General features: G+C 40.6%; 6 protein-coding genes and 1 pseudogene across 7 annotated transcripts; 5 read left to right on the top strand and 2 right to left on the bottom strand.

Moving 5' to 3' along the window:
- Positions 1-2,429: 2,429 nt before the first annotated feature.
- LOC131225519 (3'-5' exonuclease-like) lies at positions 2,430-3,746 on the bottom strand. The gene has a single exon (XM_058221053.1). The coding sequence runs from the start codon at positions 3,389-3,391 to the stop codon at positions 2,759-2,761; it is 633 nt and encodes a 210-aa protein (XP_058077036.1). The 5' UTR covers positions 3,392-3,746; the 3' UTR covers positions 2,430-2,758.
- A 19,886-nt stretch (positions 3,747-23,632) lies between these two features.
- Positions 23,633-29,101, bottom strand: LOC131225996 (3'-5' exonuclease-like). Its single transcript, XM_058221627.1, has 2 exons — positions 28,955-29,101; positions 23,633-24,310 (listed from the first exon to the last, which is right to left on the bottom strand). Exons 1-2 carry the CDS (start codon positions 29,099-29,101, stop codon positions 23,633-23,635), a joined length of 825 nt encoding a protein of 274 aa, XP_058077610.1.
- A 6,976-nt stretch (positions 29,102-36,077) lies between these two features.
- On the top strand, positions 36,078-49,533 carry LOC131225361 (uncharacterized). Its single transcript, XM_058220885.1, has 3 exons — positions 36,078-36,244; positions 36,426-36,563; positions 49,305-49,533. The coding sequence occupies exons 1-3, from the start codon at positions 36,154-36,156 to the stop codon at positions 49,316-49,318; spliced, it is 243 nt and encodes an 80-aa protein (XP_058076868.1). The 5' UTR covers positions 36,078-36,153; the 3' UTR covers positions 49,319-49,533.
- Positions 49,534-53,185: 3,652 nt separating this feature from the next.
- Positions 53,186-63,485, top strand: LOC131226206 (uncharacterized). 2 transcript variants are annotated; one of them, XM_058221973.1, is made up of 6 exons: positions 53,186-53,391; positions 58,682-59,033; positions 59,669-60,128; positions 60,551-60,849; positions 62,648-63,021; positions 63,328-63,485. In XM_058221973.1, exons 2-5 carry the CDS (start codon positions 58,707-58,709, stop codon positions 62,993-62,995), a joined length of 1,434 nt encoding a protein of 477 aa, XP_058077956.1. In that variant the 5' UTR covers positions 53,186-53,391; positions 58,682-58,706; the 3' UTR covers positions 62,996-63,021; positions 63,328-63,485. The 2 variants fall into 2 exon arrangements, with proteins under 2 accessions (XP_058077956.1, XP_058077955.1); XM_058221972.1 differs by having other exon boundaries at positions 53,188-53,391; positions 58,673-59,033.
- Positions 63,486-67,057: 3,572 nt separating this feature from the next.
- On the top strand, positions 67,058-67,543 carry LOC131225994 (3'-5' exonuclease-like). The gene has a single exon (XM_058221626.1). It carries the CDS (start codon positions 67,058-67,060, stop codon positions 67,541-67,543), a length of 486 nt encoding a protein of 161 aa, XP_058077609.1.
- A 23,984-nt stretch (positions 67,544-91,527) lies between these two features.
- On the top strand, positions 91,528-92,048 carry LOC131225131 (large ribosomal subunit protein eL30-like; annotated as a pseudogene).
- A 13,629-nt stretch (positions 92,049-105,677) lies between these two features.
- On the top strand, positions 105,678-110,926 carry LOC131225101 (uncharacterized). Its single transcript, XM_058220527.1, has 4 exons — positions 105,678-105,928; positions 106,644-107,264; positions 109,616-109,760; positions 110,600-110,926. Exons 2-4 carry the CDS (start codon positions 106,715-106,717, stop codon positions 110,658-110,660), a joined length of 756 nt encoding a protein of 251 aa, XP_058076510.1. The 5' UTR covers positions 105,678-105,928; positions 106,644-106,714; the 3' UTR covers positions 110,661-110,926.
- The last annotated feature ends 3,407 nt before the right edge of the window (positions 110,927-114,333 follow it).

The raw sequence follows: 114,333 nt of genomic DNA, 5'->3' as shown, positions 1-114,333 counted from the left end.
ATCGCAGCCATGGGTGACTCAGGTCAAGCTTAAAAACCTTTCAACGCTCTGGAGATAAAAATCAATAGCATATTTTTGAAAGAAAGGAATGCTCGTTTTTTGTGGCAGATTAGAAAAAATGATGTGCCAAAAAGATTCACTCAAAACTACCTGCTTCATTAAATTCTAAACTCTGATTGACGGACGGATCAGTCCCCTCAAAACAAGGACACTTTTGCTATCAACACTACAATGGGTAACTATTTACTATCCTTTGTTAATTCAGAAGCCATGCATAGTTTGATAAATTTGGCTTCCGGCCTTGTACATGTGGAGCCCATGGTGGTCCGTGTTTTAGTAGTCCAAACCATCAGAGTATGGTTTCTGCAGATCTACAAAAAATTTCCCAGATGGAAGAAATACAAAACCCTTCAATAGGTGGCCAATGAATGGATGATTTAGGGAAAAAAAACATATTAACAGTTCACATTCAAACTTAATCAATGGCTAAGACCCCTTCCAATCCAGGGATTATAGTTACAGCTGGGCACGGGACAACTAAACTAGGCAGACTCGTTCAGACCCAACTCGACCTGAACCGAGTGGATGAGTTGATCTGAACCGAGTAGACCCAATCCGAACTCCTAGTCGAGTTTGGGTCACCCAGTAACTCGACTCGTTCCGAAACCCAACTCGTACATATAATAATAATAAATAATAAATAAAAACTAAATCTAATGGTTGGGGTAATACAGGTCTTAAAATAAAAATAAAAATAAAAATTTAAAAAAAAACTGGATTATGATGACCATGGGTCCTATCCAGACATGTTATTAATGTGTGGGTATATCTTAAATCATATATGTACATGGGTTAAGAGAGTGAGAGAGAGAGATTTTTTTTCTTATTTTATTTTTTTGGTGGGGGGGGGGGAGAGAGAGATCACTTCTCTCCTCTCCCCCTCCCCACATCCACACATGTGGCACCCACTGTGGGGACAGCTTTCAATGCATTGCCTAGCCTTGCTCTATAGTTAGCGTGTTGGCTCATCTCCTCTTCTTATCTAGAATAGACCTAGGAGAGAACCTTTTCAGTTGAAGGTACAGCGTCAAAAACTACGGGGCTTTGAGTGGCAGCAATTTATAGGGGTAACTTCGAACTCTGAATCTTTGATTTTGGTTTTGTAGGAACTTAATTATATCTAAATGTAGATCCTTACGGCTAAAACATTAAATCTGGACTTGTGAAAATTTTTAATTTTCAGCTGTGTTTCAAAAACTCTAACACAATGTGCTATATTGTTGTTTCTTTTGCATACTTTCTACAATTTAATTCATCACCATCATCTAAACCTTATCCCAATTGATTGGGGTTGGCTACATGAATTTTGTACTGCCATTCCACTCTATCAAAGGCCAGCCTTCAGTTAGACCATAGGCCATCAAGTTTTTTCTTACTACCTCCATCCACGCCCTTTTAGACCTTGCCATTGCCCTTTTAGAGCCTTCGATTTGTACAAACTCACTCCTAACCACAGTCCTTGCTCTCCGTTGCACATGACGAGCCTTCAATTTGTACCAACTCACTCCTAACCACAGTTCTTGCTCTCCGTTGCACATGACCAAATAATCTAACTCGACTTTACCTCATCTTATTACATTTTGGAACTACTCCTAAGTTCCCCCAATCTGTTCATTTAATAATTCCATCCTTCTTCATCTTGCCACTCATCCATCTCAACATCCTCATTTCAGCTATGAAACCTATGAACATTTTCTATAATTTAATTATTTTGATAACATTGCTATGAATATAAACTTTTAGATTAATTCTTAACTGTCGAGTAGAGTCAAGTAAAGACCCAGTTGAGCCTTTGAGTTGACCCGATCAGACTATACATCAAGTCCAATCCAGTCCTCTGGATTCTGAACTATGGTCGATGACCCTTCAATGGAGAATTTGTGATCCATGGTTCTCAGTCCTTGCAAGGCCGGGAGAGATTAAAGATTCTTCCATGAATGGTCAAATTGCAAAGACAGCATTCCCCTTTATCCTTGAACATGAAAATATTCTCATAGATCCCAAGAAAGCATAGTATTAATCAAACAAGAAGGGCAACATAAAAATTTTAAAAAAAAATGGATGAGAAAGTAACATCTGATATAACTCCTTAGCAATCAAACAGATGCAATTCAAAAATCAACCATATAGCATGTCACACAGCCATCACAATCTCAACATAAAAGAAGTAACACGTATTAAGTGAAAACTGTACATTGATGTCCAGCATTTCATTAACAGATCTGTAGAAGCTTCTTAAAGCATCATCACCCAAAAAAGATGATGAAATGGTAACAAATATACGTGGAATATGTGCGAAATCCCTCCATTGATGACCAGCATTTCATTAACAGATCTGTAGAACCTTCCTAAAGCATCATCGCCAAACAAGAGATGAAATGGTAACTCATATACGTGAAATCTGTGCGAAATATATACATTGATGTCCAACATTTCATTAACAGACATCGTCACCAAAGAAGAGATGAAATGCTACTTCCAATTGAAACCAGACATCGTCACGAAACAAGTGATCAATCCCACTTTCCCAAAAACTAACAAAACCCACGATCCAAAATTCATCAAACAGCTTATTCTAAAACTACCCAAGTGATCCAACATCATTTTCAAGATTTCAAAAAACCCACCCAAATCTAAAACTTACCAAACACAGACATGAAAAACTAACAAATAAAACTCCCCATTTTCAGAAAACCTGCTAATTCATGAGAATTAGATACTTCCCAATCTCAAACGAAAGGTGTGCATCGACGCAAGCGTATTGTACCTGTTCAAAGCTAAGCCACGAGGAGTCCCACCTGCTCATAGTAACCCGCTTCGGCTTCACCACCTCAAGGCCCAAAGTGGCACTTGCAAGATTCTTCAGCCCAGCCCTTCTCAGCTCAATGGCATCTAATTTCTCGGCAGCCATCAATCGCAGGTCCACCGGATTTGCCACGCTCAATTCATAGTCCTCCAGGAGCTTCTCCACATCCTCTTCAATCCCAACACCAACGAACCTGAAATTCTGGTCAAGGAGGAAGTTTCGGAGAGATTGGGGAATACAGTCTGCGTAGATGAGCTGGAAGATGAGGCAGCGACGGCCCACGCAGAGCTGGAGGAGGGCAACGCGGCTAGTGGCGTTGCGCTGGAAGATCGGGCGCCACTCGATGTCGAGGCCTACGATGAGATGGGCGAGGCGACGACTGTGGATGCGGTAGATGTCGGATAGCCACGATTCAACGACAGACCCGACATTGGTGACGGTGGTGATGATGGGGCAATTGAAGAAATTGACGGTGTAGATGGAGTGGGTATCAGTTGTGTCGTTTTGTTGGATGGTAATTGTCATGTTGTGGGTTTTTTTGGGGTGTTGGGTTTTTGGGAAGAGGAAGAGCTGATTGGGAGAAAGGAAGGTAAGATGGGAAGAAGAGATGCAGAGATGTGTGTGGAGGAGGGGCAAGATGGGAAGAAAATGTGAAAAGATGGGTGTTGAGGAAGAGGGGTGGAATGGGAAGAATGGGGTAAGATGGGAAGAGGAAAGGCTGAGTGGGAAAGATGGGAACGAGAGATGAAGAGATGGGTGTGAAGGAGGAGGGGCAAGATGGGAAGAAGAGGTGAAGAGATGAGTCTGAAGGAGGAGGGGTAATATGGGAAGAAGAAAATACGGACCGGGAGCGTAGAAAGGGTGTGGAAAAAGAATAGGCAGGAGCAGACCCGGAACGGAAGAAAAGAGCGAAGGGAAACGCTTGCGTACCTCGCGTTGGTAACTCTCGAGGTCAATCACACTAACGTGGGGAATGACTAAGCATGAATGAAATCCATCCCGTCCATTAGTTTTATCAACCTTTTTTTAGCCTGAAACCCAAGAACCAGGGTAATTCAACATTCAGGTGGGCCACTTCATAAAATCATATAAAAACTTTTAAATTCACATGGTATGGACCGTCTAGATTTAGAATACTGTGATTTTTTGGTAACTCTTTTATCCTGATGGGGCACATCAGACCAATATATTAGATGGTATATAAACACCAAAGTGGGCCCTACAAATAGCTAATGGTGGGTCTCAACTTTTTCTTCGGGCGTTGCTACATGAGTTCTGAATTATCAGGATTTTTGGTTTAACGGTAGAGTTGAGTCATAAAATCTGATGGACCGGTTGGATCTCGTGAAAGTTACATCCGCGTAGTGTGAGCAAGTGCTGGCGAAGGTAAGCTAGCGCAGCACAGGAGAGAAAGCTGCCGGGTTATTAATTAAAACAGCCCTTAATTGTAAATGTGATAAAGGAGATGAACTTAACATAGCTTTTAAATTCATTATTATTTTAGACTTTTTAATATTATTTAGGTTTTTTTCATGACAAAAATGTTAATATTTTGTCCATCTCTTCGTGCCGCGGTAGCTTTTTGTGATTTTTTTTAAAATATGGTATATGCCTCACTAAATCAATGATTAGGGTCACTCATTGATCAATCTTATTTATTGATTGTCATCGAACGGCTAAGAACTCGCGATAAAGTCATTAGAAAAATAGGGTTATATGTGGCTTACAATTGCATTAACTTTGTATATTAATTTCAAACTTTTTATTTAGTATAATACATCTATGACGAGTTTTTCCCTCAAAATTTAGTAGAGGATACGAAATTAAAACACGTTTCATTTGGATGGCTTGAATGTGCTTCAAGATGATTCAATAAGATTATGATGCATTCAATAGGTAGGTCCCTTGTACGTGAAAGGCCATTTAACATTTTTCCTTATTTAATTTTTTTCATTTTTTTCACAGGATGGGATCATTTGTCCGACAGGACCGTTGCCACCTTCATGGGACCCACTCTAGCGATCTTTCGGCATCATTCCTTCTATTCCAACAAGCTTATTAGCGTTTTTAAAAGAGTTTTTACTACACTCTTTGACATATAAGGTATGACGACCAAAAATAGATTTAGGTTAGGATGATGGTGGCTTTTGTGTGTTGTTTTTATTTTTTAAGTATCTATGGTAAGAGTTTGTGAAATGAAGAAAGGTGTGGTAGTTCCTTTTATAATTGTTTTTTATTAATATAAATGGTAAAAGTTTGTAAAAATGATTAATTTTATAATTGAATAATATTGTAATAGAAGAATATTGTAAAAGATGAATTTTGAAATGAAAAAATATTGCGGTGGATGAATGTGATGAATGTTATAATTGATGAATGTCATAATGGAAGAATGTTAAAATAAATGAATGGTCATAATTGTCATAACTCCATATGGGTCATGGATCCCACAAAAGTAGTCACAACTCCTTCATTATATGTCTAATTTCAATGATCTTATAGTTGTTGGAAAGGTTATTTGATGAAAATTTAAATGACTTTGGAATTACCTTATTTGGACATCATTTGGTTGCTTAAAAATGAGCCTAAAATTTATTATGGCATTTATCGCTAAATAAAATATCTAAATAGATGAACTTTAGACCAACTTTTGGGCAATCAAATGGTGTTCAAATGAAGTGATTTCAAAGTTGTTTGAAATTTTATCGAATTATATTTCCAACAAGTACAAAATCATCCAAATAAAACATGTAACGAGGGAGTTATGACCATTTTCGTAGAACTGGTTATCCATAGTAAGTTTCGACGAACCACAATAACTTTGGGCTAACTTTTAAGCAATCAAATTGTGTCAAATTTCATTTAAAATTTCATGAAATTACGTTTTCAACGAATATAAAATTGTTTAAATTAGACATATAATCAGAGAGTTATGACCGTTTTTGTCGGATTGACGATCCCTAGTGCGTACCGACAATCCATAGTCCTTAATAAACTTTAGGCCCACTTTCAGATAATCAAATAATGTCTAAATAAGTTTATTCTAAATTTATTTAAACTTTCATCAAATTATCTTTTCAATAAGTATAAGATTGTTTAAATCAAACTATCTTTTCAATAAGTATAAGATCGCTCAAATCGAACGTGCAACAGGGGAGTTGTGTCTATTCTTGTCGGATCGACGATCCATAATGCATATCGACAATCCATGGTGAGGATCATCGATATTAACTGTGGATCACTGATATTTAATGAGGATTGTCGATATTAACTTTGGTTTGTTGATATTCATTGTGGATCACTGATACTCACAGTGGATCACCAATAGTCACTATGGATTATCAATACACATTGAGGATTGTCGATACAAATTGTGGATCACCGATCTGATGAAAACGATTAAAACTCCCTCATTACATGTTAAATTTAATCAATCTTATACTCATTTAAAAGTAATTTGATAAACTTTCAAATGACTTTACAATTACCTCGCTTGGACATCATTTGATTGCCGTAAAGTAGGCTCAAAGTTATTGTGGGTCGCTGATACTCACTTAGATTGCCAGTCCCACAAAAATAGTCATAACTCTCTCATTATATGTCTAATTTGGATGATCCTATACTTGTTGAAAATCTAGTTTGATAAACTTTCAAATGACTTTGGAATCTGCCTATTTTAATACCATTTTTTATTCCAATATTTATCATATTCATCTATCATAACATTCATTCATTACAACATTCTTCAATTGTAAGAATTCATCAATTACAACATTCTTCCATACCCTCATCCCTTTCATAAGCTCTCACCATTTATGTCCAACACAAAAAAACAATTGCGAAAGAAACTACCACATCTCCTCAATTTTACAAACCACCACCATTAATACCCACCAATATAAATAACCACAACACACAAAAGAACTCACATTTGGCTACCATAGTTTTTCTGTTAAAGATTGTGGTCGAAGAACTTAAAAAACTCTTTTTATTATGCTCAAACCTTTGCCAAAGTTTCACAAAATGTTGGCAAGAGGTTTTCGTCGTCGCGAGGGAGTGTAGTGTTTGTCCGTACAATTATTAACCATCAAAGAGTCTTCGACTCTTTGTGTGGTCCCCTCCTGTTAATGAAAACGAATAAGAAATAAGAATAGCTAAAAGATTTAGGCCTCACCTTTTGAACCCCACATGAGACCCTATATGGCCCCCATTGGACTGCCATAAAGCAAATCCAACCCGTTTATATAAAAGAGGTTTTAATTTCATGTCGTGTGTCAAAGTTTGAGGAAAAAACTCATCATGGACAGACCACGTTGGATGAACATAATTTCAAATTAACGCATAACATTAATGCAATTGTGGGCCACGGATAGCTTCAATTTTTACTTTTATTTTGAAATAACCTTACGGTGAATTTACGCCTGCCAGATAAAAATGAACAGATAAGATCAGATGAAAGGTGTCTTCAATTGTTGATTTAGTAGGCAATGCCCTCCTTTCTCAAAAGAACTTCTCGACTTCCATGAAAAACTACCACCATATTAGAAGATGATGGGTAGAAGGATATTTTTGTATTGGAAAAAGTTAAATAGTGCCCAAAAAGATAAAATAATTATAACTTTATATGCAGAGGTTATTAGCTTTATGTCATCCTAATTAAGGGTTATTTTTATTAATAACCCAAAGCGTCCGGGTCCATTGCATAGCTATGTATGATAAACTTAATCTATAAAGCTATGCGTGGGCCCGAACATAATGTGTGCATAAAATCTGATCCGTTAATCCCGTAAGCCACCTTATTTGGTCCTGGTACCCAAAAGATAAGACCTATCTAAAACTTAGTCGAGGAAAATCAAAGGGAAAAGTTGGGGTGTGGATGCCACCGTTAAAAAGAATCCTGATTGTTCGCAAGGCCCATTGTGTTTTTATATGCCATAAAAATATATTTAGAAACTGTTCCACTACCAACGTGAATGGAAAAAAGAAAGTACTAATGAAATTAAAAGGTTGAAGTGGGCCACACATCGTGGTTTTATAAGTTTTTAGGTATGATTTTAAATGGGGTGGCCGAAGTTAGTCTTAGATAGTCTGATTTTTGGTTAACATGAACTTAATCACATGATAGACGGATTGGTTGTTAGGAAAAAACATCACACTGAGCCCTATAAATCGAACTGCGCGACACTCTTACCTACCAGCTTTCTAGTAAATCAGGGTCAGAGAGAAAATGAAATTCTGAGAGAGTCTCACGGTAGGATGTTTCCGGGATTCAGACTAGACAGTGACAGTCGAAATTTCGTTCTGATCAGTGATGAAAGTGTCTTGCAAGCCCACCGTGATGTATGATCATACATCATGTATGTGTTTTATCATGCCCTTAAATATTTTTCGAGATCATCTCTTGGCATGAGCCCAAAATATGAGAGATTCAAATTTCATATGGACTGCGAAGGAAAAATATGAGCTTAAAAAATGAGGCAGATTTAAGATTCACATGGACTACACCAAGGGAAAATGGGAGCCCAAAAATAAGACAGATCCCATTTTCAAGTGGAGTACATCAGGGCATGTTTGGTCAAGTGGAATTGAATGGTATTAAATTATATTAGATGGGATTAACATCATTATTTCATAATAATTACATGTGGGGAAATACCATGGTATTGTACCAATCTAATCCCATGTTTGCGATAAAATTTTACTAATGAAAAACACTGGATTAAACAAAATCATGTTTGGTGGACAATAAAATTGTAATTAACCGATCAAATTCATAACAAAAACCGTTCACTTGTACACTTTTATAATCAGCATGTCAGGTGTAAACAGTGCATATAGATGGATGGCATGAATAAACTCATGCATCAATGTAGGGCTGACGCAGGGGAGGACGTGAGGTCGAGCACCGTCTTCCTCGAGAGGATAACTATTCTGAATCCACGGAACTTCTCTGGACTCCTCACAGAGACTTCTCGAATCCACGAGGAAAGAAAGCAGAAAATAGAAATAAATTCTAATAAATTCGAAATTGATTGATGAATGATTAAAATCGAGTTCACAACCCTTTAAATAAGGGTATCAAGCAATGGGAAAGAAATCATAATCAAACTACAACTCAAACTCCTAGAATCCGCGACTTACTATAAATAGTAAACTTACTATTTATAGACGGTCGTGATGTCTACTAGTGCGCAAGGTTTTCGGCCAAAAATAGTAAGTGTCCTATTTGGCTTCACCAAACCGTTCCCCTAATTATTCTAAGCTCTTTTCACGTTGGGCGCAACTCCTAAAGCCCAACGGATGAAGAGTTATAATCAAACTAAAACTTACTATTTATAGTAAAAACGAAATTAAAACCGGGAAACGACCGTCATTCCAGAGGTATTTTGCAAATCCGGCTTGCGCAACCAGCGTAGCTGGGCTAAAGTAGCTAGTTCTACCCCAAAATCATATATTTTACGTCAGCTAACTCATTCCGGATTGCGAGATACGCCCGATCTAAGGTCCGATGGTCCGGATCACTTCTGTCGTCGACCGGGCCTTTTCTGATCCATCTTGGCCATGAAACTGTCCGCGACCTGCTCTACATCAGTCCCCTCCACTTCAAAAGAACTCGTCCTCGAGTTCTCATCCTGCGCTGGTTCATGATACTCGAACAAGTCCGCGACGTTGAAAGTCTGTGAGATCGCCATGTCATCTGGAAGATCAACAACATAAGCGTTGTCATTGATCTTTCGGATGATTGGTACCGGTCCAATCTTTTTATTCTTCAACTTGTTGTACGTTCCGGTCGGAAATCGTTCTTTACGCAGATAGACCATTACTTGGTCACCCACCTCAAACACCTTTTGTCGCCGATGCTTGTCGACTTGCTCCTTGTATTTTTCGTTCGAGGCATGTAGCTTGGTTTGTACCTCCGCATGAATGCCCATGATCTTGTCAGCCATATGGTCCGCTGCAATCCTCATGCCTGGGAGCTTGGGCAGAGGGACCAAGTCTAGTATGTGGTGAGGTACTCTTCCATAGATAACCTGGAACGGGGATTTTTTTGTCGAGCGGTTCACCATGTTGTTGAATGCAAACTCCGCTTGAGACAAAGCCAAATCCCACTGCTTCGGTTTTTCTCCTGAAATACATCGAAGGAGGTTTCCCAACGTGCGATTCACAACCTCAGTTTGACCGTCAGTCTGTGGGTGGTAGGCGCTGCTGAACTGAAGTCGTGTATCGAATCGAGTCCACAAAGTCCGCCAAAAGTGGCTTATGAACTTCGTGTCACGGTCAGAAGTAATAGTCTTAGGAACCCCATGTAGCCGCACAATTTCTCTGAAGAATAGATTCGCCACGTGTGTTGCATCGAGAGTCTTCTTGCATGGAATAAAGTGCGCCATCTTGGAGAAACGATCTACTACCACGAACACCGAATCCATGTCGCGTTGTGTTCGTGGGAGACCAAGCACGAAGTCCATAGATAAATCCTCCCAAGGGCCGTCAGGCACGGGTAACGGAGTGTAAAGGCCTGTATTATGAGATTGCCCCTTAGAGGTCTGACAAATATAACAACGTTGGACTGCCTTTCCCACATCACGTACCAATTGCGGCCAGTAATACCGTTCTTCCACAAGAGCTCGCGTCTTGTCTCGCCCAAGGTGTCCACTAAGGCCACCTCCATGTAGCTCTTGGATTATCTGTTCCCTTAGCGAACTGTTTGGGATGCACAATCGATTTCCCTTGAAAAGGAACCCGTCTTGCATATGTAAGTCACCGGGGTGACCTTCTTGGCATCTAACCCATGCATCCTTGAAGTCATCGTCATCGGCATATATGTCTTTGAGGCGCTCGAACCCGACAACCTCATTGCTTATGGTGATTAACAAAGTTGCGCGGCGACTCAGTGCATCAGCTACCTTGTTCTGTTGCCCTGACTTATGTTTTAGTACGAACGTGAATTCCTGCAAAAACGAGATCCACCTAGCATACACACGGTTAATGTTAGCTTGACTATTAATGAATTTGAGAGCTTGATGGTCCGTGTAAAGTATGAATTCCCTTTGAATCAAATAATGTCGCCAGTGCCGCAGTGCCTGGACCACCACGTATAACTCGATCTTATATGTAGACCACTTCTTACGTGCATCGCTAAGTTTCTCGCTGTAGAAGGTTACCGGCCTACCTTCTTGAGACAAAACTCCCCAAATTCCGACATATGAGGCATCACATTCGACTTCAAACAGTTTGTCGAAGTTGGGAAGTACAAGAACTGGGGTCGTGGATAGTCTGCACTTGATTTCGGCAAAGCTCCTGTCGGCTTTGTCAGTCCACTGAAACTGCCCTTTCTTCATGCAATCTGTGATTGGTGACACAATGGTACTGAAATTTTTCACGAACCGACGATAGAATGTCGCCAGTCCATGAAAACTTCGCACTTCGTGAATATTTGTAGGAACCGGTCATTCTCTTATTGCCTTCACCTTTTCCTCATCCACCCGAATGCCAGTGGATGTGACGACAAAATCCAGAAACAATAGGCTATCAGTCATGAAGCTGCACTTTTTTAAATTGAGATACAGTTTATTTTTAGTGAGCACTTGAAGGACCTTCTTGAGGTGTTCCATATGGGTGGTTTCGTCTTGACTGTATATCAAAATATCATCAAAGTAAACCACAACGAACCGCCCAATGAAAGGTTTCAGAACTTGGTTCATCAATCTCATAAATGTGCTAGGCGCATTCGAAAGCCCAAAGGGCATGACCATCCATTCGTATAATCCTTCCTTGGTTTTAAAGGCTGTTTTCCACTCATCACCCGACCGTATTCGAATCTGATGGTAGCCGCTCCTTAGGTCCAATTTAGAGAATATTTTTACACCCTCTAGCATGTCCAGCATATCGTCCAACCGTGGTATAGGAAACCTGTATTTTATGGTGATTTTGTTGATGGCTCGGCTGTCAACACACATGCACCAACTCCCATCTTTCTTTGGAGTTAATAGAGCTGGTACAGCACATGGACTCATGCTCTTCCTAATAAGACCCTTACGGATCAACTCCTCTACATGTTCCTGCAGAATCTCGCACTCATTCGGACTCATTCGATAATGGGGACGATTCGGTAAACTGGACCCAGGGACAAAGTCGATATGATGTTGGATATCCCGCATGGGGGGTAACCCATCGGGAAGGTCATCGGGCCAAATTTCTTTGAATTCATGTTGCAGGGGCCTTAGTATTTCAGGGATGTTGGTAGGCTCGAGTTCTTCCCCTTTTATAATTAATGCATAAGTCTGTCCTGTTTCCTTTGATTCTTCCACGAAGTCCCGTATGGTTAAGAGAAAACGGCCCTCCACTTTAGAAGTTTCAGGTGGTCCCTCTAGATCCATAGGGGCCAATATGGTCTTTCGGTCGTCCTTGACGAAGATATATATATTATCTCGCCCTTTATGAGTGGCATCACGGTTAGATTGCCAGGGCCGACCGAGTAGTATGTGACATGCTTCCATGTCGACCACATCGCATACTACTTCATCCTTATAATGTTTGCCAATTGAAAAGGATATGGTGCACCGTTCAGTTACTTTTGTTTCGCTGACCTTCTTGATCCAACCGATTATATATGGAGAGGGATGACGCTCCGTTTTCAATTACAATTTTTTCACCATGACCTTGGAGACGATGTTCTCGCTACTCCCACTATCAATGATCACGTCGCAAACCTTTCGATTCACCGTACACCTAGTGCGGAAGATGTTATGCCGCTGTGGATGCACTTCTTTTCTTGGCGCATATAATAGTCGCCTCACGACAAGCGACTCGCCGTGATCTTGCTGAATCCAACCTGAATCATCTGCCTCGTCCTCGGTGGTATGCTCCTGTTCTTCAATATCTGGATCTTCATAAGCGTTATCAGCACTACCATCATTGATGGAGAGGTTTGCCACTTTTCGCTGGGGACAAGTATTTGATAGGTGGCCCGGTTGGCCACAACGATAGCAGTTATCGGGCCTTGGCCGAGCATAGGGGTTCGGGATTCTACTTGGACCAGCAGCAGTCGATACGCCCCTTTGGGGTCTAGCTTGCCCACTACCCTGATCTCGGTTCTCAAACGTAGGAGGTTGAGTGCGTGCTCCTACGGGCTCCTTCCCCTTAGGTTGTGCAGTTCCCTGGGGCAGACCTGCCACAGGAATTCTTGCAGTAGGATAGGTCCGTGTGTTAGGACGTTCAAGTTGCACTTCTGCACGAGTAGCCAACTTGATCGCATCATTCATCGTCCAGACGGACTGCATCTGGACCCGATCCTGGATAGCCATACGCAATCCACCGTTGAATCGGGCGACTTGCTGCGATTCAGTCTCGACCAAATCGTTACGTGCCGCCAGGCGGTAAAATTCTTCTGCGTATTCCTCATTGATCGGCTACCCTTGCGACAATTTTGGTATTGTTGGAATAATACCGATCGTAATCGTTAGGGAGGAATCGGCACGTAGTAGCTACTTATCCGTTGCCAGTGCGGATTGGTGCTTTAATGCTGCGGTTCGCGCGAGTTGCAGTTGTTCCCACCAAGCTGAAGCTCCTCCTTTCAACTTGTAGGCCACAAGCTTGACCTTCTTTACTTCAGGGATGTCCATATAGTCAAAAAATCGCTCAACTTCAGAAAGCCAATTGAAGAAATCCTCAATGTGTAATTGGCCATTGAAGCTAGGAATATCAACCCTCATCTTGAATTCTCGATCCGTTCGATCTACTCGATCGCCGCCATGTCTGGGGTGTTGGAAGAGTATGTCGTCGATTTCCTCCTCACTGGAGCCCCCTTCCTCAGGAATGACCCTTGGATGCACTGTCGGTACTATCCTACGATCAAGACGATTAATTGGAGGTGGAAGATTGACACCAGGAACACGGAGTTGCCTTAGGTTTTCCGCCAAGAAATCCACTATGCGGTCGATGGAAGTCTGCAGCCCTTGCATGGCTTGCTGATTCTCTCGTTGCGCTACTTCGAAAGCTGCCGCCGTTAAAGGTAAATTTCCTGGAGCACCGCCCATAGGATTATTGCCCGACCCGTCGTTAGAAGCCATCAATCCGAAGAGAAACCTCGCTTTGATACCAAACTGACGCAGGGGAGGACGTGAGGTCAAGCACCGTCTTCCTCAAGAGGATAACTATTCCGAATCCACGGAACTTCTCTGGACTCCTCACAGAGACTTCTCGAATCCACGAGGAAAGAAAGCAGAAAATAGAAATAAATTCTAATAAATTCGAAATTGATTGATGAATGATTAAAATCGAGTTCACAACCCTTTAAATAAGGGTATCAAGCAATGGGAAAGAAATCATAATCAAACTACAACTCAAACTCCTAGAATCCGCGACTTACTATAAATAGTAAACTTACTATTTATAGACGGTCGTGATGTCGAATCGGGCGACTTGCTATAAATAGTAAACTTACTATTTATAGACGGTCGTGATGTCTACTAGTGCGCAAGGTTTTCGGCCAAAAATAGTAAGTGTCCTATTTGGCTTCACCAAACCGTTCCCCTAATTATTCTAAGCTCTTTTCACGTTGGGCGCAACTCCTAAAGCCCAACGGATGAAGAGTTATAATCAAACTAAAACTTACTATTTATAGTAAAAACGAAATTAAAATAGGGAAACGACCGTCAATCAAGGGGTTTTTCGCAATTCCGGGTGGCGCAACCCGGCGTAGCAGGGTTGGTTGGCTAAAGTAGCTCGTTCTACCCCAAAATCATATATTTTACGTCAGCTAACTCATTCCGGATTGCGAGATACGCCCGATCTAAGGTCCGATGGTCCGGATAACTTCTGTCGTCGACCGGGCCTTTTCTGATCCATCTTGGCCATGAAACTGTCCGCGACCTGCTCTACATCAAGGGCCCACATGTATAGTAAATTTCAAAATCCACATAAATCCCATGTGGTACCAAATGCAATTCCATTTCCACTTAGGGCCTTTTTGGCGGGCGGATTGGAAGGGATTGAAATTTAAATCCCATGGATCTTAAGACAATCCACTGACAAGACCGTCATTACCTTTAAATCCCATCCAATCCACCCTAATCCGTTCAAATTTGCCCGGAACATGTTTGGCTCGAGGGATTGTAAGGGATGAGAAGGTTTAATGCCAGGATTGGCCGGGCCTGCGAAACAGACTCGATATATCAACCTAGGGATATAGCAATCGCATGGATCTTAAGACAATCCACCGACAACACCACCATTACCTTGAAATCCATGCCATTCACCCTAATACCATTTAATCCCTTCCAATCCACCCGGCCAAACATGCCCTTAATCCCAACCTTTTCCATCCTCGCCAAATGAAGGATCGAATTGCACCGGATCCCACCTAATCCCATCTAATACTCTGCGCCAAACGCCTCGTAAACAACTTCCAAGTAAAGCCACCGGCATCCGGTTACTACTGTTTACCTGGGCGTGGTTAACCTGCAAAATGAATGGAGACCAGTACCGATGGGGTACAGGCCCTGTCACTATCGAATCCAATCCTACTTGATTCCCAACGTGTGTGAATGGAAATGTCAGAATCGCTTGTTCGTAGGTCATTTTCAGCGATGATCGAAGCCGGTAATCCGAACAGATACACGTCCTTTATTGTGGCTTCCTCGATAATCCAAAGATATACACGTCCTTTCTTGTGGCTTCCTCGAACATTTTGGAACCTGTGAACCCGAGCAAGGAGATATTCCTGTGCCATGTCTGTGTGGGGCCCACTGAGATGTCCGTGACAAATTCTGTCCGTCCATCTGTTTTGCAAGACCACGGTAGGACAGGATTCTAAAAATTGGGTAAATACTCATGTGGGCCATACCACACGAAACAGTGGGATTGAACGCATGGGGTGACAGAAGTTTTGTATCACAGTTTATCAACGGTTTCGATGTCACGGTAAGTTTTAAGAAGTTTTCAATGGTGTACGTTTCCGTTCTCACTGTTTCGTTGGTGTGGTCCACCTGAATTTTTCATCTGGCTTATTTTTAACTTCCAGTCCTATTATGGTCTTACAAAACAGATGGACGGAGTGGATTTATTCCGTACATTTCTGTGGACCCAACACAGCCCCGGCACAGGTATATATGTGCCCTGGGAAATCCGCTCCGGAAATTTTTTTAAGACAGGCTGATTACATACAGCCAACGTACCATAACTGTGCTGCCGTACATCCTTTCCATCCGCTCTTGTGCAGAACATCAGTGCCATGAAAACGGTAGGCCCCACGAAAAAGAGCACGCTTCCCAAAAATCAAGTTGACCTGATTAATAAGTGGGCCTTGCACGTGTGTTGAATCAGACCGTGGGTTGTCCATTGATTCTAAATGGCCCACCTGATAAGCAGATCGGCTCATTTTATTTCCCGGTTATTTTCTAGATGGGGCCTACCGTTTTAATGGTACTGATCTCCTACAAAAGTGGCACGCCATGGGTAAGGATGATACGGTACTACAAGTTGTGGTACTTGGCTGTGCGATTTTTGAAGCCAGCCAGATGCCAAGGAAATGAATTACATGATAAAAGGGTTCAAATATTCACCATAGGAGTTTTTATTTTCTGGTTATTGCGATCCAATGGGAGGCCCATCATATAAACGGATAGGATCATTAATAAATGATCAGAGACCGAATGGCTATAGTCCGCATGTATGAGTAATAATAATACATCCGCACCTATCGTAACAGCCTATTCCTTGCGTTACAAGGTTTCTTTATTCTTTCTCCTCGTCGCGACTCTTACTTTAATGACTGTCTGTCGCCGCTAGGGACCCACTTAAAGAGAGCCGCCGATGATCAGGATGGTCTATGTTTTGGGAAATATTTTTTTATATCGTATATATATCTATAAATGAGATTGAATAAAGATGGTTTATATTGATTTCTGGAGACTAGTTTGCACCGTTGAATTTAAGATTTTACATTGAAATCACAAATTAAAGACTCTATTTTCTGAAGAATTACATAATTTTGCTCATATGTAGTGTTTAAAATATGATGGACGGTTACTCTTATCATGATAGATCCAAAAGTGGGCCAGTCCCACGACGGGTGCTTAGTGCGATGGATTCGCCAGTTATGCAAAAAGACCTATTTATGGGAATGCAAGGCTATTTTCGTCCGCAAAAAGTGTGTCCGTACAGAATGCCTTCCTTTGGGAAAGTAAAGTTTTGGGAGCGTTTTAAAAGGACGCTGGGTAAAAGGTGGCATTTACAATGGTCAATTTCTCATTGAGATTCGGGCGCGAATGAGGTGTTTACCCGGGTACAGCTTAGTGTGTGTTACCCTACCGTAGGGCCCACCTTGATGATGTGTTGTATATCAACGCCGTCTATACTTTTTTTTCCTTCCCATTTTAGGATAAAATATAAAAAATTATACATATCCAAGTCTCAGGTGGACCACACTACAAGAAACAGTGGTGATTGAGAGTATAACCATTAAAAAAATCCAAAGGACCTATAAAAAGTTTTTAATGGTTATTCATTGCTCTTTCTATTGGTATGGTCCAGCTGATATTTTTATTTTTTCTATTATTTAAGATCATATCTTAAAATTAGATGGAAAAACAGATAGAAGGCGTGGATATACGAAAATTTCATCAAGGAAGGCCGCACACGGTTAGGGTAACACCTGCTTAGCAGCTGATCCACTATCATCGGATTCGGTAGTGACCCGCCGGTAGCACTTCGGTGCTGTGTGTGCTTCAAAAGCTACGTGTGCCTAACAAGTATGTATTTTATTTATGCCATTCATTCATTTTCTCATCTCATTTTAGGTTACGATCCTATAACAACTCAGATCTAAATCTCAGGTGGACCACAACAGTGATGAATATATAACCTGTACCAATTCTACTCATGAGGTAAATTGGATATGGACTGCTTTTATGTACGGGCATGCCCCACTTAAACGAGCCTTAACCTCATGAGGTAAATTAGGCATTTATTTGGTCATTTAATGTCGTTGCTCGTTTGGTGGCCCGCGTATGTCCAAATAAATAAATGGTCTTTAAAAATGACTAATTTACTCATGTTCAAATAATCAAAGTGACCAGCATAATAAGTGGAGCCACATAATTTGGAAATTAGAGGCATTTGATGCAAGAAACAGCTTGGAGTACTCTCATTCATATGGAAAAGGTATTATGCGCTCCACCTCACGAGTCCGTCTCATGAGGTCGAGCTGTGTGGGCCCCACCGTGATGCGTTTCGAACATCTACCCCATCAGTCAGATGCACCATTCCATCTGGGCCTAGGTCTCAAAATTCAAGTCAATCCGTGACTTGTTTGGGCCACACCACATACAGAAGTGGGGAGGGGCGTGCACCATTAAAACATTCATAATCATTTTTTGGGCCCACCGAGATGTGTTTTGCAAATCCAGCCCATCCATTATGTATGTCCCACTTGGATGAGGGTTCATACCAAGTTTCAGCAGCATTTAAAACTCAAGTGGGCCCCACCAAGTGCTTTTATATGTTTTAACGGTGTCTTCACATGAGTTTAGATGGTATGGCCCACCTGAGTTTCGTATACGGATGATTTTTGAGATATCCCATAATTTAGAGGGGACCCATCAAATGCACGGTGTTGATGGTCGACACGCATCACGGTGGGGCCTACATAGTTCAACCTCACGGGAGCTTGTCGTAAGGTCGAGTGCATAGTACCATTTCATATATATATATATATATATATATATATATATATACTCCATGCCATGTTGTTTTCTGCATCAAAAACCTCCGATTCTCAAATAGAGGTGTGCATTTGTAAACCGATCCGGCGGATTCGACCCGATTCGACCCGATCCGGCCCATTCCGAACAGAACCGATTGCCAAGATCGGGCCTGATCGGGTTGTGGTTTCTAGATCCGATTTTTTTTCGGCTCGGGTCCGGATAGACTTCTGTCCGGACCGACTCGACCCGTATACCCGAACCGATGGGACCCGAACCGCACCGAACAGACTCGAACCGATAGGCGAGCGGGTAGTATAAAATATATTTTTTATTTTTTACCCTAATTTTTCTAAAAATAAATAGATGATGTGGATAAAACATATAGATTGTATAAAATATGTTGATCTAAGTCATGAGGACCCAGATGAAGGGAAAAAATAAATATCAGCTTGATCGAAAACTTTTATGGCCTACATAACATTTTTAATGGTCAAAATTTATTTAACACTGTTTTCTATAATGTGGTCCACTTGAGATTTTAATATACCTTTTTTTTTTTTTCCTAATGACTTAAAATGATTTATAAAAATAGATGGAGGGCATGGATGAAATACATATATCATGGTGGGGCCCACAGAGTACGGACGTTTAGTAGCCAGGGGAGTAGCCAGTCCATTTCCAACGTACAGCTGTAATACGTCTGGCGAGGAGGCGCTCCTTGAGCGCCGTGCTGTACGGACGGTTCAAAGGAGATCAAAGTTATGGCCCCCACAATGATGTATTTATAATATTTACACCGTTCATATGCTTTTAGAGATAATTATAGAGTATTATGAAAAAAATAAATAATATCCAAAGATCATGTGGCCCACACCACAAATAGCAGCAGAGAATAATTTTCACTGTTAAATCATTCGTGTGGTCCACTCGATAGTTAGATCCGTCTTATTTTTTGTCTCAAGCCTTAAGACGAGGTTGGAAAATGGATGAACGGTTTTGATATAACACATACCCTATGATTAGATGTACAGACCTTACTCACTTGGCTTAAGAAATTACCCAGTATAGCTCCGCTTGCGTAAAAGGCAAGTACTTTGAATCTTTGATTTTCGTACACTGCACGAAAGGTTTAATAAAAACGCTCGTCGCTCGGTACGTTAGATTGAAAGTTTTTTCATACCTATATAGGGCCCACCTTGATGTGTATGTTTTATCTAAGCCGTTCATCAATTTTTACATATTATTTTAACCATTGAGTATAAAACGTAGGTATATTAAAGGTTAAAGTAGACCACACCATATGAAACAATTTAATTAAATTTATATATTCGAATTCTATTCAACCGGATCCGACTCGGTTTTCCTAACCGAGTTGGACACTGTTCAAGTCACGAAAACCATGCATCGGATCTGTCCGAATCATGTGACCCAGATCCGGCCATGGATCGAATCAGATTCGGGTCAAGCCTTTAGAATTTCGAATCAGGTCAAGTTGAACCTAATCCGATCCGACCAGGACCGATGCCCAGCTCTATTCTCAAATCATGCGGCTCCACTCATATATATATATATATATATATATATATATATATATATATATATATATATATATATATATATATAGCAGAATGCTCAGCTGTGCATCGGTTTGCACATCGTCATATATCATGAGTCTCGAAAATCTGAACAGTTCACATGAAGCAAAACCTAATGAAACTCCATGCTATCAATTTTTACTTTGAACCAAAACTTTGGTGGGCCATAAAAATTCAAAACAGTTTTTTCCCTTGATTTGAATTTCTCTTTTCTATGGCCCACCAGAATCTTAGATCAAGGTAAAAATTCACTCCGTAAGGTTTCATGGGATTCTGCATCTTATGGACCGTTCGGATTTGACACCTATGACACGTGTGCAAAAGTGCGCACGTGTATAAGTGCATAGGTGTGCAAGCCTCTCTCTCTCTCTCTCTCTCTCTCTCTCTCTCTCTCTCTCTCTCTCTCTCTCTCTCTATATATATATATATATATATATATATATATATATATATATCAGATGAATATATTGGATGGCATAAAAACACCAAGGTAGCCCTATAAAAATCAGATGTTACTTTCCAACTTTTTCCTCGCGTTGGCTGCCTGATATCTGGATTATTAGGAATTTTTGGTTTAAAGGTGAAGATGATGCGTAAAATCTAATGGACCGGTTGGATGTAATGATAGTTACACAATAAAATTCATCAAGAGGATGTTTCACCACCAGCATGTATAGAAAAAGGCACTAATGAAATTAAAAGACTTAGGTAGGCTACACAACTTGGTTTTATAAGTTTTAAGCATGATTTTACATGACGTGGCCTAAATAAGTTTTAGATCAGCCTGATTTTTTAGTAACAACGATAACATGAGTGGAACCACACGATGAATGGATGGATGTTAGGAAAAAAAAAATCATGGCGGGCCATATAAAACAAAATTATAGATCACTCTTACCCTACAAGCTGAGATTAGGCTGGGTCCTTCTGCTCTTACTCCGGTGGTAGACTCTCAGCAGTTTCAACATCTGGTTGAGGGTTCGAGTACACATAGGTGGTGAAATCCCACTACGGCGTGAGTGTGTGGTGGTGTGTGTGCGTGTGTAAAAAATAAAAAAAATAATAAAAAAAAGAAGCTGAGGTCAGGCCCAAAGAAAAGAGGTCGTGGCAATTTGAGACAAGTCTTATGGTAGGGTATTTGCCCGGATTCGGATTTGGATATTGTTAATGGTCATGTAAAAGCTATGTGAGCCCACCCTCATGTGAAAATGAAGATTGAAATCTCCTGTGGACCACACTATAGGAAATAGTGGTGATTGAGGGCCTTCGTTGAAAACTTTTTGAGAGCCACAAAAGTTTTTGGATCAAGTTGATATTTGTGTTTTCCCGTTTAGGTCTGTTAAATAAATATTATAGTGCATCATTACTGCGGGGCTCAAGTGATGTATCTATAATGTGTCCATGCCGTCCATCCATTTTTCCCTGTCATTTTAAGGCATTATCTCAAAACTGAAGCAGATCCAATTATCCTTAGCACCATAAAATAAAAAACAGTGGTGATTGACTGTCCTACCATTAAAAACTTCTTAGGGCGCACCTTAATGTTTCTATAGTGTTTATTTACCATCCAATCTATTGATAAGGTCACATAAGCCTGGATGAAGGGAAAAACCAAATATCAGCTCATCCAAAACTTTTGTGGCCCATTAATGGTCAATCACCACTATTTCTTATGGTATGGTCCACCTGATAATTGGATCTACTTAATTTTTAGCATAATGCCCTAAAATGATATGGAAAAACAGATGGACAGTGTGGATACATAATGCATACATCAAGGTGGGCCCCACAATAAGGGTCGCACCAAACAATATGGCCTGGCATGTACTTACTATTCCCACCAATTTTAGTGGGCTTTATTTTGAATTTACTGGGCCCATTAATAAGCCCACCTGAGATAGGTTAGCGATATGGTACATTTGGTTGGGCTTGGATTGGGCCTCCGGTTTGGGTCAGGTCATGGCTTGAACTTACTTAATCTTGGGTTGAGCCTCAACCTCACCCAACCCCCCAGATTGCACCACTACTTTCTATTAAGGAGGTCCATGGGCCGCCCCTAGTATTATTGTCTGAGGCCCGAGTTTTGAATTTTTTCGGACCTGACTTTCGGTCGAAGGCGGCCCGGCCCATTGATGGACCTATAGCTATACTGTGTAGCAAACTGTTTCCTCCAAAATTACATGGGCTTCCATTTAAATTTCATGGGCCACTAATGGGCCCATACAAACTATCTTTAATCGGTTCAGCCATGGTTACCTTCCAATGGATTCATGTTAGATCTAACGGTCAGGATCTATCACACACTTCCATTTATCTCTCAGCTAGGATGGGCCCAAGTTTTGTGGCGTTACGACAGAGTCAAGCCCAGTTGCAGCTTTTGGAACACAACTCATGTAGTTACAGGTGCAAAATAGGATCCTGGACATTTGTCATGCCGGGCCCCGCCACGAACGGCCCAGGATCAATTCCACTCACCCTATATGCCTCAACTTCACCATGGGTTTGTTAGGTGGGCCTCACAAATAGATGGATGATCAAGAAAAATGGGCAACAGTCCATATATATTGATCAGGGACCGGTGGGCCCACCTGATAAGTGGAGTGGCACGATGCCAAGTTGGCAGATTTACAGTACTGGAGTGTGTACTGACAATGGGGTGTGTACTAACTAATGATGAATGACCTGCCCCCGCCTCTAGTCCAATCAAAAAGTGGGCCACCCTTATACAGGTAGAATAGATATATGGTTTGATCCAAATTGTCTAGGGTCCACTAGATTGCATATATGTCATCCAACCCATTCATCAGTCGAGAGGATAACTACTCCGAATTCATGGAGTGGAGCTTCAATTCTCTACTTGAAGAAGTTTTAGAATCAAACTCCCACTCAAACTCCCTAAAATTCATGACTTACTATAAATAATGGATAAAATTAATAAGTGTCTATTTGGCTTAACTATGTATTCTCTTAATTTCTGGTGTAACGGGGTTGGGTGGCTAAATTAGTTTCTCCTACCTCAAAATCATATATGTTACGGCAAATAAGTCATTCCAATTTTCCAAATAGGCCTGTGTTTTAAGGTTCCGACAGTCTGGATTACTTCCACCTCTGATCAGGCCTTCTCTTATCTATCTTGGACATGAAAGTGTCCACGCGACCCACTCTACACTACACTCACTTAAGATGAAGGGCCAATTCCATTCCAAAATTTTGGAAGGCCAACAAGTGCAATAATGTCCTTCAATATTTGATCATTCAAGATCCTATAAAATTTCAATAAAATCATCATAAATAAAGCTACGTTTGTTTGCACCGTAAATCAAAATATTTCATAATGAACTAAATTATAATGAAATTTCATAATATTTGAGCAACCAAACGATACCCTAAACCTATATATATTTAAAAACTCCTAAATCCCCCGACTTACTCAACTCAAACCAAAAAACTATCAAAACCCAACTCAGCTAATTCATCTGAATTAGATACTTCCCAATCTCAAACGAAAGGTAAGCATCAACACAAGCGTACTTTACTTGATTGATAGTAAGCCACGACGACTCCCAGTTACTCAGAGTAATTTGCGACGGCTTTACTACGTCAAGATCCAAAATATAACTCGCAAGATTCGTCAGCCCAGCACTTCTCAGCTCATTTGAATGAAATTTAGTAGCAGCCATTGATCGTAGGTCGACTGCACATCCGACTGTCAAATCATAATCGTCCTCGAGCTTTTCCACATCATTTTTAATCCCAACACCAACGAATCCGAAACTTCCATCGGCAAGGAAGTCTCGAAGAGATCGGGGGATGCGGTTTGCATGGATGAGTTGGAAGATGAGACAGCGACTGCCGACGCAGAGCTGGAGGAGGGCGACCTTGCTGGTGACGTTGCGTTGGAAGGTGGGACGCCATTCGACGTCCAGGCCTACGATGAGGTGGGTACCGTGTATGTTGTAGATTTCGTGTAGCCAGGATTCGACTACTGATGCAACATTGGTGACGGTGGTGATGATGGAGCGGTTGTTGATATAAACGGTGTAGATGGAGTGGGTATCAGTTGAGTAGGTTTGTTGGATGGTGGATGTCATGGTGTGGGTTTGTTTGGGAAGAGGAAGGGATGATTGGGAAAGATGGAGATGAGTCTGGAGGAGGAATGGTTAATATAGGAAGAAGAGGTGAAGAGATTAGGACGCGGATTTCTTGCGAAAGCCTTTTCAGGAAGTTACTGCGCAAGGATGCTGGGTGGGGCCCACCGTGATGCTTTTGGGAAATCCGCACCGTTCATCCGTTTTGCGAGCTTATTTTAGGATGTTTGAGGAAACAAATGAATACAAAATTTAAATAAGTCACACGAGAGAGAAAATTAGGGAAGAAATGCCTACCGTTGAAACCTTTCTGGGCTCCACCTTGATGTTTATATGCCATCTAAACCGTTTATAATGTCATTACTACTAGGATGAAGTAAAAATACAAAAAATATTAGCCTGACGCAACACTTTTGTGGCCATAAGAATTTATCAACGATTCTCATTGAATCCCTTCTGTTTCCTCTTGTGTGTCCCACTTTAGTTTTTGATCCAGGTGATTTTTGGTTTCATGTTCTAAAATGAGATAGAAAAACGGATGGACGGAGTAGATTTCTAGCAAACATTGTGGTGGCTCCACCCAGCATCCTTGCGCAGGACTTCCCGCGTAGGCTTTCGCAGGAAATCTGGGATTATACGAAGGATTTACTGCGAAATCATTTCGCAGGAAGTTCGTGTGGAGGGATATTAGGTGGGCCCACATTGATGTTTTTTTTTTATAAATCCATCCCATCCATCCGTTTTGTGAGCTCATTTTAGGACATGAGACGGGAAATGAGATAAATCGAGTACTCAAGTGGGGTACACAAATGGAAACGGTAGGTATTCAATGACCACCGTTGAAATATTCGCATGCGACGAAAGTTTGTTTCAGGCCAAGATTTTTTTTTTTTGTGTTTTCACCCATCCCAGTGAGAAAAACCTTATAAATGGTTTGGACGCCTTACAAACATAAGGTGGAGACCAGGAAGATTCGAACGCTAGACATTTCTTTCCACAAAATTTCTTCTCGTGTGGCACACGAGATTTTTAGCTCTGCATCTTTTTTGGTTGCAAGTCGTATAATGAACTCTCAAAACGGATGGACGGGGTGGATTTCTGACAAACATTACGGTGGGCCCCACTTACCATCGCAGAGCAGTAACTCCCTGCATAACGCTTAGGCAGGAAATCCGCGTCCGATATGGAGATACGAAGAAAACGGGGCGCCGTTTCGGCGGATACCCGGATCCGCTGAGGTCGGTGGATCCCTAACTGTGTGCCCACTATCATTCATGTGACCTAAATCGGCACCGTCCAACCATTTTGGAAGACCATTTTATGCCGTGATGGAAAAAATGGAGCAGATTCAAATCGTAGTTGGACCATACCACAGGAAACAGTTGTGATTGAATCCCCACCATTAAAAACTTCATGGGGCCCATCAGAATGTTTATTTTCCATCCAACCAGTTGATAAGGTCGTAGGTAGAGACCACACAAATATCAGATTGATTCAAAACTTTTTAATTGTCAATTACAACTGTTTCCTGGATTACGGTCCACTGATATTTTTATCTGCTTCAGTTTTAGAATCATGCTCTAAAATGAGTTTTTAAAACGGATGGACGGTAGGGATATAAGGAACATACATCAAGGTGGACCCCATGGTCAGTGATCCCACCCACCTTGGTGGATCCGGGGATCCACCCACCGAAGGGGAAGAAGAACGAAGGAAAATGCTTTAAAGTCACGTGATATGGCCCACCTATTGGGGGATACTTTGATTTTTAGTTAATTATTTCATCCTGATGGGCCACATCAGATGAATATATTGGATGGGATATAAACACCAAGGCGGCCATACAAAAAAACTAATGGTGGTTGTCACATCTCAACTTTTTGCACTGGCGTTGCCTGTCTGAGTTCTGGATGATCAGGATATTTTGTTTTAAAGGTGGAAATTAAGTATAAAAATTTATGGACGGGTTGGATCTCATGAAAGTTTCATCCACCTGGCACTAGGTGTGCACGGTACCTAGCGCAACGTACGCAGGCGCCCCACAAGAGATGAAGGGCGACCGGATCCTATACAGAGCTGTGTATGCTAAGCTTACCCTACAAAGCGATGAGTCCGCCCGAACGTTATGTGTAACATCTGACCCGTTAATCCAGAGGGAAAAGTTAGGATGTGGATACCCACCGTTAAAAAACATCCTGGTTGTCCACTGGGCCCACCGTACTTTTATAAGCAATAAAATCCAGCCAGAAGATTTTCCACAAACAGAATGAATGGAAAAAATACTAATGAAATTAAAAGATTAAAGTAGGCCACACAACGTGATTTTATAGGTTTTAGGCATGATTTTACATGGCGTGCACCAAATGAGTTTTAGATCATCCTGATTTTTAAGTAACAACCACAACATGATCGGAGTCACATGATGTACGGATTGGATTTTAGGAAAAAAAAATTATTGTGGGCCCTACGAATCGAATTGTACGTTACTCTTAACCTACAAGCTTAGATCAGCTCAAGGTAAAAGGACGTGGAATTCGGAAACATGTCTTAATGGTAGGACATATACTTCCCAGGATTCACGGCCCACCCTGATGTATGTGTTTTATCCATGCCGTCCATCATTTTTCTAGCTCATTTTATAGTATGAGCCAAAAAAATAAGGATCCAAATCTCAATTACACCACGCCACCAAAACAGTGGTGATTAGATGCCCACCATTAAAAACTTCTTAAGGCCCACTGTAATGTTTATTTTACATCCATCCCGTTGAATAGGTTACAGGCCTAGGTGAAGGGAAAACACAAATATAAACTTGATACAAAACTTTTATGGCCCTCGAGAATTTATTTTTTTATTTTTTATTTATTTATTTTTTAATTGGTGGGTGTTCAATCACCCTGTTTCCTATGGTGTGGTCCACCTGAGATTTTCAAATCTCACTCGTTTTTTTGGCTCATTGCCTAATATTAGCTGCAAATGTCGCGGTTGCAAGTTCGGGCTCGTGTGGTTTTGGTGCGAAAGATACTGCATTGCTTGGGTTGTGTTAGATATCAGTTGTTTGGTGATAGTGCCCTACAAAAGCTTTACAAATCTTTGAATGAAAAGATGTTGGAGATTGATGCATGAATTTCACTCCGAATGCTTTTTTTTTTTTTTCATGTTAATGATTGTGATGGCTGCGCTTGGGAGTTTATACGATACAACTGAACCCTCAAAGGAGGGTGGCAGCCCATCAAGTGCGCCTTGGGTTAACTGGCCAGATCTGCTTCTAAGGTGGGTTTGGGCGAGCTGAATGTGGGTTGGGCTAGTGCAAATGTGACATGTTTAAATGGATTGAACTTGGGTTGAACCTACATGATCTGTTATTGGAGAACCGCGAAAGCACATATAAATGAATTAAGCGAAATATTCCAATAGCATAATCAAGCTCAATGACAAAGATTCTGAATTTAACATGAAAAAAGTAATACAAAAGCATAAATTATAAGAAATAGAGATTGTTTGATTTGAACAAGTCTCAGATCACCCAAGTTACACTCTTTAAACCCTCAGAATGAATTAGAAAGCTCTGATATGATACCCCAATCCCCATTACACCCTTATTTATAGCCTCTAGAAGAATCACAATTGGAATAAGAAAGAAATCTCGTAGAAATCCTGCACTTATGCAATTTTATGTAACTCTATGCAATAGTTCAATGGCACCTTCGATGGCATCGAACAACCTTTGATGACATCGAACATCATTGATGTCATCAAACCAAACACCAAAATGTTCTAGCGAATGAATATGAATTTTTCAAAATATCTCAATGATACTTCGATGTCATTGAACAGCCTTATATAGCATCGACTAGTTGTTCGATGTCATCAAATAGTGCTTGATGGCATCGATCAGTGCTCGATGGTACCATATTGTTGAAAAGATTTAAGACATCAACAACATTCTCTTAGCCGAGCCATACCATATTGATAAACAAGTATCTAGCCGGTCCATACCAGGCACTAAAGCCTGGCCCGTTCAACCACAACTCAGGTTGGATACACTAGTAAAAATTGAGAAATGATGCCCATTTGAGAATAGGGCGGCAACTTATCAACTTATCATATTGAGTGTGGGTGGGGATCTGCCCAAGCCCAACCCATTTACTAAGCAGGCTAAGAAGTCTTGCCCAAAACCAGCCCACAATGGGTTGCTCTATGACCCATCCCGACCCCCTAGAATCATCAAGCCTGACCAGACCCATTTAATTGTAAATGGGTCAAGCCTGACCTGACCTAACCCAACCCACCAGGACCAAACTCAAGCTTAAGAATGGAATGTGACACTACATCTATGCACAACCTAGCCTAGACAGTGGGTACATAAAAAAGAAAGAAAATAAAATAAAAGAAAAGAAAACTATACTTCTCTTCTTTATTTTGTTTCAAAATGTGGATTGGGTCAGAGCAGGTCATATGGCCCAACCCATCAATAACCTATATGGGCAGGGTGGGTCAGATAGGGTACAACCTAAGTTCAACCCATTTACTTAAATGGGTTACATTTCTAGCAGGAGCCCAACCAACTACACATTTATCTTGGCCTAAACCGACGTCAATCTCCAACATCCTATTAAAAAATCTGTAAAGCCTTTGTAGAACACCGTCGCCAAACAACTGAAATCCAATACAATCCAAGCAATGTAATATCTTTCTTACCAACACCATCTCAGCTCCTTGGCATCGAGTTTCTCGGCAGCCATGGACCGGAGATCCACCATTTGCCAAATTCTCAATCTGCAATCCCCGCATCTTCTTTGATCCTGATGCTAACAAACGTGAAATTCCAGGAGATGAGCAAGTCATGGAGCTTTTGGGGGGATGCATTTGGCGTGCATAAGCTGGAAGATGAGGTAGCTAAGTGCATGTCATCGATTATCTCAAATCGGCTTCATTCATATTTGCATCAGCATTATGCATTGTCATCTCAATTCTCAATTCTCCTGCTTATCAAATCAATTTGAGTGTATGATGCTTTGTGGCTTGTACAGATACCAGATTTTGTCCATACAAAACTTGAATTAACCGGATTCCAACTGCTTCTTCAATTAGGTGAATCCGGATAGAGAAGTCTTTCTTGGTTAATTTCTTGAACTAGGCATCGCGTCGTCACATTGCATTTCACAGGCTATATTGCATCACTTGTGCATAAAAACTAACTTAATTCTTTGTATTTAATTGAATCTTATGAAGTAGAGAATGTATGAACATACGGGTAAAAATGGTGTCTAACACCACTCTCTTTTATCATCATGGTACCTTACCCAGAATTTCAGGTCGTAGATCATGAGTCATTCTAAGACAATGAATCTTCTGATTCTCTAACTTAGGGTTTCTAAACGGTTTAGTCGACTATAAAAATTTAAGTAACTAGCTAGCGGCGACTTCAAGTCAAATATGATAGAATTTCTATTATCGTATTTCTTTCATCCTTTCTTTACAGAGATATTGTACAAATACATAGGGAGATTAGCAATCCTATAATTGGTCATACATAGATACTGTATAATCAATGAATGAGTTGTACAATCACAAATACAATCTTTCTGATTTTCTTTTAATTGACAACTCATTGATTGATTCGACGACAACTCATTGATTGATTTGACAACTCACGCCAACACTCCCCCTCAAGTGAAAGCATCCAAATCTTCAATACACAATTTGTTTAATGAGTTGTAGAAATTCTTGCTTGATATGGCCTTTGTAAGAATATCTGCCAGTTGGTCTTCGGACTTCATGAATGGAAACTGAATTATTTTATCTTCAAGATTCTCTTTGATAAAGTGTCTACCAACCTCCACGTGTTTGGTACGATCATGATGGATCGGATTGTGAGTAATGACGATAGCTGCCTTGTTATCACAAAAGAGGTCCATCTCGGATGTAGGAGCAAACCCAATTTCAGTTAGAAGTCTTTTGAGCCACAAAAGTTCATAAAGTCCTTTAGCTATTCCACGGAACTCTGCTTCAGCATTTGATAATGCCACTACTTTTGGCTTCTTACTTCTCCATGTAACAAGATTCCCTCCAACAAACATGAAGTATCCTGAGGTGGATCTTCTATCTGTGGTATTCTCCGTCCAATCTGCGTTTATATAACCATTAACTCTGAGATGGTTATTTTTCGAAAACATAAGCCCTTTTCCCGGTGAAGATTTTAAGTATCGTAAAATCCCGATCACCGCCTCCATATGATCTTTACTAGGTTGATGCATGAATTGACTTACTACACTCACTGCGTAGGCAATATCTGGATGAGTATGGGAGAGGTAAATAAGTTTACCAACTAATCTCTAGTACCTTCCTTTATCCATTAGCATCTAGCTTAGATATTCTCCGAGCTTGTGGTTCTAAATGATTGGAGTGTCAGCTGGCTTACAATCCAACATTCCAACCTCACATAGTAAGCTTAATATATATTTTCGCTAAGAAAGAAATATACCTCGCCTTGATCTAGCAACCTCTATTCCCAGAAAATATTTGAGTCCTCCTAGATTTTTCATCTCAAACTCGGCCGCCAATTGTTTCTGAAGCTTAGTGATTTCCTCCTTATCACCCCTATGATGATCATATCATCGACATATACAATTAAAGCTGTTACCTTGCCCCGTTGGTGCTTCAGAAATAATGTATGATCTGAATTACTTTGGTGGAAGCCATATTTCTTCATTACCAGATTGAACCTCCCAAACCATGCTCGAGGAGATTGTTTTAATCCATATAGTGCTCGCTGCAATTTGCACACAACTTCAGCTTCTGAAGATGTTGTGTAGCTTGGAGGAGTATCCATGTAGACTTCCTCTTCAAGATCACCATGGAGAAATGCGTTCTTTAAATCAAACCGGTGCAATGGCCAGTCCAAGTTAGTTGTGAAAGATAACAGGACCCTGACTGTATTTAACTTGGCTACCGGCGAAAAAGTTTCTTGATAATTCACGCCATATGTCTGAGTGTATCCATTTGCGACTAGCCTTGCCTTGTATCGTTCTATAGATCCATTTGCCTTGTGTTTAACAGAGAAGACTCATTTGCACCCGACTTTTTTTTTCCTTTGGGCAATGGAACTAAGGTCCATGTTTGATTCTTTAGTAGTGCTCCCATTTCTTCCTCTATTGCTTGTGTCCACTTGGGATTAGCTAAAGTTTCCTGAACTGTAGTGGGAATATGACATATGGACAACTTGTGTGAGAATGTCTTGAGAGGTTCAGGTAACTTTTCGGTGGAAACATAGTTGGCAATTGGATACCTCGATCTTCTTTCTTCAATGTCTGGAGAGTATCTGTTTGGTGGCTTGCCACGGTTATGCCTGAAAGGTAAGGTATACCCAGTAGACGTATCTATGTTATTCATAAATGAGGGTGTAGTAAAATTGCTTACCTCAGGAATATTATCAGGAGATGGTTCTGTAGACACTGAGAGATGGGGGGATTTGGGGTTCTTCTCCTGATGATGTGAGCTCAGTTGCTGACGGTCCTCTAGATTCAGAGGATATGTCAGGCCCTGAAGATATATTTGTCGATTCCTCGTCAATCATTGGTGTGTCATTCTGATCTTCAAGCCAGTCAAAACTCAGGCAATTCAACTCTTCATCTAGTGTCTCCCCCTGAAGAGAAGAGGTGGATGCCGAAGAAGGATAGAACGGTTCGGATTCCAGAAAGGTGACATCCATAGTCACATAGGTACGCTTGGTAGCAGGATTATAGCAGTGGTAGCCTTTTTGATGGGTAACATAGCCCAAGAAGAGGCACCGAAGGACACATGAGTCAAGTTTAGTACGCTGGTTCTTAGGGAGGTGCACATACGCTACACACCCAAATATGCGAGGAAGGAGCATTAGGCCGTAGGTAGAGAGACTAAGGCTGACAGAGACTGTAATGAGGTCTTAAAATTTAATATTTTAGAAGGCAAGTGATTGATTAAATGTACGGCAGTGGTAATAGCATCAGGCCACTGTCGTGTGGGAACATGAGCTCCTAGAAGGAGAGCCCGGACAGTCTCATGAATATGTCAATTTTTCCGTTCAGCGACTCTATTTTGCTGAGGAGTCTGAGAACATGAGGTCTCGTGAATAAGACAATGTTGTTGAAAATAGGAATGAAAGTGGTGATTAACATATTCACCACAATTGTCAGAGCGGAGATTCCGAATATGAGTCGAAAACTGGGTCTGAACCATAACATGAAATGACTGAAAGATACGAAACACTTCATCCTTATATTTCATCAAATATAGCCAGGGCATCCGGGTGCAATCGTCAACAAATATCACAAACGACCGTACACCAGATATAGTAGATAAAGGAGAGGGTCCCCATACATCAGCATGAATTAAAGAAAAATGTGTATCACTTTTATTCATACTTAATGGATAAATAGCACGATGACTTTTGCTAAAATACAAATGTCACAGTTAAATTCAAAAGTCTCCACATTAGAGAATAAATTAGGAAATAAATGCCGTAAATACCCAAATGACGGATGTCCAAAACGACGATGCTACAACCAAATCTATCGAGCCTTAGAACCAAGTGTAGAAGACATGTGATGCGCACGACCCAAACTGAAATCTTCCATGTAGTATAATCCCCCCCTCTTAGTACCACGCCCAATTAACTCCTTGTGAGAATATCCTGAATAAGACAAAAATCGAAAAATATTAGCACCACACAATTTAGATCTGTAGTAACTTGGCTAACAGATAATAACTTGTGAGATAAAGAGGGAACAAGCAGAGTGTTGGGTAAATAAAGAGAGGGTGATAGGGTTACAGATCCGGCTCCTGTGACAGGTGAGGTCACTCTATTAGCATTCGCAATGCTGGTGCGCTTTGGAGGTGAGTGATGGGAGAAATCTGTGGGGATCAAATGTCATATGATCTGTGGCCCCAGAGTTGAGGAGCCAATTACTACTGTCCACATCATGATGACGACTGAGCAATACATGACAGATGTTACCTAGATCTGCAGGAGAGAAGTTCGATTTAGGTGAGGTAGTGGGCGGGATGAGGGGGAGATAAAGTTCGGTTGCTACCACAGTAGCCTTTCCTGCGCTTTTAGCCGTACCGTCTCATTTTTTTTAGCTTGAAGCTCGTGCCACCAATCGGGGAACCCATGCAACTGGAAGCAGTTTTCACGTGTATGCTTCGTATTGCCATAATGAGAGCATTTGAGACCATCGGATGAGGTATGGGCTTTAGAGGAAGATTTCCTAGTATGTTGAGAAGTCGATCCAGACAGTCCAAGCTTTAGGCCTTTCGAAGCAAGCACCGCCCATGGAGGTGGTTTGTGGTCGCTAGCATTCATCACCACTTGGCGAAGAGCCTCCCTGCGGACATGGGCATACGCTTGCTCCACGGTGGGAAACGGGTGCATCTACAACACGGCGCTGCGAATATTGTCCAACCTGTCATCAAGACCATCCAATAATACATAAACCCGATCTTCTTGGAGAAGATTATTCTAACGTTCAATATCGACAGAGCACTCCATCGGATTGGGACGTCGAAAATCAATCTCACGCCAGAGGCCTTGCAAATCGGTGTAGTACTTTTTCAGGGAGCCACCCGCTTGGTGGAGACTTGAGATGCGCCGCCGGAGATAATAAACTTGAGAGCTATCGCCACCATCAAAATATATGGTAGCAACTGAATCCCAAACCATTTTGGCCGTGGAAAATCGAATGAAATTACCGATTAACGCCGGATCCATAGAGTTAATCAACCATCCTTTGACAATGGTGTTGTTAGTACCCCATTTGCGGAAGGACAAGTCGGCCGGAGATGGCTGAGGTAACTTGCCATTGATGTGGCCCAACTTGTCTTTGCTGGAGATGTACATCTTGACAACTTGAGACCATAAAGCATAATTGGAACCATCCAACTTAATGCCGATCGGGACAACTGCAGATTCAGAAAGCACGGTTGGGGCCTGAGTTTTGGACAGAGCTTCGGTCATTTTTGTGGTAAATATTTTAGAGAGGAGCGTATTATGGTTGATGGAGGAGTCACCGGACTTCGTCGGGGTTTCGGTGTCTCCCATATGTGAAGGTGGCGACGGAAGAAGGCTATGAACAAGGGTTAGACGTAAACCAAGAGCCAGAAATCGATTAGCTTTGATACCATGTCAGAATTTCTATTATCGTATTTCTTTCATCCTTTCTTTACAGAGATATTGTACAAATATATAGGGAGATTAGCAACCCTATACTTGGCTATACATATCAATCAATGAGTTGTACAATCACAAATATAATTTTTCTGATTTTCTCATAATTGAAAACTCATTGATTGATTTGACGACAACTCATTGATTGATTTCACAACTCACGCCAATAAAATATACAACACCCTAAGTTATAACTATATTAGAAAGCCTAAAAAGGACCTTGTGAGTGTGATCCACCTGCAATCCAATGTCCATAACCACTTAGAAGGATCTCTTCCACATACATTTTCTCAACTCAACCATGCTATGTTGATCAATTGGTATAGTCCCATCGGGCTTCAATTTGACTACACGACCACACATACAATAAATGGCATTTTTTTTTATTATAGCGCATGCCTGTATGTTTCATGTGTGTTAGAGTCGTATACGATATTGAACTGAATGTCTTATTACCCGAAACGCCAAAATAGTCAAATTATGACTAGATTTGTAAAGATTGCCCTGACTAATCAACCACCAACCGTGCATAATTAAGTGACTTTAAAAAAAGAGGGTTAGTTCTTCAAATGAAGCCTTTTTTGTCTTAAAATTAAGTACTTTTTATTAACATTGGTGAAAGCTTTGTAGCATTTATCAGCCGGTAAATACTTAAGGGTAGAACATGAAATATAAAGATAAGTGCCAATTTGTTTAGAATGAATAAGAATGTAGTATAATTGACAAATAAATAAATAAAACAAATTAAATTACTGATGGTAGTTTTAGTGGGCGAAGCCGCTACGTAGAGGAATGGTCACAAGACATTATTGCAAACAACTAGTGTGGAACTCACAGATACAACATCGAGGTCCAATCACTAGGTGTGGATGAAGGGGTGGCAATGAGCCCATGAGACCAACCACACCTTGTACAACGAGGGCTTGGGCTAATAAAATTGCCTTGAGGGCTGGGCTTTGATTTAAACTCTAGTCTTGGTTTAAGGGTCAGGCTGGATTTGGTTTAGTAACGAATGGCCCAAACCAGCCCATGATATAATCCAATCATCAAGTGGGCCACCTAAAATGAAAAGGGATAAACAGTGTAAAGACACTAGTGAGCAGTTCCCATCCACCATACAATTCAAGGCCTAGGGAAAATAATTAGATCATTGTCGTATTTCAATTATCCAAACGATCAAATGATCTATACGATGGGATTCACTGCAGAGGGAGGATAGAATTAGAAAAATAAAAATAAAAATCTCAATAGATATATTTCAAACCCTTCATCCTTCAAATATTTACGGGCCATTTTGGCCAGGGCGAAAGGCCACCTTGGGCCTGTTAGGGCCAAGATCAAGCCAACCATCCTTTGATATATATTCACATGTTATTTTTTAATGTCTCGATACTTATTTGACATGGCATTGAAGCGGGAATTGAAGTGTGGGAATTCCGGAAGCAGAATGATATTCTCCCACTTATAATTTGGATCTCGCTCATGTTTGGATTTGTGTACTAAAGTGAGCGGGTGAAACGGATGGACGGAGTTGACATAACACGAACGTCAGGGGTGAAGGCAAGTCGCATGCATGTCTAAGTGCCTGCGTATCAAGCGTGATACACTGGCAGAGCATCTAATAAGTCCCGGAGGGAGGAGAGTTCCCTTCTTCATTTGCGATTAGGGAAGGAGAGAGAGAGAGAGAGAGAGGATGCCGAACACCGTAACGTTGATAGGAGCTCTGCTGGGGTTAGGCACCCAGATGTACTCCAACGCCCTTCGGAAACTCCCTCTTATGAGGCGTCAGTCTCTCTCTCTCTCTCTCTCTCTCTCTCTCTCTCTCTCTCTCTCTCTCTCTCTCTTCCATATATTTAGAAATTCATTCCTCCATCCCTTTTAGATTTCACTCTGTTGATTTCTGGAATCTGTACTGCCTTTCAATTTTCTGGTTTTTTTTTTAAATTTTTTATTTTTAAAATACAGATCCGTGGGAGCATGTCCTGGGCATGGGACTCGGCGTGATCTTCACGAACCAGCTGGTGAAATGGGACGCCCAGCTCCAGGAAGATCTCGACAAGATGCTCGAAAAGGCCAAGGCCGCTAATGAGCGCAGATACTTCGGTCCGTCTTCGATCCCTATTTTCCTTAATTTCGCTTATTTGTTCTTATGAATTGTTGTTTGTTTCTCCATGTCGTCGAAAACCTCGTCTACAATTGTGAGGAATCATAAGATATGTGACCCTTCTTTGCACAGTATATGTTTGTTTTCAATTCCGACAAACGGGCAGTAATCCTGACCGTTGGCCCTCGACCCGGAAAGTCTCCTCAGCAGGACAATCCCAACCTTTTGATAAATAGAGCAATTGTCTGCATTCATTTGAAAAATGTCTCATTGTTTTTGGGGCTTGGTCCATCCGCTGTTGGATGCAGCTCAGCATGGTTCAGATTGCCAAACCATGGAGCTTACTCACCAGAACATAAAACCTACATAATATTGTGCAAAGGCACATGTTTCCTAATGTATGCTTCCTCCTTTAATTGGATTTTTTTTTTTTTTTTTCCATATTTTAACTGGTTTTATCTGCTTCACACTGGCCACAAAATCACATCAATGTCCTTGAACTTCTCCACTTTGAGTCAACAGTGACAATGAGAAAAACTTTGATACTCTGCAGAGTGTGGTAGTTCACGCTCCATACAGGTGCACTGATAAATTACACATGCAGATTAGACTTAATTCAAGTGGTTTGGCCTCATTCACCACTTGTTGTGTACGTCCCATTGGTGTGTATGTTTATGTATATTTACTTGTACTGAAGTGATTTGGTCACCTTCATGACTTGTTTCTTGATTGTATTGAGCAGCCTGGTTCGGAAAAGGGTTCATGTAGTCGACCCCAATTAGTTGGGATAAGGCTTGGATAATGACGATGATGTTGATTGAGCAGTCTGGTTGCCCACCTCCTTACCTCCTACTCGGCCTCCTCTTTGGCTTGGACTGATTCAAGGTTTGCCTTTGTGGCACTTCCCTGCCTGATGGTCACCATCACATAAAAGCAACACGAGCTCTCTTCCCGGCTCTTACACTTACTCTTGTCATCTTGTGGCCTTTTGAAGGCCCCACCCCCAATTTGACTTTCCCCCTCCCCCACCATTACTATTGTTGGAGTGATTGGTGGATGTTATTTGATTTTTTATTTTATTTTATTTTATTTTATTTTATTTTTCTTGTTTTGTAGAATTAGTGGTTGGCGGATTTTGTGTCTTTGTATTATTATTGCCCTTATTCTACTCTCTCCGTGAGCCACTTGGCTGCCACCGATACAGATGGTTTGCATGCCACATTGTTGCAAACAGCGATGGCTAAATGCTATTCATAAATGAGAAGAACTTTTTCCTTCTCCGTCATGTCCATTATGTCCAACATTAAAGTCTTGAATTGCTTCGAATCCTGCTGCCAAACAGTCAGTCTGGCCTCATAACAGACTGTTATGTGGCCATTACAGCCGTTATGTGTCTAGTATGGGTCAATTTTTCCACTACAGCTATTACGACCTTGTAACATGCAACGGTTATCACTGTTACTGTTACATCACGGTCATTATGGCCAATACGTAAACGTTTTGGAATACCTTGATCCTAGTTCTTGATGGTGCAAAGACCCTTCTCACTTTCACCATGCCACTTGCTCCACCTCAAATTTCGTCGTCAGTGAAGTACATGTTCTTTGGCCTCTTCGTCCTCCAACTTAGAAATACTAAAGTATTGTTCCTTTTACCACAAGAAATGCATTGGCTCATTTGGATCCCTTGCCCCACTGAAGTACTTAGGATCAAGGATCCAAGCTTAGTGACCTCCCTTGGAGCTAGTCCATCAGTGGCTCTGAACTTCTCCATAACGACAACATTGGCACACAGCTCCTTGTTTGCTGCCTTAATGTTCTCTTCATAGCTTTCAGATCACAAATCTCCTTTCCTGACATTGCTTGGTCCAAGCTATCCGGGCCTTGTGTAACTCCATGTTACTTATTATGTCATCATCGATATGATTAATTGCATCATCATGTACTTGTTGGTTGTTCTCCATTTCCCCCATTCACTCATCCCTTTTGGCAACAACAAGCTTCAACTTACTAGCGTGACCCTCCAATGAGCTAAGGCCCGAAGGTGCCCTTGCATCAATGAACCTATCCCTCTTATGATGCTTGGGTGATCGCCTCCCAGCTTGTTTAGTAGTGACAACCTCCAATGCCGGTATGATGCCCACAAAATTGATGCACTCTGTTACTAATTATCATGGACTTATTTTAACTCCTTAGCTCACTTGCCCATGTGGCACTCTTGCCACTCTTTTGTCTTTAGCACTACTCAAGTTAGTCAACCACCCTTACACCACCAAGTTCTAGACGCAGCAAGAAATAGCTATGATGCAAGAGAATTCAATAGAGTCAACAGGAAAGCTTTTTATTGCACTATGGGGAGAATATTACAACTTGGAGGAGTGAGTCCTAAATGAAGAGCACTCTATATATAGGCTTGGGAACCTTCTAGTTTATATCAGAGGTTAGGAGTGTGCCACATGGCATTCCTCCAATGACCTAGGAACACTCTAGAGCCTTTAGACAATTCCTCATTTATCCTAGCTATAAAACTCCCTAGAGAACTAGAAACTTTCCAGTGATCTCTACACTACTGACTACACTACAAAGGTCTAGCCTTTGAAAAACAATTCTCCATTGGTAGCAAATGATTATTGGTAGAATTCTCTACACTCTTCTACTATGTACCAGCCTCTCTTTATATGTAAAAGTAGGGCCAAAAAGGGATAATCCCCTAGATTAGCCTCCATGCACGTCACATGCAACTATGCCACATACAGTTTATGAATGCATGTGCATGAACCATCGCCTTCTTTTAGAGTGTTAAATAATTGCTCCGACACAATTACATGATGACATGAGGGTATTATTATGTATGGATGAAATAATCGACAAATCTTCCCCCCTAGAAAATCCGAACTAAACAATTAGTTTCTCACTTGACCATTAATTGTTGAGAGGTCAGAAATATACCTCCATTCGATAGAAAGAGAATGAACATTCATTCGATCTTGATCATTGTGGAGTGAAAATGGCACCATACTGGATCTGTGCGGACCTCTTCACCCTCGTATTGCATAACGGGGTGATCGATACAGTTATGATACGACCAATAGCCATATGGTAACCATTGTTTAAAGCCATGTGGTGCTCATAGAAAAACCCTTGTTGGAAATTCAATCTTTCGATGCCTAGTTAATGTAATCCCCTAATTGAGTCCATGTCATCAAGAAGAAGAATATGCAAGGGAGGATGTAATCAACACCTTGATGCAAATCAAGAGAATGAAAGGGGAACAATTCAAAGGGAACTGAAGGGAACAAGATTAAGAAGACATGGTTGCCCACAGCTCTCTATCTGAAACTATAGTTCATATGTCCCCTCTCTCTACTCTCCTCCACACAATAAAGACAACTGAATTTGTTTTATTTCTCCAAGCAAAATAGTTCCACCATACATCCATAGTTATGCCTTTTATAGGCTTTACAAAGAGGAAACCCTAGTTATAGGAAAGGTCTAAAATACCCCTCAAGGTACAGTATTTTAGTCATTCCCTGTCCATATTAAATAAGACAGAAAAGACTAAAATCATTATTAAATAAGACAAAAGACTAAATTAAAACTCAAAAAAGACTTCTATCCACACGTGGCTATGGATCACATGTGTGGGGCCCACATAAGGAACAAAGAGACCCTATGCGGGAGGGGATTGGTTGCGTCAGTAGTGATGAAAAAAAAAAGTAGACACAAGAAACCATCAATCATGGAATATTGGGAGAGTTGAAATTATTCTATTGCCGTGAATCTTGTCCATTTTTTTTCGTTTCGATATATCCTGCCAGGAATATGGTTAGATAGAAGTAACATGGCATTTGTAATAGAATCAATCTATGTTAGCAGCTCCTTCAGATAATGAAATTCTAACTATTGGCCAGGGACATCTGAGAAGTCAAAGTAGAAATAACATTGTGATTTTGATATATTGATTTTGCCCGCTGTTTGGTGGGCCATTTGGGGCGAGCAAAACAGGCAGTGTTTTCAGAATTCTTCGGGATCAGTAGAGGCGTTGGTGGACTCCATTAAGGTGTCTGTCTCCGATTGGGCGGCCACTATGAAAGTCGAATCTTATTGTATTTTGGCTGCATAAAGGCTTTTTTCTTTTTCTTTTCTTTTGTCCTCTGTATTCTTTTCCTGCTTTGCTTGCAAGCAGGCCTTTAACAAATTCCCATTATCCTTCCAAAAAAAGAAAAAAGAAGAGTGAAGGATACTGTCTAAACTGACCTAGGATCCTCTGCCTAAACCAGCTGAACCATATCCATAAAAGAGATTAGATCTTTGGTTGAGGTGCAAAACATTTCATTTACTACCTTAGTCAAAGATTCTAATAAGGTGGTGCTTGATTTTGCATTCTCCAGGGCATCATGTCCCTTTCTTTGTATTTGGATTTCTTTCCCTTTTCCTCAGTTTTTTTAGCGAATCTTGTTGATCTTTCCAAAAAAAATAAAAATAAATCGTTGGGACCATTTCTTTTTCTGAGCTTTGGACAAATGGCAGTGAAGGTGCCAGTGAGCCGCATAGCCTTTATGCGTTGAACGGTAAATACCAGTGTTATCTCCTCAAAAGAGTCTCCAATCTCAACCTCAAGCTGGTTATAGCATCCAGATTCAGAGGCCTAGTTTTCACTCAGTTTTAGGGAGGTCAGTGAAATAACTAACAGTGGCCTCTTTTATTCCTTTGCCTCCATGCTATGTAATCTATTTTATGACAGTAATCTCAAAAGGATTCTGGTTATAAATGCAACAATGTATTTGAACCGGATTTGTGATGTTATAAGGGTGTACTCTTGGGGATTCTATCCCCATTTAGTTCTCCTTTTTCTTTGATCTTTCTATTAATAAATGCCCGTAATCCAAAGTGTTTTGAATTACAACATGGTAAGGTTGGTGATCATCCTAGTGTCAAGTTCAGCATCTTGTACTATTTAATTTTTGCAGGGAAGTTGATGTGGACACAAGTGCATTCAAGGTGTACCAACGAAGAAAGCGCCAACCACAAGTGCCGTCCTTGTGGATAGGCGACTATTGATGAGCTGAAGACCTTTCACATGTGATTGGACATATAGAAGACCCCACTTAGGGAAGACACATGTGAAGGAAGATTGGAGAAAGAAGACCGAGCGTCCAAACTTTTCCATACTTATGTTATTTGCGTGTTTTTGACTTAGGGGTTTTTTAGTAATTTTATGTCTTTATTTGCTTATTTTAGGAGTATTTTAGTAATTTTATGTCTTTATTTGCTTATTTAAGTGGGCTAAAGCCTTAAACACGAATTTTAACTATTGATTAATGAAAAGCAAACCCTTTGGTTGCCTCCTTCCTCTCTTCTCTCTAATGGTGCTTCTTCTCTCCCCTTGATCTTCTTCTTCTAATTTCTTCTTGTGCCCCTCCAACTTCCTCAAGGTAATAACTTTCTTCCTTCTATTTTTCAGTTTTGGCTAATTCTTCTTCGATCAAAATCTTGAGAACCGATCTAAACCCTAAATCCCCAAATTCTCGAATCCCTAATCCGAGAAACTTCTTGGTTCTTCGGACTAGTGATCTTCATTTATCGATTGGGTGTGACCATGCAAGATCGGGAGGTCTCATCCCTCGCCGGATCCAACCTAAGTAGTAATTGAATTCTATACTCCATGGTTGTAGTGATGGCCCGCTCCATTGCATGTTTCCTTTATGATTTTCTCAGTTATAATGATTACTGTTAGAATTTTAGATTATTTATTCCTTTTGACGCAGGACAGCCCTAATAATGATGCATGCTTATGGAGATAATTAAGCAGCGGAAATAAAAGGAATAAATGATCTAAAATTCTAACAGCAATCATCATAACTGAGAAAATCATAAAGGAAACATGCAATGGAGCGGGCCATCACTACAACCATGGAGTATGGAATTCAATTACTACTTAGGTTGGATCCGGCGAGGGATGAGACCTCCCGATCTTGCATGGTCACACCCAATCGATAAATGAAGATCACTAGTCCGAAGAACCAAGAAGTTTCTCGGATTAGGGATTTGAGAATTTGGGGATTTAGGGTTTAGATCGGTTCTGAAGATTTTGATCGAAGAAGAATTAGCCAAAACTGAAAAATAGAAGGAAGAAAGTTATTATCTTGAGGAAGTTGGAGGGGCACAAGAAGAAATTAGAAGAAGAAGATCAAGGGGAGAGAAGAAGCACCATTAGAGAGAATAGAGGAAGGAGGCAACCAAAGGGTTTGCTTTTCATTAATCAATAGTTAAAATTCGTGTTTACGGCTTTAGCCCACTTAAATAAGTAAATAAAGACATAAAATTACTAAAATACCCATTGAATAAGCAAATAAAGACATAAAATTACTAAAAGGCCCCTAACTAAGTCAAAAACACGCAAATAACATAAGTATGGGAAAGTTTGGGCACTCGGTCTTCTTTCTCCAATCTTCCTTCACATGTGTCTTCCCTAAGTGGGGTCTTCTATATGTCCAATCACATGTGAAAGGTCTTCAGCTCCTCAATAGTCGCCTATCCATAAGGACGACACTTGTGGTTGACGCTTTCTTCGTTGGTACACCTTGAATGTACTTGTGTCCGCATCAATTCTTAGGTTGGATCCGGCGAGGGATGAGACCTCCCGATCTTGCATGGTCACACCCAATCGATAAATGAAGATCACTAGTCCGAAGAACCAAGAAGTTTCTTGGATTAGGGATTTGAGAATTTGGGGATTTAGGGTTTAGATCGGTTCTGAAGATTTTGATCGAAGAAGAATTAGCCAAAACTGAAAAATAGAAAGAAAAAAGTTAGGCGAGTCTCACGAGGGTGGAGATGACCAGGGTGATTATGAAGTTGAAGAGTATCACCCTGAAGGAGGACTTACTGATGAAGAAGAAGTGGATGGAGAAGTAAAGCTTGCAGTAGTCAGGCGTGTGTTAGCTCAGTCTAGAAGTAGTGCTGACTGGCGTCGAAGCACTATCTTCTACACTATTGCCAAGTGTGGTGAAAAGAATTGTAAGGTGATAGTGGACTGGAAGTTGTCAGGATGTGATTTCCACTGGCACCTTAGATCGCTTAAAACTGAAATCCACACCTCATCCAGACCCGTATAAAGTTTCTTGGGTTGACAAGACATCCCTACCTGTCACCCAGCAATGTCTAGTCCCCATCGAGTTTGGGTCATACAAAAAGTCCCTGTGGTGTGATGTTTTACCTATGGATGTGGGACATGTTATCCTAGGTAGACCGTGGCTATTCGATAATGATGTCACGATCTTTGGCCGTTCGAATGCGTGTACTTTTATGTATAATGGTAAAAAGATCAAACTTAATCCCATGCCACCTGAGAATACACTAGAGAAGAAGAAGGATGAGAAGGCAAGTGAGCCTAGAGAAATGGGGAAATCCAAACCTAAGTCTTTACATATAATCAGCGCAAGAGAGTTTGAAAAAGAGGCTAAGGAGGATTCTATGGTGTATGCCCTTGTGGCTAGAGAAATTACACCTGAGGTTCCATCAGAGTTGCCCTGTGAGGTGACCTCGGTCCTAAAGGAATATAGTGATGTATTTCCTGAAGACTTACCGAATGAGTTGCCACCTATGAGGGACATACAGCATGCCATTGATCTTGTCCCAGGGTCTACTCTACCGAACCTTCCTCACTACAGGATGAACCCCCGAGCATGCCGAGTTGAAGAAGCAAGTTGATGAGCTTCGCAAAAGGGTTTCATCCAAGAGAGTATGAGTCCGTGTGCCGTGCTCGCCCTTCTTGACGCCAAAGAAAGACGGCACGTGGCGCATGTGTGTGGACAGCCGTGCCATAAACAAAATTACTGTCAAGTATAGGTTCCCTATACCTAGACTTGATGATATGCTTGACATGTTGGCCAGGTCCACTATATTCTCTAAGATAGACCTCAAGAGTGGATATCACCAAATCCGTATACGCCTAGGAGATGAGTGGAAGGCGGCGTTTAAAACGAAAGATGGGCTGTATGAGTGGTTGGTCATGCCCTTCGGCTTGACTAACGCACTCAGTACTTTCATGCGGGTGATGACACAAGCTTTGAGGCCGTTCATGGAAAAATTCCTAGTGGTATACTTTGACGATATTCTTATTTAGAGTACCACTAAGGAATCACACCTTGAACATTTAAAGAAGGTTTGTAGTGTCCTTAGGAAGGAAAAGTTCTACGCTAATCTTAAGAAATGTGCATTCATGTCTAGCCAAGTTATGTTCTTAGGATTTATAGTATCATCTGAAGGGATGCGAGCAAACCCTGAAAAAGTCAGGGTCATAGTTGAGTGGCCAGAACCAAGGAACATTCATGAGGTGCGAAGTTTTCACGGCCTAGCAACTTTTTATCGTCGGTTCATTAGGGGTTTTAGCACTATCATGGCTCCCATTACCGAGTGCATGAAAAAGGGAGAGTTCGTGTGGTCTAAAGCCGCCGTCAAGGCTTTTAAAGAAATTAAGGGCAAGATGGTGGAAGCTCCTGTCATGCGTCTACCTGACTTTTCTAAAGTCTTTGTAGTAGCGTGCGATGCGTCTGGTGTCGGTATAGGTGGAGTGTTGAGTCAAGAAGGACACCCAATGGCCTATTTCAGTGAAAAACTGAATGAGGCAAAATAAAAATACTCCACTTACGACAAAGAATTTTATGCGGTAGTACAATCCCTGAGGCATTGGCGACACTACCTCCTACTGCAAGAATTTGTTTTGTTTTCTGACCATGAGGCTTTGAGATATTTGCATTCTCAGAAGAAACTCAACCCAAGGCATGCTAAGTGGGTAGCGTTTCTTCAGGAATATTCGTTTGTTTTGAAACACAAGGCCGGGGTTGAAAACAAACCAGCGGATGCCCTTAGTAGGAGAGTGGCGTTGCTCAACTCCTTGAGTGTAGAGGTAGTCGGATTTGAGCAACTGAAAGATGAATACCCCATATGTCCTGATTTTGGGGGTACTTACGCGTCGCTCTCTAGTGACCAGCATATTATGAGTGAATATGTTCTTAAAGATGACTTTCTTTTCAAGGGAGACAGACTTTGTATTCCCCGTATGTCCCTTCGTGAATTCCTCATATGGGAGCTTCATTCAGGAGGGATAGCTGACCATTTTGGTCGTGATAAGACCATTGCCCTCGTAGAAGATCGTTTCTATTGGCCAAGCCTCAAGCGAGACGTAGCCAAAGTTTTAGGGCAGTGTCGAACATGTCAGCTGACAAAGCAAAGAAAGCAAAATACCGGGCTGTACACGCCAATGCCAGTGCCACATGCTCCGTGGCAGGACATTAGTATGAACTTCGTGCTTGGGCTTCCCAAGACTATAAAAAAGCACGATTCCGTTTTTGTCGTTGTGGACCGTTTTTCTAAAATGGCGCATTTCCTCCCATGTTCGAAGACGTCAGATGCGTCTCATGTTGCTCGTATCTTTTTTGATGGTGTGGTGCGTCTCCATGGGTTATCTAAAACCATAGTGTCTGATCGTGATGTTCGATTTACTAGCTATTTTTGGAAGACACTGTGGCACATTATGGGAACTCATTTTCAATTTTCTACTGCTTATCACCCACAAACAGATGGTCAAACTGAAGTGGTAAACCGTAGCCTTGGAAATCTTCTACGTTGTCTAGTGGGTGAACATGTTAAGACTTAGGACCTAATTTTACCAACTGCTGAACTTGCTTATAATGGGTCAGTTAATAGATCTACAGGGTTGAGTCCTTTTGAAATTGTAAGTGGTTATAAACCTATAATGCCCATAGATCTCTTACCTATGTCTGTTACCCAAAGGTCTTCTGAGTCAGCCGATGCATTCGCACGCTATATTCATGATTTGCATACACATATTAGACAACGGTTAAATAAGAGCAATGATGATTATAAAGTTTCAGCTGATTCTCATCGTAGAGTGCAAGAATTTCAAGAAGGAGACTATGTAATGGTGCGAATAAGGCCAGAGCGATTCTCTCAAGGATCTGCAAAGAAATTACAAGCGCATAGTGCTGGACCATTCAAGATATTACAAAAGGTTGGGTCCAACGCGTATCGGGTTGACCTTCCATCTGAAATGAGCATTAATCCAACTTTTAATGTGGAAGATCTAGTCCGTGCCCATACTCCCATTGTTGATACATTGTCCCTTTCATGGCCTTTTTCTGAGTTTGCTACCCAACCCCTTCCACCCCCTCCTCCACCCATTACCCATAAAGAAGCAATTGAGGAACTCTTGGATGACGAGATAGTATCTACGAGAGATGGGGGTTTCCAAAGGTATCTTGTCAAGTGGAAGAACAAACCATCGTCTGAATCTACGTGGCTGTCGGGCGACGCATTGCAGGGTATTGATCCAGATCTACTCGAGCGCTATAAAAGTTTCAACTCGTCGGAGTCGAGTTTTTCTCACCCGAGGGGAATTGATGCGGATACAAGTGCATTCAAGGTGTACCAACGAAGAAAGCGCCAACCACAAGTGCCGTCCTTGTGGATAGGCGACTGTTGAGGAGCTGAAGACCTTTCACATGTGATTGGACATATAGAAGACCCCACTTAGGGAAGACACATGTGAATGAAGATTAGAGAAAGAAGACCGAGCGCCCAAACTTTCCCATACTTATGTTATTTGCGTGTTTTTGACTTAGTTAGGGGTCTTTTAGTAATTTTATGTCTTTATTTGCTTATTCTAGGGGTATTTTAGTAATTTTATGTCTTTATTTGCTTATTTAAGTGGGCTAAAGCCCTAAACACGAATTTTAACTATTGATTAATGAAAAGCAAACCCTTTGGTTGCCTCTTTCCTCTCTTCTCTCTAATGGTGCTTCTTCTCTCCCCTTGATCTTCTTCTTCTAATTTCTTCTTGTGCCCCTCCAACTTCTTCAAGGTAATAACTTTCTTCCTTCTATTTTTCAGTTTTGGCTAATTCTTCTTCGATCAAAATCTTGAGAACCGATCTAAACCCTAAATCCCTAAATTCTCAAATCCCTAATCCGAGAAACTTCTTGGTTCTTCGGACTAGTGATCTTCATTTATCGATTGGGTGTGACCATGCAAGATCGGGAGGTCTCATCCCTCGCCGGATCCAATCTAAGTAGTAATTGAATTCCATACTTCATGGTTGTAGTGATGGCCCGCTCCATTGCATGTTTCCTTTATGATTTTCTCAGTTATGATGATTACTGTTAGAATTTTAGATCATTTATTCCTTTTATTTCCGCTGTTTAATTATCTCCATGAGCATGCATCATAATTAGGGCTGTCCTGCGTCAGAAGTGGTGACTGTGTCCTGGAGCTGCAGAATATTTGCAGCTGTGACAGTAACATGAATCTGCTAGCCCTGGTTTCTAATACGAAGGGAGAATCTTGTACTCTGTCCATTCGTGGTTTACCTGGCCAGCAGTTTTAGTCATTTAGACTAATAGTTTATATGTTGCAGTTCCCTTTTTTTTTTGAAAGATATATTTCAGTTCCCTTAACCTAGCTTTCCTATGAAAAACTAAGTTAAAAGAGAAAAGGAACTTGTTGCGGTATTGTAGGTTGATTTCAGGTCCTTATCCAATATTCTGTGCTCTTGGAAGACCCGATAACCTCATGTAGCTGTTCTACTGCATACATTATCAAGTAACATTCCATCAACAATCGTTTTCATTCAATACGACATGTCATATGCAGCGAAGATGTGTTATTGTCGGAACTCAAAAGCATTATGCTAGTCTTTGCTATGTTTATGACTTTATGGTGGGAGCACGTGCATGCATCCATGTGTTACGTTCACAAAAATAGGAATTTTTATACTCACTGGGGAGTGCACAGGGCTGTGAATGGGTCAGATATAACATATAAGTCAGAGAGGATCAATGTAGGCTCAATCCTTAGTTGCAGAAAGCATGAGAGGAAGGGGCAGGGGATTTATGTGCAGTGGGGAAGTCTCATTCAAAACGTTAGGAAGAGTAAAAGCCTAGGAAGCAGGAGCAAGAGTGCGAGTTTGAAGTGGGAGTGGATCTCAGTAGGTGGTTTGGTAGCCAAGGTCTAAATCCTATTCTGACCAAGTTTTTTTGGGTCATTCAGTTGACCCAACACCTTGGTGAGCCTCTTATTTCTGGGGATGTAGATGGTTTAGATCTGATTCAGGTGAAGGTCATCGTGGATCTGACCTCATTGTTAGTTGGATCCCAAGACATGGACCTGGATTCCAAGCTGAGGGACTCCAAACCAAGGGTCCAAGTATTTTTTTTTTCTTTTTGAAAGATGAGGGTCCAAGTCATACTAGCTCTGTTGGGTCATTGGGCTGTTCATCCAACCCATTTTTCATCCCTGTCTGCATGTGTGTCACACATGGATGTCGCGTGAGCATGCTCATGTGTAATGTTGAGGTTTGAGAGTTCAAACACCACATACTTGGGAAAAAAGGAGGAGAGAGAAGGCTGCCTGTTCTTCAGTTCTGTTGGTAGATAACCAACTTCTCTTTCTCAAAAACGCAGTGTTGGACATGGTTGTTGCTGTTGCATGCATCTTGAGTTGGGGAGATTGAGGGGGGCTCCTTTAGGGTGTATTTGGTTGCACTTGCACCAGATATCCATGATATTTGGTGCAACCAAATACACCCTTAACCTTTCACATTGCTACTTACTGAATTTCATAATGCTTCTGTCCTCTTTCTCAGTTACATAATGAGAGGGAATCCTTTTCTTTTTCCCCCAGTGATTTTCTAATTTTGTATCTTCCTTTTTGCTGTTACAGATGATGACGAGTAGCAGTTTCATGGCCGGAGTTTGCCAAGCACTTCATCTGCATGCATGTGCGACTTTGAGATTCAATATATCGTTCCAAGAATTAGTGTAGGGACTTCAATTTGCACCTACTTGAAAACTGTTTGCTCATTATCTGTGAGGTTGGTCTGCTCTGTCACGACTTAATAAGCTCACATCTTTCAAATTGAGTGTTGTTAATGGTTTTTCCAGATTGTTCACCCTATGCTGTTCATGATTTTTTAGTGGATCCATAATCCCACAAGCGAGTTCGGAAAAGAGCCGCTGACATGCTCTTTCAATTGTCTACATGGGCGGGCAACTGAATAGGTAGATGGTGCTGCACTTGGGTTTGCGGGTTCCACTGTCTCAGTGAACCAACCAAAGGTCCTGTTGTCACCTTCTTTCTGCATGCAATGTGGGATTAACAAAACTCTAGTTAGCACAGTTACTGTGTGAATCATTCGGCATGTGTAAAATGATTGCGAGGAGACCTAGTCTGAGTATGTGCGGTGAGAAATTGGCAATGTACATTTAGGCTGTGTTTGGATGCATGAGTGAATTGAATTGCACATGTTCAGTTGCTCTTTAGAGCAAACGAGTTAATTTTCACAAGAGAGATTGCAATTTAGTTACTACCATGTTAATGGAGGAACAGTTGCAATCCACTTGGAAAGTGCATCCAAACGTTCCCATAACGATTTGATGCTCATGACCTCGGCCGACCTAGTAAATGAAATATGGGAATCATAATTCAGGGAAAGGCTCCACTGTTGTGGCACAAGCAGCCAACTAATGCTATCCTCCAGTCTCCATCTCTAGGATCGATCTTATTGAGTGGACTCAATCCAACGGTTGTAAAATCAATACAAGTTTCAGTTTTTTTTTACCTTGTTGTCTAGATGCTGAAACTTTGCATGGAGTGGTTGGTTACGTCTTCATAACTTGTTTGATGAATGATATTTCTAGATGCTCCGCCGTCAATCACCAAATCGAGATGGGTCCCATCTGTGGGATCTGAATCAAAATGCCCTCTTGGGGTTCAACAAGGACATCCATGTTCAAGGCAGCTTTTCTGCATTTGGCTGCTGCTTCCACTCATCACAGAGATGTCCATTGAAAAGAAAGTGAATATCATGGTGTTCATTGTGGAAGGTGGAATTTGGTTGTCTATGGACAACTACTTCCACAGAAAATTCTCTTTAACCCCACATTCCTGCTGCCACCGGCATGCTACATGCACACATTTCAGCAGTGCATGGTCACATTTTAAGACCCAAGGCCTAGAGCTCATGCACACACACAACTAGAGGTTGCAAAGCTTGATCCTACCTGTAAAACTGACCCGAACCCAACCTGGAAAGTCAAGGTTTGGGTTGACCCATTTCCCATGAGTTAGGTTGGGACTGTTTTGTCAACCCAAAATTAAATTGGTTGGGTTTATATTTGGTGGATTGGACCACCGAATCATGAATATGGTGCACTTATTGCGTTCTCGTTGAATCCTAATTATATATGTATAATATTATAATATTCTTTAAAAATTTATATTATAATATAATGTAATTTTGAAAATTTTTAAATTTGGTTACGGTCGTTGTAATTTAGATTATAGTAAAAGTTTGTTTTATATTAAGAGTTCTGAGTATATTGTTGGTATTTTTATATAAAATGAACACACATACACTTAAATAGGTTAGGTGGATTAGATTAAAAGGGTTTTGTTGGGTTGAGATTTTCAACCCATTTAATAATATGGTTGCACTTATGGTTGAGCGTGTCCTCCTTATGATCTGAATCTAACTGACCTAACCTAATACATGGTTGAACTGTTCTCTAGGAAGTACAGCTGCAACCAAATCCAAGTACAGGTTAAGTTGGGTTGGGTCGTCTGGGTCCTTTAGTTGGGTTAGGGCTGGAAAACTCCAACCCAATTTGAAATCAGGTTGGGTTAAGCAAATTCGGGCCATGTTTGGTCGGGTTTGGAATAATCGCACGCATGGGGTTTGGGTCAGTTTAGGGTTTGAGGATAGAGGAATTCAGGTTGAGCACCCTGGTTGGAAGCTAGGTGGGGTTGGGTTGCAGATTGGGTCCTCTTGGAGTCAGGTCAGGCTTGGGTTAATCTTCAATACAAACGGGCCTACGTGCATTGTACCCTTTCTCGGAAGATAGACTCTTCACCCTAACTCTTCAACCAATAGCTTAAAAGTCAGGGAAAATAATTATCTACTGAAATTCCCATTGAAGGGAAAATGAGCCGTCGATGAAAAGGTTAGGATGCTCTAATATTTGAAATTTTGATTAATCTCCTGTTCAAGGTGGGCCATCATATCCATGATCTGGATCACCAGATGATGGTCTCAGAGATGTAGATGATCAAGTGCATCAGCACATGCATATTTTCTAAGTGGTGTTGATTGATTGACTGTAGGCGAGATATACATGTCAATGGCAATCAGACCGTCCAAATCACAGATCTGATGGATTATAACCAAAGGTCACATTGATCAGGGTATGGACGTATGGTACCTTCGAGCTGTGTGGGCCCCACACATGGTGTGTTTGTGGAATCCAAACTGTGCATCCGGTAGGCATACTCATTTCAACCGTAAATCACAAGAATCATCCCTAACAAAAAGTCAGGTGCCGCACACCATAGGGAGCAATATACAATCATGCCCAAAAACTGGTGTTGACTCCTCAGACGTACACGTGGCATGGTCATAAGGCAACCCGGACCGTCCAAATCGCTGACCCAACCGTGGATCGAGCATCACTGAAGAACTTCGCTGGTTTGATAATATTAACAATCCGATTTTTCCCATCGATTTTAGACTACTCGTTATTTTTCATTTTAACCATCCATTTGATAGCCATTAAATGAATGGTTAGGATGAACGCCAATTTCCTACAACAGTTGTCGTAGGAAGCCCATGCAACAGAAAGCTCTGTGGGGCCAACCGTATGGGTGCAGCATCCACTCCGTCCATCACATGCGCCAGCTCGTGTTGGAAGGCGAGCCCCAAAATCAGCCCGGCTCAAGTGGGCCACACAGCAGGGATAAGTGGGATGGGGACGCTCAACATTCAAACCCTCGTGGGGTCCACTTTATATGACATCCAAGCCGTTCACTCCCTCAAAATGCAGGGGAAAAACCAAACATCAGCTGGATCCAATGCTTTGGTGGGTCCCAGGAAGGTTTCAGTGGTAGGCGTCAGCCTTAATTTGGGCTCACCTTATAACAGGAGCCGGCGTAAACGATGGACGGAGTGGATTGCACACACACATCATGGTGGACCCCACAAGGTTTTTTTTTTTTTTTTTTTTTTTCGTTTTTTTGCTGGGGCTCCCTACAATAACTGTAGTAGGAAATTCGCGTCCGGTGAGGATCGCTTGTGTGAAGAGATATGCTCCATCCACAGCAGGACCCACAGTTGGAACGGGTCCATATGCTTTATCCACGCCGTTCATTCATTTTAAAAGATTATTTTAAGGTATAAGTCCTAAAAGGAGGCAGATCCAAGACTCAAGGGGACCACACCACGTGATGCAGGGGGGATTCAACACTGCCGTTGAAAAACTTCTAGGAGGATACGGAAGTTTTTTTTATAAAGCTGATAAACATCAGGGTGGCCCTAGGAAGGTTTCAACGGTGGCATCATTAACACCACCGCTTCTGTGGTGTGGCCCACTTGAGCCTTGGATCTGCCTCCTTTTTTGAGTTAATCCTTTAAAATAGATGGGCGGCTTGGATCATACATCACTGTGGGCCCCACATAGCTCCTGCCAGGACGGTCCAGGTGTAGGACGCAGTCCTCATCCGGCCGGAGCATGTCCCCAGATGGGTCCCACCTTTTCAATGGACCCCATCTTCCACTCGTGTGGCTCTTAGCAAATCTCCTTTTCCAAGAAAAACCCACAGAGGCCGCTTGAAATTAGGGCTTACCCTTGCGAGAGCGAGAGAGAGACTTGGAGAGCACTCGAAAGAAGGAGAAGAAGGAGAAGAAGGAGAGGAAACCCAGACATCTCAGACATCTATCCTGCGAACCATCTACAATCTCTAGCTCCTCAACACAACGGTTAGTCTCTCTCTCTCTCTCTCTCTCTCTCTCTCTCTCCGTTTCTGAAATCTGTTGAGTGGGTTTTGAATATTGAAAGGAGCTGTTCTTTCCTTTCATACACAACAATAATCCCAGTGCATTTGTTTTTTCTTTTTTCACAAGCCCTTGAAGGATTTTGTTGCGTTTGGATGCGCCATCGAATCGAATTGCAACTTCCCCAGCATTCATACTGATGAATTAGGTTTTTTTTTTTTCAAGTCGGAGACTACTTCCTCATTGTATTCACTGAGCACATTACCTGCAAAGCTTTCATATCCAGTTGGTTGTACTGGATTCGTGTTAGATTAGTCTTTTACCATCTGGATTTTATGACGAATTGCTGGCATTTGGGGGTTAGCATCATTAATCGAATTTTTAGAATCATAAAAAACCGGAAATAGTTACGATTTTGCCTTTTGTTTCTTCTTTGCTGATTTTCCTTTTGTTTTTTGTTTCTGAAAATTTGATGCAGGGAAAATCAAATTAACCTATACCATTGCCATTTTAGATGGTGAAAAGCTTTGATACTCTGGCTGACTGTGATGGATGATGCACATGCACTTAGAAAATACATATACATTGCACACGTGGCACACGAGTAGTTAAACTAAACTGGCCAAATTATGGTACCCAGTTTAGATGTATCATGAATATCAGATTGGTGGACATTTATTGGACAGGTAAAATTGAGAAATGTTCAACTGTCCTATTTCCACAAACAAGTGTCCACAAATCAAAGGTTAGGATTGTTCAACCAATCTGATCTTGGGATTGTGAGACAGTGGGCTGCACAATCTGGTTGGTTTTGTTTTATTTAATATATGCCATGTGTACAATTTCTGAGTGCCTGCATATCAAGCATCATAAACAGCCTGAGTGTCACATAACTCTTCTTTTAGAAAATGGGTTGTGTTTGGATGGTCCAAAAATGTCACATTTTGAAAATTTTGCACCTTTGGACATATAAACTGTGAACATCTAGGAATGTCTGTTTGATGGTTTTTGCCATTTTGGCGATCGCTCAATAATACAGTCTTGTATCTTTGGGCGCTATGCATTTTGACCGGCGGGATTTTTTAAATTGTTTGCTGCATTTTATCTGCTAGAGATGTTTTACAGATTCAATGCTCAGTACTTCCCACTACCCAATTCTCTCATGTTTCGAGGGAAAGGCCTAGGGATGACCCATTCCTGACACGACTCACCTGCTGCTGATGCTGGAATGAGTGCCTACCCAAGGAACAATATGGGGAAGTTATGGTGGAATGAGCCATCATCCAGAAGACTAAATAAAATCAACAAACTCCTGTACAACCACTTCCTTCTCTGCTGACACGCTTGTGATTAGTAGGATCTTACTCAATAGCACAATACTAATGTAAACACCCGCTTAAAAGAACCCTAACAGAAACATGCTTGCTTTGGATATTGCCCTTTACCCTCTGTATTTCAGTCCTCAGACATACCCTCCCGTTGAGCTCAAACTTGTAATCAATTTCTTGCTTGCTACAAACTTGGAATATAATGTTTTTCCCCCTTTTACCTGAGCCTCATATTCCCCGTTGGATTTTTCCTTCCAAGACATTTTTTCAAGTTGTGTTGCTTGTATCCCTCAATGTATTCATGCATGTGGCCCCTTATAATTCACTAGACAGCACTCTGTGTGTGTGTGTGTGTGTGTGTGTGTGTGTGTGTGTGTGTGTGTGTGTGTCACTTATCCGACCACTAAACTCTACCTCAAAGCTCCCACTTAAATTTTGTAGTCCCCTTTACCAACTCAGGGAATGGCAAATTCTTGAATTTTACTGAAGGATAGTTAAGCTGGGGCAAGGCTATGATGATGATGATGGCGATGATAATGAAAACTCCCTATATATATATTTTCTATTGTTTCCTTTTGCTTTAAATTTATTCAGGATCACTCTGTGGTTGACCACATTCTCTGCTATCTTACTCTTTTATCTAACAGTAAACACTCTGGTGAGAACCAATCTAGAACACATGATTTATGCACAAAGTATCCCGTTGTAACACTTCATAAAATGGCAACAGTGTGGTGTCGCATCCCGTCTTCTTGGCACCATTGCATTTTCCATTGCTAGTTAATAATCATAATCCCAAGCCACCTGTTGATCCAGGAATAATAACATGTCCAAACTTGGTTGACTATTCAAAGTCTTTGTTTTTGGCTGTTGTGACTTGGATTTAGACTTCTAAGGAAATGTGCACTGGTTGGAGCTTGTAAGCATAATTTGGACACGTGTTTGCTGTCAGCAATCTAGGACCATCCATAATCATGGTAATAGTAATAGATTACAGCCATAAAGGCCGTTATGTAAAGGAAACAGTCACCCCCTCTACTTGATTCGGTGGTGAATCAGCCCATTATGAAAAATAAAGGGCCGTAACAGTGAGGCAGCATATTGACATTTATATGTTTGTAAGATTAAGGGCAGGGTTATATCTTGGGCAGAGTGGGTAAATCAATTTGTGGATATAGCAGAGAAGATCTTACGGCTGATTGGGAGGGGTCCAGGTTGTTTTATCTGTGTTTGGTGCTAATAAAGTTGCATTACTATGAAAAAAGTTATACATCCCATACAAGGTAAATTGTATTTGAAATCAAGAGTTATCAAAAAACATGCACAATGCCTACCACCATTGATCTTGGGTGGTATATTTTCAGATACTCGGTAAGTCCTAGTTGAGATGAAAGATTTGATCAGAAAATGTGCATGATGTATATAGCCATTGTGCTACGCATATTGCTTATTTCATGTAGGAATATTGACTCGGTTTCTCATCTCAGGCATTACAGTTCGGTTTCAGCTAGGAACGAATTTGTCTATTGCATCTGACTCTTGACATGCCCCTTATACTACGAAGAATGGTTATTGTATACTTACTGGTCTTTGAGAGATGATGTTATATCAAATCCCTGTGTATCTTCAGCCAGTAATCTTTTCAATGTTGATATGGTGATCCCCAGTTGGCCAGGACCTGGCAGCTGAGCTGAGGCAGTGTAGTTTGCCATACTGGGTGGTATATTTTCAGATACTTGGTAAGTCCTAGTTGAGATGAAAGATTTGATCAGAAAATGTGCATGATGTATATAGCCATTGTGCTATGCACATTGCTTATTTCATGTAGGAATATTGACTCGGTTTCTCATCTCAGGCATTACAGTTTGGTTTCAGCTAGGAACGAATTTGTCTATTGCATCTGACTCTTGACATGCCCCTTATACTTATATCAAATCCCTGTGTATCTTCAGCCAGTAATCTTTTCAATGTTGATATGGTGATCCCCAGATGGCCAGGACCTGGCAGCTGAGCTGAGGCAATGTAGTTTGCCATACTGAACCCATTTTGCAGTTGGGTCAGGACCTGCACTGCTGTTGGTTTCTCAAAACCATCCGGTACATTCGGTTTTTTCTTGAATTGCGGGTTCACAATCATTGTTGGGGAAAAAAATTCCATAATACTCAATTGTCGCTGAAAGCAATCCTCAAGGTAGACTAAAGTACTAACGGCTTCTCTCAAACTACTTCTTTGTGATAATAATTGGCAATCTTATTTAGGTTAAATCTAAATGTACTTGTATTTTAAAAAGTAATTGGCACGTGATTTAAGAGCAATGCATATATTAACACTGTAAAGGACTTGTGATTTCCCTCATTAAAAAATAAGCCATTTATTGGACAGGTTGCAGGAATGGTATAATTTTGCACTGTAACCCATTCAAAGTGGGACCACCATATGGACAATTTATATTGATGCCATATTAGATAGTCATAAACTTCCGATTGGCATGATTTCAGAGAAATAATTCATCCAGTAATTGGCAAGGTATTCTGTGATGGTAACGGTGCCTTTTTTTTGGAAAAAAAAAAAAATCTGAAAAACCTATATTGGCCCCATAAGGGGTCGTTACAGTCTTTATGGGTGGCGTAACGGCTTTTATAGGTAGCTTAATGGGCTGTTATGGGGGCTGTAATGGCTTTTACAGGTCATTTTTTCCGTAACGGCTGTTACGGCCTTTATGACCCCGTAACATGTAACGGTTGTCACTGTTACTTTTACGTGACGGCCTTTACGGCACACCATGGCCATAGTGGCCATCACCGTTACCTTTATGTAACGGGGTGTAACGGCCATTACAAGAGCCATAATGGCCATTATGGTCTCTTTTTTTTTTTTTTTGGAAAAAAAAAATCTGAAAAACCTATATTGGCCCCATAAGGGGTCCTTACAGTCTTTATGGGTGGCGTAAAGGCCTTTACAGGTAGCTTAATAGGCTGTTATGGGGGCTGTAATGGCTTTTACAAGTCATTTTTTCCATAACGGCTGTTATGGCCTTCATGACCCTGTAACATGTAACGGTTGCCACTGTTACCTTTACGTGACGGCCTTTACGGCACACCATGGTAATTAGCCCTATGGTAATTAGCCCTAGATGGGCCAGATACATCACAATGTGCAGCAATCAGTGGCATGTTCCATTTACATTTGATACCAAATAGTACCTGGCATGGAATTGATCAGCTAAGCAGGACTTGTAAAGCTGATTGCAAGTAGCTGGGACAAGGCTTTGATGCTGATAATGCATTGACTCCTTAATCATATACTTGCTGATTTTAAATGGATTCCATTTTAATAAAAAATGCTGAACCAGTTGTCTGACTTAGCTTGAGCCGGTGCAAGTGCGACCAAACCGGTGCCCTTGCAGTTTGGTGGCTAGTATGGTTTTTTAAAACAATGTTTCTATCAGTGCATTGAAGATGAATTTCCTAGACAATTGCTGCCTTTTTTTTTTTGAAAAGATAATGGAAATTTTATTAGAAATGTGCCAATAGCGCGGAAAGCTGCAGAGAGCACCCCAAGGGATGCTAAGAGAAGTTGTCTACGTCAAAATCAAGATTAGATGTCCAATCTTGTACATCCGCCTTAGCCTTCTCAATCATCCAAGATACTGTCCCCTGTTTGTCTTTGAAACAATGGTTGTTGCTCTCGCCCCAAATAGCCCAAAGACCTGCTACCAAGGCTAGCCTCCACAGTCGCTTTGTCATTTTGACCAAGGTTCAAAAGATCAGTATCATTGTAGATATGGATTCTCAATGAAAAAAAGAAAAAGAAAAAGAAAAAAAAAAACTGGTTTCTGAGTGTGAGGCTGATATGATGCATACTGGAAGATATTTTGAAGCATAGATTTCACTTTGTTTTGTTTGATATTGATGAAGATTGTGGATTGCTGTTTGAAGGTTGTGCAGGTGTGAATTGGTGATTTGCACTCTGATGGCAAAGAAACCTGTCCCAGAAATAGATGATGAACTTTTTGACGAAGTTTATGGAAAGGCATATACCGGTCCACCTGGTTTAACTGCTAACAATGCACAAGAGAAAGCAAACTCAAATAAAAGGCCCAATGCAAGTGCAAATGCTAATGCTGAGTCTGAGGAAGAAGATGAGCCACACGATCCGAATGCTGTTCCCACTGATTTTACTAGTAGGGAAGCTAAAGCATGGGTAGCTAGAGCCAAGGCTACTGAAAGAAACTGGAAGAAAAGGAAGGAGGAAGAAATGATCTGCAAAATATGTGGACAATCGGGTCATTTTACACAGGTGTGATTGATTTTTGTTGAAATGGGTATTTGAGAATTCTCTATTCGTATCGTGGTGGAAATATCATGAGTTAGGAGGATGGATCCCGTTTTTCAGTATTTTTCTTGAATAGAGATTCTAGCCTTACAGTTGATTCATGTTTTTCCATATGGAAAGTTATTAAACTTCAGCATTTTGATTTTGTAGCCTTCTTGCATACTTTGTGTGGTGCCTACTAGGGGTAACTTTCTCTAATGTGGGGAAACTATTTAAAGTGCATGAAATCTTTCCCGTCCATCAGGTTCAGAACTCTTGTTTGGAATACTATGTTTTTTGGGTTACACCGGATGTATGGATTGGAAGGAATATAAATACCACAGTCAGCCCCACACACAACTAATGGTGGACGTTCCATCCCAACTTTTTCCTATGGTCTGAGTTTCGGATCATCATAATATTTGGGTTCGAGGGTGAAGATTAGACAGGGTACTTGATGGACAGGGTGGATCTCATGAAAGTTCCACCCACATGGCGCTTGGTTAGTAGTAGGTAGCCGCATGACGTATGCTAGCACGGTTCTTATAGATAGGCTGGGTTATATTATCCTGGTGTTGGGAGCACCCACATGATTTCCTAGTGACACATTTTATCGACAGGGTTGTCCATCTACGCTTGGAGCAAGTCGCAGGTCCCAAGATCTTTTCCAAAGGGTGCCCGCAAGAGATAAGCATATCAGGGCTCTTTTTACAGAAAAAGTAATCCACCGGATTGAAAAGGAAGCTGGTTGCAAATTCAGAATGGAGGAGAAGTTTATAATCATCAGTGCCAAAGATGACTCAAGCTTAACAAAAGGCGTCGATGCTGTGCACAAAGTGATTCAGGATGAGGAAAAAGCTAAGGCAGCGGGTTCTTCGGCTTCTCACAGGACCCGATCCAGATCCCCTGATAGAAGCCCCGTGGGTCCTCAGTTGAGGCGCTCGGAATCCCAAAGGTCTCACTCTCATCATAGTCCCAGAAAACCCCCACAGGTCCAACCGAAGGCCTTTAAACAGGAAAGAGTTATTGAAGATCATCTGCGTGAGGATCTGAAGCAGATGTCAAGGAGGTCACCACAAGGTAGGGACAGCATACAGTATTTTTGCGGCACCCATATAAAGCTGGTAAACCCAGGCTCGGAGCTTGTTGAACCTTTTATAAAATTTTGTACGGCCGACATTTCTTTTACATTCTTTTTTAATGAACTTGCGTGTTGCTTATTAATTTTCTTTTGCAGCAAGAGGTAAGTTCAAGCTTTATGTGTTCGAATCTGAAGTAATTTTCAGCATGGTTCTGAACCAGTCGGGTTATCTCCAATACGAAATTATTTTCTGAAAGCATATCCAGACTTGTATGTATTGGATGGGTTCACAGATTTCAGTATTCTGTCTGCCATCTTTGCTCGTTTGAATATAAGATAGATTCTAGTTAAAGCTACCGTCTATGTTAGAAATCTGGAAATAAAGTGGAATTTCGCTTAACTCGTTCTTGATTTCGTGAAGCTTATGGTAATGACGGAGCTAGGGGTCGCCCAAGCCATTCGAGATCTCCACCACGCTCTGCTTTCACTGCCGATGCGTTTGGTTCATATGACGGCCATACTCAGAATGCTGGGATGCCTAAAACTGAAAACTGGGATACTGAGAGGCGTGGGGCAGACGCCCATTCTGGCCGTAAGTTTGAATTCCCTGCTTATCCGCAGACATTGGAAGAACTAGAAATGGAATTTAAGAGGGAGGCAATGGAATTTGGAAGAATCCGTGACAAGGAAGAGGATGAAGAAAACTACAAGCACCGTGAGGTATGGATACTTACTTCCAAGCCTATGCATTGGATTAAGCTATACATGGCTTAGTAAAACATCTTTTCTGTTGCATTCAGATTTCTCATTTTAACTATGCTTTTATCCTTAATGCTGGGTCATTTGGTGGTTGTGGTTTTGATCGACTGTTATTCCTTATAGATTGAATCTTAACTCTGGATTGCAAGATACTGATTACCATCCCGTATCTAAATTACAGTTGGCAACCTGTTGATTGTAATCAACCTATGTTAATAGACTATTACATAGTTTACCATCCCGTATCTAAATTACAGTTGGCAACCTGTTGATTGTAATCAACCTATGTTAATAGACTATTAGATAGCGCTTGATTGCAATCAACCTATGTAATAGTCTATTACATTGCTTCTTTGGAAGTTTTGTGCTCTCATTGCTGGTCCCCAGCTCAGATAAAGGAGGGTTGTGTCAGGTTGGCAGCCAGTGTCAAACTTATGCCATAACTTTCATTATGATCTAAATTCCAATTGGCCTCTTGATTTTCCCAATTATTGTTTTCTTTGATTAATGCATTTTTAACATTGATTGAATGGGTCCCACCTTTGGGTCCAAAATTTTTTTAGTTAGCGAACTTACTCGTCGTCATCAGAGCCTTGTCCAGGTATTTTGGGCCGGCCATGTGAATCCTATTTCTCCAATTATTCTTATCTAAGACCCTGTTCTCTTTAAGCATACAAGTCTTCGTATTGCTTCTCGCCATCTTGAGGCAAATGAATCTGAACATAGCACATATGATGAAGTATTTTCTCTTGTTGGTTTCATCCTTATATTCAAAGAAATGGTAAACCCGAGTTTAAGAAGTGGATGAAATATGCCAAGTGAGGTGGATTTGTCAGAATGAGGCAGTCAAGTAACCATCCAAGATAGATGGGACGGGGAAAATTCCCGTGGGTAAGAGTCATATGCATATAAATTTTATTGTGTTCCTAATCCCGTGCAACAGTTGTTGAACTATTCCTTCACGATGTTCCGGGAATTTTTACACGTGCGAGAAGAAGATGCAAACATGCACTTTGATTGGTTCACAAGGTGGTGTGACCCATACGTACGAGTATGACACCCTTCTTTCTACTCGGGTTCACCACCTATCAGACCAATCGAATTGTGGCTTTTCTCACTTGTGTTTCAGATGAGCAGGGCTTTATATTTCCAAAGGTAAAATATGCAGCTACACATCCTTGATATTCTGGGAATTTTTACACTTGCACCAGAAAGTGCAAACCGGCACTTCGATTGGTTGACAGGGTGGCGCGACCCATACGTATGAGTATGACACCCTTCTTTCCACTCGGGTTCATCACCTATCAGACCAATCAAAGTGTGCCTTTTCTTACATCTTGTGCTTGATATTTCCAAAGGTAAAATGTGCAGCCGTGCATCCTTAGAAATTTCTGTTAATTAGCTCTCTTTTCACAGAATCATTGGCTTGTCTCTTCTTTTTCTTCTCTCGGTACAGTTGAGGGTCCTTTTGCTGCTCTTGAAAAACATGAATTTCCAATTTTGGTGAATTAGGAAAATGCATGGGCATCTTATCCATAACAAAGGGCATCTGTCATATTGGTAAGGAAGATGTGTTGTCTGATCTTCATCATGCGCTTGCATTCCTAAACTACCAGCATTTTCATTCTTCTCTGAAGGATGATGATTATGTTATTTCTTATGTGATTTTGAGGCTGAGGGATGTGTGCAATCAATGTATGGTAATATTCCCCCCACCGTCTTTGCTACTTTTCTTGACTCTATTTCTATCACAATGCAGACCACCAGAGAACTGAGAGAGACTTACATGAAGAAACTGGCCATACTAAGGGGCATGCATGCAAAGCAATGGGAAGAGTTTCTTCAACTTAACATGCAAAGGCAGCAAAGGGCCCACCAGCATGTGTCGGCGCCAAGCTACGATACGTATAACCAACCGAATTATCCAGATTACGACCGCTCATCTGGGAATCCTCATTACATGGGAGCTAATGTGCCAATGGAATTGAGAGGCAGATACCCATATCCCGTTGAGAATTATTCGAGTTCGAGGCCCCCCCATGATTCCTACAGCGAGTTTCAGCGTCAGAGACATGAGGACTATGGGAAGACATACAACCGATATTGAATCTGAATTTCAGATGGATTTTTGCGGTGAGTTTTCTATGCCCCACTTTAATCTGTGGAGTACAAATTCAATTGAGTTCACTTTTCCCTCAGATTGCCATCTCTGCTGCTTGTGGATTTTGGAGGTAAGTAGACAGAATGACCAAATTGCCCTCGACCGTACAAATAATATGCCCCTGAAATACAAGTGCATGAAAGTGTCTGGGCATGGGAATGCATTAGGTGATTTGCGGGTGTGTGTGTGTGTGCTTGTGCGCAGATGAGAACCCTGAAGGGTATCGCTAGAGTTTCCTTATTACCATCTTGTTCTTAAGGTTTCTCCGGAATTTTCAGGGCATGATTGTTGGTGGTACGAGTTACAGAAACAGCAGGGCGGTCTAGGTAAGTACTTGGTTATTTCTTGAATTATGGATCTTGGAATCGTGGAACTGAAGGTGGTAGCGATGAACATTTTGGGCACAATCTTATTGAAAAACGCTCTATGCTTTGCATGTGATTTGAGTCGTTGTCGAGGATGTTTGCTGTACACAAGGCTGTTTAGGGTTTGATTGGGCTGTGCTACTATAGCGGGACGTGATGCATTTGCGATGCTTACAACTTCAGATTCAAAAGTTGGATATAACTGTAAAAAAAAAAGGGACGTTGATGGGTGGGCCCCACTTCGATCCTGCAAGTGGGGCCCATGTTCTGTTGCCATCCTGTGGCTGGGTTTTTACTACAATGATGCAAGACTGGGTAAGTCCAGGTTTTCACTTTGTACTGGCTGTGCCCATGGTTCAATGATCCAACAGGATGGGCATCACTTGTTTCTGCCAATCTTCTCTTACTCCAATATTTGTGGACCATCTATCAAAGATGGACCCTCTATCAAATGTTAGGATTCTTCCAATATAGAGATTCCTTTTTTTTTTTTTTTTATTGGGCATATTGGTGATCTTGCCCCACTTATGCAATGGTAAAAAAAAATCCGATGGTTCCCGTACAACTAGTGAATACTCATGTACTTGATTGGATGGTGTGGGAAGTTGGTCCCCATTCTTTTGGTTTCCCTTGAATTAAAAAAGGGGGGAGGAAGCGGCAAGCCGGTATCGTCATGCCGAAGTCTTCCGACTCAAGTACAATGGAGATTCTATTGGAATCAACTCAGTTTCAATAGTTGTTTGTTTGTGAGATTTGACGTGGTCGATGAGTTGAGGCCTCTGTGATGAACTTTACCCACAGTAAACTTTAGATGCAGGTGATTCTCAAAGGTCATCGATGGTGGTAGAATAGTAGGAAGGTAAGAAGCTCAGAAAGGGTTGGGTCATATGTGCAAGTATTCGCTTAATGTTATGTGTAGGTGTAGCATCCATCATCCTCCCAAGTTGGGGGTGACTTGAGGCAGCAGAGTACATCAGGATCAACTGAGTCTGAGTTGACTCAGACGAGTCACGTCCGAGTTTTAAGACTACATTTAGTATCTTTTGGTTGGGAGCTTTTTGGTGCGTGTGCTACTGGCTGGATTTCTTGCTTTCCATGGCCCATTGGTTGCTAGCAGCAAGGATTTATATAGGGCATTGAAATGCATGACTTCAGGAGTAGACGTTATTTTACATTTTTTCCAGTGGTGTAGCCCACCTGAATTTTGGACCCGGCTCCAAGTGGAATGATAACAAGGGGGTTCACCTGATGGACGGAGTGGATGTCCAGCAGGAGACATGGTGGGTTCCCCAGCCTGGGCACTGTAGCTGCCAGCCACAACCCAAGTATTCTGTCATGCACGGTTTGCTGTAGCTGGCGTGCTAGATGTGGGTCGTATATCAGGGAAGTGGATCCTGCCCCTGCCCCTGCCCCTGCCTGGATGGACTAGGTTTTGTTGGGCCTGCTATGTATGGGTTTTACCCACTCTGTCCATCCATTTTGCCATATCTTTTTAGGGCGTGAACCAAAAAGCGAGGCAGATCTAAGGCTTAAGTGTACCACACAGTTAGGGAGCTGATAGAAGTTTTGATCAAGCTGATATTTGTGTTCTTCCTTCATCCAGGTCTATGTCACCTTAATAACCGGTTGGATGGTGGGACCAAGGAACCCGACTGGACTGATTCTGTCCAGGTGATGCAATCCAGTTCCATATGTCCGGGATGCAGATTGTATAGTGGGTTCCTCTAGGTGGGGGAGACTCAGTCCATCGAGGCCTGGGCAGGATGCAATCCGTTTCCTTGTGTTAAGGGTGCGGATTGCATCATGAGTAGCTCACCTCGTTGAAGTGTGGCGTGGATTTTCTCTGGGGCACACCGTGATGTACGTGTTTTATGCTTACCGCTCTGTAGTGTGACATGGATTTTCTGTGGGGCCTACTGTGATGTATGTGTTTTATCTACACTGTCCATCCATTTTTCAAATGGCATGAGCCCAACATTGAAGCATATCCAAAGTTCAAGTGGACCATGCCACAGGTAACAGTGGGAATTGAATGCCTACTGTTGAAAACTTCTTTTTGAATCGCATCAAGCTGATATTTGTGTTTTCTCTTAATCTCACTCTCTGTAACCTTATGAACAGGATGGATGACAAATAAACATAACTGTGTGTAAAGTTTGAAGGTGGATGTCATTTTCCCCTGCTTTCCGAGGTGTGGAAGATGAGCTGGAAGAATGGATGGACGGCGTGGATAAAACACACATCACGGTGGGAGAATCAACACCACGCCGCCATAGTGTGGGGAGCTCCTCTCATCCATATAATGAGTGACCACAGTGAAAATGCCTAGCTCAAGCCAGTGCTCTACTTTCAGTGGAAATGATTATTGCCACATGCTGTTGTCAATCGGCATTTTCCACCAATGCTTCTGTTTTTGTTTTTGTTTTTCTCTACCTTTTTATACTTTTAAAAGTCTATTTGTGGGACCCATATCAAAATTATTCCATCCTTAGAGGATTTCTGGAACATTGATGCATCCAAATAATTTTTTGCCTGTTGGGGACCGCGGAAGCACATAGAGATTAATCAAGGATAGCTATCCAATAACACTAAGCAAAAGTAAGAAGAATACAGAGATTTTAACGTGGAAAAATCCTTTTGGGAAAAAACCACGGCACAAAGCGACAAATGATCACTCTGAAAGTAAAAATTACAAGGAGAAAGAACTAACCCGATTCGAACAACTTCGAATCTCACCCTTGCTGCACTCTTTGAAACCCTAGGACGATTTAGAAACGCTTAGAATACCTTTCAATCCCATTTACATAGCCTTGGAAAGAATTTCAAATGAAATCGAAAACAAATCTTGTAAATTCGCAGTTCCGTGAAAATCGGTGCAGAATCTGTCGATGGCATCAAAACTAATCATTCGATGACATCGAAGTAACACCTCAACAATCTAGAAACGAAACATAATTTTTCAAAAATTCTCAATGGCATCGAAAAAGTGAGACCATCTGAAGAAAGTCTGAAATATTGATGGAATCGAGCACTGTTCAATGCCATCAAAGATGGCATCGAACAGCCTACCAATGGCATCTACAGACCCAATAACAAACTCAATTTAAAACATCTATTATAACATTGACATCGTCCCGTTAACAGTGTGAAATGCATTACTATATTATTGATTAATTGGAGTCAATGGTTTGTGTTAAAGTCACTTAATATAAGATGGTTAGACTGTGGAGCCACTGCATCCAATTACCACACTAAAAGAGTAAAGTGCATTCATACACCCAATTACTACTCTACAAGATTAAAGTGCACATTTCAGTTCCACGAATGAAATGAAGCGAATTCCTCTACAAATACCACTAATCAGCCTCTCATCTTCTCATAAGAAAACCCTCTCTCAGCCCACACACCCAAAGAGCAGAAAGCCATGAATCAAACCTCGACCGTTCATTTCTCCGGCCAAAGCATAGAGACCATAGTCACCAACATTGCCTCCCCGGTGGACAAATATATCAACCATGTCCGTTCGATGCGGGGACCACTGATTGTCGGCTTGGATTGCGAATGTAAGCCTGGAAAGTTTAATAAAACAGCCATCTTACAGCTATGCTTCCAAAACAAGTGCCTCATTGTCCAAATCTTCCATATGGCCCATATTCCAGAGTCACTCAAGAGCTTTCTAAGTGACTCAAGTGCTATTTTCGTTGGAGCAGGTGTTGATAGAGATGTAACCAACCTTAGGAATGACTATGGGCTCATTGTATCCAATGTTGTGGACCTTCAACCATTGGCCATGACCCTCAAGGACTCCCCCTTCTTCGGCAGTAAACTGCCTGGATTGCAAAATATGGCGTGGGTATTCGTTGGTCTTCGAATGGAGAAACCGTCTGATGTTACAATGAGTAATTGGGAAGACAAGGAGCTTAGTCGTGAACAGATTAAATATGCCTGCATTGATGCTTATGCTTCGTATAAAATCGGATATAAGTTACTTGTTGGAAGTGAAGGGGGTGTTGGATTGGGATGGAGATTGCTGAAACTAATGGTGTATTGTGTTGGATTGGGATGGAGATTGCGGAAACTAATGGTGTATTTGGTTGGGATTTGGATTGCTTTGGATTGGTTTTTCTAACTTCACTACCTTTAGGCTTGCCAGCTTGTTATCATTGTAATGGTTTTCAGTTTGCTTTGATTTCTAGTTTGCTTTGAAGGTTTTGGAAAGGATTATTGCCAGATTGCCCATCGGCACCTCTTCTTCTTCTTCTTCTTCTTCTTTTTTTATTTTTTATTTTTGAATCTGAATCCTCTGCTTACTGCAAGCAAAAGAAAAAAAAAAAAAAAAAAATCTGTTTTCCTGTATTCTAATTAGTCTACACCAACAACATTAGCCCTGCTTCATTAAATGCATTGTGTGATGATGTGACCCAATTAGATTGTAATATGCAAGATTGTTTTGCCTGTGACAAGCAACGGATTTGGATTCTTTCTTTTTATACTTTTCACCATCTATTCGTAGGACCCATATCAAAGCCATTACATCCTTCAATTCAGAAGATATCAGGAACATCAGCACATCCATATATGGTGGGTCTTAGCAGACTATGGCTCGGATCACCGAACCATAGGTTAGAACCGACTGCTTAAACAGGACCACATGGTTCTTTATTGTTAATTTTGGCACCTTCCTTATTGATCCAGACCGTTGATATGATAGGCCACATGGATGGACCATGCTCCGAAATCCAATATATGATGGTCCTAACCAAATAATGTTTTGCCCTCATCATGTAAGAGTGTGGAATATTCCAATATTATTGGTAATTAGAAGCCATGGTTTGAAGTATTAAGATTAGCCAAGGATATATTTAGGCAATTGTCTGAGGCGTGATCTGGATCTTTGAATGATAGGCCCCACATACACAATCTGGGTCATGTATCACATAATTCCTCAAGCCCCCACACCATTTACCTCACACACATGTCAACGTTGTACATGTGTGAGATCCAAACGGTTCATCACATGGAATATACGGTGTGAGATTCAATAGCCCAAGCTTTTATCCAGATGGTCTACATGAGCTGTCCTGCTTGATACATGGCTCATGTCCTACCCACATTGTCTACATGAGTGCCTGCAGGTAGAGGTGCATTTGTTTGAGCTGAAGCTTGAAACGTCCATCGGGCTCTAAGGGGCCGGGATACTAGTAATGGGCCCACTGTGATCTATGGGTTTTATCCATGCCGTCCATCTGTTTTCTCAGCTCATTTTAGGGCATGAACCCACAATTGAATCCGAAGCTTTAAATGACTGGATTAGATGGCATATAAGACGGTGGACCCACAAACAAATTGGACGATTTTAATGATAGGGCTTCCACCATGGGAGCCACCCTGTATTTGGTCTGGACCAAAAATCAGGCCAATTCAAATTACGGGTGGGCGAACAGCTAGATGAGAAGTCTCACCATTAAAATAATTCAAATTATGCTCGGGGACCCACAATTGTAAGTATATGCCATCCAATCCACTCATCTAACACCTACACCGGATGAATGGACACCATGAAAATCAGGATATTAAAAAACTCGTATGGGCCACACCATGTGAATTTACAATTTTAAGCATGACTTCGTGCTAATACCGATAGCGTGGGCCATCTAATTCTTGTAGTGGACTGATTTTTAGGATTCAATTAATGGTGAAAATGCGGCGGCTCACCTGATGGTCTGAATTCAGCTTATTCCCACAGTCGTATGATGTGTATTTTCAGCTTCGAATATGCATTTATAGTACAGAAGTATCATATTCCAACTGCATAGTTCTACAAAAGTTGTGTCCACAACCGAGCCACCGAGTGGAATAGATGTGATACTTATTCTTCACCACTCCTTGCTTGGTTGTGGACACAACCTTTGTAGAACTATGCAGTTGGAATATGATACTTCTGTACTATAAATGGACATTCGTAGCTGAAAATACACGCCATACGATTGTGGGATTCATACTATAAATCCACATTCTAAATTGGTAAACAATGTAGTTGTCTACTAAAAAAAAGTAAACTACTATGTTTTGTTTCTAACATCACATGAGTATTTATCCCTCAAGTAAATTTGGTACACCCTCATCTTCATTGTCCATCATGTGGGGCCTACTTTTGATATGAACGGTTGATTGTGCCCCACCTTTGATGTGGGCCATCCATCATGCATTGCTCACCGTAGATGTGAGTCATTCACCATTAGGGGCCGACCCTTAATGTAAACCGTCCATTGTGTAGTGCCCGCCTTTGATGCTAGTCATCCATCATGTGGAATCCAACATCAATGTTATTGTCCATCATGTGGGGTTCACCTTCAATATCCACCGCCCATCCTATGGACCATCCATCATGTGGGCCCCACCTCTGATGTGAGTCGTCCATCATGCGGGACCCGACTTGGATATGGCCACTATCGTTACGACAAACCTTTGATGTGGATCGTCCATCATGTGGGGCCTACCTTGATGTGAGGTCATTCATCCAGTGAAGCCCACCTTTGATGTGGATCGTCCATCATGCGGACCCACCTTCAATGTGAAATGTCCATCATGCGGACCCCACCTTCAATGTGGATCTTCCATCACGCAGGCTCACCTTGGATGTGGGCCATTCATCATTAACGGCCAACCTTCAATGTGGACCGTCTATCATTTAAGGCCCACCTCGATGTGGGCCACCATCATTTAGGGCCCTACTTATGTGAGTGCACCTATTTGTTAATATTATGTGTCTATGTGTCTTAAGTTGGTTGAGCCCTCATTGAAAGACAAAGGCATCCGAAGACTCGAAGATTTGTAGCATAAAGGCTTGAAGACATGAGTAAATTGCGGTGCCTTGGTGTAAATAGCCGTAGACCCTTGTAAGTTCTAAAACAAACTACCTCTAGATGATCCATTCTCCTATAGAAAATCATTGTTTGATCATCTCAAACCTTAATCTTAAAGTGAACTAAATAAGTTAGGCTTGTAGGAGGTTCAGTGCTTCTGATGATTAGAAACCAAAACTGCAGAAGTCTGAAAACTATTGGTCGAATCAATAGTCCATCGATTCGAGTCAATCAAATCGATACTCCAATCGACAATGGCCAAAAACGTCCAATGAGTTAACTTCTTAATTTTGAAATTTCTCAATCAAATCGAAGGTTTGCTCGATCGAAAGTCACTATATATTATAAATCTGTTGAAGCTTTTTATCTATAAAAAGGGCATTCGGATCTTTGCAAAAGAGATTATTTTTAGTATTTTAAAGGCTTCATGCATTCAACTCCTATCCCATGCTTCTTGAGTCTAAAGAAATTCATGACATCTTCTTTATGATTCATCACTCTAATGAGCATTCCAACCTCCATTTGAAAATGTATATGTTCTGTTACATTCTCTAGATATTAGACACTAATTTTATAGGTAAATCTCCATGTCTATTATTTCCCAAAAATTTCATCTAAGTGAATCCCTAATTGGAACCATTCCTTAGTTGTAAGAGATTCCACCACCATTCCATTATCTTAACATCCTCATATATACATCATTGCAAGGTACGTAGCTGATCGTTGGAGATGAAGAAAGTCTGTATCAAGATCAGGGAAGCAAAAGAGATGTTGCATCAAGATGATCAAACATCTCAAGAAAGCACTATTAACGGGACTCATTCAAATCTTATAAGAGTTTAATTAAAGTCTATCGAGTTTGAAACCTAAACTCAAATAAGTCCTTATGAAAGATTGCCTCCAACGGAAGTATACGTATGTATTTGTGTAGGAATGTCTCTGGCAAGAGTATATATAGGTCCTTGTGTAGGACCGTATAGGTTATTGGTTAGCCTATAGAAAACCTTTATAAGTCTTTGAGGAAGCCACCGACATGAGTGCGTACATGTAGGTTATTGGTGAGCCTATAGAAAACTCTCAAAGTCTCAAAGGGAGTCACTGACACGGGTGCATACCTGTAAAATTCTTGGTTAGCCTATAGAAAGCCTTGTGAGTCTCCGACGGAGCCACCAACATGGGTGCATTCATGTAAGTCCTTGTGGAGGACCGCCACAAATACAAGTGTATACATGTAGGTCATTGTGTATGACTTCTCTCTTTCCTTTCTCTCTATAGCAAACGTGAATAAGTGGGATTTATTTTATTTAAGAATATAAAAATTTTTAAGGTGATTAATAACTTTTAAATGACATTTTACTAAACTAACTTTTATCACATAAGCTATTAATATGCTATTGTTAGTCAAATAATAAGCTTATCAATACATTTCCAAACAAAACTTGTAAAATGCAGGAAAAGTAGTTACTTGTTAGAAGTGTGACTTATCAACAGTAGGTTGAATAACTTAGTTTAATTTGAGGGAATGTATGTCATGTGGTTGGATATCAAGCATCGTACCCTGATCAAGAATCATATAATTTCCCTTGGGTTATGGCCCATTTTATGGCGGATAGAACATGGAGCTGCCACATCCAATTACTGAACTCTACAAGAGCAGATGACATACACGCATCCAATTATCACACTTTACAAGAGTAAAGTGCACATTTATAGTTCCACAAGTGAAATAAACCGAATTCCTCTGCAAATATTGCTAATTTGTCTCTCATTTTCTCACAAGATAACCCTCTTTGTTTGCACATACTCAAAATGCACATGGTCATGAATCACATGACCTAAATTGTTTATTGTTGGTTCTAAAATATAGATAAACAATAGAAAATTCAAAATAACAAACTAGAAATAATAACAGAAGAACATGGAGAGCTTAGGCACGTTATTATCTTTGTCATAAAGCTATATTTGTCGTCATAGGAAGACGATCCTTAATGCACTGGTTCCTAGCAAGTCTGCCCCCGGGATACAACAACTATTCTCTAAGATGAATGACTAAGATCTAGTGTACTCTCGATCATAACTACACGAACTTTAGAATACTCGAACTGATTTGCCCAAAAGAACACAAAAAAAAAAATACAAAGAAAAGAGAATATTCAAATGATTTTGCAAAGGAAAGTATATCCTCATAAAGAAAATGTAGGCAGTCAACTCGAGGCACATATGAGAAAAACCAAAAGTGCTCAATCAAAGACACCACATCACATTGTACTACACCACGCCGCGTCGCGCCTCACCTCACCATGCCACTTTCATGGTTGTGGCATGCGAGCATGTGCGGGGTTACTCCCATGGCATACCTTTGTTTTCCAATACAAACAATTAGTGAGGGGTTTTAATATAAAAGCCTATTTTCTTAACAACTTTTTAATGTAAGACAAAACTAAACTCATTTAAAATAAGTTGGTTAATAAAAGAAAAATTAAATTTTCTAGAATTTTCAAATCTTATTTTTAAAATTCTTTTAGTCTAACAATTCCTCGTAATTTGAAAATTCAAGAAAACAAATATATAATCAGTTCGGTAAATCAACGAAACGAAGTGCATCACTAAAGATATCTAAAAGATTTGAACCTTGCATAGTGTAAATATGCTTAGTTTGTTATGAGGAAATAACATGAAGTTTTGAACTAACCCTCCACAATAACAATCCAAACACATCACTATCACAACATTTAAGAGCAATTCGAGAATTTCATAAGCTATTATGTTACAACTATGTGCTTTATCACAATTTCACGAGTGATTTAGAGAATGTCCTAATTTTCATATGAAGCAACTGTTGTACTTTAGCCGGACTTATAAGGTTTGTGAAGGGTCTAATCTGAGTTGACACTTGTAGAAAAAGGCATCAGATCCATCTTGTCCATTAGATCGTCCATCACATTTTCATAGGTGGGCCACATGGTAAGGAACTAAGTACGACCATGTATAAAAACACTAAACTCTTGTGGTATGGCCCACATGAGTCTTGGAGTGCCCTGATATCCTAGGAATCCATTCATTCTGGTATTGAAGCTTCAAATGAGTGGATTTGAAAGCATGTAATTACTATGGTGGACCCCACATCTCCATTGTTTCCTTTGGTGTACCCACCTGAGTGTGGAATCAGCCTGAATTTTGTGCTCTGATCTAGAGAAAGTGTGATGCACCTGATGGACGGGGTGGATCTCATCTACGTGAAGTCGTTCTGTCCAATTCAACCACAGAAATGCTAGTATATGCAGCAAGGTCAGTAAGCGTTTCGGGGTTCAAAATGCCTTGGCTTGCACCAGTGGTTCACTTGTCATGCGTGCTGACTATTGTATGTGAAAATTGAAGGTTTTGGAATAAAAAATAAAAAATTATTGCCAGATTGCCCATTGACATTTAACTGTTGCTAATTGGAATTCGATAGATACCAATTCGATACCGCTGATTCTTTTTTTCTTTTTAATATATATATATATATATTTGAAAAAATTGTATCATCTGTTTAACATAAGCAGAAAATTTTTAATTTGTATGATTTGTTTACAACAAATAGAAAAATCTTATTTTCCTGCAGCCTTGTCTACATTCACTGACGTTGTCGTTGTCAGCACCGTTGCAACAATGATGTGGCCCAATTAGATTTTAACAAGCAGAAATTTTCTGCTGGTGGCAAGTAAAGGATCTTAAATTCATAATTCTTTCTTTTTATACTTTTAACCATCTATTTGTGGACCCATATCAAATCCATTACATCCTTCAATTTAGAACATCTATGAAACATTTGCACATCCATATGGCGGGTCTTAGGAAACTATGGTTTGGATCACCGAGCCATAGGTCGGAACCATGCGCTTAATCAGGACCTCTTAGTTCCTCACTGTTGTTTTTAATTAGCCCATCCCCCAACGATCCAGACCGTGATATGATTGGCCACATGGATGGACCATGCTCCGAAATCCAATATATGATGGTCCTGCCAAATAATGTTTTGCCCTCATTATGTTAGAGTGTGGAATGTTCTAATATTATTTTTAACTAGAAGCAATGGTTTGAAGTATTAAGATTAATATTGAGGGTCAAATATTGCATATCAGACTCAGTTATTGCCTGGATTTATGAACATGATACTGTTTAATAGCCCATTTTAATCATGTTTGTATTGCAAGGTGTAATTGCGAGCTTGGACTGGATCGGGATGCTAAAAGCACGGATTTAACGTTCAGAATGCACCAAGGCAAGGGACGGACTCTAGGGGACCAAGATCGACGGAATTACACACAAGGGATCCGAGGAAATAAAGCCGTTCACGTTAAAGAGGCCCGAAACTGGCGCAGAATGCAAGTTCACAGGGTTCTAGCCATCTGATTGGTTCGAAACTTTATACATGACTCGAGGACCAAAAACTAACCGTACACGTTAAATTTCAGCCATTGGATCCCTCTGGAAGTGACCCAACGGATAGATCAGCCCATAAATCAGTGATTTGGGGCCCGTCTGGTATCTGAAAATGCTTCAATCTTGGGCTCAACTCATTAAATGAGCTGACAAAACAAATGGATGGATGGATCGGATCTTACATATACATCATAGTGGACCCCATCTGTCTTTGCAAGTGCACAGTACTGTGCACTCCCGCCGCACATCGAACCGAGTCAGCGGGTCAACAGGCGTTGACCCGCGTCTGTTTTTAAAAACGGCAGCAGCCGCTTTTTGCGCTGCGTAACGGACGGACGACGTCTGTTTTGTGGACGTTAGTGGGCCCCACAGAGTAACTTTTTGAATGATCCAAGCCGTCCATTGTGTAGAGGGCCTCGAATGCTACAAAACCTTGCTGAAATTTTACACCCATGCGTGCACATGTGCGCGATACAGAGGCCATAAATAGGCGGTCCTGCAACGTTCAAAATGATTTTTGACGTGATTTCTTCTTTGCGCCTCGTGAATGGACGTTCAAAACCACCCATTCTTGACTGAAATTTCATCCTTAATCCAATGGACGGGGTGGATTTTCCTGAAAATACCTCTGTAGGGCCCACCGATCACGACAGCGAAGAGGTGCGGAAGCTTTCGCACATCCGCAAAAATCTGAATTTTCAGGCGGTTGTGGCCTACCATCTTTCATCATATGGTAAATCTGAACCGTCCATCATATAGAACACTAAAAAACGTCCTAAGGGATGGTGTTTCTTTGAAAATTGAGCGAGGAAAGTGGCAAGTTTGAAGGCTCCGAAGTTTGCTGCGAAAAAGCTTTCGTTGCACGTGTGTAGCTGCTGCGACAGCTTCTCCACCGGCCCTAGTAGCTATAAAAACGTCCTAGGAGCAGCAGGAGAGGGGATTTGGTGGCTGGACGTGAGCAGGAAGAGAGAAGTGATATCTAGTTTTTTTTCTTGTTCTTTTATTTTTATTTTTCTTTTTATTTGCTTTATTTAAAGGGTCCAGCCCATTCATGTGTGGCTAAACCTCTTAGCTAGGGCTAAGAGGTGAAGCTTGTAGTCTGATGGGAGGGACTTTGCTTGTGCCTATTGTTTAGACTGACTGATGTTGATTTTTGTTCAAATTAAAAGGAATACTTTCAGTTATTTTTAATGGTTTGTTGTGACTGAAATTACAATAGATCTGCGATGGTTTTGAGTATTTCTTCCTCCTTTTGATGTTTATGACGTCAGGAAGCCCTGTTGTTCACCATCGTCTCATAGGCAGCGTCGGATGGCGGTATCCTTCCTAACTTTCATGCATTGTTGATTGGTTGGTAATTAGTTTAATTCTGTTGTTTGCTTTGTCTCCTGGGCATGGTTTGATGATGGAATCCATTCTAATTCATATACCTTTCATCTCGTGAAGACTAAATCAAGTAAGTTCAATTTGATTTCTATGATTCTTGATGTAGGCATAAGATCTCCCTGATCTCTACAAGTGGATCCTCTAAATCCTTAGTTTCCTTCCTCTGAATTCCTTAAGTTTTAGATTAGTATTTCATCATTATTCATCAATTTATATTTGATTTCGATTTCATCTTAGGTTATTTCTATTTCTACCTAGTTTCAGATAACGTACAGGTTTCAGTCCCTTGGGATTCGACCTCGGTCTCACCGAGTTTATTACTACATCACAACCTTATATTTGGGGAGTGAACAATTAACCAAGTATATATTTGGGCAATTGTCTGAGGCCTGATCAGGATCTACGAATGATAGGCCCACATACACTATCTGGGTCATGAATCCCATAATTCCTCAAGCATCCACACCACTTTTGTCACATGTCAACGTTGTACACGTGTGAGATCCAAACGTACGGTTCATCAAAAATAGTTCAAATTGTGTGTGGGATCTGCAATTATATGTATATTTCATCCAATCCACTCATCTAACGCCCACACCAGATGAATGGATACCATTAAAGGCAGGATAATAAAAAACTCGCGTGGGCCACACCATGTGACTTTAGAATTATAGGCATGACTTCATTATATTACCGATGGCGTGGGCCATCTAAATCTTGTAGTAGAGTGATTTTTTAGGATCCAATTAATGGTGAAAATGTGGCGGCTCACCTGATGGGTCTGAACAGATGTGATCCATGTTCTTGGCCACTCGTGCTCGGTTGTGGACACAACCTTGGGAGAACTATATATGCAGTTGGAATATGATACTCCGCACAATTGCAAGATCTGTACTATATATTAAATGTACGCTCCAAGTTGAAAACACACATAAAATGGTCATTTGGGTTACTTTAGACAAGTTATTTATACCTTATATAGCTTATCTTGGTTTCTACTTATTAACTAAATAAGCTTTAGTGAGTACATAAAGCAGTTGTCTACTAAAAAGTAGAAAATCATATTTTGCTTCTAACATCACACGAGTATTTATCCCTTTGGTTTATTTGGTCTACCTTCACATTCATTGTCCATCATGTGAGGCCTATCTTTGATATGTATGGTTAATTATGTCTCATCTTTGATGTGGGCCGTCCATCACCTTGATGTGAGCCATTCACCGTTAGGGGCTGACCCTTAATGTGCACCATCCATTATGTAGGGCCCACACCTTTGATGTTGATCATCCATCATGTGGAATCCACCATCAATGTTATTGTCCATCATGTGGGGTTCACCTTTGATATCCACCGCCCATCGTGTGGGCCATCCAAGCATCATATGGGCTCTACCTTTGATGTGAGTCATCTATCATGGAAGGCTCAGCTTGGATATAGGCCACTCAATGTTAGGGCAGACCTTTGATGTGGACCTTCCATCTGTGGGCCGGTTCCACCTTGATGTGGGTCATTCATCAAGTGAAGCCCTCCTTTGATGTGGACAATCCATCATGTGGGCCCACCTTCAATGTGAATTGTCTATCATGTGAGCCCCACCTTCAATGTCGGTCTTCCTTCACGTGGGCTCACCTTTAATGTAGGTCATTCATCATTAAGGGTCTACCCTCAATGTGGATTGTTCATCATTTAGGGTCCACCTTGATGTGGGCCACCATCATTTAGGGCCCCACTTATGTAAGTACACATATTTATCAATAACATGTGTGTGTGTGTCTAGAGTTGATTGAGCCAAAGATAAAAACATTCGAATACTCAATGACTTGAAGCGTCGAGGCTTAATGACACACATAAATTGGGGTGCCTTAGTAAAATTATCTCTACACCCATTTAAGTTATAAAACAAATTACTTCTAAACGATCCATTTTCTCATAAAAAAATATAATCCTGATTTAATCATCTTAAACCTTAGTATTAAAAACACCAAACTCTTGTGGTGTAGCCCATATGCGTGACCTCCGTGATTTCCTGGGAATCCATTCATCTTAATTTTGAAGCTTCAAATGAGTGGATTCTAAAGCATGTACTTACCATGGTAGACCCTACATCTCAATTGTTTCCTTTGGTGTACCCACCTGAGTGTGGAATCAATCTGAATTTTGTGCTCTGATCCAAACAAAGAGTGATGCACCTGATGGATGGAGTGGATCTCATCTACGTGAAGTCGTTATGTCCAATTCAGCCGTAGTAACACTAGTATACGTAGTAAGGTCAGGGAAGCGTCTCTGGGTTTAAAAACAAAATTGGATTTGGAAAACATTGGTTGACCACGCAGAGTCGTGTGCATGCGTGATTTCAAAACTCTTGGGCCACACCAAGTGAATTGAAAATTTTAGGCATTACTTCACTGTTACCAATGATGTGGCCCACCTAAATCTTGCATTATACAAATTTTTAGGATCCACCGTGAAAATAGGGCGGGTCACGTGATGGACCGGGTGGATCTGATGCATATGATCTCCACCACATGGTAATCAGTTAGTCATAAGCACAACCTTTGGAAGACTATCATTCGATGGCCAGGTTAGTTAGTGCACTGCAGTTGGAATGTGGAGTATCACGCATCGGAAAATGTAATGCAAGCCGTCTCACCGTTTCTATTGGGAGCGAATTAACTGATACGATGGTGTTACCCTTACCGTGTGGAGCCCACTTTGATATATTTTTATGTATATCCACGCCTTCCATCTGTTTTTCTATCATATTTTAAGAAGCGATCCCAAACCTTAATAATATCCAAATCTAATTGGACCACACCACTAGAAATAGTGAAAAATGACCATAAATTTTTTGTGGGCCATAATAGTTTTGGATCAAGCTAATATTTGGGTTTTACCTTCATCCAGGATTTATTGACATTATCAAAAGGTTGGATGGAAAATAAAAATTACACAAACCATACTATGGGCCCTTTGTAATTTTTAATGGTGTTTCACTAAAACACCACTCTTTCCACTGGTATGGCCAACGTGAGATATATATCTACTTAATTTCTGGTTCAACGTCCTAAAATGGCCTGTAGAAACGGATGGACAGCTTGGATATACAAAAAATCATGAAGGTGGACCCCACGGCAAGGGTAATACCCACTAAGGTTTTACCCGGGTAACACCTAATCCACTCCCGTTTCTATTGATGTCTTATTAAAAGTGAAGCTTTCCAACAATAACAAGTTAACGTGGATCTACTGCATGCATGCATGCATTCAAGTATCACACTCTACGAGAGTAGTCAAGTGACCGTTTCAATTCCAGAGGTGGTGCATTGAAGCGAACTCCTCTATAAATATCACAGACCAGCCTTTCATATTCTCTCACAAGAAGACCCTGTTAGCCTACAACCAAGATGCAGATAGCCATGAATCACTCGATCTACATCGTCCGTTTCTCTGGCCAGAACATAACGACCACAGTCACTGACATGTCCTATCTAGTGGATGAATGGATCAATCACGTTCGTTCGATGCAGGGTCGTCTGATCGTCGGTTTGGATTGCGAATGGAAGCCTCGCCCATATCCTGGAATGTCTCACAAAACGGCCATCTAACAGCTATGCATCCACAACACATGCCTCATTGTCCAAATCTTCTATATATGTCCCACATTCCTCAAATATCTCTCAAGAGCTTTTTGAGCGACCCAAGTATTACATTCGTTGGAGTAGGAATTGGGAGAGATGTATCCAAGCTTAGGAACGACTATGGGCTCTTTGTATTCAATGCTGTAGACGTTGAACCGATTGCTCTGGCCTGCACAGGCTATTCTTCGGACGATGAAGGACGTCTTGGATTGAAAGGTATTGCCAGGGAAGTTGTTGGTCTTAGCATTGAGAAACCACGGCATCTTACAATGAATTATTGGGAAACCAGGGTCCATAGTCCTGAACAGATTGAATATGCTTGCATCGATGCTTATGCTTCTCATAAGATCGGCTACAAGTTACTTTTTGAATACTCTGAAATAATTGATTGGGTTGACGTAGTGCCGCGCGCTTTCATAAATTAATTTTTTCTGCGTTTACAAACTTGCCCTTTTTTGGTTTTTTCTACCTTTATTTCCTTTTTGATTGACAAGTACTTGTTATCTTTTATCTTTGTAATGGGTTTCAGTCTTTTTTGATTTCTAGTTTTAATATATGATTATGGTAGTTTTATTAATATTCATTCTGGAAATGATATTTATTTTTTGTTATGTGTTGGTATGGTGTATGTGCACCTTATCTTAAATGTGTAAACAGTGTTTATGGGTTGCATTGATTGGAGAAGATTTTCTGTATGAAATGCTGGTCTAATAGGTCCCATGCATGCATGCCAGTCCCATTCACTATCCATAAGGCTAGCTTATAGCTCTAAGAACAGTCCATAGCTTTGCTATGCTTGTTGTGACAGGTGTTCTTGTTTGGTACATTGGCATTTTTAATCATGGAATGCTCTTGGGCTGGTTTGTTTTGGAATGTCACTTGCCAGGGTCGAGCTCGTGGATGATATTTTACTTTGTGGGCTGTACTTGTATTGACCATGGCTTGACCCTCATTGTTTTTATCAGTGACCATGCATTTTGATTCAGACCTGTGTGTTGACAAGACTGATTTGTGAGACTTCATTTTTATGTTTTTAGATTGCTCTAACATGTCTTTGTGTATGAGGAAATGGTCATGAAGAGATGAACGTTTGAAATTCGTTCTTTAGTTAGGTTATGCTCTTTAAATATCCCAATGTAGACTATTTTTCCCCACAGCTTACGAAATGGGTGAATAGATGGAGAGATTTTGAAAATGGTGACTCACCTTAAAAAATAAAGTAGGCTCTATTTTTAGTATAGGAAAGAAAAAGACCTTTTAAAACAAGATAAAATACCATATGTGTCACGCGTGTTCTATTGCAGTGTCTCGGCATGTGGATATGGTACGTGTGGCTTCACAAGTTTATAACATGTAGAAATGGTAAGAGGAAAACCTTGTATGTGTAGGTCCAACAGACTTATTAACCCTTTTGTGGGTTGATAATTCCAGATTAGCCACACACAGAAACCTAAATGTACAAATAAGAGAAATTGACCAGTGGTTTTGCATCCATTAACAGTAGAGGCCCACCTAATGATCATATTTGTATAATTTTTAGAGTTTCCATCCAATTGAGATCTTGGTATGAGCATAATAATTGCGTTGAAAGTGTTGTGAGCCTGCCGCTTTTATATTATTTTTAAGGAACGTGTATTGCCTTCTGGATGGTGCTCTGTGGACCCCACTACATGTATTTTTTTTATCCACGCCGTTCATCCATTTTACCACATCTTTTCATGGCATGAGGTCTAAAATGAGCCAGATCCAAAACTCGTTTGGGCCACACCTCAGGAACCAGTAGTGATTGAATGCCTACCATTTGAAATTTTTGGGGCCACAAAAGTTTTGGACGAAGCTGGTATCTGTGTTTTCCATTCATCCTTGTCTGTGTAGTGGTGCTCGCAGTTCTGTCAGTCTGATTTTGTGGTGAAACTGGAACTGAACCATTTCTAGTTGTTCCCCGAAGACTAAAACTGAAACCGGTCCATTTGCAACTTTGAACCCACTTGGAACCTTATTGTCAAAAACTGGTTTAGCTCTATGGTTCTGGGATTTTTATAATCCAGCCCAATTGCATTGTATCTTTTTATAATCTATCTCAATTGCATGGTTTTTTTTTTTTTTAAAAAAAATAATAATTTCAGATCAAGCTCCTCTACTGAAAATTTTCACAGAGAGTAATCTTGTCATGTTTTGTTTTTATGATCTTTTTGTGTTCCCAAAATGATTTTGCTACCAATGTATGTTTGTGTTTTGATCCATTTGATGAATGGTATGGTTTCTTATGTTAAAAAAAAATTTGGCTTCAGTTCCAGATGCAGTTCTATAATCTGGTTCATGGTCCAGTTTGGCTCTACAGAATCCCAAACTGAGCGTTGAACCGAATTAACCTGTTCTTTGATTTTTGGAACTGGAATTGGAACCAGTGCACTTCATAGCTGAACCAAATTGTGTGGTCTGGTTGATTCTGTTCTTGTTTACTTGTTCAACCGGTTCCATGTGCACCCCTATTAACTAGTTGGATGGCTAATATACATCACATGTGTCCTGGGAAGTTTTTTATGGTAAGCTTTCAATCACCACTGTTTTCTTCTATTGTCTACTTGAGATTTAGATATATCTTATTTTTGGGCTCAATACTTAAAATGCTTTCTAAAAATAGATGGACAGCTTGGATAATGCACATATATCATAGTGGGGCACACAGCACTGCATAGTAGCCACCTGCTACTTGCTACCTCAGTAGGCAATCCTGCGTTTAGTAGTTGATGTCCTGGTCCATTTCATGCAAACATACATGTTGTGTGGATGGGGCTTTCTTAAAGCCCAGGCAGATCCAAGTTGTCAGGTGGTTGAGAGGGAAGCTTGATTAAATTAAATGTTGACGGCTGGTTGCTTGGGAACCCGGGCCCCTTGGGTGTGGGTGGTGTTGGAAGAGACAGCGGTTGTGAGTTCCTATTTGGATTCTACTTTGGATATGGCTTTGGATCCAATTCTAGAGCGGAGATTAGGGCCTCTCCCTTTGTGCTGAGTTGGGCTTCCCTAGAGTGGAAGTAGCCAGCGACTCCAAATTTGTTGTTTTGCTTCTTTCAGAGGTTTTGTTTTTTTCATGGTCTATGTGCTATTGGCAGCTCCGGATCCTAGTGCTCAAGAGAGATATGAAAGTTTCTTTTTCTCACACCCCAGGAGGCAAATGGTGTTGCTGATAGCTGAGCAAATCTTGGTAGTGGATCCCAATTGTCCAGGATTCTCAAATCTCTGTCGTAGGTCCCTCATATCCCCAAAGTACTTTTTTTTTTTTTGGACTGGGTGGGCTAAGAAGAAAAACAAAATAAAGGCTAAAGTGTAAATTCAGTGTGAGCAACCCTACATAGTTGGGTTGGTTGGATAGAGTAGCTTGTCCTATCCCAAAATCATATATAGTATGTCGAGTAACTCATTCCGGTTTGTGAGATATACCTGTTTTAAGGTTCTGACAGTCTTGATGACTTTTGCCTCTGATCGGGCCTTCTCTGATCCATCTTGGACATGAAAGTGTCTGCGACCCGCTCTACATCACTATGTACTTGTGTTTTCTTCTCTAATGTAGTGAAATGGCTCAACCTGAACGAAATCCACCCCTTATTCCACCTTGATCCCCCCAAAACAGGCTCATTCAACACTTAGGTGGGCCACCCTATGAATTATATACATCTAAAACATCTAAACCCAGGTATATATCTCAATCTGAGTATTTGATTACTGTGATCATTGTTTAATTCTTTCATCTTAATGATGCCTATTAGAAGAATGTATTGGATTGCATCTTTAGACTACAGTGGTTCCTTTAAAAAAAATTAATGGTGAGCATTTCATTCCAACTTTCTCTTATAGTGTGGCCTGTCTATGTTCTGTTCGTATGTTCATTGTTTTTGGGATCGGGGGCAGTGTACTTGATGGACGGTTTGGATCTCATTGAAGTTGCATCCACCTGGCACCAGTTTAACAAAAGTGACCTTGCGCATGCATGGTACACTAGCCGTTTCTTTGGCCGAATCCTCTATCCAGACTCACAGGGTATTGCGAGGGTCTGACTTGCGCCGACTGGCTCTCACGTTGTAAAAACATGCATCATATGGATACATCATATGGATATAGTCCATCAGATGCTCAGCACATTTTGACTATAGTTACTAAAATTCAATTAAGTTCAAGACTCAAGTGGGGTTTGGTAAGCTGAAAAATAAGATTTGAAAATTAATTTTAACTGCTAAAAAATTATCATTCTGAATTTTAGTATTATGGTACCAAAAAATCTGTTTGAAAATTTTGCGTGGGATGGTAATTTTTCTGAAAAAAATCCTTATATTTGAAATTAAGCATTTTTTTCCCATAAAAATCTGTTATATTTGCCCCTACTACTCAATTGCTATTTTATGTAGAGTATGGGACAACCTATCATTTTCATGTCATCGAATTTGACTCATTAATTTATGCCTAATTAATATTCATCTCTCAAATATAAATGGAGAAGCACAAAAACATTTCATATTTAATTGACACAGGGGTGAACATGATGAGGTCAATCACTATCTTCCTCAAGGATAACTACTCTGAATTCATGGAGCTTTTTTGGACTCCTCGCAGAAACTTCTCGAATCCACAAGAAAAGAAAGCAAGAAAACAAAAATAAATTCTAATAAATTTGAAATTTAATTGATGAATGAAATAAACGAGTTCACAATCCTTTAAATAAGGATACCAAACAATAAGAGAGAAATCTGAATCTAACTATAACTAAAACTCTTAGAAATTCGTAACTTACTATAAATAATAAATTTACTTTTTATAATAAGCCTCCTATGTGGCTTAACTACATTATTCTCTTAATTATTCTAGGCACTTTTCATGTTAGACACAACTCCTAAAGCCCAATGGATGAGGAGTTATGATTAAACTAGAATTAACTATTTGTAGTAAAAATGGAATTAAATATGGAATTCAACTGTTGATAGGATGGAATGTTGCGCTCGATGACTTATTTCGGATTGCGAGATATGCCCAATCTAAGGTCTAACGGCCTTGATCTCTTCTACTGTCGACTGGGCCTTTTTTGATCCATCTTGGCCATGAAACTGTCTGCAACTGCCCTACATCATTAACTAATAAAGGCTGATTTAAAATTTAGGATCATTGAATATTTATTTATTTGTTATTGCTATTATTTTGCATGGTACATCCTAATGGGCCCCATGTTAACAATATTGTTGATCATGAAGTCAATGAGCCCACACATATGAACAAAACATAAAATATATCACACCTTCCCACCATTTTGCCAGCTTACTTTAGGCCATGACCTAAAAATGAGGCATTACCAAATCTCACGTAGATCACATCATTGGAAATAATTATAATTGAATGTCCATCATTAAAATTTTATCAGAGCCATAAAGTTTTTGGATCAAGCTATTGTATGCGTTTTCCGTTCATCCACGTATGTGTTACCTACTCAATAGGTTAGATGGGAAATCAGCATTACAATGGACCTTAGCAAGTTTTTAATGGTGGCCATTCAATCTGATGGCCATTCAATCACTTACTTCATGTGTTGTTTCCCACCTATGATTTAGTTCGAACTCTTTTTTGGTCTCATGCCCTAAAATAAACTGGAAAAATTGGTGGATGGTGTGTATAAACCCTTGTCATGGCAGAGTCCATAGAACATTTTAATTTATAATCCCTGTAACCTAAGTGTGTATGCCACCCCATTGTCATCCCAAATAAGTGAGATAGCCCACCTTGATGCCAAAGTGAAATATACACCGCCCCACCAGTTTTCTAGCTTAATTTAGGACATGATGAGCCCACTTTTAAGAACTGAACATCCACCGTTAAAAATCTTCCTGGAGCCACAAAAGTTTTTGGTAAAGCCGATGTGTTTGTGTTTTCCTTTCATCCACGTGTGTGTGATCCCTACCCAATGGCTAGGTTGGATGGGAAATAAGCATTATAGTGGTGCCTTAAGGGCCCGTTTGGCCGGGTGGATTACGAGGGATTGAATGGTATTAGGGTGGATGGCATGGATTTCTAGGTAATGATGGTGTTGTCGGTGGATTGTCTGGAGATCCATCGGATTGCTATATCCCTAGGTTGCTACATCCAGTCGGTTTGGCGCGCCCGGCCAATCCTAGGATTAAACCTTCTCACCCCTTCCAATCACTCAAACCAAACACGTCCGCAGGCAAATTTGAAAGGATTATGGTGGATTGGATGGGATTTAAAGGTAATGATGGTGTTATCATTGGATTGTCTTAAGATCCATGGGATTGGGATCAGATCACCGACTCTGTTTGGCACGCCAGGCCAATCCCGGGATTTGACTTCCAATCCCTTCCAATACCATCCAATCCCTTCCAATCTGACCGGCCAAACGGGCCCTAAGTAGTTTTTGATCGTGGGCATTCAATCACCACTCTCATGTGTTCTGGTTCACAATGTGATTTGGATTGGCCTCTTTATTTTTTTCCCTCACGCCTTAGAAAAAGCAGGAAAAAAAATAGATGGACAGCATAAATAAACACATATATGATGGTGGATCCACATAATACTATATATATATATATATATATATATATATATATATATGGAAATAGTTCCCTATCTATATGGGAAGTTCCCATGATCTTGACCGCATAAATAGTTCTATGCCGTCGAGCTCACGCGAACTTCCCATAAAGTCGAGCTATGTGGGCCCCACTGTGATGTGTGTCGAACATCAACATTGTGCATTTGATGTGTCCCCTTTAAATGACTAGATATCCCAAAATTTAGGCATATAGGGAACTCAGGTGGGCCATACTATCTAAAATCATGTGAAGACATGCCTAAAACGTATAAAAGCACTTGGTGGAGTCCACATAAAATTTGGATGTATTTGAAACTTGGTCTAACCCCTCATAAAAGTGGGACACATATAATGGATGGGCTGGATTTGTGAACCACAACTTGGTGGGCCCAACAAATGATTATGAATGTTTTAATGGAGGGTAACCCCTCTCAACTTTTGTACGTGGTGTGGCCCACAAAAGTCAACGATTGACTTGATTTTTATGCTCGAGGCCCACCATGGAATGTTGCATTTGACTGATGATGTGATGTGTGTTAAACATCAACACCGTGCATTTGATGAGTTCCCTTTAAATGATGAGATATCCCAAAATTTAGCCATATATGGAACTCAGGTGGGCCATACTATCTAAAATCATGTGAAGACATGCCTAAAATGTATAAAAGCACTTGGTGGGGTCCACATAAAATTTGGATGTATTTGAAACCTGGTCTAACCCCTCATAAAAGTGGGACACATAATGGATGGGATGGATTTGTGAACCACAACTTGGTGGGCCCAATAAATGATTATGAATGTTTTAATGGAGGGTAACCCCTCTCAACTTTTGTACGTGGTGTGGCCCACAAAAGTCAACGATTGACTTGATTTTTATGCCCTCCACCATGGAATGTTGCATTTGACTGATGAAGTGGATGTTTGACACGCATCATGGTGGGGCCCACACAGCTCGACCATATGAGAAGTTTCCATGAGCTGGAAGGCATAGAACTATTCGCTTTTAGAATGCCTATCATAGTTACGTAAAGTGACACATGTGTCAAAGATCTAGGCTATTCATCAGTTAAGACTCTTTAAAGAGAAATTATGTACCAAAAACTAAGAAACTACACTCATAAGGAAAGTACGTATGCATGTTAAATCTCGATCGTTGGACTGTTTTATTAACAACCAACACTTTTCGTAAGTATTTGACATGATTGATGATAATATCATCAAATTCTTTTTTTTCCCTACCATGTTGACGTGTAATCTATCTAATGCATGGATCTTATTTTGAGTTGGATGGTCCAAATCTATAATAGCATTCAGCCCATCCTACATGTACTCTTCCTTCCCATGTCTCCTCTACCCAAAGATTAGTATAAAGTTTGCATGACCTTCCTAAGGGTTACGGGGCATTGCTTTCGCAGTCCTATCAGGAAAGAATTCATGTGGAGTAGATCCATCCCGTCCATCATGTGGGCCACCTCATGTTTGGACAAGGGCTTAAAACTAAGGTAGATTCAACACTCGATTGGGCTACACCATGGTAAATAGTTAAGATAGAAATTCCCACCATTAAAATCAACCAAATTGTGTTTAGCCTACTGGCTTATATATATGGTTGTTGTGGTGTCTTACAAAAAGTAATGCTTGTAATGGACCAACCTATTAGACGGGTTGGATGTCATATTTACATAAAAGGTTGGATAATACGTGCTGGCCAGACATTAAACGGTACTCCAACTTAGACTTTTATTGGAAAAAAGAATTTCAGCGGAGGCTCTATCTTAATTCTTTATGGGGCTCACCTTGATGTGTATGTGTGATCCACTCCAACCATTAGATGTGTAATCTTATTTCGGATGTAAAATCTAAAAATCAAGCCCACCCGTGATTCAGGTGGACCACACCGAGGAAAATAGTTGGAATAGAGACGTCCACCCTTGATTTGTACAGGGCCCATCATAGAGATTATATCAAATCCACTCCAATCAATAGATGCCACTCTAAAACTTAGGCCTAGGGCCCAAAATTCAAATCCATCTATCTTTCAAGTAGGCCACACAAACAGAAATAGTTTGGAGGGTAAGCTTTTCTTTACCTACTCTTTCCAGCCGCGTGGTCCACTTGAAACAAGGATGGAACTGCTTTTTGAACCTTAGGTGTAAGGTGAGTTCACTCACCTGATGTTTGGGGTAGATTTAAAATTAACACCATGGTGGGCTGACCCGAACGGGCCACTCTTTTCCAATGTTTAAATCACTTCTCTACCGGCATTACGAGGATTAATTACCAAAATAACGCCATTTCTCTTCCCTGTCAAGCATTATATTTATGAGCATTAATTATCATCTTAAATCACGCCAAGGGTGTTGGGAACAGCCGAACAGGTACCACATGGACTCCCACATCTGATTTTCTATGGGCCTACTTTGACATGTATGTGAGATCCACTCCAACCATTATATGTATAATCCAGTTATAGACAAAGAACCAAGAAATTAGGCTAACCCGTGATTCAGATGAGCCGGAGGAGGGAGACATCCGCCCTTGATTTTTATAGGGTCCATCACAACGAAACTGTGAAATCCATTTCATCCATTAGATTTCAAACCAAAACTAAGCCTGGGTTCCAAAAATCAGGTCCATGCATGATTCAATTGAGCCACACCAAAAGAAATAGTTTTGTGGGTGAACCTTTCCATGTACAATGCTTCCAATCGTGTGGTTGACCTAAACTAAGGATTGGGATGAAATTTGAGATCTTGATCTAATATGGGGTGACATAATTGATGGTCGGGGTTGATTTTATATTAACACAACAATGGGGCCTACCCAAGCCGTGGCCCCTTACCCATGCCAAAATGAAATTAGTATGCGGTGGAAGCATTTACTTTCATTAATTAAGAGGGATTGCTTTCATTAAATGCATGGCTAGTTGGACGAAAATGTAATGTCCAACTAGTTGTGTGTGAGCATTACTTTTATATATGCAACCGGCCTAAGGATTATATGTGTCCTTGGCCTTCCAAAAAATGAGATGGCTCACTTTAATATTTATCAGAAATCTTTTCGTCCTACCAATTTTTAAGATTATTTTAAGCCATAAGAAAAAAAAAAATGAGGCAGATTCAAATCTCAAGTGGACAACACTATAAGAAATTGTGGTAACTGAACACCCAACATGTCCATATGACCTAATCAGCAGGTTAGATGGTAAATAAACATTACAGTGTACCCTAGGAAGTATTTAATGGTAAGCATTCAATAACCATTGTTTACCTTTGTGTGGTCCACCTGAGATTTGGATCTGGCTCAGTTTTAGGCTCAATCCCTAAATTAATTGTCTAAAATTTATGGACGGCATGGATAAAATTGACACATCATGGTGAGGCCGACAGAGCACATTCAATAGCCACGTGGCTGCTGGCAGATCAGTGATCAATCCGTGTTAGGATTCCCTGTCCGGAGTAACCTAGGCCTGACCTTTCTATGTAGTTTGTGTGGCAAATTTCTGTAGCCCCACCATGATATATTTGTTATATTCACATTATTTATCCCTTTTTTTCATTTCATTTTATGTCATGAGACTAAAAATAAGGTAGACCCAAAGCTCAATTGGACCTTACAGCTGTGCGTCCAAAACAAGTGCCTCATCGTCCAAATCATCTACATGGCCCACATTCCTGAATCACTCGAGAGCTTTTTGAGCGACCCAAGTGTGTTACTTTCGTTGGAGTAGGAGTTGGGCAAGATGCATCCAAGCTTACGGATGAATATGGTGTGATTGTAACCAATGCTGTGGCCCTTGAACCATTGGCTATGGCCTATAGGGACTGGTCCTTCTATGGTCGCCCACGTCCCGGATTGAAAGGTTTTGCGTGGGGAGTTGCTGGTCTTTTCATGGAGAAACCGCGTCATATTACAAAGAGTAATTGGGAAGCCAAGGTTCTAAGTCTACAGCAGATTGAATATGCTTGCATTGACGCTTATGCTTCTCATAAGATTGGCTGCAAGCTACTGGTTTGAAACTAATGGTGTTTTCGGTTGTGACTGCTGAAACTATGGTGTGTTGGATTAGTGTTGTTTTAGTTTAGTTTTTCTATCTGATCACTTCCTTTTGGATTGCCAATGTCTTATCTTTGTAATGGGTTTCAGTTGGTTTTGATTTTTAGTTTTAATATATCAATTTAGTAGTTCGGTTTATGTTAGTTATTATTATTATTATTTTTTAAGTTTTTGATTTTTGAGAAAGTTCGGTGCACACTACCTGAAATTTCATTGATATTGTAGTAGCTGTACAAGAATTCAGTTGCGTACCACAAAAAGTAAAAGTTCTCAGCTATTGTACACTCTCTAAAACAGCAAATTAACAGCACAGCATGCAAATACAATGTCATAGAAAGACTGAACAGAAAATCAGTGCTGATATATAATCAAGCCATTGCAGAAGCATTTGAGAAGCCAGCCAGCAAAACGCAACCCTGTAGCAACAAGAAAACCCCACCTACACAACTCCCTTAACCATGAGACTGTTAGATATATTCTATTACTCTTTCTAAAGATGGTATTTTTCTGCTCTATGGTTTTGTGGGTTATGTGCACCCAATCCCTATTGAAAAATTCAGTTGTCAATCAAGCAAACCTCTAATAACTATAGCTCTGTTAATTGGATCCATCTCAGTACTAATCTTAATAATAAACTTCAACATATATCAAATATATAAGTGGAAAATTTTAAAATCCATTGATGCCAAGGACTTGCAATAAAGGCTTCCATGTTACATTATCAATTCTATGATGCCGTCTTTATTATGTCACAACAATGGTTTTGTTGAAAGATACACTCCATGATGGCCCCACCCAATCCTATGGTTTTCATCCCCTGCCCATTGTTGCTTGATGTGTGTCCCACCTGATTTGTGTATCTGTCTTAATTTTCAACCCATGGCTTAGAATGGAGGATACACCTAATCAGGGTGCAAAACAAAAATCTCCTTGGGTCTGCTGATGTTTGTGGAACATCTTTTCCGTCCATAAGAAATCAAGCCGACCTGAAGATCAAGTGGGACACACCATTGGGAAGAGTAAAGATGAAGAAGAACGCCATTAAGATCTTTCTGGTAGCCACCGTAGTTTTTGGATCAGCTTGATATATGTTTTTTTCTACGTAAATCCAGGTTGTGATCACTTTATGATTTATGACTGGTTGGACGGCTCGGCGGCCATTTGAATTCTAGGGTTTGTGTAGCTCTCTTCAACTCTGCAATGGTGGCCACCAAGAAGACTAAAAAGACTCATGAGAGCATCAACAACGGTCTCTCTCGGGAAATACACTTTGGGATACAAGACCGTCCTCAGAACCCTCAGGAGTTCCAAAGGGAAGTTGATAATCATTGCAAACAACTGCCCCCGCTTTAGAAAGTCCGAGATCGAGTACCATGCCATGTTGGCAAAGGTTGGAGTCCACCATTTTAATGGAAACAATGTTGATTTAGGCACCGCTTGTGGCAAATACTATTGGGTCCGCAGCCTCAGCATTATTGATCCAGGTGATTCGGATTTAAGAGCATTCCCGGTGATCAATGAGCAAGATAAAATGCTAGGGAGTCAAGCCTGTATGTCTTTCTATTGATAGAGATTCAAATGACGGTTTTTTATTAGGGGTTTCTCTGTTGGGTAGAGAGAGGTTTTGATGAGTGAGCAACTTTTGCTGCTGACTCTTTTGCAAGAACGGTCATTAGAGTGTGAAAATCGGTTCAAATGATGAAAAAAAAAAATGAACTGGTTGGACGGCATGTAAACATAAGGGTGGGCCTGGAAAGGTTTCAAAGGTGGGCGTCCTCATTCTCCTTGTTCCCGATGGAGTGTGGTCCACTTTGAGTTTTAGGGCTCACCTCCTAACATCAGCTGGCAAAAGCAGCGGACCGATTGGATTGACTTAAAGGTTTTTTTATTTTTTTCATTTTTTCTTTAGTGGATGAAAATTACTTTTAACAAACAAGTAGATCATAAAAAACATGTAGAATACGAGATGCACCGAGAAATTTTTTTTTACATGAAAAACTCTATGACGTGAAGGAAAAACCATGAAATCTAGTCCAACACAAATATACTATAATAATAATAATAATAATAATAATAATGGAAGTATAATCATCAAGATACCTCTCTTAGATCCACAAATTACATCATCCAATGGTAGGTTAAAAGTAGCAATGGAAGAAAATAAATTTCTTATCAACTAGGGATTGAAGAAAATTCTCAACACAACTATTGAGGAAACCAGCATTGTCGATGGATCCTTACGAACCCAAATGCAAAGATTTCGACAATAGAAGCCTTTTGATCTTCTCTTCTATAAAACTCATTCTTTCCCTTCTCTCCTCTTTTTTCTCTAAGAAAGAAAACCCCCCAAATGTTGCTTTCTAACTCTCTGTAAACAAAAAGAGCCCATTTTCTCTCATTTCATTAGCTTGGCCAAAATACCAAAATACCCCTTACATACATGTCGCTAGAGCAGGACACGAGCCAAACCGAGTTGAGCTTGGCATGACTCAGCTCGATTTGGCCAGCAGGCTATCTTAACTCAAGTTCAACTCGACTTGATCCTTGAGCTGTAGTGGTCGACTTAGCTCGGTTTGGTCAGTAACTTAGGCCAACTCAAGCTGAGTTCCAAGTTTGAGTTTGAGTCTCGAACTATTTTGTTAAACAAGATGAAATGGAAGTCATGAAAGGTACTTAAGTTCTAAAAAGATAGATTTTATCTTTCTCACACACAAAGACACACACATATAAAATTAAGTTATAAATCGAGACGATCGAGCTCGAGCTAAGCTGAACCAAATCAAGTTCGAGCCAATTTAGATTTGAGTCAAGTCGAGCTCAGGCCAGCTCAAGCTTGACTCAAATTTTTTCTCAAACAAAAAAAAAAACCAACCCAGCATGGCTCAACCTAAACGCAGCTTTAAGTCAAGTTGAGCCAAGAAAGCTAATTGAGCTTGCTCAATTTGTGTCCAGTTGTAACGGCCATGAAAACTTAATAATAATAATAATAATAAATTATCTTATCTTTATTTTATATTTATTTTAAATCTATCTTATCTCTTATCTTATCTATATCATTAACCCGTCTACTTTAAATATATCTCTAACCCTCCTCGCATCTTTTAAGATTTAAACACTCAAATGTACGTTGTAAAAAGAGTTCTAATTGAAATTAGATTTTAACAAAAAGGCTACCTGCGACAACAGAGAAAGTGAGAAAGAGAATTTTAGATAACTTAGATTAGGTATGTATATCATCATTCTTTTAATATATTTACACATTTAATGCAATTTGATTCGATGTATGCAATGAACGGTGTGGATCGGCCACACGTTCATTGCATTGAATTATGGGTAGATACAATGTAAAGGTGAGAGAAGTCTAAAATTCTATAAGTGTAATTGGTGTGCATCTGATCAAATTAGATTAGATTTGTATGGATTATATGATCCCTAAGGCAAAAATATATAAAAGCCCTAATTTTTAGATCAATCTGACTATCAAATGGGCCACATTAATCAGATTTAAAAGTGTTTGATAGAGAAATCTTAGATTTTTGTGCAAGTATTGATATCACTTGGTGTAGAAGGTCTAGATGGGCCATTGGTGTTTGTGTAGTTAGATCCACACCATTCATCCAAAGTGTAGAGGCAAAACATGATAATACCTTAAGAATCTGAATGATCTAATCATTCGATGGGCTACCCCGATCAAGTAATTTCCAATCAATTTTATAATCTTAAAAATAAAATAAAAGATAAAAATCTAAAATAGAAATTTTAATTATTTGATCATTTAGGATTTAACCACCTAGATTGTTAATCAAAGGTGGGCCCCACCACGTAATAAAAATAGATGAATAATAATATTGTTGATATAATTGATAGGACATCAGAATTCAAACTAACCTAATTACATTGCGGAGTTTATACTACCAGACTCAGGTGAGTAACCTAACGTATCTCATGATTCATTGGAATTAAAATTAATTATTTGTGATAGTTTAATTGATTGATGTACTGATTTGAGTATTTTATTGAAATATTGTATGATGTGGTAAATTATTATATGCTAATTTGTGTTAAATTGCATTAAATTATAATTTTATATTGAATTTATTTATCAAGACAAGTACATATGACAGTTATAAAAATGATACATTCATACATTATCCATCATTCATTGTATTTGCATAATGCATTGTCGATCCTAGGGGTTCTCCCTAGAAGAAATGTCGATCCTTGGGGCTCTCCTTGTAAGAAATGTCAATCCTAGTAGAATGTTACCAGATGCGGGTTATGCCCAAGCCTACCGAAAGGTGGAAGCCTACCCAACGGGTGGATGCGGATTGATGACCTCCAACCGAAATAGATGGACGATCATCCCATCTGATGCATTCATACACCATTTACATTCAGATCATTGTACATACATTTTTGTATTATTTTAATTGCTATGATTATGAACCATGCTGGGTTATTTCATAAACCTGGCTGGCTTACGTTTTTCTTGATAGAAAAACCGTATAAATGAGCCATTAGCAGATGATGTAGCGCAAGAATTAGGAGGATCCATCGTACCTGAACACAACCCATGCGACACGTGGTCATACTTATCTAAAGATAAAGTCGCGACATTCGACCATTTCTGATTATGTGATCTATTTGCTAGTATAGTTTGATTAACATATAATGTATATCGATATTGATTTTGAGATTTTAAGAAATTATTTAGATTTATTTTATTGAAACAATGTTAGTATAAAATAAATATAATTATAGTATCATGATATAATAAATGAATGGTTTTTTAAGGTTTATTTTATTTTAAGGGTTGTCAAAATTTATATATGCCTGGTTAATTGGTACTAAGTGTTATGTATATGTGATTGAGATTATGATGGAACTTAGACTGAATATAATTATCACCTCTGAATAAACTGATTAAGGAATTAAATTAGTAAACTTTGTGTACGAGTTACGAACTGAAACTCGGGTCTCAGAGTACACACTCTGTACCCAAATTTTGAGGTGTAGCACCAGCTCTACGCGTGGTACTAAAAGCTATTTAAGCCCACACATGTGGGTCCCACTTAATATGAGAAGGGATCTTAACAATCTCCCCCTCCCGACTCATTTGGAGGGCTTTACTTTGCCCAAACCTACCATACTTCTACAAAACTCATGCTTATTTAAAAGTAAGGTCTTGGTCATCATATTCGAACCATTATTGTCAGCATGAATCTTTTTCAAGTTATAGTTACTTTTTTTCAAAAACATCCCGAATCCAATGATATCTTACATTTATGTACTTGGATATGAAATAGATACTTGAATTTTTACTGAGGTGGATGACACTGTTACTGTCACAATAAATAACACAACTATCTTGCATCATGCCAAGTTCTTAAAAGAATATCTTCATCCACAATATTTCATTGCAAGCTTCTATCATTGCAATATACTCAACTTCTGAAGTAGATAAGGCTACATATTTTTTGTAACTTGGACTACCATGACACTACTGCTCCTACAAAAGTAAGCATGTACCCTGACATAGACTTCCTGTAGTCAATGTCGTCTACCAGATTTTTATATGCGTAACCTTCTAATGCAGGCTTATCACCTTTAAAATATAAACACACACCTTAGACGAACTCCTGAGATATCTGATAATCTATTTAATTGCCTTCCAGTGCTCTGTCAGGATTTATAAGAAATCTGCTAAAAACATCAACTGCATGTGCGAGATCGAGCCTCGTGCACACCATAGTATACATTAAACTTTCTATTGTCAATGCATAAATAACTTTCTTTATTATTTTTTCTTTCTTTCTTACTTGAAGGACTTTGCTCACTACTTAACTTGAAGTGACCTACAAGTGGAGAACTAATAGGTTTTTCTTTGTCCATGCGGAACCTTTTAAGTACTTTCTCAATGTACCTTTCTTATGATAATCAAAACTTGCTGACTTTCCTATCACAGGAAATCTTCATGCCCAAAATTTGTTGTGCGAGTCTTAAGTCCTTTATGGCAAAGAACTTGCTTAAATCAATTTTTAATTTGTCAATTCTATCAATATCTTGACCAACAATCAACATATCACTTACGGATGCCCAAATAGTCTTGAAATACAACTATTCTAGTCAAGAATGAAAGAGCACTAAAATACCGTTCAGATGAGCAAAAATCAACCCAATCTGACATCAAATGATGGAGTTAAAGGCGTCTCCGTTGGATTTCGCAATTTGGAAAGTTTAACAATCCATATTGAAAAATGACGATCGAAGACTTCCAACGTGCTTTTGGGATATCGAACGGTCTCTGAATTAGGCAATTTTGGTCCCATTTGGAAGCATGACAAGTTAACATTCCAATGACCTGAAATAGTCTAAATTTGACCTCTGAAGAGAGAGTTATGAGAGAGAGAGAGAGAGAGAGAGAGAGAGAGAGAGAGAGAGAGATGAGTGATGGATGTGGTGAGTGATGGGTGAGGTGAGAGATTTGTTGACTTTGGGGTAGATTGTGTAAGAAGGGGTATGAGCTTTGTAAGAACTTTTGACTTTAGGGGTTGCTTGGGGATGGGTGTGAGGTGATGGTGTACTTAACATGTACTTGACCCTTAATGAGATTGAGTAATTGATGGATGTGACATTCGGTAGAAATTCTCTTGAGTTTTGCAACGCGCGGTGTTTTCCTCGAACTGAACGCGGGCCCACATCTCCTGGCCTGGGTATCGCCTCGGCGTGCGAGACGCGGCATCGGAACCACGGCGACGGCGCGGTCGTTAGGGTATAAATCTCGGGTTGATAGGACTCGGCTTAGGATCATGTGCAAACGTCAGATAAAGGTCGAAGGTTGCCGAAATTTGACCGGAAAGATCGAAGAAGCCTACAAAACGATATGGACTAAGATACGAGTCTTATAAGGAAGGTGTGCCACACTAGATCTCTCCCATGGAGCTTGGACATGGGTTGCTTGGGGTGGAGTGAAAAAATGAGAGAGAGAGGAGTCGTGATGGATGGAGTGATGGGATGAGAAAGCATGGTGCTTGTTGACTTTTGGGTGAAAGAAGAGTGGGTGTTATGACTTATTGGTGAAAAAAGGGATGGCTAGGTAAGGTTGTGTACTTGACTTTCATTGATGGATTGATGTGATGTTTAGGATAAAGATTCTTTTGGGAATTGCGACACACAGTGTTTTCCTCGAACTGAACGCGGGCCCACATCTCCTGGATTGGGTATCACCTTGATGTGAGAGATGTTGCATCGGAACCGCGGCGACGGCGCAATCGCAAAAATATAAGTCTTGGGTCGAGCCGACTCTGGAATACGGGACACGACTCAGGATCGTGCGCAAACGCTGGTTACAGATCGCGGGTTGCCGAAATTCGACCAGGAGGACCGCGGAAGCCTACAGAACAGTATGGGCTAAGATACGGGTCTTACACGACAAATCCCATAGACGGCTTGGATTTCTCTCATCAAACCTTGTAGTGGACCCCACTCAACTCCCACAAGTAACACACATTTCATTTAAGTCTAGCTCATCTCCATGATTTTTGGTCGTAACACTCCACAAATGCCTCATGGATCGATTTAATCCATTCAATTTTTGAATCTTTTACTTCATCTGATGATGCTTAGATCACAAGCACATTCAGTAGTCTATTGATCCAATCACAATCTTTCCGCTTCGAGCTCTATTCCCCATTTGTTTAGTGAAGAGTTTTGCTGAAAACTTTCATTCAAGAAACCACCAACCTAAGCAATCTGGAGTGTATATTTTTGTCATCCGTAAGCTCTATGAAGGCCATCTAAACCCTTCATGACGATTAAATTGAGAAAAGAAGCAACCGAAGCAAATTTGTCATGATCATCTTCTTCAATGACATATGACCCCATTCACATCATTAAATACGTAAGCTACTTCCTTCAATTAGTTTTATTCATAAATACCTCAACTTGAGTCACCAATTGTATTGTTTTATATCACCAATGCGATTCACTGAGTTGACTTAATGAGTTGCTACGTTTTTCTTATATTCTTCTCGGAAACCACTACATCATATTAGAAATCTATATGAAATGTACATGATTAAATATGCATAAGTGAGAGAGACAACCTACATCTTAGCATTGGAAGATATCAACGGATACATGATTCACCAATTGTATTGTTTTGTATCGCCAATGCGATTCACTGAGTTGACTTAGTGAGTTGCTGTGTTTTTCTTATATTATGCTCGAAAACCACTACATCATATTAGAAATCTATATGACATGTACATGATTAAATAGGCATAAGTGAGAGACAACCTATATCTTAGTAATGGAAGACATCAATGGATACATGATTCACCGGATACATGATTCACCGATTGTATTGTTTTGTATCGCCAATGCAATGCACTGAGTTGACTTAGGGCCCGTTTGGTCGGTCGGATTGGAAGGGATTGGATGGTATTGGAAGGGATTGAAAGTTAAATCCCGGGATTGGTCGGGCGTGCCAAACAGAGTCGGTGATCTGATCCCAATCCCATGCGTCTTAAGACAATTCATTGACAACACCATCATTACCTTTAAATCCTATCTAATCCACATTAATCCATTCAAATTTGCCTGAGACGTGTTTGGTTCAAGGGATTGGAAGGGATGGGAAGGTTTAATCCCGAGATTGGTCGGGCGTGCCAAACAGACTGGATATAGCAATCCCATGGATCTCAAGACAATCCACTGACAACACCATCATTACCTAGAAATCCATGCCATCCACCCTAATACCATTCAATCCCTTTCAATCCACCCGGCCAAACAGGCCCTAAAACACTCATCAAATCCAGGTATGGTGCATAGCTACAACGCACCGAACCGCAAAATCACTTGTAGCGGAAAAGCTGTGTGAGTGGCATGTACTTGCGATTTACACCAAAAGGAGTCAGGTATTATGATGTCATCTAATTCCTGTAAACTTGTCTTGCTTACTATAATATCGGTTCAAGTCTAAGGTGACATTGGTACCATTGCACAACTCTTACATTTTAATCCGAAATGTCATAAAATTTGAAACATGTAAGAGATTGTTGTATTTTAAATTGTTTTAAAACAAATTAATGTTTCAAAATTTCCATCAGGACGGGCCGTGGCCATAAGTGCACGCATGCCCTACATATGTATCTTTTCACGCAAGTTTAAAGGGTTGTGTCCTTTTATGTTGTGTTTTGAAAAGCCGTGTTTTCTTAAGCCTGAAGGTCGCACCAATTCAGTTTATACCCAATAGTAACAACCTTGTTAAGTAAGAAATTCTGGTTTTACGTTCAAAGTATATTTTAAGTAGTTTTTGATTCGGGTTAAGACGGTAAGTGGTACAAGCCAACTTACACTCAATGCACCATTGGGATTGAGTAATAGTCATGGTATCTCAAAGGTCGATTCCCAGTTGAATCCTGTTGCACTTGGGATGTGAGGAGGGCAAATTCAATTACAAGCTGAGTAACCCACATCCCATCTCGACTTCTGCAAACTAATAAATTTTCTCTTTCTCTCTCTTTTTTTTTTAATTTTATTTTGTCTAAATAATTTTACTAAGCTTCGTGGTCCAACATCCCCATCCATCAATAGTGGAGCCCGACATTTGGATATTTTGGATTGACCTTCATCGATTCCGTCCTGGTGACGGTTCAATCACTATCATCATTGATGTACACGCATAATAACAGCTTGAGAAACCGTTACTGGTAAAGGTCCGATCCACCTTTGGATATAGGTCTTTTCGATCATCCAAACCGTTTGTATGGTGGGCCTCACTTTAGATGAGGGAGTTTATAGAAGTTGCTAAAACTCACCCACTCTTCGGATAGTTACCAAAACTTTCACGTGTGATCTGTTTTCACACTGCCCGAGAAACGAAGTTATTCTCAATCTCAACCAGCCAGCGGACTAGGTGAGGCCTAGACTGTGGGGCCCACCTTGATGTATGCGTTATATAACCACGCCGTCCATCATTTTTTAAAAGTTCATTTTAAGGCATGGTCCCAAACATGAAGGAGATCCAAATCTCAAGTATATCACACCGCAGGAATCTGTGATCATTGAACTCCCACCGTTAAAAAATTCCTAAGGCCCACCGTAATGTTTATTTGCCATCGAACCTATTGGTAAGATCACACAGACCCAGATGAAGGGAAAACACAAATATCAGCTTGATCCAAACCTTTTGTGGCCTTCAAGAAGTTTTTAACGGTGAGAATTCAATCCTTACTGAGTGGTCCAATAGAGATTTGGATCGGTTTCATTTTTTGGACCATGTCCTAAAATGAGCTGGAAAAACTGATGGATGGCGTGGATATACAACATATAAATCAAGGTGGGCCCCACGATCAGGGCCTCGCCCACTAACATGTTTCCCGGCCCTCACCTAATCCGCTCCCTTTCAATCGATGGGTTTTTTTTGGCCCATCCACTGGGATGAAAATCACAGCTGTCTAGCTCTTACCTTCTACTGCTCGATTTAATAATTGAAATCCAGTGAAGCGAGTTGAATTGTGGGGCCCACCTGTCACCATCATAGCAAACGTGAGCCGTGGAATCGCTGTCCCTATCACAATCCACAGGACCCAAAGATAACATTGCTTGGACGATCAGATTAGAGAACTGTTGCTTATTTATTGAAGAAGCCCACCGACGCAAGGCTGTGGGTCCCATCTTGACGTACGTGAGGCATCCACTCCGTTCATCATTTTCACCAGATGTTAGAACTTAGGCCCAATGAATCAGGACGATCAAAAATTCAAGTGGGCCACACAACAGGGAGAAGCGTGGACGAGGACGTCTACCGTTGAAACCTTCTTTTTTGGTCCACTGAAGTTTTGGATCTAGCTGATACTTGGGTTTTCCATTCATCGTGGTAGATTCATCTTATCAACGGTTTGGATGGCACACGGTGGGCCCCAGGAGGGTTTCAATGCTGGGCGTCCTATCCCCACTTTTCCTTGTGGTAAGTTTTTTCTGTTATCGGCGTGCTTTGATCCGTCCTAACGTGGACCGGTGAAAGTGATGGACGGAGTGGATGTCACACGCACATCCTGATTTTTCAGGAAATTCGCGACCCTTGCTAGGGCAGATCGGATGGCTGAGAATTATGATCATTTCGACGGTGAGATGGAAACCTTGAACATCTAAGATGGCCGATGCATGAATGGTTCTGATCAGTGTAGCGTGTTACAATTCTTGTACTGTTAATGTCTTCTTGCATTTCCCAATATCTGCCACGTCACCTTCTATGTTGATCTTGCCTGTCCCCCACCAAAACACACGCCCATGCCATTGCCACGTGACAGACCACAGCCCCAGCTAGCGACGCACAGCGACGAAATACAGCTCCCATGTACATCGAGCGGCAGAAGTTCCCTGATTTTTCTCTGTTTCTTTGGTCCCACACGTACTACACTCACGTCCATTGGAAGAAAAAAACATTGATACTCTGTGAGAGTACGAAGATCCATACGCATGCATAAACTACCGCAGACGTGAAACTCACACACCTCGATCCAGACTGTCCAAATCGTTGGAGCCACTTCAGATCGATCGTAACTTGAAGATGATCCTAACCGTCTGATCCGTGGCCATTAGATAGACAGTTAAAACAGAAAAAAAAATGAAAGAAGTTAGGATTGTCTTATAGATCGGATTTTAGTGCTATGGTACATGCACTGGGGTCTGCATGGTTTTTATGCCACCGATACAGCGTCTGTTGCATGGCATGGATCATCATGCTTTTCCAGCGCATCAAAAGAAAAAATAAAAAAACCTCAACCTTTATTAGCCTGGGCCTCCATCCACCGACAGGCCTTCTATCGTTGAAGAGTTGCATCCCAACGTATTGATGATGTAGGGTACGTCAGGACTATAGCCGTTGGATCTGTCACCATATTCAGTGATCGAAGCTCTTGATCTGACAAAATACGAATAAGAAGGTGGCTGCCTCAAAAATCTTCAAGATTGGAAATTCCTGGCCCTTCGAATCAATGTCCCACAAGAAGAGACGGTCAATATTCACCACAACAAGGTTTGATAATCAAAATGCTAAAGTATTCCAACAAAGACGTTTTAAAATTAGTTATCCTCCATCGACGATAAGGCCCATCTTTTGAACGGTTCGGATTACTGAACATGACCGAGATCGAACGGCAATAGTCCCGACGTATCTTATTGCAGCCGCCGGCACGTACTCTAACAAAACCGCTCTTCCTTGCCCTCATCTACCACCACCGACACATGGATATTTGCCGTTTAGATACGTGGCATCCGTCAAGGACCTTTTATGTGTGGTGGAAACATCGAACTGACACGTCTTGGGGACTTCTCAGCCGTGCGTAAGTGGGTCCCACCTTTTCAATGACCTGGTACAATTATCACGGTGGTCCACTCCGCAGTCTCAACATACTTTAAGTTGAACGTGGAGATTGGCACTTTTCTATAAACAACTTTAAGAAATAAAGGAAAAAAAGAAAAAAAAACTTAGATACTGCGATGGACGGAGATGGTTGATGCGCACTCACTTAGATACGTGGCATTTAAATAATTTAAATTGAACGGTCCAAATTATCCTTTGTTGTTTAGGTGTGTTATGAACGAAAAATTGAGATTATTCTATTATCTGACTATTGGATTGGTAGAGATTCACTGGACGGTTTAAAATAAAAATATCCTAAGGTGCTGTTTCAACATAAAATTGCCCACAAATCAGAGGTTAGGAGTGACCTAACTATCTGATTTTAGGACCCTGAATCAGGGACAGTGGGCTAAAGTGTTTAATTGGCAAGTTTGGGTTTACGTACTCATTGTGTTCAATTTCTGAGTGTCGGCTTATCAAGCGTCACACGCTGGCAGAGTATCAAATTGGTTCCCTTTAGTAGAAGGTATGGACCCCCTTTAATGCAGCTCCAGAGTATCAAATTAGTGACCCTCAATGGCGTATTGACTAAACTCTGTTGGGCCCACTGTAATATTTGTGTCTTATCCATACCGTCCATACGTTTCACGAGATTATTTTATGGTATGAGTCCAAACGTGAAGAAAACATAGAGCTCAAGTGGACCACACCACATGAAACAGTTGGGATGATGAGATCCACCACCGTTGAAACTCTCCAAAGGCCGACGGTGATGTTTATTTGTCATCCAACCTATTCATGAAAGTCACACAGCCATTATAGGAATGAAAACACAAATATGAACTTGATCCAAAACTTCTGTGGCCCCCAAGAAGTTTTCAACGGTAACCGTTCAATTCCCACTGTTTACTGTGGTGTGCTCCACTTGAGCTTTGGATATGAATCAATTCTGGGATCGTGCACTAAAATAATCTGGAAACACGGATGGACGGCGTGGATAGCACACATAAATCACGTTGGCCCCACAGAATTTACTCAGCACGCAATCTGCGTCCCTCCCCGGGTGTGGACCGAAGGACCGGCTTCCGTGGATCGGGGAAACCACGGAGCTCAGTGGTTCGGGACGGTGGGCTCACCATGATGTATCTGTTTTAAATCCACGCCGTCCATCCGTTTTTCCAGGTCATTGTAGAACTCATGAAAATGAAGTAGATACAAATCTCAAGCGGACCACACAACATAAAACAGTGTGGTGATTGAACGCTCTCCATTAAAAACATTTTTTTAGGGCCACAAAAGTTTTGGATCAATTTGATATATATATTTTTTCCCTTCATCTAGGTCTGTATGACCTTATCAACAGGCTGGATGGAAAATAATCATTAGGGTGGACCCTAATAAGTTTTTAATGGGGAACATTCAACCAAGAATTTTTTCTGTGGGGTGGACCACCCGAGATTTTAATTAGTTTCATTTTTTGGATCTTGCCCTAGAATGATCTGGAAAAACGGATGGACGGAGTGGATTTAAAATAAATGTATCAAGACGGGCCCCACAGTCCTAAAACCACGGAGATCCACCAAAGTGGCATCCGTACATCATGTGTTTAACGTGCTAGAGCTGATTCGCGGCGCCCACTGATTGTATACGTGAAATTCAGTCAGTCCATCAGGTGCTATTCCTGATTTGGACCTGGAAATAAATAATCCAGATCCACAACTGAGGTGGGCCACTCGGGAAATATGGGAGAGGACGGCAACCATAGTTTTTTCTGGGTTACCATGGTTCGTGTCGTTCATCGGTACCGTTCATCAGGTTTAATTCACTGAGATGAAGTGAAGATACAAAAGGTCTGGCGGGCCATACTGCGTGACCTTAGAGGCTTTAAGAGCAGTTTTACATTGTTTCCATTGGTGTGGCCCACTGGAGTTTTTGATTGGTCTGATATTTTGTATGAACGATTAGAGTGAGTTTTCCCACATGATGGACAGATTGGATTACATATACCACGCGATGGCCACAAAACGCTTAAGGTGTATACGCAGCAGCGTAAGGAATGTGTCGTTTCAGGTTGCGGTCCTTGGGCAGAAGCTTCCGGAGTCCCGACAGAGCGCCCCAGGGTCCCACTTAAATCTCTTTGATCTTCGTCCGCCCTACTTGTACCAAACGATAATGTAAACACGTTGGTCTCAGAGTATTGTATATTGATTGATCCGATGATCGTAGCCCTTGAATCCATGGCTACAGATAGACAGTTAAAGGAAACTGGCTGGAGTGTTCGAACTCCAACAGGCTAATCTAATAGGACCTTGTGATTTCCAGGCCCCATCAACAATGGACGGTCTAGATTGATTCATATGAATTCAACACTTTCCGCGTATGAGTTGCCACAACTTACTCGTTCGTCGCAATTCAAAGACAATTTCAGACACGGCGGTAGAGTAGAACCGGTAGTACCAAAACGTGCATGGAGCCATTCCTCCACCGTACACGTGGCATGCGAATTGGTACTGTCCGTGGGATTGATCATGGATGGCCCATTTTCGAAAAACGTTTATTCAATTTCCTCACTGTATCTCGACCGCAACCATTTCTATTCTCGTCCCTCGCTGCGGAGCCAACTGATCATACGGCTAGGATCATCCAAACCACGTGTCTTTTGAATCAGCAGCCATCCATAGTAAGGTCAATCAGTTGGACGGTCAGGATTATCGGTCACCCAGCCATGTGCACTAAGAAGAGATGCTTATCTGATATACAGTGTATCATCTTCCACACTAGAATATCTGTTGGCCACATGGCAGTGGGAGCCGGCTGCTTCGTGATCCTGACCGTTGACAGGTGGGCCCCACCCCAGAAAGTACTGCACTGTATGACATTTGTCCTTCGTGTTTATCTTGTGTTCTTTTTTCCCTTCTTCCAACACCCGGCAGCAGCGATAGCTGTAAAAGCTCTGGAATTTTTCTTGGACCCGCTCCCTCGATTCTCTCAGAAAACCTTACTCCCGATTTTCCATCTCTCTCGCTCTCTCTCTCACTTTAAATGCTGGAGGAGAGAGCTCTCCTTAGGATTCGCAGATCTCAACGAGCTCACGTTTTCAAAGGCGGACTTGTTCGGTTCTCGCGTTCGCATCGGATCTAGGGTTTCTTCAACTTTCTCGCTTCCCGTTTTATCGATTTAAGGTAAGAGCAAACGCGATCCTTTCGATATCATCTTCTTGCATTGTAAGGTTGGGGTTTCATCGAACTGCATTCTGTTGTCTAGGGTTTTTTGAGTCGCATTTGTGTTATGCAACGATTTTTGGGGGTTTCTGGAGCTGCATTTTGATGTTGAGATCGTTTCATAGGATTTTTATTTATTTATTTATTTTTTTGTCTGATGTTTTTCATTTGTGCTTTGATGATGTAGATCTTTTGAATATTAATTAATTTATTTTTTGAATTTTCTTTTAATTGAGGGATTTGAAATTTCTGGAGAGGAGATCGTTTTTTGGTGTAGTTCTTTGATTAGGAGGAAAAACAGAGAAATTGAAAAAAGAAAAAAAGAAAAGAAAAGAGATAATGCCTTTTTTGGTAATAGGTAGCATTTGAGAAACTGATATGTGCAATATTTGATTTCCATTGCGGTTTGGGATGTTTATTTCAGAGTTTTGGAGCTTCTCGAGATGATTTTGAAGCTATATTCGGATTGAGTGGAATTGAAAAAAATCTGTTTTATTATTATTATTATTATTTATTGCTTTACTAGAAGAAATCTTCAAAAATAAAATAAAAAATAAAAAAAATTCCCTGATTTCAGAGTTTTGGACTATCTTGAGATGATTTTGAAGCTGTATTCGGATTGAGGGGAATTGAAAAAAAAAAAATAAAAAAATCTGAATTTTTCTTTGTGCTTTAGGAGAAGAAATATTCGACTTCTGTGATTTAAAAGGTGGCGAAAGTATAGGAAAAACACTGATTAGGGTTGTTATGGGAAGCACTGTTCCTATAGAAAGAGATCATTCTATCGATCTCGAGTGTGGTGGGACGACTACTGAAGAAGAAGGAGTGAGAGAGCCGCTTACAGGTGTTGGTCAAGCAAAGAGATTGTTTGGTAGGGTTTGGGGCGGATGTGTGAGCTTTGATGGATCACTCAAAGGTGAAGTCACTGTTAATTCGTTCAATAATTTCTCGAATTCTGCCAAAGTTTCCATTGACAAGGTGGAATTGCTGATGGAGAAAAATTTGGGAGGGGAAGAGAAGGCAGGTCTTGTGGAGAACAACTTGGGGGCTGAGAAGCCTAAAAAGAAGAGCTGTAAAAAGCCACCCAAACCGCCCCGTCCACCCAAACCACCATCGTTGGATGCTGCTGATCAGAAGCTTGTTAGAGAGATTTCTGAGCTCGCCATGCTGAAACGAGCAAGGATTGAAAGGTTGAAAGCATTGAAGAAGATGAAAGCAGCTAAGGCTGCATCCTCTAGTAGTAATACTTGCGCCACAGTCATCACTATCATCTTCTGCCTCGTTATAATCTTGCAAGGTACAGTGCCATCATACTGTTTTTGGGTTTCCTTCAATAGTTTCCATGTATTTGTTTGATTATTGTTCCATGCCTTGAATTGTTTGTGCCTGTTTGTTTTGTTTTGTTTCGTGAGGGTTTTTCTTTGTCACTTATGTGCTCTGAATATCAGGTATTCATGTATTGGCTTCTAGCTCTCCTATAATGGCAATTTCTTGATTGCCGGATTTAGAAACTACTCATGACTAAACCAACTGTCAACCATTGAAATGAGCATTTGTGATTGAGGCTCAATTTGGGACTGAATAAGGTCCTTGTCAATTCACCATGATATGATGGAAGCGTTTTTGTTTTTCCCTATTTTTTTTTTGGGGGCTGGTCTATGTTTTAGTTTTCTTGTTGTGCTGTTTTGCAGCTCTCTCTCTCCCAATAAATTCCTGCAATATTCATAAAACATCAAAGTAAAGGTTTCTTGGGTGATCCCTCTTTCTATCAAGCCCCATATTAGATCCTGGGATGTCGGATGTGGAGGAAAATTGGGCAAGAAGAGGTGGAAGCTCTCGTTGCTCGTGGCTTTTTGGTCCATTTGGCTAGAGAGGAATGATTGTTGTTTAAATAATGTCAAGTGCTTGGAAAGAAGAGTCCTTTGTAAGGTGTTCCATTTTCCATATGAATGGGCACCGATTCAGAGTTAGTGTTTAGCTTTGGGTCTGGGTTTTTGAACTTTTTTGGGTTCGGCTGGGGGGCTTTCAAGCTGGTTCATGCCTTTAGCTTTCTTGTATGCTGTCTGGGTTTTTTTTTTTTTTTTTTTTTTTTAATTTGGGTTCCTTGTGAAGTCAAACTCACATATTTTGTGATTCAGTTCATTGCATGGATTTAAGTGGTGGGGTGCTGAAACCAGTACAAGTCACCATGTATCATTGGTCCAATGGAAGGATCTTCATTGTATCGTAATGTAAAGTTCAAACAAAACTGTTATACGAGGATTTGTATCGTATCATGATTTTAAGTTCAAACAAAACACAGTATTTGTGCATGATTTTCTAGGTCGAATCATGTTCCCTGTTCTGTGCAGCAAGTATGTGATTTCTACTACCTTTCCCACAAAAAAAAAAAGAAAAAAAAAAGCAAAAAAAGAAAAAGAAAACAGACAGCAAACAAGAAAGCTAAAGGCATGAACCAGCTTGAGACCTTGGATTGTAATGAATCTATCTACTTTATCATCAAAGTTTCAGGATCCATGGATTATTCTGCAGTTCACATGGCTTGTGTCTGGCAAGGATTTTATTTTTATGAAACAAAACACAATACTGGATCACACCTTTCGAAGTTGAATCGTGTTTCATGTTCTGTGCAGTGAGCACATGATTCCAACTGAATCATGAGATCATTGATAGTCTTCAATGCTAATTTTGGTTGGGTTGGAACCTTTGGTTGCATTTGAAAGGACACCTTGGAGATAGTAGAACAAATGTGTTCTGGTGTATGCCCATTCACTTCTCTTCACCTTTATTTACTAGTTTCCCATTTCTAATCTAATGATGGTCAGTCTGCTAGAGAATCACATTTCTTAATAGGTTCTTGTTAATCTTCATTGGTTGCCTGCTTGTATCCTTCCTTACACTTTAGAAGTGTCCTTCAGCTTCTACCCAATGCACAATTCAAAATGCACTTTCATTTATTTATTTATAAATCTCAACAGCAAGCAATAGCTCTGTTAGATATCATGAGTCACAGGTCTCAACTTACCATAGAAGAAAATTGCCAGTTCTTATGTGTTGTTTTTTTTAGAATGTTGATTGTCTTTTATACTAAATTCAATACTTCCACTTAGAAAGGCCCGTTAAGGAATCTGCATTGTTCTTTTTTATGTCTATTGGAAAGGGTACAGTACATCTAGGTCTATAATGCTATCTTAACTCTACGCAATATAGACACCATCTTGCACCATCCATCTATTTATAATTTATCTGTTGATTCAGAGGATACTTGTCATGTAAGTATTTTTGGTGGTTATGAGGATGAAAGACTCAGCGCCTCTCAAACACATCATTACTCATTCTCACGTTCTGTGCTACCTTCCATTAAGCATAATTTGATGGGAGAGACCTAGGTAAATTAAAAGAACCTTATTCATTAACACCTACCATTAGTCGGCTGTATTTGTATTCATTGCCCCCCAGTGAATTATTTGCTTAATTTTCAAATGACACAGCTTAAAGTGGTGAAGGGGTGGTGTTGCTTTAGATGTTTTTTTTGGTTTTTCTTTTCCTTTTTTTTTTTTCCCCAAAGAATGTGAAAATGATACACTTACAAGGCCAGTAGTAGCTCAACCTTTGAAAGTATTCATGAACTCAACGTTACCTTTTCAGGAGCGTTTTCCAGAAGCAGCGCGAATGCACATTTTCAGGGTTCTCCTGAGTCGGCAGTAGAGATGAGGGGAGGTTTGATTTCGGTTGAGTATTACAAGAATGCCTCCACAGGCAACACTTATAGCACTGGTTCTGGATCTCCGACGTAGGCTGCTTTCCTTATCTTCATTTCAATTAACAGTGCCATAGTCTTGTGTAGTAATAATTGCAGTCCTTCCTCTCCTTGGAATAATACGACAGGGCAGTCTATTTTCTCAAATGTTCTCTGTTGGCATTCTTTTCACATGAATATGTTAGTATTTTTCTAGTAGAAGTCACACCTTAGCACATCGTCCATGAGGAAAGATTTGATTGGTGTTTAAAAGTGAAAATACTATTGCTAAATATCAAATTAGATATATCTTAGAGAGGAGAGATGATCCACTGCTCTAACAGCACTCTAGGTACAGTGCTCCTACTTGCATCGGGTAAGTCTAATCGATCGATCTTTGCTCCCCATTAGCTCAGACACACATTCCATGGGCAATCCGATCTTTAGCATCTAAATGGACAGTCAAGTCATTTATATAAAAATAGTTGTAATCATTTGATCCTCTATCTGTCGAGGGCCATCATAGATGGATTAAGGATTCACTGTTAGGCAATCCAAACTATTCCATTGATGGCTTCGAAAAATGTTGCCTACAAAAATTCAGGTGAAATTAAGGATTGGATCATCCTAATCGGTGTGACTTCTACATGGTAACTAATGAAACGTGTTCTTGACTTAAATGAATGGTTTGGATCATCGAGTATCCAACTGCCCTGTTGTAACTAGGAACACTATAACTTAGTGCTCTGAGTGCACTCGATTTTTTCTCCTTGTACAGAACTTTCAGAGTTTCTCCTCAGTATCTTGTTTCTTGCATGTGTTTTCGCCTTTCTTGTTGTGCCAAACTTGTTTCAGTTCAGTGACCAGTCTGTGTCTTCATCTTCTTATTGCAGCATTGTAGAGCAGGTTTCTGGGTTGAGCGCCCAGGAAGAAGTGAGCAGAGCTTCAGGCTAACAGAAACTTCACAACAACAGAGAATAATACTTCCTCCTTTCCTAGAGAAAAATATCAGAGGTGGCCTGTTTGGGTAAATATGCTTGAAGCCTTCTCATCTTCCTGTACACCGGTGTCAGTAACATCTCGTTTAAAAAAAATCGGTTTTGTACATACGAACAGGTCATGCCACTTGATGCTATGAAAATGACCAAGAAGGCGCCCCATGTAAAACAACACACGCATGCTACTTTTGCTGAAAATTAAGGCGCATTTTTGTTATTTTATGGATTCCTCTTGAGCTACTCTAGCTAAAAGGTGCATTTTTGTGACTTTATGAATTCCTTGGCATTTTGACACACTCTAAATCTGTGTGTGTGTGTGTGAGAGAGAGAGAGAGAGAGAGAGAGAGAGAGAGTCAAGGGCCGTTTGGGTGAAAATTGAGAGAGAGAGAGAGAGAGAGTCAAGGGCCGTTTGGGTGAAAATTGAGAGAGAGAGAGAGAGAGTCAAGGGCCGTTTGGGTGAAAATTGACTGTGAGGAATCTAACCGTGGGATGCCTTTTGTGGATAAGTAATATAAAAGTAGAGTTTGCAGTGTTTGCAATCCAATTGGTTAAATTCTGAAATAAATGGCACATGTTTTTGAGTAAGAGTGCAAACAATGAGTAGATTATTTACTAATTTATTTATTTATTTATTATTATTTATTTTAGAAATGATCCGGTGGACTAAGTGCATGGAAACCTTTCCATGCACCTAGCTGCATTTGGACATACTCCTAACTACATCACCTGTCAGAACTGTCCATTGGGTCTCGTCCACTCTTCATAGGCTGCCTTGAAAAGAAATCATATTGCTCGGATTACCTGGATGAACCACAAAATACAGTCAAGTGGCATGAAAAATGGACAGACAAGATTGTCCATAGAAGTCACTGGTGTTTTGGACCCATCCCACTGCTGCAGCTTTTGCAAGAGTGCTTTGGAACTAATGGATGATGGTACAGGTACTGTTAGATGATGCAGACGCCCCTAGTGTTGAAATGCGACTAGGTGCATGGATGAAAGGTTTTCATACACTTTGTACCAGTCTCTCTCTCTCTCTCAATTGAATAGGACTTGTTTTGTTTTGAGAAGTAGACTTACAGCGGGAAAGTTCGCAGCCAATAGCCGTTGGATCTATATTCATGTTTCCATGATCCAAACCGTTTAAATGATGAGTATCCCCTTTGATGGAGGATCCCAAAGAAAAAAGAAAAGAAATCCTCAGACTGGGATAACTTTTTTTTTATCATGCAACTCTTACCCTTTGAAAATGGACCAACTCCTGCATAGACTATCAGATGAATGGTTCGGATCAGTGGGCATGATGCCCTATCCAACAGCAGTGGTCCCAACGTAATTCCCATCCGTTGAATGAAGGCCAAAGAATCAATTAATTTTTTAAGTTATCATTATCATTTGGGTAGGGTGAGACCTGGATATGATTTTGTGGGGGATATTTTGATTTTGTTTTGGAATTTTGGGTGCATGATTGAGAAGAAGAGAGAGACAAAGTTTAGAGAAACATTATGATTCTCAAAATATGGAAGCCCATGTGGGGTTTCCCTCAAATCTCATGGCTGGATGTGGTTTTCATAATGGTTAGAAGACAAAGGGGAACCGGGAGACGTGATTTCATGGCCCACCACATGCATGAACATGTGTATCTGTGATCCCGCATTGATTGCTCACATGCTACTGCTACCATGCATTTATTGAGGGGATTGCTGCCCCCTTGCATGATTGAGAGTTGGTTGCCCTTGAGAAAGGGGCAGATTTTCTTGTCTTTTCGGTACTGGTCTCTTGCGTTTCTTCTTACGACTGTCAGTCTCCCTCAGGCCATGGAATCCCATGTGCATGTGCATGTGCATGTGCATGTCTGACGCGGATCCGGTGGTGTTGCCAACACCGCCCCCAGCGGTGATGTGTCCATATGTTGGACGCTGTGGGGCCCAACGTGATGTATGTATTTTATATATACACTGCCCATCCGTTTTTTCAGCTAATTTTACAGCATGAACCAAAATAATAATAATAATAATAAATGAAGCAGATCACTGGCTGAAGTGGACCTCACCACTGGAAACAGTGGTGATTGAACGCCTACCATTAAAAACCTCGTGGGGGCCACAAAAGTTTTGGGTTCTGGATGAGGCCGATGTTTGTGTTATCCCTTCGTCCAGATCTGAGCTACCTTATCTACAGGTCGGATGACAAATAAACATTAGGGTTGGCCCAAAGAAAGGTTTCAACTATGGGTGTCATTATCCCCACCGTTTCCAGTGGTGTGATCCACTTGAACTTCTGATTTTGTTCATGTTTCCGGTTCATGCCCCAAAATGAGCTGGAAAAATGTGTGGACCGCGTGCATATAAAACACATACATAAAGTTGGGCCCCACAGTACCCAAAACATCAACACACCACTGGGGATGGTGGTGGGTGTTGCAGAAGCTCTTGATCTCTGGAAGGTATGTGGGATCCTAAACTCAAGGGGGCCACACGAGAGGAAACAGTTGGGATCGAACAACTACCGTTGAAACTTTCTTTGGGCCACAAGTTTCGCATCAGGCTTTATATATATATATGTGTGTGTGTGTGTGTGTGTACAAACATCAAGGCGGACTCAGGAATGTTTCCAATGGAAGGCATTTCTTTCCTAACTTTTTACTCTAGTATGGCCCACGCAAGTTTTGGATTTGCCTCATTTTTGGTCTCATGTCCTAAAATGATCTGGAAAACAGACGGAGGGGGTTGATTTCTCACAAACATCACTGTGGCCCCACCTATCTTCCAACAACACCCTGTCCCATGCAATCCGCGCCAGTGCATATGTTGGATGTTTCTTTGTCAAGCGTGTGAGATAGATCCACGTACGCATTTGGTTTTCAAAACCCCCATTTCACTTGTGATGAACCAGTGTTGATTCTTTGTTACTCACGGCCATAAACATGGTTCTATTGTTGAATCTGGCCCATTCATTGGGCTGTAGCTATTATTGGCTAATATGCAAACTGTCCCAGAGGTTTGGATGATTGTAGATTGATGTTTTGAATGTGGATCGTCCATCCATTTGAAGGCCAAAAAATTGACGGTTGAATTTGCCTATTCCTTTAGATATTTCATTACCATTTGTACGGTATTGAGCTCATTGTAATCTACTTGGATGTGTGACATTGGTATTAGCCCGTGTTTGGCTGGTTTCCACTTCAGCAGGTATAATATTAATTTCCACTCTACTCGGTAGAATATCCCAAATGAATGGGAATATGCTTGTATTGCACGTGAACAAAATAGCTCTTTCACCTACGGAAATAGGCTGGATACATTTGGCGTTGTGGGCCACACCGAGATGAGTGCATGGCATCCAACCCGTCCACCATGTGCACCCCCAAGAAATCAGGCCAAACCAAAACTCGACCATTTAAAATCATGCCTAAAACCCCTGAAATCACGTGTGGCCCACCTCAGTCGAAACGGCCTGATCTTTGTGGTGGCCGTTCACCCTGGGGAAGTACATATTCCTAATAGATTGGATAGCATATGCAAAACACGGGCCCACAATCTGGAATGTTTTTAATGGTGGACGTCCCATCCCAATCTCTTCCCATGGTTCAACCCATCAGAAGTTTGGATAGGCCTGCTTTTTGGGTG

This window comes from Magnolia sinica, chromosome 14, assembly GCF_029962835.1.
Source record: "Magnolia sinica isolate HGM2019 chromosome 14, MsV1, whole genome shotgun sequence".
Classification (NCBI taxonomy): domain Eukaryota; kingdom Viridiplantae; phylum Streptophyta; class Magnoliopsida; order Magnoliales; family Magnoliaceae; genus Magnolia; species Magnolia sinica.
This window is presented reverse-complemented; position numbering and strand designations above follow the sequence as displayed.

Bases quoted from the DNA above. Each gene is read 5' to 3' on its own strand.
- LOC131225519 (XM_058221053.1), bottom strand. From the start codon at position 3,391: ATGACAATTACCATCCAACAAAACGACACAACTGATACCCACTCCATC.
- LOC131225996 (XM_058221627.1), bottom strand. From the start codon at position 29,101: ATGACTTGCTCATCTCCTGGAATTTCACGTTTGTTAGCATCAGGATCA. The intron at 24,311-28,954 runs GTAAGAAAGATA...TTCCTCCTCCAG, and splicing joins AAGGAGCTGAGATGGTGTTG to ACTCATCTCCATCTTTCCCA.
- LOC131225361 (XM_058220885.1), top strand. From the start codon at position 36,154: ATGCCGAACACCGTAACGTTGATAGGAGCTCTGCTGGGGTTAGGCACC. The intron at 36,245-36,425 runs GTCAGTCTCTCT...TTTAAAATACAG, and splicing joins GAAACTCCCTCTTATGAGGC to ATCCGTGGGAGCATGTCCTG.
- LOC131226206 (XM_058221973.1), top strand. From the start codon at position 58,707: ATGGCAAAGAAACCTGTCCCAGAAATAGATGATGAACTTTTTGACGAA. The intron at 60,129-60,550 runs GTAGGGACAGCA...GATTTCGTGAAG, and splicing joins GTCAAGGAGGTCACCACAAG to CTTATGGTAATGACGGAGCT. The intron at 60,850-62,647 runs GTATGGATACTT...ATCACAATGCAG, and splicing joins AAAACTACAAGCACCGTGAG to ACCACCAGAGAACTGAGAGA.
- LOC131225994 (XM_058221626.1), top strand. From the start codon at position 67,058: ATGGCCCATATTCCAGAGTCACTCAAGAGCTTTCTAAGTGACTCAAGT.
- LOC131225101 (XM_058220527.1), top strand. From the start codon at position 106,715: ATGGGAAGCACTGTTCCTATAGAAAGAGATCATTCTATCGATCTCGAG. The intron at 107,265-109,615 runs GTACAGTGCCAT...TTACCTTTTCAG, and splicing joins CCTCGTTATAATCTTGCAAG to GAGCGTTTTCCAGAAGCAGC. The intron at 109,761-110,599 runs GTAGGCTGCTTT...TTCTTATTGCAG, and splicing joins ACTGGTTCTGGATCTCCGAC to CATTGTAGAGCAGGTTTCTG.